The following is a 121896-nucleotide window of genomic DNA, read 5'->3' on the forward strand; positions in this document are numbered from 1 at the left end:
TGGACCATAACAAGATACTGCATGACTTCAGTCGTTAGTGCTGCTTGCATTTTAACAAACAAAACTGGGAAAATGGTCAACTAGCTTTAGTCTTACATTTTATTTTTCCCTGCATCCCTTCCTTTACAGCTAACACCCGGAACCAACACCAATCTTTCTGCTCTTTTTAAAACTCAAACATATATCAGTGCTGTGCAACCATTATTTCTGTTATGACAGTTAATAAAAGCAATCCGTTTTTCACACAAACCCTCCACAGTGTTAGTATTTGATTAATTTCTTTGACAATGGATAGGAATCCTTTTTTTAAAATCAATTCATTGTGACCCCAGACATGTGACACCATTATTATGGGGCAGGATCCTCCCCCTGTCGGGGGGAGCTGTGCGGGAGCAGGTGTGGGCGGGTGGGTTCCCAATCGGCGCCCCCAGCTAAGGTTGTGCTGCCATTTTCTGTGGGCGGGCCAATTAAGGCCCGCCCAGCGTGACGTCTGCTTGGAAGCTCTCTGTGCAGGCAGGGAGGGGGATTCATCCCACTCGTGGATGAGGTTTCATGTTTTTTCTGAAGGCTGCATGGGCTCTTCACCTGCCCGCCAACCTTAAGGTTGGACGGGCAGGTCCATTAATTGTTTTAATTACTTTTTTAAAGGCCTTAAGAGGCTGTTGACGGTTTGGTGGGTGCGCAGCCAAGTCGGCGAACGGGCCCCACCCCAGCTCGCTGACCGGAAGATGCAGCCCATGATGTTTCTTGGGCTCTGCCAACTTAGGTTATAAAAAAATGAAGAGAACTTATGATGATGTTTTTCCATTCTCAACAATAGAATGCAAGACTAGCATTAGTTTTCCAGCAATGGCACTTGAACCTGGGTTGCAAAATGATGGGAGGTGCAGAATTCTTTAGGAGCAGCCATTTCCTTCACGACCTAGTCTGAGATGGAAATTTAATGAGCGCACTCTGCAAGCCTCAGACTGGCATGCAGGTGGTCACCTTTCTACATTTCAAACTATGACAGGTCTCCCTGAAGAGAGAAGCCTGAGGCAGCCGTCCCCCACGCCATCACCATTACTCCATGAATTAATTCCAGGCCTTCACCATGGCCTTGGAAATGTAGGCATTCCACAATATTAATAATAATAGCAGTAATAACCATAATTGACTGGATAACTCTCCATAAACAGAGGCATCTCCTTCTTCTTCAATGTGTTGTGGGATGGAGCCCTTCTTATGCCTTTACATGAGGGAGTTCTGCTCTATGCAGGCACACTGGCAAAGCATGTTACCTCAGAAATCTCTCCCGCTCTTATCGCCTGGCTGCCATGGTCATACGAAAAGAATTAAAGAGATTGATTATCAAAGTGCTTGGCCATATTATATTTACACCTTCTGTAGGCCACAAGTCCTGGAATGGGACTTGAAGCTGGAACTTCTGGCTTAGAGCCACAAGACCTCCTACAAGCAAAGCATTGGTTCTCCCTAAACAATAAAGAAAGACTTGCATTTGTGCAGTGCCTTTCATTTCCTCAGAATTCCCCAAAGCACTTTACAGCCAATGAATTACTTTGACGTGGAGTCTCTGTTGTGAGCTAATAAACATGACAGCCAATTTGCATACAGCCAGCTCCCACAAGTGGTAATGTGATAATGACTAGATATTTTGTTTTAGTAATATAGATCTAGGATTAACAAATTTTTGTGCTATTTGTGGGAGAGACCCAAAAGCTCATTAAGATTTTGGGTGAAGTAATGTTCTATATATGGCTGACTTTAGATCCGCATGTAGGATTTATCCCTTGTTCAAAGCGTTTGTGAGAAATCAGGATATGGTGATTATTATTCTACTGTATTGCAACACTGAGGCTTTAATTCAAAGAATCCTCAGAAACAGTACTCAGCCTTGCACTAGACAGTTTGAAAAGCGGAACAGTAAAATCACAATGAGTCAAACTCGAATGATATGAAATTCCGATTATGTCGAAGTCATCAACCATTCCCGCCTGCAGATTAGCAAATCCCTTAAAACGATGCTCATGATAAGTGAAAATTCTGCACTAGTAACTCTGGATTAACTGAATCAGTTAAGCTTGTCATATGACCACGCTGATCAATCAGAGCAAAATTAAACCACACAAGAGCACAAAATTGTGGAACACTGGGCAAGCCATCATTTAGCATTGAGATCTCCCTGCAAAACCTGTGAGTATGGCTGAATCTCTGAGGAAATTAAAAGTGTTGTCGACTGGAGAGAAAGTGAAGTGTAAAACCATGGGACAAATTGGAAGTGGACATTGCGTGGGAGTGGAAAATTCCACCATCAAGTTTGCCCATCATTATGAAACACAAGGCGAACACCTTGAAACAGTTCAACAAGCAAGCATCCTCTCCAGCAAAGAAGAGGATGAGAATGGATACCTATCCCAACATTAAGAAACCTCTGCTAACATGGTTCAAGGCAGCCCGAGTACAGAACATTCCCATCTCCAGTCCAATCCTGCAGGAAAGGTGGGTTGCCTTTGCATAGAGGCTGGACCACATGGAGTTCACCTACAACGGTGAATGGCTGGACGAATTCAAGGCAACGCTGAGGGCCTGGCAGTTACAGCAGCAAAGACAGATGATTGTCTCCAAAATGGTCTCCCCCACATCTTGAACAAGTATGTACCACAAGACATTTTTAACACCAATGAAGTACAATCCAACTGTTCATGATGAAAAAAATGTGGAAGATGATGATGGAAGCCACGATTTGTAATTGTTTCCGCCATGCTGGGTTCAAACAGGTTACGACTGAACAAGACATCGAGAGCAAGGAGGAGCAGGATGAGGCCAGCTAACCCGATGATGAGGCACTTTTTGCTTACCTATGGAATAAGGCTAGCATGGAAATTCCAGCAGAGGCAACCATGGGAACTTACGCAGAGGTGGACGATGCTGGCACTGCACGACGGAAGTGATAGATGATGCAATCCCAGATGTGGTACATTCTTCAACCGAGGAGCCCAAGGACCCTGAAGAGTCCGATGAACGCTCGTCCACTCACCCACCGGTTTTCCTAGCCGATGCCGGAAAGGCTCTCGAGATGCTCTGGGATTTTGCACTGCAGTATGGAAACACCAAAACATGTTTGACTGCATTGCAGACATGGTGGACTGTATCGCGCACACCCGAAAGATCGATTAAAAGGTTATGGCATTTTTCCGGAGCTAACTCTGACGTTATGCAATTCAGAGCTCCAGCGTTTTACAAGGTCAGGCCCTTGTAAAGTGTGAAAACATTGAATAAAAACTTTTTCACACATTTACTGCTTTAATGTGTTTTCATTTAGCATTTGAATCTTTCGTTTTTGACACAGGCCGTGTTTGTAGGCATATCGGGTTACATAAAGACACGTTCATCTGAGAATGAGGCCCCCCTGGGCTATCACAAGGCTCCACTTAACACAAAATTTTAAGTGGATCCCCTGGGATTTTACTGTATCAGGATTTTACTGTATTACATTTTTTTATGGCACTTTCCAGCACAGACCCACCATAATTAAAGCCCTCATTAATTCACTCTCTTTTATGTAGACTACAGTGGCATTTTATAGAGCATTCATGAATCTGCCTCAACAAAAACAGAAACAGAACTACCTGGAAAAACTCTGCTCTCCTCCGCCGATGCTGCCAGACCTGCTGAGTTTTTCCAGGTATTTCTGTTCCTGTTTTTGTTTTGGATTTCCAGCATCCGCAGTTTTTTGCTTTTATCTCATGAATCTGCCTCGCCTTGGTCATATATAGTAAATTTACACTCAAGCGTAGCAACAGAACACAGACTTGCAACTTAGGCAACTTAACCTAGATATTCCTACAATCTTTTTTCCAGGTCTACCAGAAGCATATTCAACATTTTAACATAAAAATACCTGGAAAAACTCAACAGGTCTGACAGCATCTGCGGAGAGGAACACAGTTAACGTTTCAAGTCCGTATGACTCTTCAACAGAACGTTCTGTTCTGCAGATGCTGTCAGACCTGCTGAGTTTTTCCAGGTATTTTTATTTTTGTTTTTGTTTTGGATTTCCAGCATCCACAGTTTTTTGCTTTTATCAACATTTTAACATATTTAGCAAATGTGAAGCAAAATAAAAACTCATTGTTAGGTTCTTTATATGACACAGATGCTTTCATGAAAGTGATCTATGTGAATGTTAGGCCATCAGCAGGATCCATGCCTGCAGATCAGTGAAGTGACAGGCTAAGCAGTTTTATTATTGAAAGAAGAATGAGCGGTGACACACTTTGAAGCTCCATGCAGTTCTATTGGAGATTATTAAAACACTTAAATAAAAGCAAAGAACAATTTGCATTTAAAAAGCACCTTAACGTATTAAAATGTTCCCAGGTGCTTCAGGATTGCTGGCAAACAAAATTTGGCACCAAGCCACTTCATAAGATATAAAGGCTGAGAGAGGTAGGTTTTAAAGAGCATCTCAAAGGAAACAAGCAAGGTTGGGAGGCAGAGAGTTTCAGAGAGGGAATTCCAGATCTTCTGAGTCCCTAAGCAGCTAAAGGCCTGGCTACCAATGGTGAAGTAAATGCAAGAGATCAGAATAAGAAGAGGGCATATATCTCAGATTGTAATCATAGGGTGATGGGTAAATGGGACAGAGTAGGAGTTATGATACAAGCAACAGAGTTTTGGGTAAACCTAAGTATATGGATGTGGAAGATGGGAGGCTGACTTTGGAGTGCATTGGAATAGTCAAGTGTCACAGATGCTTTAAAGAGGTTTCCCCAAAGTCACCCATGAACAATATATCTGCTTAGGAGTGTGTATTTTTTACTCTGGGTGTGAAAAATTTAATGTAGAAATAACCCAACAGGAAAGCCTTTTTACTTAAAAAGGAAAAGATTAGTTCATTTCATGCTATCACTCTGAAAGTTACCGAAGAAAAGATTAAGTTACAAACACGTACACACACAAGGATTAGTCACAATTATGATAAAACAATGCTTATAGACATGAATCAAGTTTAGTCTGTATTCAATGCAGGCCTGGTATATTTTGAAGTCAAGATATTGCATTGTCTGAAGTGATGCTCCTGAGGTTGTAAAGTTGTCTCTGCAGCCACAATGGCTTCCACTGTTGAACCGCTGGAGGTTGATTTAACAGGTGAGCTTGATAGGTGGAAGTGGAGGAGAGAAGGTGCCTTGTTCTGCAGGCGTGGCACTTATAGCTGCCGTAGTTACTTTCCAGCAGACCAGTAGCTGTTTTTTCTGGATGTCCTTCCTTGTCTCTCCGTTGCAAGCAGTTTTCTGCTGCTGAAGTTTCTTTGAGATGGTTCAAATGGATCAGTTTTAGCCAGCTTGCCGTCTTTTTGTATTATTCATTGTAGGCAAACTAAGATGACCACTGTCTCAAAAATGCCATGTCATTTTCCATGTAAGGTAAGTGGCAATCCCCATTCAACAATGCAAAGTCTCCTTATCACCTGTTATGACCAAAAGAGCTAAGGATGTTCACACCTTACAGTGGCTTATCAGTTAGTGTCTTTGCATTTGAAGGAAAAGCCATCAAGTCAATGAGTTTCTGTTTACTCTTTTGGAACACTCACTCAATTTCAAATGTATATGTCTGAGGATGGCTCCTCTTTGTCTGGCTGAGAGGGTTCCATCCCAAATCCACAAGGCGAGGGTCAGGTGAACCTCGGAGTCCATTTTGGATAAAGGTTTTAGACTCAGTCCAAGGTTTACAAAATCTTACCTTCAAAACAGCTTTTCTAAAAATTTGTAATTTCATTGTTCATTGTGACATTCCTCCTCCCTTCGAGAGAAATAATGAAATTCCATTTTCATTTTTTAACACGCTTTTTTCTTCTTGAATAAAAGATAAAAGAAACTCATACACTCTTACTTTTTTTTCTCTTTTCCCACACATGCACACAATTGCCTATTACAGTTTCATGCTGCTTTCTTCCTCTCCGAATATTAGTTTGTTTTCCAGACCCACTCTTTTAAAAATTGAATGCTTGACACTGCTTTCCCTACTCTCCTTTTCCTTGGCATCTACCTTTGGTTCTTTTATCTTCCTTTTACCTCTTCCTTGGTAAATGCCAACAAAATCAGACAATCCATCTTTGCCCCTACTATAGAATGCCATGCAGTTGTGCAATTGCGCTCCGCAGACATGTTGGAATGCATCAGATACACGCAAACAAGAAACAGCTATCTTTGACAATGAAGGGAAAACAGTGGCCATGTTGTATTGTCTGCCATTTTTAAAAAATCACCCACAATGCATATGGTTATTCTATCTGATGCACCAGAAATGCTTTCAGTTGTGCTGAGAAAGAAGGAGAAAGTCTTGCATTTATATAGTTCCTTTCATGATGCCAGGTCGCCCCAAAGCTGTTGAAGTGCTTTTTGAAGCCTAGCCACTGTTACAACACAGAAAATGCAGCAACCAGTTTTCAGATAGCTGCACATGCAGCAATATGATAATGACCAGTAATCTATCATTGGTGATGTCAGTTGATGGAAAAATATTGGCCAGGACATTGGGAGAACTCCCCTCCTCTTTGAATAGTGGGATGGGTTGTGAGAGAGAACAGTTGAGTCCTTGGTTTAATCTCATCTGAAAGAAGTCAATTCTGGTGGCACAGCACTTCCTACATACTGCACTGTGAGTTTCAGTCTAGATCTTGTTCTCAAGTCTCTGGAGAAGGACTTAAAGTCTCTGGAGTCTCAATAATGCTGAGGCAGCAGGAGGTGTGTCTTGTGGAGAACCTGAGCTTTGGGAGAGCATGAGGGACATAAGAAACTAGAGAAAGATGCCAGTTCAGTGCTCAAACAAGGGGGCAACTTCAATGAATTTTGGCCCAGTGGGCTAGGGGAAAGGAGGGAAGTGGCAGAGGCAGACAATCAAATGGTCTCTGATGCTATTAGTGACAAAGAAGTTCATGAGATCCTTGCAATTGTTGGAGGTGAGGATGGAGGAGGTGGGGAGAAAGGTTTAAAAAAGAGTTTGCAGTAGTGGATGATCTGGAACAGTGAGCAGTATTGGCAGAGGATTGATGAACCCAATAGCATTTGATGTGTTGCAGTCAGATCTGGCGGTGGATGACAAAATCAGTCATCAGTTATATATATTCAATTCCCTATCTCTTGGACTTAAACGAGCTGAGATGGTGATTATACCAGGGAGAATGACCGAGCATGAAAGAGAGTAATAATTTTAATGGGAGTTAGGGCATCACAGGTGTAAGTGATAGCCTGGTTGAACAATAGATAACTGCAGAAACAGTGTCACGGTGAATAAAGGTCCAGATGGCTGGGACTTTGAAAGTGCAGTACCAAGTGAATTGGGAGAGAAGTTTTTTTACTTCCAGGGGAGAAAGCAGGTTTGAGATTGCCAGGCAGTATGTGGGTGGAGAGGGTTATAAAAACACAGTAAGAGGTTATTTCAGTTGTGATTTATACGAAGGGCTCAGCGAGAGCACGTGAGATGGCAAGGTCAAGGAACCGGCCATGAATAAAGTTTGGCAAGTTTACATGGAGAGAGTGAGATAAAGGAAGGATAAGGGAGCTGTGAATTCAAAGGAGAGAGCATGATGACTTGAGATGAAGGTTGAAATCACCTCCAAGGGGATGAGAGGTCGCTCGGTGGAAAGGCTATGGGGGGAAGAAATGAAAAGATATCAGTGAGAAACTTGGCATGGTACTTGGGTAGCTGTAGAGAATGGGAATGAGACAGGGTGGAACAAGGTGAGATGGTCAAAGGAAAAAGATACTGAGGAGAGATAGAAGGATTATTGTGAGAAAAAGTCAAGTAGAATTGATCTCCAATACTTTTACTTAGTCCTAAAAATTCAAATGTTTTTACGTTATGATAAACACAATTTACATTTGATACATATGGAGATGCTACAATTGAGACCTTATCTATATCCTATCTAGTTAAAATGCTTTATAATAAACAAAATATAATACATAATTAATAATGTTTAGTATTATTCAGTAGAATAAATATTTAATATTGCAGAATAAATATTTAATATTGCAAAATGTATTTTGTGATAAATATTTGATAGTTACGCTGTATAATATTTAATAGTGTTTAATAAAATGGGAAACATAATGGAACCCAGGGACTTGCAGTTGGCTACCACAGTTCCTCAAAGCCATGGATCTAAACCATCCCACCATGTCAAGGCCAGTCGCAAGAAGGCAGAGGGTAAGCAGCTCAGTGGCCCTCACTTGCTCAAACATACCTTCTAGTAGATCATGTCAGCTACAACTAAATATAATGCATCTGTGCACACCATCGCACATTCAATTGGTCTGTATCTGAAAACATCAAGTGAGAGACTTTTCCCATTGATTCAAACTCACCTATACTGATTCATAGAAATGCAGCATAGGCCTCCACATGGAAAGAAATATAATCCAGAGAAAAAATAGCACTCAATTGGCTTCAATTGCAACTAATCGCATCATTGAATTCATCTTCGACAGACTGGTTCCAGGCACCATTTTATATCTGACCCTGTGGGCTGTATAACTGAATGGTTAACTTTAACAGCATAAAAATGATCAAATAAATCTCCCTTTAAAAATCAATGAGCTCACTATGTAATTGTCTTTCTTATACTCCATGTTCCTCCAATACTAGTTGTATGCAATTATCTCCACCTTGCAACTTCATTTCTTCATTTAGAATCATCCAGCACAGAATGAGGACATTCAATCCATCATGCACATCCTGTGCCAATTGTCCCCTCTTTCCCTATAAACATACAAATTGAAGATTCTTGTTTTCTCTTATAGTCTGGCTCATTGCATGTTCACAGTGAATGTTTCTATTCTCTGTCCATGTGCAGTCTTTTGCAATGCGTTCCTTTTTCTGTACTTGTTCCCTTTTCATTTCCTGCCTTTTTAACTTGCTCCTAGTTATTTATTGTTTCAGTCACCAGTTTCAAGCCCAGTATAGCATTCGTACCTTCACACATATTCAACAAAATGCCTTCTACAGGAAAACAATTACGAACAGCAAATTTAGAGCTAGTCAAACATTGAAACAATCAAAATGCCAGAGCAAGGAAAAAAGTGAGGGGAGAACAAAATAAATCAAACAAGAGGAAGAGCCAGAAAATTGGGGAAACAATATAACAGAAGAAGAGGGCTGAAACTGAGAAGATGAGCCCTGAAATCCTAGTTGAGACCAAGCCAGAAATCTTTGGATTGGTGCTCATAAGATAGGAAATGACCCAGTTCCCTGCATATGCACTCCGGTGCAGCCATCTTCCTGTGGGGAGAGGAGAGTGGATCTTCCAGCTATTTTCCCTGTGTCAAGGTGGCACGACTGGGAGATTATACCCAAGCTAGCCAAGAAACTCTACCCTTGATATCTTTAAAAGGCATGGGATTGTTTCTTTAAATAAATGCTCCTTCAGGATCTGAAGATCTTCTGTCTACCAGTTTTCCTCAGCCAGGACAAAAAATGAAGCGGCTGTGTTCAGCTTTGCCACACCAGAACACCTCAGAGTGGCCATCACAAAAATGTCCTTTGAAGCTGCTGGCAGCATGCTCCTTCGATGGAAAGATCTTCCATCCCTGCAATTGGGGATGGAGTTTGTGACTGTACACTTGAATAGGTAAGGGTTCCACTTCACCGTGACTTGCAGCAGTAGATTGCACACTTGACCCCCAGAGTTTCAGACCTCTTGTGTAAACATGCTCAGAGGCACACAGGTAAGGAGAAAAATTGCCTTGGCAGCACTGAAGTATGATGTCCAGTTCTGGGTGCCATGCTTGAGAAAGGATGTGAGGGCATTGGGGAGAATACAGAGGAGGTTCACAAGAATGATTCCCTGGATGAAGAACTGGTGCTATGAGGATAATTTGGAGAAGTTGGGACTGTTTTCCTTGGAGAAAAGAAGGCTGAGAGGAGTCTTGATAGAGGTATCCAAGACCCTGAGTGGCATGGACAGGCTAAAAAGTGGGAAACTGTTCATGCTCAAGAGCACATCCAGAAATAGAGGGCACAGATTCAAAGTAATTGGCAAAAGGAGTAAATGTGATTAGAGGAAAAATTTTTGCACCCAGAGGGTAGTTGGAACCTGGGACAAACTTCCTGAAAGGCTAGAGGAAGCAGGTTCGATCGAGGTATTCAAAAGGGAATTTGAATGGTCCCTGAAAAGAGAGAATGTACAAGGTTACGGAGATAAGGCAGGGGAGTGGGACTAGCTGGAACGCTCTTTCAGAGAGCTAGTGCAGACTTGATGGGCTGAATAGCCTCCTTCTGTACTGTAAAGATATTGTGATACGGTGATACAATTAATTAAGGTGTCAGAAAGGATGGAAGACAAACAGAAACAACAAATACAAAAAAAGTGAATTTCCAATCAGCAACATAGTTACAAGAGAAAGACACAAATTATTTTTATTTTGTTTGTATGAACAGTACCTTAGGATATAAGCTGGTTTTAAATAATATCAAATAGTATTGGCACTGACAGTATAGCCTGAGAGCAGGTCGCTTTCAGCCTTTCAGTTAAGCAAAGTGCATTGGATAGAGAAATGAGAAAGGGGGACACAAATCACAAAAGACTCTTTTAATGTTATTTTCTTCCCAAAAACAATAGCTCCTTTTTGGGAATCCAGGCTTGATCCTGGTTGGATTGCAAGGTGATCCCCACTTCTGTTGTGGTTTGACTGCATGTACCTCCACTGATCGCATGCCACATTCCACTGGAGGACTGGGGCACCAGAAATTCACATGAAGGGAACCCCTAGTCATTTCCCCCACCTCATGACAATGGTTTTGTGAGAGGTGGATGAAGATTCAGGTCCCAAAGACCATCCCAGAAAGTTTGCTGCAGCTTGGGGTGTGACATACCCCAGGATCTAGCTGAATATTCAGCCACTCTTTGCCACTGTTAAAGTAAGAATACACTGGAACAACTACAGTTGTTGGGGCTAGCCTGCTCCTTCTCCTTACAGATGTTGACTGACCAGCTGAATAGTTCCAATAATGTTCTCTTTGCAATTACAATTTCCAGTGTTTGCAGTTTTTCCTTTCTATATCATTGGCTACATGTGGACTTCTTAACAACCAACCTGAGTTCTGTGATTGGCTAGCCGAAACTGATTTGCTTCCACTAGCGACACAGTTTGCAGCTTTCAAAGATTAGGCAGCAAGAATCAATTACCCCAATTGTTTTGAATATGCCATCAGCTTCTCCGCCCCATAACCTGACAGAACTATTGCCTTTAGGCCCATGTGTTAGAGTTATATATTCAATAGAAACTTAATTTAGTATGAGCTCAGTGTGATAATGTTCATCACTATATCTACACCAAGGCATTCAGAAACATACCATTCTGAAAAATGATAACAACTGGTGCATAACTTGCCATTTGGCACCTGCACTGACCAGTCTTTGGTCAACTGCTTGAAGATACAACCAATGCGTTGGATTATACAGTAAAGAATATTATTGTACACAGTAAAACTTTGCACTTTTACATTTTTTATTTCATTGTTAATGCAACCATAAATGTAAAAGCAGTGAGAAGATCAGTCTGTTCCATTTATGCATGCAGCATTTATGTTATCAACTGGAACAATCAGCAATTCCCATTCTGCTAACACCATCAACACACCAAAGATATATCGATAGATCAATATATGGTTAGAAAGAAAAGTAGATAGGTAAAGATAAACTGAAAGGGAAACATATATCACTTATTTCTGGTCAGCAGAGGCCACTTGTTTCAAAGTCAATTGTATAAATGGACTGTGTCCCTTTCCTCAGGTCCTTCCCCTTAAATGTCCATCCAGCTGGATCACAAAGGGCCAGGCTCCTTGTCCTAGCCACCCCACAACACCCCAAACCTCCACCCCCTCCCATCCCCATTCTCACAAACTCTACACATTCCAACAAAGGTTTAGTATGGGACCGTAAGTTCACAGAGTTTATAGGGCTTTAGTCATCATCTGTTTATTGAATGTTTTAAGGCTTTCAATGGGCACAGGTCTGGCATGGCTGTACTCCGTTCTCGTTACATCCTGGGCATCGTATGGCTCGAAATGATTCCTTGAATCGGTTGGCAAACATTGACAGTTTGCTTCCATGGCACAAAGAGCAAGGGACGCATCCTGCCCCATCGCACTGTAGGCACGTGGGTTGCGATTCACCTACCTGAAATAGATTTAAATCAGGAGTCAGACAGGCAGGCATTTCACTACATGTGGTTAACCTTTGAATAAGTGTAAGAGTTTTCAGTTTATTCTCTTCTTTTATGTCTCTCCATGCTATCGCCAAGTATCTTAGGCTGGCAAAAATGTCATAAAGAAGACCTGTTTCTAATGCCTCTAAAAATGTTACTCTATAACCAGCTGCTCAGAATTACTCAGGAACATCCTGAACAGTCTCGCCTCCCCATCTTTGCTCCTTCCATATGGAGGAGCATTTGTTCTTTACTCACTGCTTGCCTACATGATAGTTTCATTCCCTGAAAACTTGTTTCCCTCGACATAACAGACCTGATGAAAGGTCAGAGACTTGAAACGTTAATTCTGTTTCTCTCTCCACAGGTGCTGCCTGATCTGCTGAACATTTCCAGCACTTTCTGTTGTGATGTCATCATAAGGCAGAGCATATCCTTCTTCAGTGGCACCGGGAATCTCAGCAGGGTTTCTCTTGCTCTCCTACCATAACATAAGTGGAAGGTCAACAGAAGCCTTAGAGAAACAATCCAGGGAAAGGAAACTTCTATTAATCAACTTCGCTACACACCAATTAGGATCTTTTTCTTTTTTTAATCTGTCTTACCTGAAGAGGTTATCATTTTGTTGTACCACATTGGACCTGATGCCCAAATATGTCACCAACTGACATCATGATTTGTTAAGTGTTAGTGTAATAGCTCACAGTCATCATTATAAAAAAAATGTTAACCACTTATACCACTTCTCCAGGGCTTTTGGTCATCTCCTCTTTTCACCACAGCAATGTTGGAATGAGAATGACCCACAATCTACAACTAACTACAGGCATATTGAACTGTTTCAAGAAGACCTGTGTTTTTTAAAGAAATACAAGACAAGACAGTGATAAAAAGATGGCTAATACTGTAAAGGTGCCCTTCTGGCAAATTCCTATGTGGATTAGCTGACAGACCTGGACTGGAATTTCACACCTGAAGATCTGTCAATTCTCACTTCAAACAGAGGCACTTGGAAGGGAGGTATAAGAAATGCAAAAGTCTGGACTTTTAAATCACTGTATTTCTGTGAAGACAATGGAAACTGCCCCCCAGCCAGCTACATCCCATCAGAAATCCAAAACCCATCTCCTGTAGATTTATATCTCAGGGTGTGTCAAAAAGTATCTGAGTTGAAAGCAAAATAGACTTTGGGTGCAAGACATGCCTATTTCCCCTCCCGGGAATGCACAAGGAAATTAGTTCAAATTGGCTCTGAAAACCAGTGTTGGGCAAAGAGCAGAAGAGGAACAGCAAAGAAGGAGGTAGAGCTTCTCCTCTGTCTCTCTTTCTTGCTGGAGATAAGTGTTTTAACGGGGAGAAGCAAACAACATGAAGAGAACGACAGTCACCTTTGCAAAGCAATCAGGTCATCTCTACCTCTGGGGACAAGCCAACAAGTGTCTTCAACAGATTGTGAAACTACCCAAGTTAGCTCCAGAGTTCCACTGAAATCATCCAACTAACGTCTGCAATGTACTACCATCTTCGCCTCATGGGCAAGCCAAGGACTTTTTGTATATTCTTTTTTAACTTTAATTTGGACTCAACTTTCTTTACTGATCTGTGTGAATGTGTGTTGTGTCTTTTATTACTTTTCCTCGGGCTTTAGTGACTAATAATCTCACTCTTTCTTTGACTCAAGGAAGCCTTGTTTGATTGGCTCCTTGGTAAAATCAAAATACATTTGGTCTGGAAAAGGGCAAAGAATTTTAAACAAACCTTTGTTGCAACCAGAACAAAAACAAAAATACCTGGAAAAGCTCAGCAGGTCTGACAGCACCTGCAGAGAGGAATACAGTTAACATTTTGAGTCCGTATGACCCTTCATCAGAACTAAGCAATATAGAAATGAGGTGAAATATAAGCTGGTAGAGGGGTATGGGACAGGTAGAGCTCGAGAAGGAGCCAGTGATAGGTGGAGGCCAAGAAGAGACTGTCAAAGATGTCATAGACAAAAGGACAAAGGGGTGTTGATGGTGGTGATATTATCAAAGGAATGTGCTAATGGGGACATTAAGGGTAGCAAGCAGGACAAGCTAGTGGCTGATGGCCCTAGTGGGGATGGGGTGGGCCATCTGCCACTAGCTTGTCCTGCTTGCTACCCTTAATGTCCCCATTAGCACATTCCTTAGATAATAGCACCAACATCAACTGTATCCCTCTCTGCAGATGCTGTCAGACCTGCTGAGTTTATCCAGGTATTTTTGTTTTTGTTCTAGATTTCCAGCATCCGCAGTATTTTGCTTTTATCTTTGCTTCAACCAACCGAGGGGGTTTGAAAAAAAGGCAGCTAGCTCATTCCTCCTCACCCGGTCATGACACTGACGTTATATTGGAAGAACTCTGGGGAATGTTTTAAGTGTCTTAACTTCTGAATTAAATTAGATCACTGAGACCAGATAGTCCAATCCATAAATATTAGAGTTATATGTGTATTTCCATTTTAAAAAGGGCATTAGAGACCGTAAATGTTCAGTGTAGATTGACCAGGAAGATGCCTGGGTTGTGAAACCACAGTTTTGAAGACAGGCTTGTGATGCTGGGACTATAACCATTGGAGCAAAAAAGTCTATGAAGAGATTTAATAGAGGTTATTAAAATTATGAAGCATTTCAATTTTCTGAATAGGGAAAAGTTATTTCTTCTTGCACGGGAGTTGATGAAAAGAGGCCATAAGTTTAAATTATCCCTGAGAGGGTGAGGAGTACCAAACATCAAACACCAAGGAGGGAGGTTAGATGAAATTTCTTTACACAGAAGGTCGATGGAGCATGGAATGTTTCTCCACGGGAGAGATTGAGGCATGGGGCGTTTTGCTTTTTGAAAGAAAAATGATCTAAGTATTTGAGGCAAATAAAGGGTGGAATTTTCCTTTCCAGAGGCTAAGTCTGGTGGCAAAAGCGAAAGTTCGGAGTGACTTCCACTGGAGAGTGGGGTGGTTGAACACACACGATCATGCGCTGTTCATCTCATTAATTATGCAGCCACGAGAAGCACATCAAATCTCGTGACATGGTGAGCAGGAAGTCGCCTGCCCCGCTTTCACCTCATAGGCTCTAGCATCCGGGCGCCATATTTGAATAGCACCTGGACAGCCATTCACTTTCCCACTCTGCTCCTTGATCCACGCCCACCCCTCCACCCCTAGCCCTACTTCGGTCTCAGCCCTCCCCTTGGCACAGCATGTGCGACAGGCAGCTAATATCTCTATCTAAGTGACAGTGTGAAAGGAAGGCGAAAGCAAAGTCTACTGACCTGAAAGTCCAGGAAGAAATGGGCCTTGCCAGATACACGCTACTTATGTACAGTCGTGAAACAAAACGTTCTATATTCCCGCTGGCGGGGTGCTAAATTTGGAGGGGGAACAAGATTCTGCTGTATTGGGCTTTTAATAAGCATTCATGAGATGCAAATGGGGTTCCCAACATAGATCCATGGGGCATTTGACTTGCCTTTAAGCTGCCATGATGTTGGGAGAACAAGATTTCAAACTAATTTCCTGTCATCGGGAAATTGATTTTGGCCTCCCTCCAAATCTTGCTCCCCCACCCGCCACGATTCCCACTGCTGGTGGGAGCAGAAACTTCTGCGCAAAAGTACAAGGTTATGGGAAGAAAGAGCACAAGGTATTGAGATTTGTTATGGATTGTTGTAGCAATTGGTTGGCACAGACACAATGGGACAAGTGGCCATCTTAGATACTGTAAATTTCTAAGGTTCTACGCAATTGCTTGTTTTATTTATGGGAAATTATAGATGCCAAGGCACTCTGCAATGAAGAAAGGATTCTGCCACTATCCTAGCCAACATTCCTACTTCAACCAGCACCGCGGCAAATAGATTAATCAGCCATTCACCAAGTAATTGCTTGTGGGATCTTGCTATTCTCAAAATGACTGCTTCCCTACAGACCAGCAGCCACTGTGTAAGTAATTGCATGTGAGGTGTTTAGAGTCATCAAAGAGAGCTGTGAAAAGGTACGATATGCAAATCTTTGTTTTAAATCTCTAACCTAACTGGTTTTTTTACTTTCTTTCGCATCCGGCATTGACAGTAACTCATCCTATCAGCCACTGCTCAATATTGATTTTTACATTACACCAATGAAGGTCAGTTACTAAATCAGAGAGAAGAAAACAAAGTCCGGATTTTACAGCCCCTCCCGTCAGCGGGATATTATGGTCCTGCCGAACTGAATGGAGATTTAAATGGCTCGCCACATCCACTGGGGCAGGGGGGAGACTCACCACGTTGGAGCTGTAAAATCCTGGCCAAAATATAATTATCACAGGTTAGTGATGCCTTATTCTTAATCTTTTTTCCCACTAAAAAACAAAAAGGGCAAAGAAAGTCTTAAGCTAGTATTGCAATTTGTAAGTTCTGAGGAAGTATTTTGCTGTAACTAGTGATTAAAAGTGAAAAATCTTATTCACTATTATGGACTAAAATTAGCTTCTCTTTTAGATATGAACTTGTCTTGTGGATGTCATGGTTGAAACATAGAATGAGAGAATCACCGTTGCGATTCAACCAAGTTGACAGCTGACAACGAATTGGAAGTAAATATTGGGAGTTTTATCACACGGTGATCAATCTTTCACGTGAAGCTGGTATCCAACGCCAGTAGAGCCTATATTGGGCAGGTCTCTTAATAACTTACTTCAAACTGAAGGACCTAATCCATACCAATTAAATGGACACCAAATGGAGTTTCAAGTTACAAGACTGTTATTCTAATACCCACTGTGGAGGGCCATGTGAAGAATCAATTAGCCCCTGCGGATAAATATCCTGAACAATTAGAATGTTTTAAATATGTGTCGTAAAGGAACACAGAACTAACATCAATGTTGATACAATCTGAAGATTTTAAGCCTTTGAACATCAGAATTTTTTTAAAGGGATCAATTCTATTTTGTTAATTTACTGTGAGCAATTTAACTTGGAGCTTTCTCCTAATTTAAGTTAATGAAAATGTACAAAATACCTCAGCTGTCCCTAACTGCTTTTCACTGTTTTCATCAGCCTCTCCCTTTCCGTCCAGGTTTGCTGTATTTTCAGATTTCAGCTGAGTTTGGAGAAGTTTACTTAAGAGCTGTTTCTGAGTCAGCGGTGCCTTTATGATCCTTAGATTGCTGGTGTAGATGATAATTTTCCCAAAATTCAGTATTGTTGATGGCTAGGAATGCAGAGATACGCTATGTGACTCATACAGATACTGCACTAGCACTGGCAATATTTAATAAATGTAAGATTATAAATTAAATTCTCATTTGAGATGCTTTCAACTGGAAAGCACTGTTTGTTGATAAAGATACATGAGTAATAATTAGACATCAACTAGACAGCTAAAAAATAAAGACTAAACCATTATCAGAAATGATATGTTAATAATGCAAATGAAAACTTAAAATTACAGTGTGATGTTTGATGCACTTAAATCAAATTCATTTCCCCACTATTGGAATGGAGATGCGAATCCCTTTAAAACCAATACTGTAATTTATGGCCTCTAGTCTAAATAACAGAGATAAATTTGAGATAAATATGCAAAGCATTCACAGTTTTCACTATAATTTTCAGGCTATATCCAAAAGCTCAGAATCTTTTATACAAACATTTATACCAGGGGATTTGACTTTAGTCAATAGCGATAACTCAAGTGGGCACTGACTGTCCATGGGTCCATGTACATAGATCATTAAAATGCCATGGACAAGTACATAAGATAATTTTAAAAGGCTAATGGAACTCTGGCCTGTTTATCTAAAGGACTAGAATACTAAGAGGATAAAAGCCACGCTACAGCTAGACAAAATGCAGGTTAGACCATTCCTGAAGCAGTTCTGGGCACCACATCGTAGGAAGGATATATTGGCCTTGGATTGTATCAGTTTAAATTTACTAGAATGATACCTGGGCTCCAAGTGTAACATTACAAGGAGAGATTACACAAATTAGATTGTATTCCATGGAATTTAGATGATTAAGGGAGACGTACTTCAAATTTTCAAGGTTTTCTGGGGGACTAATAGGGTAGGTAGGTATAAACTTTTACTGTGAGTTAGGAATTTAGAAATAGGGAATATAACAAAATTTTCAAGGTCTTTCAGGAGTGCAGTTAACAAAACTTCTACATACTAAGGATGGTAGAAGTGCTGGGTTAATTGTAAATTTTAAAGTTGAGATTGGGAGATTTTTGTTAACCAAAGGTATTAAGGGATATGAGGCAAAGGTGGTTATATGGAGTCAGGGTACAGATCAGTTATGATCTCATTGAATGGTGGAACAGATTGGAGAGCTAAATGGTCTACTTCAATGCCTATGTCCATCTGTTGCTATGACTGGGACAAAAGGACAGCCACAAGAGGCAAAGCAAAAGGAGCAGGGAATGAGAATGCTCTATGCCCTGAACATACCTTGAAACAAAGAAGCCAACAATGCCTACTTGCTTGTAGTCAGCTTATTAGACTAAAAAGCCATGAAGATATTATAGCTGTATGGGGACTCTTTAAACAAGAAGACAGATAGTCGTGTATGTCACAAGGCAAAAACCTACAGGATGGTGAGTTCTTAACCAGGAACTAGGGGAGTGCACATGAAGGGAAGGTTGGAAGAGATACTGAAGGGTACATGTAGAGACTCGGTGGTCATAGTCCATGTAGGAACATAGGAAATAATGATAAATGGCTCAAACAAAATAAATCTCAGGGAATTAAAGGTATTTATTCCAGAAATCTAAAACATACAAAGGAGGAGATTAGTGTGGCACTAACAGTCATTAAGCGGGAATTGATGATCACTGGGGAGGTCCTAATGGTTTTAATGGCATTGGTTATCAAAAGTAAAAAGTAAATTTGAGCATTATCTGTATGGTAGTCTAGTAGACAACAGCCAGCTTGGATTCGGAAAGAGAAGACCCTACTTAAACAAGCTCCTTAATATATTTGTGGAAATGATGCCCGGTTTGGACTATGGAAAGCCTTGTGGTAGCGCCTAATTATAGTTCTGAAAAGTTCAATACCCCAGCCACTGATGAACAGAAATATGATGATTCCTTGGATCGTCTTGCATATCTTAGTTTAAAAACTGTTGGCAGGATTTTACGTTTGTTGGGCAATCCTTTAGTCAGCGGGCACATGAGAGAGTTGGCAGGGTGCCCACCGACAATTAAGAGGCCTATTAAGGCCCTTAAGCAGTTAATTAATTTGTACTTTTCACTGAACGTCAAAATTTATGGTTGGCGGGTGGGCGAATAGGCCAGGCGGCCTTTACATTTTTAACGAAACCTTATCCATGGGCGGGATTAGGTTTCCAATAGTAATAAAAATCCATTAAATGTTTTTGACCATCATTTTAAACATGTCCCTCTTCATGTGAGTCAGTCACATGTCTATATCATCCTTACAATCTTTATTTCTGTTTCTTCAATTCTTCAGCTCCCAGAGGCAGCTCTGTGCCCTTAGGGAGCTTTTAGCGCATGCTAGACCGCGCATGCGCAGACTTACGTGCTCGCACTCCACCCACCCCCACCCCAGCAGCGCTGAGGTTCTCAGTGTGTGTTTCACGCTGGCCGGCTGTTAATTGGCCAGCCAGGGTGAAATTGGGGCTCCGATCGCGGGCGGTGGACTGGTTCACGGTTGCTCTTGGGCCCACCTTCCCGCCGACCTCAAAATCCTTGCCTTTGTTTTAAAGTGAGCACCAAAGTCCAATTAAGAAATTGATATAGTCATAGTCAGAGTAATAAATGACTTACCTTGGAACGGGTTGCAGTTAGGTCGGGGAATAAGTTCTGTCCGCCTGTCATGCAAAACCTGTCTCCATCTCTGAACACATTTATTCTTTGTGCTAATAAGCGTGTTGAAGAAGAGTAAGATGGGTCCCAACGCTCCTGTGCTTTAGCGCGGCCTATTTCAAACCCCTCACTCAGTTGTGTTTTCAGCGACCTATGGGGACCCTCATCCTCAGGTTCCTCTGACTCCGATCCATCCTCATAAACCTGCTTCAGGACACGGCCACTGTAAGAGGAGGAGATCCGGAATCTCACTTTTCTGGGCTTGGGTTCAAGCTTCTTACTTATTTTGCTGCAGAGTTCCTCCATTCGCAACTTTGGTTAATTAACTACAGCAATACCTGAAGAATCCACAAAACTAAAACTAAAAGGCCTCAATCTGCCTAAGAATCTAGAACTCATTCATGGAGAATGCTATAGCTAAGCCTCCTCTGCTCTCTCGCTTCTTTGCAATGTATAATTCAGTGATGAGATCATTTGTATGAGGCTGATACCAACTAATTAAACAATTACATGAGTGTGTAAGGATCTACACTGCAGGGCAATTTATCTTAGGCAGCAATTAAAATAAGAGTCTTTGTTAGAGTTGTACTGTTATATTCATTTTGTTAATTACATATCTGAATAATAGACCTTTGGCTGCAGCACGTTACAACTGTGTGCGCATGTTGCATCAGCACCATTATTCTTATGTAGATTTGAGTTTTGAATGGCTCAAGTAATCTTTGTTCCCTGTCCTAATTTAAAGCTTAAACTAAAATAAAAATATTTGTCTAATATTTGGATATTTCTACTTTTTTTCTCTAAATCAGCATATTATATAATTATTTTATTTGTCCCTCCCCAGTGGAAACAGTCCATCTTCATAGAAGCCATTAATGTCACTCATCAGTTTAGATCTTGAGCCTGTTAGGCAGTGTAATACAGGCCATAGTGAGTCCACAGCTCATTTTACATCATTCTCTTAATTGTATTGTTGTCAATAGAAGTGACGACCGGAGAGTTGTCAAATGGGCAGCCAATTACGTGACTGCGACAAAGGTAAACTATCTGTCCTCGACCTTCTCACCCTGTCTGTAGCCTTTAGAACGTAAGAAATAGAAACAGGAATAGACCATTCAGCCCATCGAGCCTGCTCCGCCATTCAAAAAGATCATGGCTGACTTCTTGTGTTTCAATTTCCACATTCCCATCTAACCCTTATAACCTTTGATTCCCTTGCCTAACAATAATCTATCTACCTCTGCCTTAAAAATATTCAATGGCCCCACCTCCACCGCCTTCTGAGTCAGAGGAGTTCCAAAGTCGCACAACCCTCTGAGAGAAAAAAATTCTTCCCATTTCTGTCCTAAAAGGGTGAACCCTAATTTTAAAACAGCGCCCCCTAGTTCTGGCCTGACCCACAAGAGGAAAGACCCTTTCGACCTCCACCTTGTCAAGGCCATTCAGGATCTTGTATACTTCAATCAAATCACCCCTCACTCTTTTAAACTCCAGTGGAAACAAGCCCAGTCTGTCCAGCCTTTTCTCAAGTATCAATCTAGTAAACCTCATTTGAACCGCCTCCAATGCACAGTTGACCACACCATCTTCCTCCAAACCCTCTCTATCATCGTCCAGCTGGGTGAATCTGCTCTCACCTGGGACAGAATTTTACGCTGCCCCTGGGGGCAGGTTGGCAGGTGGGCAAGGGCACAAAATTAGGTGTGCTCACCTTTCCCAGTACCCACCCACCCACCTCTGACCCCACTGTAATTTTATGCATGCTCCAAGCCTGGCTCAGCTGAAATCCCACCCAGCCTACTTCCCCATCTGGCTCCAGAGAAGAGCTCCATTGAGAACTGGATGTGGTCCCAGCAGTGACCACCACGAGTGGTGGCACTGCTGGGACCAGAGAGCTACGGGTCATCTGATTGGCCAGCAACTCTTGGAGATGGGACTTCCTCCCCAGTTGGGGGCTAGAGTCTCTCCTTGAGTCAATTAAACCCCCTCCGAGCATTGAATAGCTGTGGAGAAACCCACCTGAGCATGGGTAGGCTGTCTACAGATTTTTTTGACCTGGGACATGGGAACATGGGTGAAACGTGAAATCATGCCCCTGGTTTTATTCTTATCCACGATATTTATTGCACCATATGCAGAATATCACTTACAGTGGCTTCTCTTCCTGCCCATGCATTGGTCCTCAGGTGTGCCCCAAGCCCCCTCCTATTTCTCATCTACATGCTGCTTCTCGTTGACACCTTCCAAATGAACAGCATTAATTTTCATACTTATGTTGACGACACCAGGTCTACCTCACCATCAGATCTCCCAACTTCTCCACTGTTGCTAAGTTAGTAGACTGCTTATCCAACATCCAATACTGAGGAGCAAAAATTTTCTCCAATTAAATATTGGGAAGACTGAAGCCATCGTCTTTGGTCCCTGCTCCAAACTCTATTCTCTAGCTATCGATTTCACCCATCTCCCTGGCAATTGTCTGAGACTAAACCAGAATGTTCGCAACTTTAATGTCATAGCTGACCCTGAGATGAGCTAATGGCCATCACTAAGAACGCCTATTTCCACCTCTGTGACATCACTGCACTTCAACCCCTACCTCAGCTCACTTGCTGCCAAAACCTCATGCATTTTGTTACCTGTAGGTTTGGCTGTAGGATATCAGTTAATTCAGATGGCTGCATCCCTCAAATGACAAGGGCACTACATGAAAAGAGAAATACTTGATTATTCCAATACACCCCTGACTAGTCTCCCATATTTTATCCTTTGTAAACTTGAGATCATCTAAAACTCTGCTGTATCTCTATCATCGCTGTGTTAGCTGACCTGTGTTGGCTCCTGGTCAAGTAACTCCTCAATTTTCAAATTCCTGTCCTTGTTTTCAAATCCCTCCATTGACTCACCCTTCCCCATGTCTATAATTTCCTCCAGTCTCAGACCTCTGAGATATTTACACTCATCTAATTCAGGCTTCTTGAACATTCACAATTTTAATCACTGCACCATTGCACCATTGGTTGTTGTGCTTTCACCCTAAGCCGAAAATTCCCTCCCTACACCTCTCTACCTTGCTCTCCTCCTTTAATACACTCCTTAAAACCTATCTCTTTGGCCATGTTTTTGGTCATCTGATCTAATACCTCCTTTGTGGCTCAGTGATATATTTTGTGTTGTAATACTCCTGTGAAATGCCTTCAGAACTTTCACTATGTTAAAGCCACCACATAAATATAAGTTGTTGTGGTTGAGCTGCTGGTTAATTTAGCATTACAGGTTGGATCCAGATTAAGGCACTGTCAGTATTTGTATATTAAAGAGGGCAAATATTGGCATATTATACACCACATACCTGTATAGGGAAGTCAAATTAGTGTAATGGAAGAAGAAGACTAAACCATAAGGAAGAAGATTCTTCCATTCACAACAGTGCTGGTGCAAATCATATTTCCAATCTGGTGTTTAAAGCATCCTAATATAAGAAATTTGATGTTTTTTGAATATGAACACAATAATTTTTCAATATCCTTATTAAGTTAAAGGGCCATTTCTTTTGCTGGCTTCATTAGTAAAATAGAAGAATTGAATTGCGAATCCCCCAGAGCAGGGGTAGCCTAGTGGTATGGTATTGAACTAGCTGGCACTGCAAAATGACCAGGAACGGGAAGGAAATCTGCCACTCCTGCCTGGTCTGGCCTGCATGTGATTCTGGTCACATGCTACATTTGATCCTTATCACTGTCAGGTCAAATCAGGATAAAAAATAAAAACAGCCTTATCCAGTGTCACCCACGCCATAAGGAAAAAAACAAAAAGCATTTGTTACTTACCAGACTGATTGGTAGACCCTCAAAAATAAAAACATAATTACCTGGAAAAACTCAGCAGGTCTGGCAGCATCAGCGGAGAAGAAAAGAATTGACGTTTCAAAACCTTTTTCCCACCTTAAACCAGCTTATATTTCACCCCTTTCCTTACATTCGTTCAGTTCTGTGGAAGGGTCATGAGGACTCGAAACGTCAACTCTTTTCTTCTCCGCCGACGCTGCCAGACCTGCTGAGTTGTTCCAGGTAATTCTGTTTTTGTTTTGGATTTCCAGCATCCGCAGTTTTTTGTTTTTATTTTTAGACCCTCAATCATTCCTAGTTAGGGGAGGTGGTAGCATAGTGGTAATGTCACTGGACTAGGTAATAGCTATGGGACATGGGCTCAAATCCCAGCATGACAGCTGGTGGGATTTATAAATTTATAAATAAAGCTAGTCTTAGTAACGGTGACCATTAAGCTAGCATTAGTTAATGCTTTGAGTCCATATGACCCTTTTTCAGTGTCCTACGGGCTTGAAGCATTAACTCTGTTTCTCTTTCCACAGGTGCTACTAGACCTGGTGAGTTTTTCCAGCATTTTCTGTTTTTGTTTCAGATTTCTAGCATCCACAGTATTTTGCTTTTATCTTCTTATTAAACTAACATTGATGTTGTAAAAACCTATCTGCTTCACTAATGCCCTTTAGGGAAGGAAATCTGCCATCTTTACCTATCTGACCTCCATATGGCTCCAGATCTATCAGAATTCCCTCTGAAATGGCCTAGCAAGCTACTCAGTTGTATCAATGTCAAAAAGGAATGAAAACAGAGGGACCACCCAGCACAGATCTAGGCCTTCACTGTTGCTGGGTCAAAATCCTGGAACACCCTCTCCAACAGCACCATGGCTGTAACTACACCACATGGACTGCAGCAGTTCAAGAGTTTGGCTCACCACCACCTTCTCATAGTTAACAAATGCTGGCCTTGGACACCCACATCCTCTGAAAGAGCAAAAAAAGAGTGCAGGATGCATCCTGAGTTGAAAAAGGTTACAGAAGGAGACAGAGATCATGAGGGAGGTCAACAAGGACATGGGATGATCAGTGTGTAGGATTCTACAGTATACTGAGTGCAAAGCTCTGGGTGCGTTGTAGTTGGCATTGCATGGAGCTGAAGAATCCAAAAGTTTTTTTGTTAGGTTTTCAATGCTGCAGAAATTGATTTCACCAGTAGAGAGAGCGAGGTACAGATAAGGGCGCATGATTTTCTGGAGATGGAAGATTAATGGTCAGGTGGTGGGCTAGATGTGTGGTTTGAAGCTAAACTCAGGTCCAAGCAGGACATTAATTTTTTGTGTCTTCAAATGCAGCTAGAGAGCAAAGTGGAATCTGTTCCTGAGTAAGCTGAAACTAATGTCAGACCTGATGACAGGCAGTCAGGTAATATGTATGAATGCCTCCAGGGGGAAATGCTGGCACAGTGGTAATATCACTGGACTAGTGATCCATGAAACTATCATTGATTGTCACAAATACCCATTGGGTTCACCCATACCTGGTCTAGCTGTATGTGATTCCAGACCCACAGAAATGTGGCTTTTAACTGTCCTCTGCAATGGCCTACATTCACTTAGGTCAATGGATAATTAGGAATGGGCAACAAGCGCTGGCACTGCCAGTGTTATAGAATTGATTATCAGACAACTTTTCTTAGTGGAAGCATTTAAGTTTATTTACAAGACAGCAGCAGCAACTACAGGTGTGCATCAAACTCCATAACTAAAAAAGAACTCCCTTCCTAGAGGTTCCCCATGTTGCTGACCCATTGGTTTACACAGATCATGTGATCTTACAACACAGGATTATTCTTAAATTTACAGTCCTACTCAGGTAAAAATATAAGTCTCATTAAAAAGGTAAAAACGCACCCTGAATTACACAGCATAGTGGTATTGTCACTGAACTAGTATTCCAGAGACCCAGGGTAATGCTCTGGGGACCCATGTTCAAAATTTGAATTTGATAAAAATCTGGAATTTAAATCATTGTAATAACAACCCATCTGGTTCACTAACACCCCTTAGAGAAGGAAATCTGTCCTCACCTGGTCTGGTGTACATGTGACTCCAAACCCATTGCAATGTGGTTGACTCTTAAATGCTCTCTAAATAAGGGCAGTTGGGGATGGGCAATAAATGCTGACCTAGCCAGTGATGGCCCCGTCCCATGAACAGAACAAGTTACAGGATGGAGGAGGTGGTACTGATAAAAGTTAAGGACCATAAGAAAGAAAATATATATGTTCTGATGTTCCTTTGTGTTGCCTTGAAATTCCAGGTGTTCAGTGTAAGTTGGTTATTTTTCTGGAGACAGTCTCTCTTAAATTGCAATCCATCTTATTCCAAAGGGGCAGTTGCAGCACTTGAAGGCACTTAAAAATGAAATTCTCTATCTCTGTGATGTATTCCAAAAGGTAACAAAGATAGGGCACCAAATTTGGAAATTGCAGGAAGAGGGATGCTGGGCAGAATCATCCCAGGTTTGCAAAAAGCGTGGTAGTGGGCGGGAAAAAGGAGGTTTTACCCTTCGGCCACAATGGCAGGTTTTTGCACTGGGATCACCTTGTTCCTGGGGCAACCCGCCTCATTAATAATGCATTCCCAGGACACACGCCAGATCGCTGGCATAGCGGCCTCTGATTCACCTGTCCCACTGTCACCTCAGATCTTCAGTAATCCGGGCGTCCCTGCACAGAGCTAGCTCTCTCTAAGGGATCGGAAGCTGCTGCAAACTCATTGTTGCCAAAAGGAGAAAACATGCTGCCCACCAAATTTAGCGATGCCTCCCTCTGGTGCCGACTGAACACAGTGGAGGCCCGCCGTGAAGCCTTCTACCCTGACTCTGGGTGAAGACCAACAAGCAAAGCGACAAATCCAGTATGGGAGGCAGTGGTAGTGGTGGTCAGTGCCAATGCCCTGCAAAAAAGAACAGCCACCCAGTGCCAAAAAAGGATGAATGATTTCTTCCATTCCACCAGGGTAAGTCACATTTCTCATCACTCTTAACTCACACACTCACGAACCCACCACACATCCACAGGGATCTCTTTCACAGCTAATTCAATGGATATCAGCATTCACTCTCTCACCCACACCATCAGCCCTGCGGATCATATCCTCATCCTGTCCATGTCACCAGTCACTACCCACACAGGCAGTCTAGCCTGGCAGGTGTCCTGCTTACTCTCTCCCCATCTGTACTCATGCAGGACAAGCTGGCACACAAAAAAGAGAGAGGTTGCAGACTGGTGGAGGAATGCCTGACATCAAGGTCCTCACAGATTTTGAAAATAGAGTCATCCAGCTGGCTGGTGACGATCTGGACCATTCCTGTGCTGATAGTGAGGTTAGCAGTGCTGAACCAAGTGAGGATCCAGCAGTGCAACATCCATCAGACAACCATGCTTTGAGTGAGCTCCCCTATTCCACAGTCCCCTGTATGCACTAATCATCTCTCCTTGGTTCTGCAGACACACCTGGGAAGCAGCCGAGGAGGCCCATGAGCCAGATCCTCGACTCAAGCCTCGAAGACACCGCGGAAACAAATCTAATGTCACCCTAACCGAAAACCCGTCACAGCGCTCACCCACACCCTCCACCAGTGCAGAGACACACACCTTGGTGGGGCCTAGTTCTACAGCAGGACTGGGGTCACAATCTGGTGAGCAGATTGCACTGTCTAATCCACAGCAGAGATTAGACAGCGCGATCTGCTCTCCAGATTGTGACCACCACAGCAAGTGGCAGCAGGGGCTTCCCAGGTGTCCAGCAATCAGAGGACTGCTGGAGGCTAGCAATCTGCTGAGCCCAAATCAAACGAGGAGCCTCTGGACTCAGTCATATGTCAGTTGCTGGAGCTGCAAAGGCAAGCTCGGGAACATCAGGAAGGGATGTCAGCTGCACTCCTCAGATTGCAAGGTGCGATGGAGAAGTCTGTCCACCTTCGTTCTGAGGTGATAATGCCAGCATGCCAACACACCAAGCTCAACACTGGTAGAGTGACGCCCGCCATGGAGGCCTTGGTCCAGGACATTGGTCCTACAGTGGGCTGAACTCCATCGCTGATGCCATAGTTAGACTCCAACAGTATCGAGGTGAGAGGGGTGCCGGGCAGCTCGATCTCACTTCAGCTACTCCTTCTCTTTAAGGAGTCAGTCAGGGGCCATCAGGCACCCATAGGGAGGATGATCAACAGGTGCACACCCTGGGGTCATCCACCCAGTTGACTCTGGGAGTTCCGGCCCATCCAAATCTCCTCTTCCTGGGATCCCAGCAGTTCCAGCTCCACAGGCCAAGGAGGGTGCCACTGCCACACAGCAGGACCCCAAAAGCAGGCCAGAGCCCTCCAGGTCTCAGCCCTCCAAAGGACACCCGCCAAGGTCATCACAGCACATGGCGTCGCAGTCAGCAGGCTGCCTCCACCTCCACTGTGGATGTCGGGGGGAACACCAAGATGTCGCGGCAGTGTTAGGAAGGTTAAGAAGTTTTATTTATTTAGGGTTAGCATTCACAATGAAGCCCAAGTCTGAACAGCTCCTTGAACTACCTCAGGCTGGCAGTTCAAATACAATAGCAAACAATAAGATTGTTCCCTACAGTCAGTTCAGTCACTCTCCCCCAGGGTGAGCTTGTCAAACAGGTACTCTCCCATGCCATTCTCAGGGGCTCCCAGTCTCCTCAGGTTGGTGATGTGATCTCCAAGCTTCTTGATCATCTTCACTTGCTCATCCAAGTAGTGAGTCTCCAGGAAGTCACAAAGATGAGGGTCAGTTTTCCCAGAGGAGAGCTTGTGCAGAACCAGCAGACTCTGGTTCACATTCTTCTCCATCTGCAGAGCTCTCTGCATTGCCTCCAGACCATTGCTCCACTCATCTTGCTCTGGTTTCTTGATGTCCTCCAGGCTGACCTGGCCTCCACGTTTATTCTGGAATTTTCCTTGAAGAACTCAGCAAAGTGACGCAGGGCAACATTATCCCGGTCAAAGTAAAAAGATATGGAGAGATAAACATAGGAGGAATAGAGCTCCAGGTTGATCTGCTTGTTAACAGCACCCTCACATTCCTTGTGGTAGTTCTGACGCACTTGGGAGGCCATTTTAAGGTGGCAGAAAGTAACTCTTTCAAGTACAAACCCGTTTCCATCTGTTTCAGATGAAGTTACATTGTTTCATAGTTTGCCATTGCGAGATTTGAACTCTTGATCTTGGGGTTACAAGCCCAGTACCATAACCACTTGGCTATTTAGGCCAAGCATGGCAGAAAGTAAGTTGCACATCCTGAGCATGGGTGTTAATCACTTGAACTTAATGTTCACTTTTGTAAATAAACTCACAAGAATGTCTCCCTTGCCTATGGCTCCTTGTTATGATAAGCAGTGCTCCTGTCACACAGGTGTAGTCCAGGGCTTCTTCCTTGTGCTTTATGCGGCCTTCAGACCAAAGTGGTGATCCGGCATCACAATCACTGTACACACTACTGATGCCTGCACCTTGATGGTGCTTGCCATAGCTACCAGAATGCCGAGGGTAGGTGTCACAGAGTTCCGTCATTCTTTCTGTGTGCTCTCCGTGTTTTTGAGGTGGATCTGACTCCCCATCTCTTCAGCATCTGTGTCCTATGATGCTATGCTCCTGAAGGGGACAGGTGCTAAAAGTTAACAAAGCATTGGGTGCATTTATAGTTTCACGGCTGCATCTCCATCTCCATGATAAGAAACTTATCACAGAGTACAAGTGAGCTACCCTCGGCCAGACATGAGTCAGACATTCACAGAGGCAATGTGAAGATCTGTGAAGTGTTATCACTGCGTGTCGTCATCATCTACTTGAGTTTAGCGACTGTTAGGGTCTCCACTGCATCTCCATGACATGAGCCTGAGCGCTGAGGGTATGTGCACTGCCAGCAGTCACACAGGAGCCAAACATTCACAGGTGCAAGGTGAGAATGTCAGGACTGTGCTCACTGCACCTTGTCATCATCCTCCTCAAATTTTGCAGCTATGAGGGCCTCCCAAGTGCACTTGCCTTGGCTGGCCAGTGCGATGGCCTCATCATCAGTATCTTCAACTTTGAGGACCTCATCATCAATATCCCCTTCAACGTCCCTCTCATCAGAGGAGGCATGCAGCCCCTCCATATCCTCCTCAGCCAGGTCCAGCCCCCGTTGCAGCGCCAGGTTGTGGAATGTGCAGCAGGCAGTGATGATGTGCGACAACCACTGGAGTCTGTATTGCAGTGATCCACCGGACATTTCAAAGCACCAGAACCTCATTCTCAAAATGCCCATTGTTTCCGCTATCAAAGTCCGGGTCGTGGCATGAGCTTCATTATATTGTCATCCTGCTGCAGTCTGAGGCCACCACACGGACATCATTAGCCACGTCCTCTGTGGGTAGTCTTTGTTCCCGAAGAGCCAGCCCTGCAGCCTCTCTGGAACCTGGAAGATGTCAAGGATCTGAGACCTGCTGAGGACATAGGAGTCATGGACACTCCCTAGGAATTGTGTGCAGACCCGTAGGATCTGTTTGTGGTGGTGGCACACCAGTTGAACATTCAGTGTGTGGAAGCTTTTGTGGTTGATGCAGTTGACTGCTTGTTGCCACGGAGATCTAAGCACCACATAAATGCAGTCGATGGCACCCTGCACCTATGGACAACCTGAGATCTGCACAAATCCCAGTGCTCTTGCTTCCTGGCTTTCCTGATCCCAGGTGAAATGCACAAAGTTCTGTGCCTTCACAAAGATGGCAACCCTAACCTCTTGGATCCACTTATGCGTGGAGGTTTGCGAGATCCCACACAGGTCAACTGTGGAGCCCTGGAAGGAGCCACTGGCGTAAAAATTGAACACTTTCATGACCTCTGGCAGCAGATGCCCTCCAAGTCCCCCGTGGCACTAAATCCTGCAGCAGGTGGCATATGTGACAGACCATTTGCAGCCTTCAGCGACACTGGTTCCCGGTCATCTGCAGGAAAGGTGCTCCTATGAGTCACAGCTCATTGTGGATCTTCAGCTGCGTGCGCAGCAGGCCCTGCCACCTCTTCACATTAAGGGAGGTGCTCCTCCCTTTTACCAAGCTAGGAAACTCCGCTGCTCTCTTCTTCTTCTTCTCTGGTCTCTGTGAGCTGTGAGGTGTACCACTAAATCACCAGGCTCCATGATCCTGATGTTCTCCTGCAGGCTCAAAGAGAGAGGGTTAACATATGTGTCCTAAGAACCTCTCTTGGTTAAGTCTGGAAGCCCCTTCCACTTGGATAGCATGTGTGTAATGCGCTCATTGGCTGTCTGAAACTCCACCCACCTCCACTTGACCTATTGGCAGCAGCTTCGGCCACTGGACTGCGTGCTATGCTCTCAGCTCACAGGCAGGCATTGCCCTAACCAGCGCTGCAAGGTTGCACTGTTAGCTTGGACCATAATGAATAAAGACATTGTAAGGGGCTGTGAGTGCCTCCACCAGTGACTGCACCATGGCCACTTTTCGCAAGGGGATTCTACAATTTGCCTAGTCGGCCATTTGCTCTGCTGCCCACTAAAATGCACATTAATTTGTAGTCTGCGCCCAGGGGTGAAAAGTTCTGGAGCATTTGGTGGCACTTTCATGCTTTTGCTTTGCTTAAGTGGAAAGAAAAGCTTCAGAGACCCAACTCCAAGCAGGTCAATGGAATTGCAGCTGAACAGTCTCAGCTGCAGAAGAATGCTCAATTTTGACAAGCTTTTCCAGGTGTGTGGCCACTTCCCTCACCTCCTGTCACGTGCTTGAGTATTTCCTTCAGTCTGTGCTGCCTTGCCCCCCCACCACATCTCTCCAGCCTGACCCGCACTAGAGCCCTTGCCCTGGGACCGCACTGAAAGCCAGCCGGGGAAAAAGCAACTTGCCTCTGCCCCTCAAATGCGTGGTGCCTCTTCCTTGATGGCGACGCTTGTGAGCACTGCACAAGTTTGTGTGCAATCACCTCCAAGTTCCCCTCAAAGTTAAGATTACCAGGTGCACGCCTTTTATGTCATGAAGAACACTGTTCTGAATTTACGCCAACATGGGAGGTACATTTGACTTGGGGGTTGATTCCGGTGAGCAGGGCTTATAATTAGATGCAAAAGAATTAAAATGATGTTCCCAACACGCAGTAGCAGGAAACGTGGCCCGCCATTGATGGGTGGAGCAGACGATCGCAAACCAGAGTAAAACTGATTATCGGCCTTCTCGCCACCCCATCCCACCCCGTCTCCCACCCCACCCGCCATGACACCCGACGCCAATGGGACAGGAAAATTCTGGCCAATGTTACTGGTCCGTTCTGCAGACACCCTCTCTGATTATAGCAGCTTGTGTCGCCTTTCCCTACAGTGAAGGTGGCTGTTGTCATGTGTCTGGCCTTCAAGCTGCACAGTCATTACCCTCTCTGGCAGTGGGATTTTCTCTGACCTGTTGTTAGAAACTCTATAGTGGCCTCCAACAGGTCAGGTAATTAATTCCTTGTATCCTGTTAGCTGCAATAGCCAAAGGTGTTTGAATATTAATGTCTCAGCTATTAACTCCTTGGATGGTCCATTTCCCCCTTGATAAAAACAAAAAAACTGCGGATGCTGGAAATCCAAAACAAAAACAGAATTACATGGAAAATCTCAGCAGGTCTGGCAGCATCGGCGGAGAAGAAAAGAGTTGACGATTCGAGTCCTCATGACCCTTCGACAGAACTTGAGTTCGAGTCCAAGAAAGAGTTGAAATATAAGCTGGTTTAAGGTGTTGGGGGGTAGGGGGGGGGGCGGAGAGAGAGAGAAATAATGTTGAAAGGGAGCTTTTACACCTCCAAGGATACACCATTGTCTTTCTGAGGGTTCCACAGATTTGCTAACTCCATGATGGGGAACATGGCTTTCACAAATGCAAATTAACAGCCATTTTAAAGTCAGGTTCTTTGTTTGGCAAAAGTCCATTTAAAGAAGTTCAATATACATCAGAACAGTCAATGAAATTAAAGACACATTGCATGACACATTGCCATGACAGCAGGCAGAGGCCGATGCCAAGTGTGATGCCTGGCAGGTCTCACTGCACATGCTGGTGGCAGGAAAGGGGAGGGTTCCTTCTTTACGTGTCCCCTGGGCCCATCGGAAACCACCCCCGCCCTGCTGCCAAGGTCTTCCCCTGCCCCATTTTCACACCCGGCCTGGTTCCCCATCCCTCTTGACCCCTTCACTAGAGCCTGCCAGCCTGGTTCCAGTGTTACTGCTGGGCCACTATCCTCAGTGCATGGCTCCAGCGACAATCGCCCTTGGACTGGGTGCAGTCCTAGCAGTGGTCACTGTTCCCAGTGGCACTGAGTGGACCAGAGAGCTGCTGGTCATCTGTTTGGCAGGCAGCTCTTGGAGGCTGGACCTCCTCCCCGGAAGGTGGGTGGGGGGGGGGGGCGATGGCAGAAGGCCCAGCTTGAGATAAATCACAGTCTGTTGACATTAAAAAGCTGGAGGGCAAGCAGAGACATGTTCGCCCCTCATATTAGCAGCAGATGAAGTGCAGAGCCTGAGTGAAAATGTTCAGCCACATGGAACTGTGACAGAAATTGGTTTCCTACCATTCCCCAGAAAGTGTCCTAATTTTAACTTCAACTGGGCCTGGCACAGTCAGAGCAAATTAATTTTCATCAGAGTTTTGACGGACATGACTATCATTTGTATGGAGTCAAAAGTCTCCCGCTTTATTGCCCATCATTCCCAGGTTCTCTGTTGTTAACAATAGCAGTATTTCTATATCTTATTCATATCACATAGTGACACTTGCCTCCAGGGGTATTGTCACTGAACTAGTAATCCAGAAACCCAGGGTAATGCTCTGGGGAGCTGGGTTCAAATCCCGCTCCGGCAGATGGTGGAATTTGAATTCAATAAAAATATGGAATTAAAATTCTGGCGATGACCATGAAACCATTGCAGATTGTTGTAAAAACCCACCAGGTTCACTAATGACAGTAAGGAAATCTGTCGTCCTTACTTGGCCTGACCTACATGTGAATCAAGGCCCACAGCAGTGTGGTTGGCTCTTAAATGCTCTCTGGCCTAGCAAGCCACTCTGTTGTATCAAACTGTTACAAAGTCACAAAAAAGGAATGAAACCAGACAGACCATCCGGCATCGATCTAGGCACTGGAAATGACAACGGCAATCACAGCTCTGTCGACCCTGCAAAGTCCTCCTTACAAATATCTGGGGGCCAGTGCCAAAATTGGGAGAGCTGTCCCACAGACCCATCAAGCAACAGCTTGAAATAGTCATCCTCACGGAATCATAGCTTACAGAAAATGTACCAGATGCCACCATTAGCATCCCTGGGTTTGTTCTGTCTAGGACAACCCCAGCAGAGGTGGTATACAGTCAGGAGGGAGTTGCTCAGCAATGACTCTGGATTCCATAAGGTCTCATGGCATCAAGTCAAACACGGGCAAAGAAACCTCCTGCTGATTACCACGTGCCGCCCTCCCTCAGCTGATAAATCAGTGCTCCTCCATGTTGAAAACCACTTGGAGGAAGCACTGAGGTGGCAAGGGCACAGAATGTACTCTCAGTGGGGGACTTTAATGTCCATCACCAAATAGTGGCTCAGTAGCACCACTACTGACCGAGCTGTCTGAGTCCTAAATGACATAGCTGCTACACTGGGTCTGCGGCAGATGCTGAGGGAACCAACAAAAGGGAAAACATACTTGACCTCATCCTCACCAACCTGCCTACTGCAGATGCATCTGCCCAGAACAGTATTGGAAGGACTGACCACCGCACAGTCACTGTGGAGACCACGTCCTGCCTTCACATTGAGGATACCCTCCCAATTGTGTTGTGCGGCACTACCACGGTGCTAAATGGGATAGACTTCAAACAGATCTAGCAACTCAAGACTGGGCAACAATTAGGTGTTGTGGGCCATCATCAGCAGCAGATATTGTACTTGGACATTCTGCAACCTCATGGCCTGGGATATCCCCCAGTCTAATGTTACCATCAAGTCAGGGGATCAACCCTAGTCCAATGAAGAATGCAGGATGGCATGCCTGGAACAGTACCAGGCATACCTAAAAATGAGGCATCAACCTAGTGAAGCTATAAAATAGGACTGCTTGCATGCCAAACAGTGTAAATAGCAAGTGATAGACAGAGCTAAGCAATCCCACAACCAGCAGATCAGATCAAAACTCTACAGTCTTGCCACATCCAGTCGTGAATGGTGGTGGACAACTCACTAGAGGAAGAGGCTGTGCAAATATTCCCAGTGTCAATTATGGGGAAGCCCAGCACATCAGTGCAAAAGATAAGGCTGAAGCATTTGCTACAATCTTCAGCCAGAAGTGCCGAGTGGATCCATCTCGGCCTCCTCAGAAGTCCCCAGCATCACAGATGCCAGTCTTCAGCCAATTCAATTCGCTCCAAGTGATATCAAGAAACGGCTGAAGGCACTGGATACTGCAAAGGCTAAGGGGCCTGACAACATTCTGGCAATAGTACTGAAGACTTGTGCTCCAGAACTTGCCAAGCCCCTAGCTAAGCTGTTCCAATACAGTTACAATGCTGGCATCTACTCAGCTATTGCCTAGGTATGTCCTGCACACAAAAAGCAGGACAAATCCAACACAGCCAATTACCACCCCATCAGCCTACTCTCGAACATCAGCAAAGTAATGGAAGGAGTCATAAACAGTGTTATCAAGCAGCACTTGCTTAGCAATAACCTGCTCACTGACGCCCAGTTTGGGCTTACCATTGACCAGAAACTGGACTCACCATATATACTGTAGCTACAAAAGCAGGTCAGAGGCTAGGAATCGTGCGATGAGTAACTCACCTCCTGACCCCCCAAAGCCTGTCCACCATCTACAAGGCACAAGTCAGGAGTATGATGGAATACTCCTCACTTGCCTGGATGAGTGCAGCTCCCACAACACTCAAGAAGCTTGACACCATCCAGGACAAAGCAACCCGCTTGATTAGCACCCCATCCACAAACATTCAGTCCTTCCATCACTGACGCAGAGTAGCAGCAGTGTGTACCATCTACAAGATGCACAGTAGGAATTCACTAAGGCTTGCAAGACAGCAACTTTGAAACCCACAACCAGTACCATCTAGAAGGATAAGGGCAGCAGATAGATGGGAACACCAACACCTGGAAGTTCCCCTCCAAGTCACTCATCATCCTGACTTGGAAAAATATCACCGTTCCTTCACTGTCACTGGGTCAAAATCCTAACAGCACTATGGCTGTACCTACACCACATGGATTGCAGCAGTTCAAGAAAACAGCTCACCACCACCTTCTCAAGGGCACCTAAGGATGGGCAATAAATGCTGGCCCAGCCAGTGAATCCCACATCCCGTTAATGAATAAAACAAAATTAAATTAAGCGTGACCTCTACCATGCTAATGGCAGTATCCACTAGCCCTAGGGATCATGTTACAGTTGTTGTCTTTCCCTGTGGGTTTCTGGTCGATGTGTAGCAAGTAGACAGCTGTCCACACCTGCCTCTTTGTGGTCAGCATGGTCCCTTTTATAGTATGCTTTGCCTTTGCACTGGCTGGCCTGCCTCCTTCCTTGGAGATGCAGTACAATCAGGGAATGTTTTCACAGTGACAACTGCAGAGCTATTTATATTCTGCCGAGAAACTCTTCAGAAGTAAATTGCATTTGTGCAAGAACTTTTACACTCATGAAGGAAAAGGCATTACAGATGATTCCAGCAGAGGGAACTCTTTGTCCACCTCAGAACAAGTCATTTCCTACAGTAGCAGTGATATTATTAGTGGTCCTGACTGGGTGTGGTAATAGATGAGTATGATGGAAAAGCTCTCTTGTGTTACAAATATTTTTGCCTCTCCTGCTACCAGAGACTGAGTTATCCGATCTTTGACTCTTCCAGGCTTATGCTGAGTAATGCAATCTGCAGAGGATCTCCAGTAGTAGTGAAGTGGTTAATATTTGTCTTGTAATTCGATCAGTGGTGCAGTTTCTGTTCTGGATCTGGGTGGCGTGATCTCACGACTGGATGTCTAATTGGACTGGGGTTGTTTGGCAAGAAGCCCCCTCCCCACCCCCAACTACCAAGAGAACGAAGACTCTTTCCTCATGTTTTAATTTGTTTGAACATTAATGTGATTTACTTGCATTGACAAGTAAATTGCACATTTGAAATGCTTCTGTACACTGCTAACATATGAATTGGAAAAGGAGATGCAAATGCAGTCGAAGGAATCAGCTTTGCAGTGATTTGTGAAGCTTATGCACAGGTGTCTGGGTACTTTAGCAGCTCTGAGTTGGCCCTGATTTTGGAGCAAGGATATGTTAATGTGATTTCCCTCAAAGATATCTTTTGGAACGAAGAAAGGTCTCACATTACTTCTTTCAGGCTTCACGTCTTCCATCTACTTCAAGTGACAGGTCGGTACAGATTCAAAATGTCTATAGCTGACACTTAAAGCTCTTGTCTGTGCAGAATAACCCAGCGTACTGCAGCCAGGATTGCATCTGTAATGAGGAAATTCAAGGTTTCTGAAAAAATTGGTTGAATGAATCGAATTATAGCAAATGAGTAACAAGTAGAGTATTGCTGCATTTCCCATTCAAGACAGACTGGAAATTACACAGATCATAGCTCTAATGTACAATGGGAAATACATTTGAAAATTAACAAGAACGAGAATTTGTTATTTCTTTATTTCATACCATACAAATAGAGAAGTGTGTTTATTTGCATCTTCTGTTGGGTGGAATGATAGTATACTCAACCATGATTTCCCTTCCCATCTTAACCCTGCTGTTAGCTAACACAGCGAAGTGGAAACCATTTCCCAAAAGGAGGTAGGGAAGGAAAATTATACTTATCCTAAGGGGTTGTTCTTACACAGGTTCATAGCATTTGGATCAAGGTTGCAGTTTTCAGCTGGTAAAACACAATTATAAACTATTCTCAATGATATTGTTACATTGACAAAGTTAATTAGCTAAATAATAACAGTGAGAGCACCTACAATGAGATGTAGCTCTGTCAGGTTTTCTTCCATTTTTGTGGTAAAGTGAACTCATCAAGGGAAGAGATACCGAGAATGAGGCAGTGAGCATTTTTTTTCACTTTCCTTGCACCTCAAAGGCAGCAAGGGTTAGATGCAGAATTATGCTGCCATTTATACTAGAGTCAGCTTGCTCAAGATAACTTTATTTGCATGGTCAGGTTATACTGGCTGCATGCTCTAAATGCCACAACTGTCTGCAAAGCTGGGAGCACCAATCTCTAACAAAACCACATAACACACAGAACTGTAAATCATAACATCATCTATCATTTACGAGGAGCAGTTAATAGTGTTGTTTCCAATTTCAAAGGGAACCACATTTCAGTTGGGCTAGTTGGTATAGATCACCATGACAAGTATGCTGCATTTTTTATAAAATATTCACAGGATATGGGCTTCGCTGGCTGGGCCAGCATTCATTGCCCATTCCTAGTTGCCCTTGAAAAGGTGGTGGTGAGCTGCCTTATGAGCTGCTGCAATCCGTGTGGTTTATGTACCCACAGTGCTGTTAGGATTTTGACCCAGCCACAGTGAAGGAACGGCGATATATTTCCAAGTCAGGATGGTGAGTGACTTGGAGGGGGAACTTCCAGGTGGTGGTGTTCCCATCTATCTGCTGCCCTTGTCTTTCTAGATGGTAGTGGTCGTAGGTTTGGAAGGTGCTATCGAAGAAGCCTTGGTGAATCCCTGTTGTGCATCGTGAGGATGGTACGCACTGCAGCTACTGTGCGTCAGTGGTGGACGGAATGAATCTTTGTGGATGTTGCGCCAATCAAGCAGGCTGCATTGTCAAGCTTCTTGAGTGTTGTGGGAGCTGCACTCATCCAGGCACGTGGGGGATGTTCCATCATACTCCTGACTTGTGCCTTGTTGATGCTTTGGGGAGTCAGGAGGTGAGTTACTCATCACACGGCTCCTAGCCTCTGACCTGCTCTTGTAGCCACTGTATTTATATGGCTAGTTCAGTTTCAATTTCTGGTCAATGGCAACCCCCCAGGATGTTGATAGTAGGGGATTCAGTGATGGTAATGCCACTTAACATCAAGGGGCAGTGGTTAAATTCTCTTTAATTGGAGATGGTCATTTTCTGCCACTTGTGTGGTGCGAATGTTACTTGCCACTTGTCAGCCCAAGCCTGGATATTGTCCAGGTCTTTTTGCATTTGGACATGGGCTGCTTCAGTATCTGAGGAGTCACAAATGGTGCTGAACATCATGCAATCATCAGTCATATCCCCACTTCTGACCTTATGATGGAAGGAAGGTCATTGATGAAGCAGCTGAAGATGGTTGAGCCGAGGACACTACCCTGAGGAACTCATGCAGTGATGTCCTGGAGCTAAGATGACTGACCTCCAACAACCGCAACCATCTTCCTTTGTGCTAGTTATGACTCCAACCAGTGGAGAGTTTTCCCCCTGATCCCCAGTGACTCCAGTTTTGCTAGGGCTCCTTGATGCTACACTTGGTCAAATGCAAGATCGATGTCAAGGGCAGTCAAACTCATCTCATCTCAGGAGTTCAGCTCTTTTGTCCATGCTTGAACCAAGGCTGTAATGAGGTCAGGAGCTGAGTGGCCTTGGCAGAACCCAAACTGGGTGTCAGTGAGGAGGTTATTGCTAAGCAAGTGCCACTAGATAGCACTTCTGATGACTCCTTCCATTACTTTACTGATGATCGAGAGTAGACCAATGAGGTATAATTGGCTGGGTTGGACTTATCCTGCTCTTTGTGTGCAGGACATTCCTGGGCATTTTTCCACATTGGCCGGGTAGATGTGAATGTTATTGCTGTACTGGAACAGCTTGGCTAGGGGCGTGGCAAGTTCTGGAGCACAAGTCTTCAGTACTATTCTCGGAATATTGTCAGGGCCCATAGCCTTTGCAGTATCCATTGCCCTCAGCCGTTTCTTGATAAAACGTGAAGATTGGCATCTGTGATGCTGGGGACCTCCGGAGGAAGCCGAGATGGATCTTCCACTCGGTACTTTTGGCTGAAGATTGTAACAAGTGCTTCAGCCTTATCTTTTGCACTGATGTGCCAGGCTCCCCCATTATTGAGGATGGGGATATTTACACAGGTTTCTCCTCTAGTGAGTTGTTTAATTGGCCACCACCATTCACAACTGAATGTGGCAGGACTGCAGAGCTTAGATATGATCTGTTGGCTGTGGGATCACTTAACTCTGTCTATCTCTTGCTCCTTATGCTCTTTAGCACACAAGTAGTCCTGTGTTATAGCTTCACCAGGTTGACACCTCATTTTAATGTATGCCTGGTGCTGTTCCTGGCATGCCCTCCTGCACTCTTCATTGAACCAGGGTTGATCCCCTGGCTTGACGGTGATGGTAAAAGAGGGGATATGCCAGGCTATGAGGTTACAGATTGTATTTGAGTACAATTCTGCTGCTGATAATGGCCCATAGCATCTGATGGATGCCCAGTCTTGAGTCGTTAGATCTGTTTCAAATCTAACCCATTTAGCACACAACACGATGGAGGGTATCCTCAATGTGAAGGCGGGACTTTGTCTCCACAATGACTGTGCGGTGGTCACTCCTACCCATACTGTCATGGACAGATGAATCTGCGGCAGGCAGGTTGGTGAGGATGAGGTCAAGAATGTTTTTCCCTCTCGTTGGTTCCCTCACCACGTGCCACAGACCCAGTCTAGCAGCTATGTCATTTAGGACTCAGCCTGCTAAGTCAGTAGTGGTGCTACTGATGGACATTGAAGTCCCCCACCTAGAGTACATTCTACGCCCTTGCCACCCTCAGTGATTCCTCCAAGTGGTGTTCAACATGGAAGGGCACTGATTCATCAGCTGAGGGAGGGTGGCATGTGGTAATCAGCAGGAGGTTTCCTTGCCCATGTTTGACAAGTGCCATGGAACTTCATGGGGACCGGAGTCGATGTTGAGGACTCCCGGGGCAACTTCTTCCCGACTGTATACCACTGTGCCACCATTTCTGCTGGGCCTGTCCTGCTGGTGGGAACATGACATACCCAGGGATGGTGATGGCGGTGTCTGGGACATTATCTGCAATGTATGATTCCGTGAGGATGACTATTGTCAGGCTGTTGCCTGACAAGTCTGTGAGCCAGCTTTCCCAATTATGGCACTAGCCCCCAGATGTTAGTAAGGAGGACTTAGCAGGGTCAACAGGTCTGAGATTGCTTTTGTCATTTCCAGTGCCTAGGCCGATGCTGGGTGGCCCGTCCGGTATCATTCCTTTTTTGTGACTTTGTAGTGGTTTGTTACAACCGAGTGGCTTGCTCGGCCTTTTCAGAGGGCATGTAAGAGTCAACCACATTGCTGTGGGTCTGGAGTCACATGTAGGCCAGACCAGGTAAGGACGGCAGATTTCCTTCAGGGATTAGTGAAGCAGATGGGTTTTTACAACAATCAACAATGGTCCCATGGTCACCATTAGACTTTAATGAATTTTTATTGAATTCAAATTCTAACACCTGCTATGGCGGGATTCAAACCCCTGAGCATTACCCTGGGCCCCTGGATTACTAGTCCAGTGACAATACCACTACGCCATCACCTCCCCATTTAAAAATTACCGGCTGGGTTACTCAGTTTCCCAAAACCCTGCTTCTAAGAGGGAATCCCAATACCCAGACTACACATTTGGGAAATTATATGCTTCCAGAATTCAGTCTCCTGAATTTTGATTAATGTATGAAACATGGAAAATCTTCCTTTCAGTTGCATGAGTGTAAGGAACCAGCTGGCACTCAACATAAGTAGCTATCATCCGTCATCAGAATCATTCTAAGGCAGATTAAGCTGGCATGCAAATGTAAATACATCAAATTATAATGCCATGATGCGCAATGTTTTCTGGGGAGCTGTTCTTCCCTTTTGTGTCAGCTTGGAATTGACACAACCTTAATCCACCATAATTTATGCAGACATCACTCCTTCCAGCACACCGAAGACAAAGACTGCACCCACAGGTCCAAATGTTCTCCAAGCCACGATTACATACGCATGGGTCCAACAGTAAAGCTTACAAAGCCCTCACATTTTTCTCCAAACTTAAGTTTAGAAGAACCTGTCTGTAAAATTTTCCGTTTCCCTCATGAGTTTTGCTTACTGTCTATGATTGCTCATTTAGTGGTATTGAGGATTCGATATAGGGCAGTTTTCTGCATTGGATTCATCCCACTTAAGGTTGAGCTACAAATGCTCAAACATATTTAATGTAGGACCCTCACATCTATCATAGAGTGGAGATATTGTTTAATTTGTCAATTTGGTCTACATTTAAACCAGATCCCAGAGGTAACAAGGCAATCTTCTAAATTCCGAGCTGCCCACTTCTCTTTATAACCAGCGACAACAAAGTAATTAATCTTTTAGATGGAAATCCTCACAAGACAACAAGCATTGAAGTATAACAGCTTGCAGAATTGTACTATCATTAGAACTGTTTATATGAAAAGAGGAACGATTACTGTAACCTAATCAAGAGGTTAAGATTGATTATAAGTGGAAGAGTAGATGTTTAACAGTGAGGCACATGTAGTAACCTGAACCAAGGGGACTCATTATAAATTGTAAATGTGGTTTTCCCCTATTGAGCCAATCATTAAAGGCTGTCATCAATGTGGAAATGAGCCACATAAGCCATAAGGCCCAATTTTCAATTCACAGTTTATGCTGTTAGTTGATGTCACCTGGAGTATCATTGGAGGCACCCAGACTCGGCACCCTTGCATGATTAAAGAAAAATGCCTAGCCAGAATTCCCATTCCTGGTTTATATCCAGTGAGTCCCAATGGAAAGGGGAATGGCTACTTGGGTTGTGTGCCAGCTGGTTCCTTACACTCCTGCAACTGAAAGGAAGATTTTCCATGTTTCATACATTAATCAAAATTCAGAGGCTGAATTCTGGAAGCAAATAGTTTCCCAAATGTGTAGTCTGGGCATTGGGATTCCCTCTTAGAAGTGGGGTTTTGGGAAACTGAGTACCCCAGCCGGTAATTTTTAAAAGTGCAAATCTTATGGGAGGATGCTTATGTGGAGAACAAAAGAACATAAGAGATAGGAGCAGAAGTAAACTATTTGACCTCTTGAGCCTGCTTTTCCTTTCAATAAGATCATGGCTGATCTGATTGTCGCCATAACTCCACTTTCCTGCCTCCCCCTTGACTCCCTTGTAGATCAAAAATCTGTCTAGCTCAGCCATGAATATGTTCAATGACCCAGCCTTCTGGGGATGAGAATTCCAAAGATTAATGACCCTCTGAGAGAAGAAATTCCTCCTCACCTGGAAGATGCCCTGTTTTGAAATTGTGTTCCCTAAGTTCTAGATTCACCCATGAGGGGAAGCACCCTCTCAGCATCTAGCCTGTCAAGGAGACAAAAACTGTTTGCAGTACTTGAGATGTGATTGCTCAATGTCCTGTACAGCAGCAAAACTTCCCTACTTTCATACTCCAACCCCTTTTCAATAGAGGCCAACACTCCATTTGCCTTCCTAATTCTTGCTGTACCTGCATACTAACTTTGTGTTACTCACATACAAGGACCCCAGATCCCTCCATAACACAGCATTCAGTGATCTCTATTTAAATAATATCCTGCTTCCCCATTCTCCCTGCCAAAGTGGACATTTTCCCACCTTTCACTCCATTTTCAATTTTTTTGCCCACTCACTTAACCAATCTTTATCCCTTTGCAGATTTGTTCTGTCCTCCTCACAATTTGCTTTCCTACCTATCTTTGTGTCAAAAGCATAAATATTGGCATAGACTTTTGGATTGAATTGCTGTTACTATGACCTAATTTCTAAGTAGTGTTGTATCTCATGAAAAGTCAATGGGTTCAAATGAGAAAATGGATGTTTTTGTTTGAATTCAAACCAGGTAAGTTGATTCTGATTGATTCAGGCATTGCCCAGGTGAACGAACCAGGGAATGGCTGACCCCAAAGCTTTTGTTTAGTTGAAAAATGCACAATGTGTGGACATGTTCCTTCTGTTTGCAAACTACAGGACCCTGTACATATAATGTGAGCCCACTTACCAACCAAGCCCACTTGCCAACCAGTCAGCCCCCTCTTCAACAGCATGTGTCTTTATTCAGCAGGACTCAAGCTCTGTACCACCAAGCAACTACTGCATTGTTGCAGAAACGCTTCTGGTTCATTAATACACTTCAGGGAAGGGAATTGGCTGGTCCTTACCCAGCCTGACCAACATGTAAATCCAGGACCATATGAATATGGCTGATTTTTATCTGCACTCTGAAATGGCCTAGCAAGTCACTCAGCTGTATCAAACCATTGCATTTGGATCGACTAAAGAAGGCGATTGTCCATCTTCTCAATGCCCAATAGGGAAAAGCAATAAATCTTGAGAATGAATAAAAAACCTAAAGAACTAAAGAAGTAATAAAGAACTATGAGCTATCATCCATCATCAGAATCATCCCAAGGCAGATTAAGCTGGCATGTAAACGTAAATGCGTCAAAGTATAATGTCATCAATTTATGCTAATTAAGTATTTGAACTGATTCATTGCAAATGATCAATAGCAATTTTGTTTTAATGATTGAGAAATTCTCTGAACCTTTGCTCTGTTTGATTTCCAGAATGATTGTGCTTTGATGAAATGGTGTTGTGGAAGCAGGATGGATGATCTGGCCTTGCTGGACCTGCTGGAATGCCCCGTGTGCTTTGAAAGACTAGATGCTACTGCCAAGGTACTACCATGCCAGCACACTTTTTGTAAACCTTGTCTCCAGAGGATATTCAATGCCAGGAAGGAGCTCCGATGCCCAGAATGCAGGACTCCAGTTACATGTAGCATTGATGAGCTGCCAGTCAACTTGCTGCTGGTTCGCCTCCTGGATGGCATTAAGTATGGGCAAAGCAATGTCAGGATCGTTCCTGCTCGAATGCCTCAGGCTCCTACAAATCAGGACCAGGGGCAAAGAAGCACAGACACAAGAGGTTTGCAAGCTAGTCTGCTGAACACAACTAGGGGTGCTTCAGAGAAGGTAATGATTAATCATACAAAAAAAAATTTGTTGTACATTTGTTTTCAGGCTGTGGACATCACAGACACAATTGCATTTATTGCCCTTACCTGATTGTTAGGAGAATCTGTTGATGGATTACATTGTTGAGTGATTACATTGGCTTGCCAGGCCATTTCAGAGGGCAGTAACCTCGGGAATTTCCTCAGGAGCTCTCCCTATCAGTTGCCATAACTTTGGTGGAACATCGGGAGCAACCATGGATAAACTATGTCAATGGAATTTATGATAATCTCCCCTTGACGTTATGTTGGTTGGTTTGAGAATCTAAAGAAAGCTGCCGTAGCTCTTAGGGGTGGTGTTAGAGAAATTTCATACAAAATTTCCCTGATTATTTGTTAATGGGTGTGGGAGGTGGAGAGGAGGACAGTGGACAAAGATAGGATGTATCTAGAGTACAAGACGTTCAGAGGCTTGGTTGCGTAATCTTGATTCTTGCAGAGAGAAAAGGAAAAGGTTTTTAGAGGCAAACATTTAGGAAAGGTTCTGATTTAATTTATAGGGATGAATCTAGGTTGGTTAGCATCAACATTTGGACGAGTTATTAAATAAAGTATCATTATGGAGAATCTCAGGCATTTCTTGCCTTTGTGATGAATTGGTTCCTTTATCAGACCTAAGTGGCTAGACATTGCCTTATTCCATTTGCCTAGCAAGGGGTTTTCCTTAATAAAAAGATATCTTAGAGACTTATGTTCCAAATCAAAGGGAAGACCTTCAGATCAAAACAGCAGTCCGACCTTACAAACATAAAGGGTTGGCTTTCCTCTCTTTCTCTCTCAAAGAATGATAATGAGTAAGAGTACCAAAGTGCGCAATAACAGAATTGTCACTTACCCCGATGAAAAAGGAATGGCAGTCAGTGCCAAGTCCCTCATTTCCAGGACTGCAGAAATAATGCTGCAAAAAGTTTCATGCCCTCAGTCATTCATCTGATGCCTTTTATTTCTAAGCTACATTGAGCACCAGTGCATTATTCACTCTCTTAAAGTAACACTTGCAGAACTAACCCTTCACAACCCCCTCTGTTGAAGGTGTCCCTAACTCAACCTTTTGCACTGAAGTTCCCAGCTGTTCTCAAAGCACTTACATGTAAGTATGTAGGATGACTTGGCTTTGAGTCTGTTCTTTCTGCTTCCAGTCCTCTTCAAGATATCCTAGAGGTCTGAATGAGTGAAATTCTCTGTTCTTCTTTTGTTTGGCATAGAATTGTTCATTTCAATGTGTGGTATCATTAAATTTGTTTCTGTTATCTGTGTTTTATATTCATTTATGAGATGAGAACGATGCTGGCAAGGCCAATATTTATTGCCCATCACTAATTGCCTTTGCGCCACCTCAGTGAATCGCTACAGTCCATCTGTTGTAGGTACACCCACTGTGCTGTCAGCAAGGGACTGCCAGGATTTTGACAGCGACAGTCAAGGAACAGGGATGCAGTTCCAAGTCAGGATGCAGTGTGGCTTGGAGGGGAATTTGCGGGTGGTGGTGTTCCCATGTGTCTTCTGCCATTGTTATTCTAAGTGGTAGAAGTCATGGATGTGGAAAGTGCTGTTGAAGGGTCCTTGGTGAGTTGCTGCAGTACATCTTGTAGATGGTATACACTGCTGCCACTGTGCATTCGTGGTGGAGGGAGAAAATGTTTAAGGTGGTGGATGGGGTGCCAATCAAGCGGGCTACTTTATCCTGGATGGTGTTGAGCTTCTTGAGTGTTGTTGGAACTGCACTCATCCAGTCAAGTGAAGAGTATTACATCACAATCCTGACTTGTGCCTTGTAGATGGTGACTTTGGCGAGTCGGGGGTGAGTTACTTTCTGCAGAATTCCCAGCCTCTGACCTGCTCTTGTAGCCATAGTATTTATATGGCTGGCCCACTTCAATTTCTGGTCAATGGCAACCCCCAGATGTTGATGGTGGGGAACAACTTGTGAGTGGCCTGCTTGGATTGCTGCACATCTACACACTTGCACATCTTAGAAGGAACAATACTTAAGAGTAGTTTTTTTTTCAAAACCCACGAACATCCATTACTTGAATAAACAAAGACAAAAGACAAAGCTTAAAAATATTTAATTTGACAACATGAGAATGCATCTTTTTGTCACATGTTCTTCAACAACTAGAAAAATCAAAATGAAATGTAAAATAAATGTACCGATTTTTTTTTAATGAGAGAGAACTAACCAATAATCAAGCATCATGAATGAGTAAAGAGATATGCCTAAAATTAAAACTAAAGTAAAAGGCATGCAATAAGTACATGGACAATAAAGAAGATTTTGATTCAAGGTAGTATGAAGAAGTTAGTAAAGAGGTCAAGGAAACAATTAGAAAGGCAAAGAGGAACTACAAAATATAATTATTGAGTACTATCAAAATAAATAGTAAAGCATTCTACAAACACGTAAATAGCAAAAGAAAAATCAGGATATGAATAGGACCACTAAGAACTGAACAAAATAAATGCACAGGTGATGACAGCTGAATGGCTGAGAAATTGAATAGTTACTCTGCTTCACCATTGACCAAGGAGACAAACAAGATTGGCATGACTTAAGAAAAGATGGAAGAAGATATTAAGACATTTAAGATAGAAAGAGGAAGATAATTAGACCATAAGACCATAAGACATAGGAGCAGAAATTAGGCCATTCGGCCCATCGAGTCTGCTCTGCCATTCAATCATGGCTGATAAGTTTCTCAACCCCATTCCCCCGCCTTCTCCCCGTAACCTTTGATCCCTCTACCAATCAAGAACCTATCTATCTTGGATTGATAAGTTAATTAAAACAACTGGCATTTATTTAGTGCCTTTAACATAGTTAAACATCCAAAGGCGCTTCACAAAAGTGTTATCAAACAAGAATTTGGCATAGAGCCACATAAGGAGATAATAGAACAGATGATCAAAAGCTTGGGCAAAATGGTAAGTTTTAAGGAGGCGAGAGAGCTAGAGAGTCAGAGAGATTTAGGTGCAGAATTCCAGAATTTAGGGACCAGGCAGGCGAAGACATGGCCGTCATTGGTAGAGCAATTGGGAATGCATAATTTGAGGAACACACAACTGTATGGCTGAAGAGGTTACAGATGGGAAGGTGTGAGGCCATGGAAGGATTTGAAAACAAGGATGAGAATTTAAAATTATGATCTTGCTGGACCATGAGCCAATGTAGGTCAGGCACAGTTTACTGGAGGGGAATGAAATTTGATAGGAGCTAAGATACATGCAGCAGAGTGTTAGATGAGTGTAAGTTTATGTAGTGTGGAAGATGGGAAGCCAGGCAGGATCAAACTGGCATAGTCAATTCTAGAGGCAAACAAAAACAGGATGAGGGTATCAGCAGCAGATGAGCTGAGGTAGAGGCAGAATTGGGTGTTGTTACAGAGGTGGAAATAGGTGATCTTGGTGATTGGAAGCTCATCTCAGCATCAAACATTGAATAAAACCTGAGTCCATATGCATTACCGTGCTTATTAAAAGAAATTAGAGAAACTAATAGATACATATGATTCTTTTTAGAAAAGGGAGTCATACTCGCAGATAGCTAATGTTATTCCTATTTTTAATAAAGGAAATAGAAGAAGTCCAGGGAGATTGAGGCCAGGTAGATTAAGGGCAATGGTAGAAAAGATATTAAAATCTTTTTCAAAGATGTAATAAATAAACATCTAGAAGCTAAAAATATAATAAAGTAGTTAGATTTCAAAAGGGAAAGTAGTGCTTGACCAACTGTATTGAATTATTTGAAGCAAAAGAACAAAAGAAAGACTTGCATTTATATAGCAATTTCCACGACCATCACAAATCTCAAAGTGCTTTACAGCCAATGAAGTGCTCTTTGAAGTGTAGTCACATTTGTAATGTAGGGAACTTAGGAGCTAATTTGCACTCAGCAAACTCCCACTCATTGCATCCACAGTATTTTGCTTTTATCCCCCAAACAGCAACATGATAATGACCCAATCAATTATTATTGTTCTTCTGCTTATGCTTTAGTTATGTCGGCATCACAGACTAATACCTGTATTCCACTAACATTTATATGGGTAGCACTAGCTAGTCCTGTTACTCCATAAGCTATAAATGGGAACAATCTAATGATGGGTCTTGAAACATTGTAATTGGGGATAATCTAAAGATGGGGGTCTTGAAGATTTCAAGTAATGTAGCTGTGACTACTTCCCTTGTCAGCTTGTCTCATTGTGGGATTGCCCTTGGGAAGAAAGATTGTTGATAAACTGTCTTAGAAACAGGTGGTCTTTGTAGTTTTTGTGGGTGACCAACTCATGGTCTGTCATTGCCGGAGGGCACCAGATTTTTGTCTCTGCCATTTCCCACCAGTCCATTCCATATTTTACAGAACATGGTCAGTCTATTTTTTCCCTCCTTTACTGCAGTGATTCTCATTCCAAATCTTTGATCAAGGATATGACACTGGTGTATTTCCCAAACTGATTCCCATACTGATTTATGCAGCACGTCTTTGATTGCTTCAATCTTATCCTTTGCCATATAAGGATTCCAACACAACTTGCATACTCCAGGACTGGGAAAACAGATGTTTGATAAGCTATAGCTCTGATATTTTTATTTCAGTACCAAAGATTCCTCCTCAGAAATCTAAGCACCCTGTTTGTTTTGGATGTCATCTGCTCAATGCGGAATCCCCATTGAAGATTGTTTTTAAGTTGAGCCCCCATGTCTGGTTGTGTATCTATCTGTTAGATAATTTGATTACAGAACTTAAAAGCTATCTTTTGGTGGATCTTTCTTGATGGTAATGTACGGAACACAGCAGTTTTGGCATTGAATGCCATCTCTCATTGGTCCTGCCATTTTTTTGCAATTCCAGAAGATCATGCAGTGAATTGATATGGTCTTGAGCTTTCCCTGACGAGTAAACCATACAGTCATCTGCAAATAGTCATACACAGTTTTTTTGTTAACTTGTTGGGAATGCCGATTATGTATGTCAAGAAGAGTAGAGGTCCCAACACTGTTCCTTGGCACTCTGGAGAGGACACCTCTAGGAGAAGATGAGTTCCCATCACACAACACTCTGTCTTCTGTTGGTAAGGAAGTGCTGGATCCAATTTAATAAACCATGATTCCATAGTGGTGAAGTTTCAACAAGGGCTTTTCATTGTGATGTTGATTGAGGGAGAAACATTGGCCAGGAATGACTCCCGTGTTCTTCTGCAAAATAGCACCTGGGATCTCTTCACCCAAGCAGACAGATGGGGCCACAGTTTTATGTCATCCAAAGGACAGCACAAGACTCCTTCAGTACTCCACTGGAGTGTCAGCCTTGATTTTTGCACTCAAGCTCTGGAGTGGGATTTGAACCTAGATTCAGAGGCGATGTGTCACCAACTGAGCCACAGCCAAGAGTAAGGTAGAAGATGTAATTTATTTGGATTATCAAAAGGCCTTTGATAAAGTACCATACAGTGCACTCATGACTAAGGTCAGAGAGTATGGAGTCTGGATTCAGGTAGCAGAAGGGATAGCAAACTGGCTACAAACAGAAATTAGAGAGGAAGGGTTAAGGGTAGCTGCTCAGACTGACAAAAGGTGAGATGTGTGTGTTCCATAAGGATTGGTGCTGGGGCCATTCACAATTTACATTAATAATTTAGACCCTAGAATCAGAGTACAATTTCAAACTTTTGGATGACTTCAAATTGGCAGATAGCATTAACGCAAAGGAAGAATGTGACAAAATACAGGAGATATTATTAAACTTGTAGAATGTATCATTTCCAAATGAATTTTAATTTAACAAAGTGTGAGCTGGTATATTTTGGGAGAAGAATAAGGAGACACCATACTGCTTGGATAGTGAGCATCTGAATGGAATAGTGGAGCAAAGGGATTTGGGATAAATATACACAAATCACTAAAAGCAATGTGGGTTAATAAGGCCATAAAAAAAGCAAACCAATCACAGGAGTTTATTTCAAGGGAGATTGGATTGAAAAGCAAAGAAGTTATGTTAAATTGCATCAAATCTTGGTTAGACCACACTTGGAGAATGATCCCCAGTTCTGGTTGCCATATTATAAAAAAAGATATAGCAGCATTGGAAAGAGTGCAAAAAAGGTTCACAAAGATGGGACTTGAGAGGATATACCCATCGGGAAAGGCTGAACAGACTGGGACTCTTTTTCTCTAGAAAGGTGAAGGCTGACGGGTGACCTGATAGAGACCTTTAAAGTAATGAAAGGGTTTTGACAGGGTAAACATGGAGAAAAGATTCCCAAATTCTAGAGGTCATAAGCGTAAGGGGATAGAGTTTCTGCTTTGGACACGATTGGAAAATTGAGTGAAAATTGTGCTAGAATTTACACTGGTAAGGTTACAGTTCCAGTTTGTGCTGAAATCATTTGCATAAATCACAGATACCAAATCTTCATTCATTGAATAGTGTAAAGAAAATAATTGTTTCTTTTTCTGTTTATATCGATGTATTTAAGAGTGGAACCTAGTATAGTTTTATCAATGCACCTAAAAATGGGTTCATCACAAAATTCAAGCATTTTTATCAAAATTGAACCACCAACTTGATTTTGAATCACTGAAAATGACTTTAAAAATCATACTGAATTGTTTACTAGTTTCATTGGTGTACATCAGTCAGTTTCTTATTAAGTTAAATCCCTTGAGATAGGCAAAAAAAAATAAAACATGCCAACTAGGGCGTGTGCACCTGAGAAAACAAGTTCAATATGAAGAGCCTCTTTGAGCAGCCACAAATAGGCACAATCAGTGAAAACTAGCATCCTCATTACTTTGATCTGGGGGTTTGCCAGTTTTATGGGCGGAGTTGACTTCAGGCGAAATGGTTTTTAAACCAGCAAAAAAGAACATGAAAGCTCAATTTCCGTTTGATGGAACTTACATTTAAAATTCCCTGATTTGTTCTGTTGGTTCGCTTGGTTTCATTGAGATTGCACTGATATAACAAACACACACTCGTCAAAACTTGACCCCAGGATCACCAATCCAATAGGAAGTTCAGGAAAGCTTATTTACCTGGAAAGTGGAGCGAATGTGAAACACTCCACTACAGGGAGTAGTTGAGGCAAAATAGCATGGATGCATTCAGGGGAGGAGGAAGGAATAGAATTGTATACTGATGGAGTTAGATGAGGTGGGGTGAGAGAAGACGCATGTCAAGCATAAATGCTGGCTTAGGCCAGTTGGATTAAATGGCTTAGCAAAAATGTTATGAGGCAGGGACAAGTTCGTAAAGGGAATAACTAAGGAAACTGAGATCACAAGTTTAAAATAAAAGATCGGGGTTGATTTATCCATGGTGGACACTGGTGAGAGAAAGTGGGATGTGTTATAAGGTGTTGAATACATTTCAGTAGGTTTTAATGAAGTCTTTGTATTCTTAATAAGGTTAATTGTATGTATTATTAACTGCAAGAACTAAGTGATTGAGCCAAAAGCTGGTTCCATGCTTGCTTGTGCACACAGTTCTGTCCAGCACTAGACTGACCCCTAGGTGTGGGTCATGTGTTCTCTTATATCAATGTGTAGGTGGTACTGTGCTCAGTCCCACAATAACCCTCTATGTGACAGGCCCTTGGACTGCATTTCCCCCCCAAGTCTTTATCCAATGTATTTCAAGTTATTCTAGTTTACCCCATGTATTTACATAGTTATTACTACCCCATCTGCCCACCTTCAAGTCTCTGAGTTCATAGCTTCAGGCAGTTTGAAAGTCTCATAACCCTTCCCTATCTTGTTCACACTACTGCCAGAGGAATGGTAGGCTCTATTGTTGCAGGTAGACTCTGTTGATGATTTGGAAGCCATTCTGCATCTGGGCATCTTCCTCGATGACTCACCACTGTACTGTGGGAATAGGCAGTCTAGGGATGAGGAGGATACTTCTCCTGTTTCTCCTGACTCTACCCTCATTTGAAAATTGTGGGCCATTATTGGACACAATCTCATCCAGGATGCTGTGAGTCACAAACATCTCTTTCAGTGCCTTAATTGCTGCCTCTATAGTAGTCAAATATAGTTGCTTCACCTCAACCCATCTGGAAAAGGAATCCACCACTATAAGGAATGGTTTGCTGCTGAAGACAAATAGCTCGATACCCAGCCTCTCACGTAGCCTTGTAGGGAACTGTGTGGGGATGAGGGGCTCTCTTTGGCCCTACCTATGCAGCACATACACCTGACAGTTTGTTATGGTGTCCTCAATAACCCAGGAAATGCCCAGTCACCAGACAGCAGCTTGGGCCCATGCCCTATACTTGGTGATGCCCAGGGGGCCCTGGTGTAGTTTACTCGAGTATTGTCTTTTTACGGACATACGAACAAGGAGCAGGAGTAGGCCATTCGGCCCCTTGAGTCTGCTCCACCATTTGATAAGATCATGGCTGATCTGATAGTAACCACAAATCTGTATCCTGCCTACCTCTGATAACCCATCATCCCCTTGCTTACCAAAAATCTATCCAATTCTGCCTTAAAGATATTCAAAGACTCTGCTTCCACCGCCTTTTCAGGAAGAGAGTCCCAAAGACGCACGACCCTCTGAGAGAAAAAAATTTCACATCATCTCCGTTTTAAATGGACAACCCCTTATTTTTAAACAGTGGCCCCTAATTCTATATTCTCCCACAAGAGGAAACATCCTCTCCGCATCCAACCTATCAAGTCCCCTTGGGAACTTATATGGTTCAATCAAGTCACCTCTTACTCTTCCAAACTCAAGCGGATACAAACTTAGCCTGTCCAACCTTTCCTCATAAGGTAACTCGCCCATTCCAGGTCTGGTAAACCTTCTCTCAAATGCTTCCAACACATTTACATCTTTCCTTAAATAATATAGCAATACTGTACATAGTACTCCATATGTGGTCTCATCAGTGCTCTGTATAATTGAAGCATAACATCCCTACCTTTGTATTCAATTCCCCTCACAATAAATGATAACATTCTATTAGCTTTTCTAATTACTTGCTTTACCTGAATACTAGCCTTTTGCGATTCCTGCATGAAGACAGGCCCCTCAACATCTCAGAGCTCTGCAATCTCTCACCATTCAGATATTATGCTTCTCTTTTATTCTTCCCGCCAAAATAGACAATTTCACATTTACCCACATTATACTCCATTTGACAGATCTTTGCCCAATCATTTAACCTATCCATACCTTTTTGTAGCCCCTTTATGTCCTCTTCAGAACTTACTTTCCTACCTATCTTTGTGTCACCAGCAAATTTGGCAACCATCCCATCCATCCCTTCATCCAAGTCATTTATATAAATTGTAAACAGTTGAGATCCAGGCACTGATCCCTGTGGCACACCACACATTACGTCTTGCCAACCTGAAAAAGACACATTTATGCTTACTCTCTGCTGCCTGCTAGCCAGCCAATCTTCTATCCATGCCAAAATGTTACCCCCCATACCATGAGTTTTTATTTTCCACAATACCCTTTGATACAGCACTTTATCAAATGCCCTCTGGTGCTTTACTGAAGATTTTCTGTATCTCTATTTAAGCTCTGTGCATTCCGCAACTTGAAGATTAAAATATTTATCAAAGGTTTTTTAATACTTTATTGAGGCTGGTTGAGGATTCATCATTGCACTGCATTAGAGTTGCTTCATCAGAAAATTCACCAAACCGGATTAGAAAGGTAATAATCTGGACTTTTTATGGCTATCTACGTAGAGCTGATGTACTCTGGTAGTTTTAGAATTCTCTTCTCCTGGGTGCCCAATTATCCAATAGGTTTGGCCCTTGGATGAGTCCAAGCTGATCTGGGAAGTTGGATTTTTGATCCATGGTTAAAAATTTTAAAGTGTAGCTTCAATTTTAAGAAGTTGCTGGAATTCAAGTTGGCGCCACTGTTCATTTCAAGACAAAGGGTTTTTCCGCACTTGCTGGTTTTGGCGGGTTCCCATTGTAATGGCGTTCATGCTGAACCTTGAAAGAAATTTAAATAATGGCTGCTTGGATCAACTAGCTGCTAGCTTCTCTGTTTCAGTGCTTTGCTTTAGGGTCACAAAAGCATCAAATCCTGATGCTGGCCTTTAAAGCTGATTCTTTATATGTGATTCTTCTGAATTAATTAACTCATTCATTTTTCTTTTTGGACAAACTCAGACGCCATGTGCCCAGGTGCCCACTTGGGAATCTGGTTTTCCCAATGGAGTTTATAAACAGTAATTTCTGACTGCTGAACTATTTAGAAGTTTCTCAGGAAGTGCTTTATCCTGGAATTTAAAAGCTTTAGCTCATTTCTGCTAGGTGTGCTGACTGCTCTCTGGAAATTGAAGCAAGAGATTCCTGTGGAGTCTTCTGCTGCTGTGAGGAATTATAAATTTCTGGCTTCAGCTCCAAGCCTTTCTTTGGAGCTTTTCCCTGGTGATGTTTCTCTACACATCTGCTTCTCAGGCTTTTCTTCAGGTCAGAATGGTTCTTTAAATTTTTCTTTAGTCTTGCAGGATTTTAGTTTCTCGCTGTATTTTTTTGCAAGGTTTTGGGTTTTTCCATTCGTTGCCACCATGTTGTAGGGTATTGAATCCTGTTTGGTAGGTCTTAATGAAATCTAAGTAGTTTAGCTGTATGTGTTTATTAACTAAAAGAACAGTAAAAGCCTCAAGCTAGGTACAGTCCCCATGATTGTTTGCGCACATTGGCTCTGTCCAGCACTGACCTTAAGTACGGGTCATGTGCTCTCTTACATCACTGTGTTTGCGGTACTGTAATCTGTCCCACATTAACCTTATATGTGCCAGCCCCTTATACTACAAGATAAGCACAAAATGTACTCTCACATTTAAACTTGTGCCCCGAGTATTTTAACTCCTGGGTTTCTGCCAATTAGCTGCCCATCGAAAATGGACAAAATGTTTGGGTCGGAGATGGAGAGAGGGTCTCAACAGTGATGGGGGGGACTCATGGGCAGGGTAGCCAGTGATTTTCCTTGTGGTGACTTTATACAGATATTCCTGCTTCTGATCCTAGAAAGGAAAGATACACTTACCTTGGAGGGCTTCTTTGCTGCCCTGCGTCCTGCATTCTCCTGACAGGAAAGCCATAGCTGGCTCAGATATGAGTTGAAGAGCAATCAGGGTTCCACTGACGTAATGAGGGCCTGATTTTTCTAAGTTAATAGAGTTCCTGCATGATTCTGGCTGGCTTCTCAACCCCGAAACTGTAGTGAGTAATTAAAATGTTGGCCAGTACAATTCCGGTGGGAACAAGTTGTCAAGGCTGAAAGCTGTATTTTGAAGTACCCCCCCCCCCCCCCAGTCCCCACCAATACACCCTATGCCCGCTGAGTGATGTGGATTAAAATCTCAGTCCAATCTGTGCTTTTTTTTTATTAGTCCAACCTGTGCTGACTGACACAAAAGGGTCACTTGAATATTGTTGCGATATTGCAGCCACCTGTAAGCATTCTAATCATTTTGCCCTCTATCTGATTCAAGTGTTCTGGTATTATCACTGTTATTTGTCATTATGTTGCCTAGGAAACTGATTTCAAACTATGTGGTTTGTGCAGTGGACTGTACAAGTACTAACAGTATCCACTTGGGTCTTCCCAGTCTGACTTATTAAAGTTGCATCAAAGCAGCCCCTTCACACCATGTGATCAAATGAAGTTCGTATAATTGCAAAGAGCAAGCCAACGTAGCAAGCACCTGCCCAAATCAATTATTTGTGCACCGAGAAACCTAGGGTTTCCCAGGGTTACAGATGCTGGCTGAATACATTTGCTATCAGTGTTTTAGCTACTCAGCATCAAAAGGAATTGGATTGTATGATTTAGTTTCTAGGCCTGTGGAATATCACTGCATGTTTGAATCACATGTTGCCTGTATATATGTGTGAGCAGTGTTACCAAATGAGCAACTGCAGGAGGGCATCGTTTATAATGGGGCGGAAGGAAAACCAAGTTGTCACTAATTTATTTTTATTGAGACAAGAGCAAGAAGTTATTTGTAAAAAATGAAACCTTTCCACTCACTGTTGTAATTACAGGAGTGTGTCAGTCCTAACTGAAAGCTGTAAGCAGAATCCTAAGTAAAAATTCAGCAGTCAGCCCCACTTTTGCTGTGTCAATACCTTCAAGGCACAACCCTGGCTGTGCCAGCTGTCATTTCAGCTTTAATTATCCTTGTGCTGCCAGCTAGCACCAGTGTGCCAGCTAGCCTCAATTTGCCAGCAGTACACATTGTGTTAGCTATCTCTTCAGGTCTAACCAGTACCAAGTGTCTTTGCATTACCCACGATCTTCACAGTACCAACTCCGTTCATTGTGCTAAGTATCCATATGCATTAATTACTCTCACCATGCTACTTAATCATACAGATTAACCTCACAGCAATAATTACCTCAGTTATTTTCACAGAGTCACTATGTCCTTAATAGAGTTTTACTTGGTTTGGAATGGTCTCATTTTTATCAAAAGGCAACTGGTTCAAGCTCCAGTTCAAATCTTAAACACATAATCCAGGTGGGAGCTTCAGTACTGGGCTCAGATACTGATCTGATGAAGTGCTATTTTACAGATGAGAAGTTAAACCAAGCCTAATCTAATGTTGTGCAATGTCATGAAAAATCAGTCAGTGTATAGGCTAGAAACTTGATAAGGTCCACTAACAGGTGTAGGACGATGGTGCATGATCACCCTGTGCCTGGTTGGGGTGATTAAAAAGAGCGCAAGAGGAGAGTCAGTCGGGAGATTGAAAAGGGTGTGAGGGGAGATGCAGTCAGAAGATTGAAAAGATCATGAGAGGAGAGGCAGTTGGGAAATTGAAAAAAGCATAAGTGGAGAGACAGTCTTACCTTCCAGGGGTGAGAGGAGTCAGACCTGTATGGGAGCACCCTTCCTGATCTGCTCACTGGATTTGAAAAATGTGTGAGAGTGACATCACAGGAAAGTTGTGGGTTGACTGGTTCTTGAGCAGCTTCTGTTAGGGACTGTGTTTCAACCCCAGTAATTTTGAAAAACGTAAATTTCTAAACAAGCACAGGGAAAGTGAAAATTTAAAGGCACAGGAGAGGGAGTTGATTTGTGAGTAAGGGCAAAAATTTAAACTTTCTACTAATCTCCAGTTATAGTTAATAGTACAAGAGGAAGGTTAAAGTAAGTTAAAGTAGGTGAAAGTAACCAAAGTTAAAGTGGTTAAAGTGATTTAAAAATTTAAGGTTAAGGCATGGCAGGATGGCTCAGCCAAGTGGAATGCCCATCCTGTTGTATGTGGGGAGCCGTGGACACTTCTCGTGACCCAGACGAGCCCATGTGCAGGAAATGTCACCGGCTGCACAAGCTTGAGCTCCGCATTTCAGAGCTTGATCAGCAGCTGGAATCAATGAGGTGCATCCATGAAGCAGAGAACTACGTGGATAACACATAGCACCGCAAGTTAGGGGCAAGCAGGCAGATAGGGAATGGGTGACCGCCAGGTAGTCCAAAAGAAACAAACAGGTAGCACAGGAGTGGCCAGAGGTCCCGCTCACTAACTCGTTTTCCATTCTAGATTGAGGTGAGGGCGATGCAGGAGTGCAGCAAGAGCCAAGCCCACAGCACCATGGTTGGCCCAGCTATACAGGAGGGGAAGAAGCGGAAGGGCAGTGCTGATAGAAGATTCTTTAGTTAGGGGAAGAGACAGGCATTTCTGCAGCTGTCAATGTGACTCCAGGATGGTTTGTTGCCACTTTGGTGCTAGGGTCAAGGATGTCACAGAATGGCTGCAGAACATTCTCGTGCGCAAGAGCAAACAGCCAGAGGTCCTGGTCCACATTGGTACTAACGACATAGGTAGGAAGGGGGATGTGGTCCTGCAATCGAAATTTAGGGAGCTAGGTAGAAAATTAGTAAGCAGGGCCTCTAAAATAATATTCTCCAGATTATTCCCAGTGCCACATGCTCAGGAGTACAGAAATAGGAAGATAAGAGATGAATACGTGGCTGGAAAGATGGTGCAGGAAGTAGGGCTTTAGATTCCTGGGACATTAGGACTGGCTCTGGGGGAGATGGCACCTGTACAAACTGGACAGGTTGCATCTGAACACATCCAGGACTGAGTTCCTAGCGGGGCGTTTTGCTAGTGCTGTTGGGGAGGGTTTAAACTAACTCAGCAGGGGTGTGGGAATCAGGAGAGAAAATTAGAAAGTAATACCAGAGTGCACGGAATACTGGGAGAGGCATATAGCAATAAAATAGAGAATAGTAATTTAATAGATGGATTCGGAGTAAGGGAGCCAGTAATGAAGTCTAAATCAGGGTTCCACTGCATGAATGTGAATGCACGGAGTATAGTTAATAAAATTGGGAAGTTACAGGCACAGATTGCCATGTGGAATTATGATGTTGTGGTGATAACAGAGGCCTGGCTTAAGGAAGGGCAGATCTGGGCATTAAATATTCCTGGTTACAACGTGTTCAGAAAAGATAGGAAAGGGTAAAAAGGGGGAGGGGTGGCATTTTTGGTTAAGGAGAGTATTGCAGTACTGGAGAAAGAAAGTGGGTCAGAGGATTCAAGGACAGATTTGGCTAGAGTTAAGGAATAAGAAGGGTGCAATTACATTGCTCGGTGTAATGTATAGACCACTAGCCAGTGGGAAGGATATAGAGGAACAAATCTGCAAGGAAATTACAGAGAGATGTAAACATCATTGATTAGTTATAATGGGGGACTTTAATTACCCGCAAATAGACTGGGATAGTGGTAGTGTAAGGGGCAGTGAGGGACAAGTGTTCCTAGTCTATGTTCTGGAGAATTTCCTGCAGCAGTATGTGTCCAGTCCAACAAGAAAGGAGGTACTACTAGACGTGGTTATTGGGATTGAGGTGGGCCAAGCAGATCAATTGACAGTAGGGGACATTTAGGGGACAGTGATCATTGTATCATAAGGTTTAGAATGACGGAGGAAAATGACATTGGTCAATCCAGGGACAGAAGAGAGTGGACTTCAATGGGGCAAGAATGGAGCTGGGCCAAATAAACTGGAACCAAAGTTTGGTGGGAAAAGCAATCGCTGAACAATGGGCTACCTTCAAAGAGGAGGTATGTTCCCTCAAAAGGGAAGGGGAGGACAAACAAATCCAGAGCTTCCTGGATGACAAAGGAGATAGAAATTAATTTAAAAAAGGAAAAGTATGCTTATGACAGGTGTTATGTAGCAAATACAATTGAGAACCAAGCTGAATACAGAAGGGATGTGAAAAAGCAAATACAAGAAGCAAAGAGGGATTATGAATAAAGACTGGCAGCTAACATAAAAGGAAATCCCAAAGTATTCTATAAGCACATCTATAATAAAAGGCTGGGAAAAGGAGTAGGGCCGATTAGGGACCAAAAAGGGGATTTACACAAAGAGGCAAGAGGCATGGCTGAGGTGTTAAATGAATACTTTGCATCTGTCTTTACCTACAAACCAGATGCTGCCCAGGCCATGGTGACAGAGGAGGAAACCCAGTCACTAGAAGGGATTAAAATTGATAGGGAGGAGGTATTGGGTAAGCCGTCAGTACTTAAAGTTGACAAGGCACCAAGACCAGATGAGTTGCATCCAAGAATATTGAAGGAAGCGAGAGTGGAAATTGCAGAGGCACTGGCAATAGTCTTTCAATGTTCCCTGGATTTGGAGGAGGTGCTCAAGGACTGGAGAATTGCAAACATTACGCCCTTGTTCGAAAAAGATTGTAAAGATCTGCCCTGCAATAACAGACCAATCAGTTTAACTTTGGTAGTGGGGAAACTTCTAGAAACAATTAATCATGATAGAATTAATAGTCACATGGAAAAACGTGGATTGATTCGGAAGAGTCAGCATGGATTTGTTAAAGGAAAATCACGTATAGCTAAATTGCTGGAATTTTCTGAAGAGGTAACAGAGATGGTTGATGAGGGCAAGGCCGTTGATATGTTGTACATGGACTTCCAAAAGGCGTTTGATACACAAAAGACTTGCGAGAAAAGTTATAGATCTTGGAATAAAAGGGACAGTAGCAACATGGATACAAAATTGGCTGAGGGATAGGAAACAGAGAGTAATGGTTAATGGATATTTTTTGGACTGGAAGAAGGTTTGTAGTGGAGTTCCCCAGGGGTAGGTATTGGGACCCTTGCTTTTCTTGATATATATAAATGATCTAGATCCTGGTATGCAGGGGAAAATTTCAAAGTTTGTGGATGACACAAAACATGGGAGAATTGTAAACTGTGAGGAGGACAATGTAGAGCTTCAAAAAGACATTGATACATTGTTGGAGTGGGCAGATAGTTAGCAGATGAAGTTCAATGCAGAGGTACACTTTGGTACAAAGAACATGAAGAAACAATATAAAATAAAGGATACTATTCTAAGGGGGGGGTGCAGGAGTAGAGAGACCTGGGTATATATGTATATAAGTCATTAAAGATGGCAGGACAGGTAGAGAGAGCTGTTCCTAAAGCATACTGTATTCTAGGCTTCATTAATAGGGGCATAGAGTACAAGAGCAAGGAGGTAATGATGAACTTATATAGGACACTGGTTAGACCTAAGCTGAAGTATTGTGTACTGTTCTGGGTGCCACACTATAGGAAGGATGTGAACGCATTGGAGAGTGTGCAGAAGAGGTCCATGAGTATGGTTCCAGGGATGAGATACTCCAGTTATGAGGAAAGATTGGAGAAGTTGGAACTGCTTTCCTTGGAGAGGAGAAGGCTAAGAGGAGACTTGATAGAAGTTTTCAAAATCACGAGGGGACAGAATAGATAGGGAGAAACTGTTCCCACTCATAAATGGATCGAGAACCAGAGAACACAGTTTTAAAGTGTTTTGCAAAAGAAGCAAATGCGAGGTGAGAAAAAACTTTTTCACACAATGAGTAATTAGGGTTTGGAATGCACTGCCTCGAAGTGTGGTAGCGGCAGGTTCAATTGAGGCATTCAAGAGGGCATTGAATGATTACTTAAATAGAAACAATGTGCAGGGTTATGGGGAAAAGGCAGGAGATTGGCACTAAGCTAAAATGGTCAGAGAGCTGGTGCAGACACGATGGGGAGATGGAACGCTGACAGCATGGACAGCAGAATGGCCTCCTTCTACACCGTAATAATTCTTTGATCCTGTGATTCTGGGTGATAGAGATAACACCTAAACTTGGTGCTGTCTGCTCATCTCAATGATTATTGTATGCAGCCCAGTGCTGAACACACTGCTGCCTGGCTGCACACTCAGCATGGGGCCCAGGAAGAACATAGCCATCACTCATCACAGCTTTGCACTTCTTAAAGGCCTGTACCTCTTGCAGGAGCAGCAGCAAGTGGTGGAACTGTCTCAAAAAGTGTCTCAGAGAAGGGCCATGGTGATCAGCTGCAGAACTGAGCAAGGCTGGTGCTATCAGTGGCTGTGATGAAGGGCCATTTGGAGGAAGTAGCACAGTTCAGTAGCCACCTCATGTGTAAATCGCAGCTGCTCCAGGGTATCTGGATGAAGTGAATATAAGGATTTCTGTTGAGAGCCCTCCTCCTCCCTCTATGAACAGCTTCCCCTCTCTGCAGTCCCCTTTCCACCTCCCCATCATGCTGAAGACCAAGAGGAGCTGCAACCGATAGCCAAACGAGTTAGGAGCAGGAGTAGACCACTCAGCCCCTCGAGCCTGCTCCGCCATTCAAAGAGATCATGGCTGATCTGAATGTAACCTCAACTCCATATTCTCCATATCCTCATACCCCCAATAACCTTTCACCCCCTTGTTAATCAAGTATCTATCTAGCTCTGTCTTAAAAATGTTCAAAGACTGTTTGCACCACCTTTTGAGGAAGAGAGTTCCAAAGACTCACGATCCTTTGAGAGAAAAAAATTCTCCTCGTCTCTCTCTTAAATAAGTGACCCCTTATTTTTAAAGAGTGACCCCTACTTGTAGATTCTCCCACAAGAGGAAATATCCTGTCCACACCCACCCTGTCAAACCCCTCAGGATCTTAGAGGTTTCAATTAAGTCGTCTCTTACTCTTCTAAATTTCAGTGGATACAAGCCTAATCTGTCCAGCCTTTCCTCATAAGACAATCTGCCCATTCTTGGTGTTGGTCTAGCAAACTTTCTCTGAACTGGTTCTAAAACATTTACATCTTTCTTTAAATAGGGAGACCAGTACTGTACACAATACTCCAGATGTGGCCTCACCAGTGCCCTGTATCACTGAAGCATAACCTCCCTACCTTTGTAATCAATTCCCCTCACAATAAATGATAACATTCTATTATGAGTGACCCTGTGAATGACTGCAGGCTTTCTGATCAGGGCCATCAAACCCTACTGAAAGCCTTAGAAAAATCCAAAACCACTCTCTTCTGACTCCAACAGCTTCTGTGAGCTCCTCCAACAGCACAGTACAAAGCAATCCCACTAATTCAGCAGCAGCAAATGAAAGTCAAAAGCATCTAATTTGAAAGTTCCATGCTGATCCCTTTAAATAGCACTGGTGGTGCAGTGAGTGCATGTTCAGCTGAGTGTTTAAGAGACGATGTTAACAGGACTAGCAAGTTCCACAATGACAGGTCAGGTGCCAAATCAGAGTTAGAGACTGCTCACTCTCTGTCCACTCTGCATGCTTCCATGCATGCATAGCAAGCCCAATTAGTGCCCTTCCAAGAAGTGGCTGGAAGAGGATTATCTGTTGATTTAAAACTCTGGGCTCCTAAACTGCCAACATCAGCACCACTACAGAACCTAATTTCTACATTTTATTGCTAATTTTTCTGATGATCATATATATCTAACAGCAATAAGATAGGATGCCAATTCTCATATTTCCAAAAAACAGTAAAAGGTAGAAAACAATCCTAGAATCATAGAATAGATCAGCACTGAAGGACGCCATTCAGTTCTTTGAGTCTTTAAAGAACAATCCAGTTAGTTTCACTATCAGGACATGCTTTCCAAATAACTGCTCTTTGCTAAGGAATGGGTATATAACTTCTCCACAAGTAAACAAGCACAAAACACAGTCGGTACTGTGCAATTGAAATTATTCTCAGCTCTGTGTAATGTGAGAGCTCAAAGGACGTAATCTGTCAGCTACAATATTCATTGACTCCATGTGGAATATCAGTGCATCACAATTCATACAGCGATTCTCTGATATCAATGTCTCTCAGCTCCTGGACTTTATTGCAAACTGACTTGTGTGGATCTATCAGTTTCTCCTACAGCAGATTGTTGTATGCAGTAAAGTATTGAATATATTCTTTAAAGCTGACAATTATATTACAATATCAGTTTGTTGACTAACTCCCCATACACTCACAGAGCACTTACCTGTTGTGTACACTCTTTCATAAGGAGCGGCTTGCATTGTTAGTGTTTGTCATCGAGCTTACTACATTGCTCATTAAAGAAGCAGTAGTCCTAAAGGACCCTGGATGATAATTCCTAGTTTCATTCCATCACTTTCAATGCTTCCTGTCATTAAAGGTACTCCTGGATTGGGTATGAAGGTCAATGGGTTTGTTTATCATGGGGCCCATGAGCTAACTTTGTCATATCCCCTGAATGAAACAAAAAGAACATAAAAAGTTTCTTTTGAGCCCCAAGCTGTTTGAGAGCAGATCATAGGGACCCATCTACTATTTTCCTTCCCGTTGGGCTACTGGTGAGCAACCTGCAACTGTTCCATCCTACGATCACTTAGGACCTTTTATCATGAGGCTGCGCCCTTTTACTTTTGAGAAAATGATTTTCAACTTTCAACTGACTGCAATTATTGCAATTTGAACTGCAACAGAGCAAACTACTTAAAAATGCAAGATCACATTCCGAGGTGAAGGTGAGAAACAAACATATCACCTTCAGGGGAGTGTGAAGGGTGAGACATTTCCTGTAATCCAGACGCCCATCGAAACTTGTATCTGTCTAAGGAAGAGACACAAAAATATTGCAAAGTACTGGACATTGAAACAATGGCTGCTGCAGACAGTCACACTCAAAGCCTCTTGGAAATATAAAATTGGTGAAGTACTTCAAGGTGAGGCTGCCCAGCCACTAGAGAGAGATTGCAAGTGACACAGGTGGAGACAAGAAGGTCCACAACAGAGGAAACAAACTGAGGGCTGCTCTCTCTCACTCTTCCTCTTTTGGAATAAGATTGAGCCTGGTTTGAGAAGCCAACTCTACCAGAAACCTACCAGTGAACCAAGATCTCGTGATAATTGAGACATTTGCTACATCTGACCGTGTTCAAGAAACCAGCTAACCAATATCAGTCAGAATGTTTAAAATCTACACATCAAGGACAATCAACAGACACTTAACTGTATATTCTTTTACCTTTTCTTAACTGGACTCTAACTCCCCTTATTTCTGATGCCTGTGTGTGTGTATGTGTGTGTGTGTATATGTGTGGTGGGGGGAGGGGGTGGGGGCGCCTGAGTAACTGCATGAGCACCAAATGCCTGACATCGCGTTTTTACTATTTTTCTGGGGTTTAGTGGTTAATAAAGTTGCCCTTTCTTTGATTCAAGAAAACCTTGTTTTATTGGTAGCTTATTGCTCATAGTTTAAATAGTTAAATACATTCTACTTTGTGAAAGGCATAAGCTCGTAAAAAAGAGAATTAACCCTTTGTTGTGACCAACTGAGGAGACTGAATAGAGGGGAGCAAGTTCACCCCTTCTCATCAGGTCATGACACCTTCTAGTACAATAGTTCTAGTAGAAGTGTTTACAGTAAGTCAAGTCATTTTCAAACTTGCTCAAAATGTTCCTTAAAAACAAAAAACTGCGGATGCTGGAAATTCAAAACAAAAACAGAATTACCTGGAAAAACTCAGCAGGTCTGGCAGCATCGGCGGAGAAGAAAAGAGTTGACGTTTCGAGTCCTCATGACCTGTGGAAGGGTCTGTTCTGTGGAAGGGTCATGAAGACTCGAAATGTCAACTCTTTTCTTCTCAAAATGTCCCTTTCCTGGTAATTGGGATAAGGGCGTGAATCATGATGCAGTATTTTTTGTAGAAACATAGGAACAGCATTCAGCCTAGTAAGTCCAGTACACTAGAGTTTTTCTACATAGTATTTAAAGAATGGTTTTCCTATTGCAATCTGGATTGTGGGGGCCCTATGTTAAAGTCTTTAGGGACTGTTTGTACAATATTTGTGGGAATAAGCTTTTTCTTCAACAGTTGTAGCTGGGCCACTTTTGCATTATTTACAGCAAAGGGGATCTTCTTCAACAAAGGCAGTAATCAGCTTCCTTTCTCAGTACTGGTGGTTGGTTCTCCTTGTCTAGTATTTATAGAAAAGGGACTTTTTTTTTTACAGTATCTCCTTTTGATATCTTGAATTCATAGCATGATCAATCAAAGGGAGATTGTCAGACTAAAGACATTTTGTGTTGAAAGCTCAGTGTGGAGGCCTTTGTGCAAATGCTTTTGAAATGTTGGCAGCAAAGGCACGCGATGTTATCAGATCCCAGTCTGTTCAAAAGATTATGGGCCACTAAGGCATTCATGTACTGTCAGCGTAGGTTTGGCCAGGACCCACTCTGTGGCATTTAATGAACTCCTTTTCTTACTTAATCATTGGTTCTGTCAGGGATTATATAAACAGGTGTTAAAACCATAAGCAAAAAGGCCATTGTTGATAAATTTCCTTCCTACATTATTGTCACTCGTATAGTAGTCAACACAGTGACAGCACACAGACTGAGCTCTCCACAGAGATTACAGCCTATGCAGTGTTAATGGGCAGATTATAAAACACCTTAGTGTTAATACTGTCTCTGCAATATTACTTGGAGGTGGCAGAGTTTTGTCTGTCTTCTCATCATTCTGAATGCAAGTGTGCAAAGTTACTGTGCAATGGTTAATGTGACAATATTATAGAATGTCATGTATATCGGCGTGGAATGTTATTGAGCAACAATATGGAAGGACACAAGTGTTATCACACATGTCATAGAGTCATAGAGTCATTTATGCCACAGAAGGAGGCCATTCAGCCCATTGAGTCCATGTCAGCTAAGTCATCATGGTATATCGCCTGTGACAACAGCATGTAATGTAGTCTGTGCATCAACTGTGTGCAATATTGCATGTATGTCATCAAGTGTGCACCATTTTAGTGCAGAATGGCAGGTGTGTAGCGGTAATGTGGAATGTTCATGTTGACTCTGTGTGTGTTTTGATCAGTAGGAGTGTGTAAAACCCAGAGAAAAAGATGAAACATTCTGAAGACTCAGAATGGTAGCATTCATGCCAGCGATTCACAACATGCTAAAGTCCTGATCTCAGGCGAGAAACAGATAAGCAGAAGGAGAAGAGAAAGACAGGAACTTTTATGTAGGCACTAAAACAAAGAAAAATAAGGGCATGGTAACAGGACAGTTGAAAAATTATGGTATAGTTATCAGAATCAACATGGTTTTATGAATGGAAACTGGGTTAATAGAATTTATATGCTAATGAGTGTTGTAGAAGATGATGTATCACTGACATCAGTAGTAGACTCTTGAGAGAGAGGGTGGAACACACTGTACTCAGGAGAAACATACCTGCTCTATAACCTGTCAATATATAGTGTTAATAAACCGTTTAAAGCAAGTACCAGAGTAAGATTACAGTCTGTCTAAGGGAAGATAGGTCACACATACCAGTAAGTAAGAACCCCACCTCAAGTCCACAAATCATGGTGGCAGTACAAATCAAAAATCATGCTTGACAAATGTATCAGAATGTTTTGAGGGTACAACTATCAGGGTAGATAAAAGGGAAACCAGAACTGAAGAAATGAGAAATTTAATAGTTTATCAGTTAATAAAAAGTATGGTGGAGGATCCTCTGAATCAGCTGGATGGACAGAAAGACAGTAAGTGGGTTAGATCAAAAATAGAAATTCAGGAATCAAAATGGTTGCTAAGAACAGTTAGAGAGAGAAAGATATTCAAGTGTGGACATTGGAAACCAAGACACGACATCCTTGTCCTGGCAACAACTGAAGGATAAATTGAGGGGAAAAATTGAAGGTGAAGAAGAAAAGTCAACTGGGTGGATAACATGGAGAGGTAGGGGAGGCTTGAAAAAAGCCAGAGAAGAAGCAAGACGATGGCAGCGGTCCCACTGACGCGATGGTGACAATGAACGAATAAAGTAAAGAGTAAAGATTTGCATTTTTATGGTTCTTTTCACGACTGCCAGATGTCTCAAAGCACTTCACAGCCATTAAAGTCCTTTTGAAGTGTAACGGAATATAGGTAACGCAGCAGTTAATTTGCACTCTGCAAATGTCTACAAACAGCAATATAATAATTACGAGATAAACTGTTGGTTATGATGTTGATTGAGGGATAAACATTGGTGAGGAATCACTCCCCTGTGCTTCTTTGAAATAGTACCATTGGATCTTACCCATCCAAGCAGGTAGATGATTTACCATCTCATCCGAAAGACAGCATCTCCAACACTGCAATGCTCCCTCAGTATTTGCACTGGCATGTCACCTTTAACTTTTGCGTTCAAGACCTGAGGGGAGACTTGAACTCCATTTTTTTTGATTCAGTGGTGAATGTGCTACCAATCAAGCTACAGCTGACATATAAGCGAGTGCAGAGATGGGAGAAGAAGGGGGCCGAGGAAAGAACAAAAGAATGTCTGTGAAAGGGTGGAGGGTAGGAGTGACAAGAAGTATAATAGTGCAAAAGACAGAGGCAATGGGACAAGTAAGGAAATCAAAGATAGGTCTGGAGGAACTATAAACGATAACAGCAGAATTATCACTAGCAACTGCTATCCAAGGGAATGGTGATTGTAGATAATGATCTACAATTGTTGAACTCACTGTTGAGGCCGGAAGGCTGTACAATGCCTAATCAAAAGATGAGTTACTGTTCCTCAATTTTGCATTGACCTTCATTGGAAAGTGTTGGAGGCCGAGGACAGAGGGGTTAGGGTGGGAGTGGGGATGGAGAATTAAAGTGGCAAGTGACTGAAACTTAGGATCATACTTGCAGACTGAATGGAGGTGTTCAGCAAAGTGATCACCCAATCTGCATTTGGTCTTCCCAGTGTGGAGCAGACTGCTACATGAGCAGCAAAGACCAGTATAATACATTGGACAAAGTCCAAGTAAATCACTGTTTCATCTGAAAAGAGTGTTTGCGGCCTTGGATTGTGGGAAGAGAGAAGTTGAAAGGGCAGATGTTGCTCCTTATGTGCTCGAATGGGCAGGTGCTGGTGAATGGGGACCAGGCATTGAGAGTGATGGAAGAGTCGACCAGGATGTCATGGAGGGAATAGTCTCTTTAGAATGCTAAAAGGGGAGAAGGGAGGAAAAAATATTAATAGTTGCTTGGTAGTACAGAACTTGAATATTGTTGAAGAAAGTGACATACTGTGAAACCTTTACATCTTGCATTCATCAGGACAGATTCACAAGAATACCAAATTTCAAAGAGAATAACAATTTATATGCATAAGAAACATGGATAATAGGAGCAGGAATAGGTCATTCGGCCCCTCAAGGCTGCTCGGCCATTCAATATGATCATGGCTGTTCTCTATCTCAAAGCCATACTCCTGCTCTCTCCCCATACCCCTTGATGCCTATAGAGACTTGAAATCTATTTATTTCCTTCTTAAATATATTCAGTGACTTGGCTTCACTGAGTGACTTGGCAACGCCTCTACTAGTAAGAGTCCACTTGCCAACCAATCGGCACTCTCTTCTCATGTAATATAAATTATTGTTACCTTTGATATTTGGTATTCTTGTGAATCTGTCCTGATGAGTGCAAGGTGAAAAGCTTAAACAGCATGTCTCTTTTTTCAGGAAAAATAAATGACATTATAGCATTACACTGGAGGCAGAGAAAATGGAAGATGATGATCCGTTGAGTATGGAAGCCGGTGGGGTAGAAGGTAAAGACAAAGGTCCTTGTGGTTCCCTCAACAGTCCGTCACAAAATGGCATTAGAATATGAGTAACTGGAGACATGATGTGGCAAGTGTAGCCTGTTTTGGAGGAATAGGTGACTTTGGGCCTTTGTTTCCCAAAGCTCTGCGCCACTAGAGATTTCCTTGTGTCTTTCCTGGGTCTGTTGAGGATAGAGATTAATTGCTATGATTAGTCAACAGATCCATCACCGTTGTATTTTGAAACTAACAGAATAGTAGATGACGAACTAGATAAGAATGTTAGAAATAGCAGCAGATGTAGGCCATACAGCTCCTCAGGTTTTTTCCTCCATTGAATAAGATCACAGCTGAACTTCTGCATCAAAGCCACTTTCCTGCCTTATACGCATATCCCTGAATTATTTTAGCGCCCAAGAATATATGGATTTTAGTGCTGATAGTATTCACCAACTGAATATTTAAAACCCTCTGAATGAAGTAATTTCTCCTCACCTCAGTCCTAAATGGCTGACCATTAATCCTGAAACTATGATCCCTAGTTCTAGTCTCTCCAACCAGAACATAAAGCCTCGCAGTGTCTACCCTGTCAAATCCTCTAAAAAGTTTATACATTTCAATTACATCACCTCTCATTCTTCTAAACTCCAGAGAAAATAGGCCCATTCTTCAATTCTACACAATCTCTCCTCAGAGGTCAGCCCCCTCATCCCAGGAATCAAACAAGTGAACTTCTTTTGCACCCCTACTTAGGCAAGTATCATTCCATAGGTGAGGAGGCCAAACTGTTCATAGCACCCCATGAGCCATCTCACCAAAGCCCAATATGATTGCAGCACACTCTTGTACTCCAACCCTGAACCATGGGCCAGAATTTTACAGCCCCATCATGGCAGGCACGAAGCCATAAAATGCGGCAAGCCATTCTAAACTCCATTGACTTTGGCGTGACCTTAAAGTCCCGCTGTCATAAAATTCCACCCCATAGTTTCCTTTTGCCGATCAATTCCTATGGCCAGAATTTTTAGGTTAGCAGGCGGGTGCGGCAGGCAAGCCCAGGAGTGGTTGTGAAACTGACCGTCGCCCGGGAGCAGGCCCAGACTGCAATTTCATGCTGGCTGGCCAATTAACAGCCAGCCAGCATGAGTCGCGCGCTGCAACGCCGAGTGCTGCTGGGGTGAAGGTGGGAAGAGGGTGAGTGCAGACCGTTTGCACATGTGCACTGAAATCTCCTTGAAGGCACAGAGCTGCCTCAGGGATCTGAAGATTTTAAAAAACATAAATAAAGAATTTAAAAATGTTAAAAACATGTCCCCGCTCATGTGACTCTGTGGATGAGATTTCATAAAAAATCCAAAGGCCGCTTGGCCTTTTCGCCCACCCACCCACCGAACAGTTGGACCGGCAGCGAAAAATCAGATTTAATTAATTGATTAAGAGCCTTAGTAGGCCTCTTAATTGTTGGCAGGCACACTGCCACCTCTCACGTGTGCAACTACCAAGCAAAATATCATGAGGGTGCGCAATGACATCAGGACGCTCACCCGATGTCATCGCGCACTATTTTACTCTCGTTTGGATCCGGCACTTGTTTCTATATTACACCCCTTGGGACAGGAATCTTTACATTCATTAGGTCAAGGAAGATGCACAGAGGTGGAATGATCTTGAAGGATGAGAAGTAAGGAAATGATTTATAAAGAAATTAAGCTAAATACAAAAATACATAAAAATAAAAGAGTAGAAGACAATGTCTGGTTAGAGATGAGTTTCTCAAAACAGACAACATAGTAATATTTTAGCTTGGGCTATTACTGGAAATTACACTGTTCCCAAATTAGTGACTTAGTCTCATTCAGCTATACAAGCTGCAGACAATTAACAAAGCTAGAGAGTAATACTGCACAACAAAATGTAGCAAGCAGCTATACAGTTAACCCACATAACCTTTTACGTTACTGGCAATCTGAGAACTTGTATGGACATTAAGTGGCTTCATGACTGCATGGATAAAGATTTCATTGTCAACAGCATTAGCAGCACAGAATTCAATTAGTCTATCTTGTGGTCATGAGAACAGTACCTGTCTTTCTTTTTGAAAAGAAAGACACTGTTTAATGAATGATGGGCGCAAATAATGCAGTGAATAATCCAAAAACCTACAGCCTCCTTACAAGGCTTAGAATAGATTTGTTTAAAATTGATTTCTACGGCAAACACTACTCAGGGTCTCAGTCTGAAGCAGCGTTAATCAAAATATTATCTAACTAGTTGAAATTTGAATCATAGAATGAAACAGCACTGAAAGAGGCCATTCATCCCATTGTTCCTATGTCAAAATCACTCTTAACAGGCTTGTGTGAGAGTAAAAGCACTAGCCTAATTATTTTAATGGTTTTGTCATATTTTATACATAGGTAATATTGGGACAATTGTTACATTTTCAGTCCCATATCAACATGGTTGATTCTTAACTGCCGTAGTAAACCACTCAGATATATCAAAAAACTGTACCACGATCTTTTCAGAGCATCTAGCAATGGGTAACAAAAGCAGGCTTTCCCAGTGATGCCACATCCTGAGAATTGATTTACAAAAGTCAATCGTATGGTTTACACAGTCAATATTTGGACAGTTAGCTCTGTCACAAACACAATTAGCTCTGTTACATCCACAGTCTGAACTTTAATAGTCAGTACTGTTATAGACATAATCATAATCAAGATCGCCAGTCCTATCTTAAATTCACAGTCAATATTCCAACAGTCAATTATGATGGTCAATTTTGTTTTGTACACTGTTATTACTGTGTTTTCATGTTATAATCAATACCAGGGCAGTCGGTTATGTTAAATACACAGTGAATATCAAGCCATTCAGTCCTGTTATGTATACATTCAGCATTAAGAAAGCTCTGTTATATAGACTCAGTATTACAAAACACAGTCATAGTGACGACAGTCAATCCTATTAAGTACAGTTAATGCTGGAACAGTCAGATTCATTTATACACATTAAATACTGGGGTGTTAAATCTTATTATTAGAATACATGGTACAGTAGCGTAGTGTTTATGTTACCGGACTGGTAATCTAAAAGCTGAACTAATATTACACCCTGGCAGTTGTTAAAATTGAATGTAGTTAACTGACTAAGTATAAAATTAAAAAGATGGTATCAGCAATGGTGAGCACAAAGCTGAAGATAGTCATAAAACCAACAAAGTTCCTTTAGGGATCAAAACCATCCTTGCCCCATCTGGACCAGATCCAGAGCAGTGTTGGCTCTTAACTGACCTCTGAATTAACTTAGAAAACCATTCAGTTGTATCAAACAGCTACAAGAAAATGCAATAAGAATAAAAGCAAGAAGGGCCACTTGACTTTGAACTAGGCATTGGGTTTTGACCAATCAGAAGTCCTCCTCAGTAGCATCTGGGAACTTGTGCCAAAATTGGGAGAGCTGCCTCATAAACTAGTTAAGCCCTCCTCAAAGATTCATACCTATCAGTCAATGTTTCAGGGCCCTCCATCTGAGATGGTGTCACAGTGGTACATAATTAGGAGGAGGTAACCCCTTGGGTTCTTCAACATTGGCTGCAGACCTTGTGGAGCTATGGGCTAGGAAACCCTTGGTCATTACCTCATGTCATCCTCCCTCCCTGATGGAGCGATTCCTCATCAGTACTCTTCCACGTTAAGCTCCAAAAGGCATGGATTGTATCAAGTGCACAAGATGTACTCTGGGCGGGAGACTTCAAAATGCATCATCAAGAGTGGCTCAAGAGAACTACTACTGGCTGATTCCTAATGACTGGACTTGCCAAATTGGTGGTAAAATTGGTTATGAGGAAAAAAACCATTTAAATTTGTCCTAATTAATTCACCTATCACGCATGTGTCTGCCCATGAGTGTATTATTAGGATTGACCACCACACAGTGCTTTTGGAGACAAAGTCCTATCCTCACGCTGACTGCACCCTCCAATCTATTGTCTGGAAATACCACCATGCTAAATGGGATAGATCCAGAGAAGATCTAGCAGCTCAAAACTGTGTATCCATCAGATGCTGTGGGCCAACAACAGTAGCAGAATTGTATTCAACCACAATCTGTAACCTCATGGCTCAGCATATCCCCCACTCTGCCATCACATCAAGTCAGATGGTCACCCCTGCTTCAATGAGGAGTGTTGAAGAACATGCCAGGAGCGACACCAGGTTTATCTGAAAATGAGGTATCAACCTGATGAAATACAAAACAGGACCACACGCATACTAAAGCAGCATGCTTTAGATAGAGTTAAGCAATCCCCCAACCATTGGATCAGGTCAAAGCTTTGCAGCCATGCCACATTCAGATGTGAATAATAAAAAAATTAAACAGGAAGAAGAGGCTCCATGAACATCCCCATCATCAATGATGGAGAGCCCAACACTTGAATGTAAAAGACAAGGCTGAAGTGGCTGCAACCACCTTCAGTTAGAAGAGTCAAGTGATCTATCTAGGCCTCCACTTGAGGCCCCACCATCACAACAGCAATAAGTTATATTTATATAGCATTTTTACTGTAATAAAATATCCCAAGGAGCTTCACAGGAGCATTATAGAGCAAAGTAAGACACTAAGCCACATAAGGAGATATTAGATTGGATGACCAAATGCTAAGAGCTTAAAGCAAAGAGGTGGGTTTTAGGGAGAGTAGGAAATTGAGGTAGAGCGTCAGAGGTGTAGGGAGGGTATTCCAGAGATTGGGAACCTAGACAACTGAAGGCCCAGCCTTCAATGATGGAGAAATTAAAACTGAGGATGCACAAGAGGCTAGAATTAGATGAGTGCAGACATCTCGGAGGGTTGTGGGGCTGAAGGAGATTACAGAGCTGGGGAGGGGCGAGGCCATGGAGTGACTCACCCCCTGACTTTCCAAAGCCATCTGCAAGGCACAAATCAGAATGTGTTGAAATGGTTTCCACTTTCCTGGATGAGTGCAGCTTCAACACTCAAGAAGCTTGATACCATCCAGAACAAAGGAACCTCATCCATCATGCGTACACTTGCAGAATGTGTTTCTGGTGGTTGTATACCAGCTGCACATTCAGCGAATGGAAGCCCTTGCGGTTGATGTAGTCCACTGTGTGTTGCGATGGAGATCTGAGTGCCACATGAGTGCAGATGAACACACCTACACCTGTGGGGAATCCAGGATCTGGGCGAATCCAATTGCTCTTGCATCCTGGCTGACCTGGTCCCAGGCGATATGCACAAAGTTGTGTACCCTCGCAAAGATGGCATCCATGACCTCATGGATGAATTTGTGAGTGCAGGTTTGTGAGATCCCACAGAAGTCACCTGTGGAGCCCTGAAAGGTGCCACCGGCATAGAAATTGAGTGCCACTGTCACTTTCAAGGCCACTGGTAGTGGATGCTTCCATGTTCCCATGACGCCAAATCCTGCAGAAGTTGGCAGATCCAACCGACAAATTCCCTTGATATGTGCAGTCTTCAGTGACACTGGTCCTCAGTCATCTGCAGGAATGACAGGTGGCGTCTATAGACCCTGGGTGTTGCTAGGCGCCAACCAGCAATGGCTCGATGTGGCTCTTCAGTGGCCTGTGGTAGAGCCCCAGCCGCTACTTCTCCCTGACGTTGCTGCTCCTGCTTCTGTGTAGCCAGGAGCCTCAGTCGCTCTCTCCTCCATCATTTTCACTCTCTGTAGACCATCAGGCATACAGCTAGTTCACCAGGGTCCATGATCCTAATGTAGCCCTCCTGCAAGATGAAAGCGAGAGAGCCACGTGGTTAGCATGGTTGTACTGAGAACCTGTCCTGGTTAAATGTGAAGGCCCCTTAATGATTCCCGGAGAGTGCTGGTCACTACTTGGATGGCCAGAGATTCGTATGCTGCATGGCTGCCCGAAACCCCACCACCTCTGCCCAAGTCCACCCAACAAATTGGCAGCAGCTTTGCCCATTGGACTCCATGCTGTGCCCTCAGCTCAAGCACAAGCATTCCCCTAACCCACATTGCAAGGCTGCACTGTTAGCTTGAACCATCGGGAAGACTTGTCCAAACCAGGATGATGACAATGCAAGGGGCCGCGAGCGCCTCCAGCAGTGACTGCTCCATGGCCAGCTTTTGCAAGGAGATTATACAATGTGTGCAGTCACCCAACTGTTCTGCAGTCCACTAATATGCTCATTACTTTGCAGTCTGTGCTGGGAGTGGGGGTTGGGGAGGGGGAGGGGTGGTTGGGGGGTGAAAAACTTTGAAGCACTTGGTGGCACTTGGGTGCATCTGCATTGGTTGAGTGGGCAGATAAGCTAGAAGCCCAACTCCAATCATATCAATGCGGCTGTGCTTGAATGTCTGAGTTGCAGAGGAATGATCACTTTATGGCCACTTCCCTCGCCCACTCTACCCCCCCACCCCGAATGCTTATGCGCTATATTCAATAGCAGGCCCTTGCCCCCCACTACCGCATTCCCCACCACAAGCCGCCTCAACGGCAGGGCTGCGCTTTCCCCCGTCTCCCCCTCACAAGTTGCCTCAATGGCAGGGCTGCCCTTAACCCCAACCCCCCCAATGCCCCTCAAGCTTGAAGTCTAACAGGCGACTCTGGCAAGCACTGCACAACGTTACTGTGTACCCACCTCCGAGTGCCCCTCAAAGGAGGCCGCCAAATGCACGCCTTTTATGTGCTGTTGTGAAGCACATCCGCATGCTTTCCCACCGACGTGGATGGACAATCCAGCAGTGGAGGGAACGATTCCGGCGGGCTGGCCTGATAGTGATATGCTAATGTATTACAATGAGGTTTCCGACACCCGAAAGTGGGAAGCACACCCTGCCGTTGGCGGGCTAAGTGGACGATTGCGAACTGGTTTTCCGCCATCGTAAAAACAATTGTGCCATATTGTCCACTCACGTCACCGATCACGCCCGACTCCAATGGGCACGGAAAATTCCACCCAAGGTTTTTACAAACCCTGGCATTAAAGGGACAGGACAGGTTAAACACAATGCCATCTTAGCAGACTGTATATCATAACTGTACTCCAGACCACAAGAGTACAATCAGTACTGCCACAGGCAATCAGCTCGTATACTGTATGTAGATACATTTCAACCATATAGACATATGACATTTGTGATTGCAGGCAGAGCACACATTGTAATGTTTCTTTAAAAGACCAAACAAAGCTAAGATTGTCGGAAGCCTTGTCAACAACCTTTGGAAAGAATACCCTGTATCTAACCTCTGAGGCGTTTTATATGCTTCTCTTTCTGTGGTCAAGCAATACCTGTTTCAGATCCTGTACTGATTCTTTGAAAATATTTTTAAATGACATTTTCAAAGCCAGCTGACGATGCAAATTATTCCAGCAACACCTGCAGGGCTTCTGATTCCAGCTCATCAATAATGGTCTTTCAGCAGACAACAAATCACCATGAAAACGTTAAACTTTAAAGACTTCCTATGGAGTGTGACAGGTGCTAACAGACCAATCATAATAACAGCATTATTTAACAAAGTGCTTTTAGAATTCAAGCTAGTATAACTGATTGGCACTAGAGATCAGAAGATATGCTTGGTTTAATGTAGCATTGTGGGATAGGCTTCTGTCAAAAGCAATTAATGCTAATTGTACCTGAGTAAAAATGGGGCTCAGACATTGAGTGAGATTTAACCCATTCAGAATCCATTCACTTGCACAGAGTTAAAATAGGGCCCGTTATTTAGTGCAGAACTGAGGTGTAAAGGCCAATAAGGTACAATCACTGGATTGTGTTGAGTAACCGATCAGAGCCAAAATGATGTTAGGGGCATTGGCATTGAACATCTGAGTGCCCTTAGGCTAGAGAGGATGAAAATCATATTCCTGTTCCAGATCACTCCCAGTGACTTGAGTTGCAAATTCCGCATGTGTGGACATCTGGTGAAGATGGAATGCAACTGTGCTGCATTGTTCCTCAGAGTTCATTAGCCTGCTGATGCTCAATTGTTAAGCTTCTGAATGAAGAATGTCAATTTTATTGAAATACCAATGGGCATCTGAACCACATGCCAGTATGTGTCAGTTTTTTAGAAGGGTTAGGGAAGCAATGGGGCTGGGGGGCTGAAATGAGCTACAAACTATAAGGGTAAGCATAGACAAAAATGATCAATTATCTTAGGGAACACAGGCTATTTTACTGCTCAGAGCAGGAATCCGTGCCTCAATTGGCCATTGACAGGTCGGCGGGCGCGCAGCTGATTTTGCAGCCCCCCCCCCCCCCCCCCCCCCCCACCTTCCTGAAAATTTAAATGGGGTGTGGTGACGTCAGGAGTTCCGCCCGACGTCACCGCGCATCATTTTACATGTCGGCGAGCAGGCCCCGCCCCTGCTCGCCAATGGTAAAATCCAACCCCATGTGTGCTTTCAACTCCAACTCTATCTCTACATTGTCCACTACTGAGGTAGCCCACTCTACTCTCCTATTGGTTACTACAGAACATGTGATCTTTCCTAACACGTATTATTCTTAAAGGTACATTACACACTAAATAAAATCATAATTACTACATTACTCCCCCTTTAACTCGGCTATACATATTATATTTACAAGTACATATTTTTCAAGGCAACATAATATTTACACTGGGTAAGGAATTTGAAAGTTCAATCTTTCAAGTGGTTTCCTGGCAAGTATGGGATGTCACAGCTCCACAACTTCAGGTTCTTTGTCAGGAGCTTCCTTTTCCGGAGTTGCCTGGACAACAGGTGCTTTGGTGGGCACTTGCAGTTCTGTATCCTCAACTCTTACAGGAACATCAGACATGTCTGTCCTGGATTGAGTATCCTCAACAGGAAACGCAGACCCGATCATGGTCACTGTGGAACCAATTCTTAGTGTTTTGTCTCTCTCTTCCTTAAATGGTCCACATGCTCACAGATGATCTGGCGTTCCACCTCCACATGGTAAGATAGAGGTTCAGTCACCACACTTATTTTACCAGGTAACCACTTTGGTCCTTCCCCAAAGTTCTTCATGTCTGCCACTCTCCCACAGTAAAATTCCTCTCACAACTATGCCAGTTGTGTCTAGTTTTCTGGCTTCCCTGACCCCTTTCCACCTTCCCCTCTAAATTCAGCATTATTAAGCTCAACCCGTCCTGAGATGGTGTTTCAACAACAACTCCACAGGTGTGACACCTGTTGTTGTGTGAGGGGTAATTCTGTAATGAAAAAGAAAGCATGCTAGCTTAGTGCCAAGGAATCACCAGTTAGCTTTTTCGTGTCTGTCTTGTATGTTTGAACCACCCTTTCAGCTAGTCCGTTTGAGGAAAGGTGGTATGGTGCTGTTTTTACATGAGTGATACAGTTGAGGCTGATAAACCATTGAAACTCAGCACCCATAAATGCTGTGCTGTTACCAGAAATGACTACTTCTGGTAGTCGGTAAGTAGTAAAACCCTGACGTAGATTTTCAATTATAGCGCCACACACTGATGACCTCACCTTATGCTTGTCCAAACATTTTGAATGGACATCGAAAATGAACAGAAATATTGTTCCCAGGAAAGGTCCAATGTAGTCAATGTGTCAGGGTCTACCTGGCCACTCCCATCAGTGTAACGGAGCTGTCACTGGCAACTTTTGCAGTTGCTGATATTGCCCACAATGCTTTACCATACTCTCTATTTCACCACTCATCCCAGGCCACCATAAATAGCTGCGTGTGAAGGTCTTCATTCGGGAAACTCCTGGACAGGCACTGTGTAGTTCAATTAAAAGAGGCTCCCTTTCCTTTGGAGGAACTATCACTCGTGCATTCCACAATAAGATGCCATCCTGACTGGATATTTCATGTCTTCTGTTGAAGTACAGTTTCATTTCATCACATACGGCCTCCTGTGACCAACCATGTAGCACTTGTCCTCATACTTTAGATAGGACTGGGTCCCGCCTTGTCCAGTCTCTGATCTGTTGAGCACATACCGACGAGAAATCTAAGAAATTTAGTGGTAAAACAAGTTCCTGTAGAACTGGGACGTGCCCATCATTTTCTTGAAAAGGCTAACGACTAAAGATGTTGGGATTTGCAATTTGATTGCCAGGACTAATGACAAAAGTTTATTCATATGCTGCCAGAGTTAAGGCCCTATTAGTATTTCTGTATTCCTTTCTGCGTGCCTTCTTCTTTCTAGCACAAACATTAATCTTGGCCTTTTTTACTTCACTATTGGTCATGATTCTTTCAGATAGAAGCTGAACTTGTCTGAGCTAGTGGTTGAGCCTCCCAAAATTTCATTATCTGTCTGCTTCTTGGAAAATTCTGTGACTTTTGCTTCCAAAGCCTCTTTAGCTTCATTTAGCTGGTTCTTCAGCTCTTCCATCTCTTTTTCTGTATTTGTTTGCTGCTTCCTGGAAATTTGAGCATTATTATGTCTTCTCTGCCAACTCATTCTTCGGTTTGTTCAGAGAAGTGCTGAATTCTTTCTGCTTCTCTTCCTACTTTTCCAGAGGTACAAACTTTGACTTGAGGGAATCTTGTAGTGTGTGAAGGTCTTTCAACAAGTTTCCTTTTTCCCTGTGAAGGTTGCTCACTTTGTCTCGAACTCTGTCATCAAGCAGGGTCCCTTTGAGTTTCTTCTGCTGTCCTTCCAGGTTTTGGCTTAAGACAGCCTGCATTTCTTCAGGTTATTGAGTCCTTACACGCTCCTTTTTCAAAACAGAAATTCTTCCAGCTTCCTTTTGGAATCCCAGTGGCCAATCAAAGTTGATTTCCCTTAGATAAAAGCAAAAAACTGCAAATGCTGGAAATCCAAAATAAAAACAAAATTACCTGGAAAAACTCAGCAGGTCTGGCAGCATCAATGGAGAGCACAGTTAACATTTCAAGTCCGAACGACCCTTCAACAGGACTAAGTAAAGATAAAAGAGAGGTGAAAAAGCTGGTTTAAGGGGGGGAGTTGGTGGGACAAGAAGAGCTGGATAGAGGGCTAGTGATAGGTGGAGATAACCAAAAGATGTCACAGACAAATGGACAAAGAGGTGTTGAAGGTGGTGATATTATCTAAAGGAATATGCTAATTAAGGGTAGAAAGCAGGACGAGCAAGGTACAGATAGCCCTAGTGGGGGTGGGGTGGGGGGAAGGGATTGAAATAGGCTAAAAGGTAGAGATAAAACACTGGATGGAAATATACTTAAAAATAATGGAAGTAGGTGGGAAAAGAAAAATCTATATAAATTATTGGAAAAAACAAAAAGGAGTGGGAAAATCGGAAAGGGGTTGAGGAGAGAGTTCAAGATCTAAAATTGTTGAACTCAATATTCAGTCCAGAAGGCTGTAAAGTGCCTAGTCAGAAGATGAGGTGCTGTTCCTCCAGTTTGCGTTGAGCTTCACTGGAACAATGCAGCAAGCCAAGGATGGACATGTGGGCAAGAGAGCAGGGTGGAGTGTTGAAATGGCAAGCTACAGGGAGGTCTGGGAAATGCTTGCGGACAGGCCAAAGGTGCTCTGCAAAACAGTCACTCAGTCTGCGTTTGGTCTCTATATTGTAGAGGAAACCACATTGGGAACAACGAATGCAGTAGACTAAGTTGAGGGAGGTGCAGGTGAAATGCTGTTTCACTTGAAAGGAGTGTTTGGGCCCTTGGACGGTGAGGAGAGGGGAAGTGAAGGGGCAGGTGTTGCACCTTCTGCGGTTGCATGGGAATGTGCCGTGGGAGGGGGTTGAGGTGTAGGGGGTGATGGAGGAGTGGACAGGGTGTCCTGGAGGGCACAATCCTTGTGGAATGCTGCCGGGGGGGGTGAAGGAAAGATGTGTTTGGTGGTGGCATCATGCTGGAGTTGGCGGAAATGGCGGAGGATGATCTTTTGAATGCGGAGGCTGGTGGGGTGATAAGTGAGGACAAGGGGACCCTACCATGTTTCTGGGAGGGAGAAGAAGGTGTGAGGGCGGATGCGCAGGAGATGGGCCGGACACGGTTGAGGGCCCTGTCAACGACCGTGGGTGGAAAACCTCGGTTAAGGAAGAAGAAGGACATGTCAGAGGAACTGTTTTTGAAAGTGGCATCATCAGAAAGATGCAACGGAGATGAAAGAATTGAGAGAATGGTATGGAGTCCTTACAGGAAGCGGGGTGTGAGAAGCTGTAGTTGAGGTAGCTGTGGGTGTCGGTAGGTTTGTAATGGATATTGTTGGACAGTCTATCACCAGAAATTGAAACAGAGAGGTCAAGGAAGGGAAGGGAAGTGTCAGAGAACTTTCTAAGTGGAAATATTAAGTTTATTTATAATACATTCAGCAGCAACTGAACATGTGCTTTCAACTCCAACTCTATCTTTACATTGTTTACTACTGAGGTAGCCTGCACTACTCTCCTATTGGCTACTACAGATCATATGATCTTTCCTAACAAGTAGTATTCTTAAAGATACATTACACACCAAATAAAACCATATTTACTACAGATGGGATTGCACTTATTTACCTCATCTTAGCCAGAGAAATACCTATAATAGCTTCTCCTGCTGCTCTCACAGAATTACCTCTGGTGTCCCTCAGGGAAACCTCTTTGACTCCCTCCTATTTCACATGCTGTAACGTCATCTGAAAACACTACATCAGTTTCCATGTATGAATAAGGAGCAGGAGTAGGCCATTCAACCCCTCATGTCCATTCCACCATCCAATAAGATAATGGCTGATCTGACTGTGGCCTCAACTCCACATCCCTACCTGCCCCCAATACCCTTTGACTTCCTTGTCAGTCAAGAATCTATCTACCTCTGTCTTAAAAATATTCAATGACCCTGCCTCACTGCTGCCTGGAGAAGAGGGTTCCAAAGACTCACAACCCTCAGAGAGAAAAAAATTCTCCTCATCTGAACTTTGAATTAGGCGGCCTTATTTTTAAACTGTGTCCCCAAGTTCATTCTCTCCCACAAGGGGAAACATCCTTTCAGCATCCACCTTGTCAAATCCCCTCAGGACCTTATATGTTTCAATAAGATCACCTCTCACTCTTCTAAACTCCAATGGATAGAGGCCCAGCCTGTTCAACCTTTCCTCATAGGATAACGCTGCCCCCACCCCCACCCACCCCATCTCAGGTTCTGCAATCTCTTTCCATTTAAATAATGTACTGCTTTTCTATTGATGACACACATCTCTACCTCACCATGATCTCTCTCAAACCATCTACTGTCTTTAAATTATCAGACTGCTTACTTAACATCCAGTACCAGATAGGCAGAAATTTCCTCCATTTAAATATTGAGAAGATTGAAGTAATTGCCTTCAATACCTGTGATAAACTCTGTTCCCTAATCACTAATTCCATCCTTTTTCCCGATAACCATCCGAAGCTGAACCAGACTGTTTCCAACCTTGATGTCAAATTTACCCTGAGCTGAGATTCTGAAGACATATCAGCGCCATCACTAAAACTGTTTATTTCCACCTCATTAGCATCACCTGACTCCATCAACACCTCAGCTCATCTGCTGCTGAAACCCTCATCCATGGCTTTGTTAATTCTAAACCTGACTATCCCAAAACACCCCCCAGCCAATCTGCCACATTCTACCCTCTATGAACCTGTGGTCATCTGAAGCTTTGCTGTTCATGAGCTAATTCACCCAAATCCATTTCCCATATCACTCCTGCACTTACTGACCAAAACTGTCTCCGAGTTAACCAGAGCCTCAATTTTAAAATTCTCATCTTATTTTCAAATCCCTTCATGGCCTTGCCCTCCTTGTCTCTCTAATCACCTCCCGCCCCAAAACTCTCTGAGATATTTGCGATCCTCTAATTCTGGCGTCTTGAGCATCCCCAATTTTAACTGCTCCACTATTGGTGGCCGTGCCTTCAGCTGCTCAGGCCCAAAGCTCTGGAATACTCTCCACACGCTTTTCCATCCCTCTATCTCACTTTCCCCCTTTAAGATGCTCCTTAAAACCTACCTTTATAACTAAGTGTTTGGTCATCTGGCCTAATGTCCCCTCAAATGACTCAGTGTCAAATCTTGCTTTATAATGCTCCTGTGGAGCACCTTGTAAGTTTGTTAAAGGCATTATATAAATACAATTTGTTGTTATTGTTGACTGATTCAAAGGGAGAGGACTGAGTAAGATTTAAGAGAATCTTCTCAAAGTAGTTGCAACTGGGGAACAGTGCTCTCCAGGATTTTGTTCTAATGCTGCTTTTGTTCATTGTATACAATCTGATCCAAATATAGTAGTGTAGCAACAGTACACTAAGGAGGGGGTGGGGGTGCCATTTTCATTATGAGAGACTATGTAATAAAAGTGCGCTGATAAGGGCTGTGATTCCAGTTCGAAGAGAGACTGTAATGAAAGATCGATTTACTCTCAGTGTTGTGATTTTGGGTGCTGAAGGCTTTCAGTATTGTGAGGGGCTGTATAGCAGCAGTAAAAAGTGTGACATTTACTTTGTTCTTTGTCATTCTCAACTGGTCAATAATTAACAGAGCATTGAGCTGTAAAATAGAATTCTTATATTTTTTCTTAAGTTATTATCCGTCAATGTAATGAACACTGAAGCAATTGTGACTGGAGAGTGTCAGAGAAGCAGAGACAGCTGTCTTCGAGAGTGCATGTGATGACAGCTGTCATAATGACTAGTCTGAACATGCATTGCATCAGAACTATGTACAGGCTTAATTTTCACATGACCTGATCTTTGATCTTATTGTCTTCAGTGCCTCGAGCTTACCAGTGACAACTCTTCAGTATATGTACGAAGCAAGACAGATATGCAGGAGTGCTTCTGTTTGACATGTGTGACACAGAAGAGCATCTGGATGCAAACATAATAATCTTACTGACATTATGATTAGCTTTTTGTCCAGGGTCTTCGATCACACATTGGGCTGAATTTTCTCGGGTGGATTACAATCCAACTGTCAGCCTTAACTCCAGGTCGAGAGCCTGGAACTAGCCGTGATAGGAAATAGTACACATCTTTCCCAAAAGTAGCTTTTGGGAGCTCTGTCCAATTAGGGATGGCAGTAGGGTTCCAGGATGGGAAGTCCATTCAGCACGGTTCATGGATAGGGCCACCGGCAGCCTTTACAGTGTGGGCACTCCTGAAGGGCCAGCATCAGGACCGGCAGCAGTGGCAAAGAGGAACCTTCAGCAGGAGTGCAACAGCTGCCATTGCAGCAAGAGCTACATTAGCAGAGACATCAATGGCTACATGCAGTGGCTACAATGGAATGCCTTCTTCTTGGGGTGACCTGAACACTGTGATTTAATGCTGGCAACTTAATAAAAGGCCTCACATGGTTTGTGGCTCAGACCATCTACTATGAAGCCACCTCTTGTCAATTTCCAGGCACTTCACACATTGTGAGGGAGGGAGGGTTGGAAGCACATGCACCATTGGAAAAATATTGATCCAATTCCACTGTAGGACCTAATTGCCCCGTTAAGTGTCCCAATTGGCTACCAGCTGCTGCCAGGTGAGTAGCCATCTTTGCTGGCATCCCATCTTCAGGAAAAGTGCACAGAGTTGGAAACATATTGCAGTGTGGCCTGATACAAGTCAGTCGCATTTTCCTCACCATCCCCCTGCTACCTAAGCATAGCTGGGAAAATCCCATTCACTACCTTTCTACTCATTGCTTCAGCATCAACATTTTACTTTTGAGTAGTTAATGCAGCAAAAATAGCGACATAAAATTGCAAACTGAACCTATAGGGGAGCACAAGTTCTGAAGCCCTTGTTTGGAACTTTTGTTCATTCAGCAGGGTAAGAGATACATACTGTGTTTGGAGTTCCAGTATATTTTGTATCAATGAAAGTCATTCATGGTAAAATTGCGTGCAGTGCCTGTGTATTCAGCAGCGTAAGCAGGACTCACTGTACATCTGTAGAGAGCTTCTGTATGTTCAGTTAGTTAAAGGATATTCACTGTATAATTGAGTGGGTTGGTTGATGATATTCAGGATAGTGGCAACTACTCATTGTAGAATTGTTATAGTCTTATTCGGCAGAGAAAGTTACTCTGTGCAATTCTCTGTGAAGCAATGTTCTTGTTTGTTTGTTTAGCAAGGATTTGTTATGGTCTAATTTTGGGGTCTTGTTTATCCAGCAGAATAAAATTTGTACATTGGCTGACACGGTGTGGTTTCTGCCTAATATGTTCCTGTTTAATCATCGGAGCACAACTTGCGTGTTGTCTAGATGTAGAAACTGAGCTGGCAGGCAGTTAAAATTGCCCACAAGACTCTCTGCCTCCTGCTTTCTTCTCACAGTCTTCTATTTTAACCTGCTTTTCTGAGGAAGCAGGAAGGACACTTGATGTTGACGGGGTCCTTTAAATGTGCAGATTTCCAGCAGACACATGTGTATACCATCATCTGCAATCTCCCCTCCAAATCACCCACCATCCTGACTTGGAACTATATCAGCATTCCTTCAGTGTTGCTGGATCAAAATTCTGGGACTCCCTCCCTAACAGCAGGGTGTACCTACACCACAGAGAGTGCAGTGGTTCAAGAAGGCAGCTGACCACCAGATTCTCAAGGGCAATTGGTGCCTGACTGCTTTTTAACCAGTGGCCTGATGGGTATGTCATTGTGGCAGGTGGGCAGAGCTAAAATCGATGCTTGAGTGCATGTTTATTCACATAGAGTACAGGTGTAACAAATAGCCATTTGGTAGTACAGAACTTGAGTATTGCTAAAACACTTGACAGTTAACTGACACATCTCCAAAGCAACACCTCTACTAATCAGCACTCTCTTCACATACAATATAAATTGTTGTTTTCCCCTTATATTGATATTCTTATGAAGGGTCCTGATGAGTGCAAGATGAAAAACCTTTACATGTCTCTTTTTTCAGCAATACTAAAGGTGCAACATTTTAACAGTTTGGAGTAAAGTTGGGCCCAAACGGCGATCTAGGCACAAATTATGTCCAAAATTGTACTAGTTTTGAGAAGTTTTCGTTCCTCAAGTTTACACTTTTTTTAAAGACATTTTTTCTCTCAAAAATATTCCTTGATAGATGGAGTAACTTGGTTTGAGCGAATACAGTTGAAAATGGGATTATCACAAAAAATAAGCATTTTTGTTCACATTATCAATGCACCCCAACTTTAAATAATTGAAAAAAGCTGAATAAAAAACTATGCAGAAACATTTGTTAGCTATTTTCGTTGGTTCTTAATAAAGTTTAAAAAAAAATTAAAATCTTTTCAAGCATCCCATTTCCGTTCTTGCATCCAAAAGCTTAATGTTTAGAGCTTCACTGAAGGCCTGCAAACAAATGCGGTTACTGGAAACTCGCAAAGATGGTTAATGAGATTGGGGGCATGGCCCAGTGTGATGGGCAAGGGCAGCTTCTAGCACAATTTTTTTTAATTAGCACAAAGGATTGTAGAAATGTGATATGTGCTGGACATACTTTGCACTGGGAATTCCTCAAATGTTTGTGCCAATTTTCAGGCAAATTGAACTGAAAAAACCAGTGCAACCTAATAAACTCCTCTTCATTCCTGTTTATTTTGCACTGCAATTCTGTGCATTTGCTGCTTATTCGCTGTAGGTGGAGGCCCTTGCTATACAAATAAAGGGCATATCCTGCAATGCTTAGTCATATTGTGCAGAAACAGGATAATGATTAGATTGATAAACTAATTATGTTATAGTTTGCCAAGGGACAGCAGTGACTCGAGAATGTACTGGACTATTAATAGTTGCTACAACTCAGCTCAGCCTGTGCACTACTAAGTGTGCAAGAGGATAGAAATCCTTTGTGAAGAGTCATGTCACAAGCTAACCCCCAATTTTTTTTAGCTGCCTGCCAAGATGTTAAAGTTTAGACCAGGATTTACCTCAGAGCTCTTCACGCTCCACCACTGTAACTTAGTTAACTGCTCCAGGTTCAGTGTAAATCGAAATTTTGCATTATTCACAGGGAAGTTACAGTGATGGAGCAAGTGGAGCTCTGGAGAAGTTCCCAGCCAAGGTGGGCCTGGAACTGAGTTTCATATATGAACATGCAAATATATGAATTAGGAGCAGGAGTAGGCTATTCGGCCCCCAGAGTTTGGTCCGCCATTTATAAGATCAGAGCTGATCTGATTGTGGCCTCAACTCCACCTGCTGTCTACCTTCTACATCCTTTATATTCTTGATTGAAGGAGTCAATCTAACTCAGACTTAAAAATATTCAATGACTCAGCCTCCACTGCTCCCCGGGTAAGAGAATTCCACAGACTAACAACCTCTGAGAGAACAAATTTCTCCACATCTCCACCTTAAGTGGGAGGTGCATATAAGGTACTTAATAAGATAATAGCCCCTGGTATTGGGGGCAGTATATTAGCATGGATAGAGGATTGGCTAACTAATAGAAGACAGAAAGTTGGGGTAAGGGGGACATTTTCAGGATGGCAACATGTGACTAGTGGAGTGCCACAGGGATCAGTACTGGGGCCTCAATAATTTACTATATATTAATGACTTAGATGAGAGGAGTGAATGTACTTTCGCCAAATTTGCAGATGATACAAAAATAGGTGGGGAGGCAAGTGTTGAGGATGACACAAGAAGTCCACAGAGGGATATAGACAGGTTAAGTGAGTGGGCAAAAAAGTGGCAGATGGAATTTATTGTGAGGTTATGCATTTTGGCAGAAAGAATAGTGGAGCTGAATATTATTTAACTGGAGAAAGACTGCAGAAAGCTACAGCACAGAGGGATTTGGGAGTCCTTATGCATGAATCCCAAAAAGCTAACATACAAGTTTAACAGGTAATAGGGAAGGAAATGGAATGTTGGCCTTTATTTCACAGGGAATGGAGTATAAAAATGGGGAAGTCTTGCTAAAACTATACAAGGCACTAGTTAGACCATCCCTAGAACATTGTGAACAGTTTTGGTCCCCTTATCTCAGGAAAGATATACTGGCATTGGAGGCAGCCCAGAGAAGGTTCACTAGGTTGATTCTGGTTATGGAGGGATTTTCTTACGAGGAGAGGTTGAGTATGTCAGGTCGGCGAGCAAGTAGCTGATTTTGCTGCGCTCCTGCCTTCCTGAAAATTTAAAACGGGCGCGGTGACATCGGGAGTTCTCCCCGACATCACCGCATGTCATTTTACGCGTCGGCAAGCGGGCCCCACCCCTGCTCACTGACTTGTAAAATTCTGCCCATAACATGCGTTTCGCAACACTTGCAGGCATTTGCAGTCAGGTTCATGCTTTGTTATACAGTTCAATGCAATGAAGTGAGGAACACTTATCTGTAGCCAGGAAGATTGACGGCTGGGAGAAGAAGATTGTTTTTATCAATAATTCAATGTTGGTTTTGGCACTGGTAACTCTGAAATCCCATTCACTGAAATTGTTGGTTATTGCAGGTGCCATGTGCAAGAGCATTGTACACGTATGGAGGCCAGAAGCCAGGAGACCTGAGCTTTAAAAAGGGTGATGTCATCCTTCTGCGTCGGCAAGTGGATGAGAATTGGTATTATGGGGAAATCAATGGAGTTTGTGGAATTTTCCCTCTCAATTTTGTTCAAGTTATCCATCATTTACCTCAACCGCCTCCCCTCTGCAAAGCTCTTTATGACTTCAATCTGAAAGAGAAAGATAAGGAAGCCAGCAAGGATCTCCTGCCATTCCTCAAGGTAAGAAGTGGGAAGATTCATCTTGTATATGTTTGAGAGCTTGCATGCTTGTGGGAACAGCTTAAAACTCAACAAAATCCAAGTACTGCAATATCAGTGGGAACTTTACAATAATGCATGGCTTTTTAAAGAACTTTAAAGAAGCAATATTCGTACAAAAGCTTCAATTGGAAGAATGAAGATTAAATTGATCTTTGGCAATATCCCAAGAAGGATAGTAGCAAAACAACAGCCCATTTTAGACCCTGTATAATTTTTATTTCCATTGACTCTGCTATTCTTGATCCTCTTAAATCATTTTAATAAGTATGACTTGGGGCAGAATTTTCTGCCTGTCAGATGGGTGGGCCCAGCCCCCAGCCCAACCTCAGGCGGGCGGGGAGCCGATCCCCTTCAGTGAAGCGGGCTGCACCGTCATTTTACGTGGGTGGGCCAATTAAGGCCCGCTCAGCGTGACATCCAGTGGGAAGTGCTATGTGCTTCCTTAGCGGACGGAGGGAATTCCCTAAAAGCGAGAGTGAGCTCTTTCACGCATGTGCATGAAAGAGCACACATCTCCCTGAGGCTAAGTGCAGCTTCAGGGAGATCGCTTCCACTTTAAACAATATTAAAAATAGAAAAAAAAAATCCCTAACATGTCCCCCTCATGTGACAATGTCACATGAGATGGGACATGTTCATAATTTACAGATTAACTTTATTAAAATTTTTGAAAGCCTGCATGAAACCTCAACCCGCCGCTGGATGAGGTTTCATGTTTTCTCTATTTGTCACCAGGGCTCCTGGCCTGCCCGCTAACCTTAAGGTTGGACGGGCAGACCCTTTAATTGCTTAAATGATCCTGTCAATGGCCTCAATTGGCCATTGACAGGTCGGCGGGCCCACAGCTGATTTTGCTGTGCCCCCACCTTCCTGAAAATTTAAATGGTGCAGGATGACGTCGGGGGTTCCGCCCTGTCCCCTGCTCGCCAACGGCAAAATTCTGCCCTTGATTATGAGACCACAAAGGTATGATATTGTCTGGGTTAGGGTTTGAAGAATATGATCTTGCATGTTCCATGTGTTTTCAATCAAAGTAAATGCAACATTTAGTTTGGAATTCAGCTATCACAGGACATGTTCTTTCACATTGCGCTATTATATTCTTGCCTTCAGTATAGGATGAATGACTTATCAGATACATTTGAACTCCAGGGAGAGGACCTGCTACATGATACACCCTTACTTGGGGTGCCTGTAAGTCATTGTTCAACTTTAAGGTTGTGTTAAATTTAATATAGTTTCAAACTTGTTTTTCAGAATGATATTCTAAAAGTGATCCGGCGAGTTGATGAAAACTGGGCAGAGGGCAAATTAGGAGATAAAGTAGGAATATTCCCCATTTCATTTGTTGAGGTAGGTATTTCTTGGAATTCTACTAATCATTAATTACTTTTTCTTTACTTAAGGTTAATGATCATGGTCAGGAATGTGTATTTCTTTTTAAAGCGGACCCACCTTCGTGTTTGTAAAGCAAAATAAATGAACAATAGCATCAATCATATTGCCCATTATCAGATTACTTGTGAATGAAAGCATCACAATGATAAAGTACTTTTGGTTCTTTCAGTTTCCAAAAGAAAATATTTGGCAAAAACACTTTTCGACTTACAATATACAATTAATGCAATCTGTTATTCTAGAATAGTCTAAACATAGTACTCATCTTAGAACAAAATGAAGGACATTTTTAACTTAGAGTTGTCCAAAGCTAAAGCAGTCAGAGGAAAACAGATGTTTGGGATGTGCTAAGCTTATTATTTTTCATACTTATTAATCAGTCAGATTTTAAGAAGAGTCCAAACCACACACAATTAATATAGAGTCGTGTCTTATCCAGTTATCCATTTCTCCTGTATCTCTTAACTCTATGATCAGTTCTGCACACTCCACAACCTTTAGGCAACTATTTGGAGTTGCAGCATGAAGTCCTGTGGATACATGCACATTTCATGGATAAAGGGAATTTATTTAAATTTAATTTACAGAGCAGCCCACTTTCCATGTTTACCGTTTGCTCAACTGCCCCAAAGGGGAAAAATTGTGTTGCTGAATTTTCTCTAGCTCCTTCAGCATTAGGTTATGCAAAACAATCCATCTTTAGCAATGAATTGTGATTGGAATTAATCACACTCAATAAGAAATTGCTTTGGATTTACAGTGTCGTATACTGGGGAAACTCACAAGAGCTGCAAGGCTATATGCTACAGAGGGGAGTGGCATTCCTACGTGCTTTAATATTCAGCCAGACGGCTAGAAATACTTGTTGAATGCTTGCTGTTCATATCAGCTTCCTGTCTCGTTTACCGATACAGAAATATAAATTAATTCAAAATAATAGTAGCTTTACTAAAGTAGCAGACAGAGAAATATAATGCATTTGTATGTAATTCCTATCATAAATTTTAACTGTAAGGCAGCAACAGTCAAAAACTACATGCCTCCCTGCAGGGAATGGGGGCAAGTGAAAGGGAGTCTCCCCAAAACTGATGTGAAGCATCTCCTGGTAGTCTGTTTGCTCAGCTTCATTGACAAAGGTTTAGGAGCAAGTTATCTGCCAGAGTTTGATTCTCAGCACTAATAAACAAGGAAGAGGTGAAAACATACTTTATTTATGAATAGAAAACATATTAGAATTTTTTTTTTAATGTATTTTTAAAAACATTACCCTAATGACTCTTTGGTTTCACTCATTGAACTGAAAAATGTGGATAAAAATTTCACTCAATTCTTTATTTTCCTGTCTCCTGTAGATGAACTCAACAGCAAAGCAATTATTGGCAACAAAAAGGCCAGATGTGAAAGATGGTAAATGTCAATGCAGTGCAGCAGCAGCCAATTCTAGTACAGCCATCAAACGCACAGAGGCTGGGAGGGCAGGCGCTAAGGAGGCCCGTTGTCACACAAGTGCTATGAATATGCTCAACAGAGTCTCCCACCTGTCTCCATCCCACCAGCCATTACAGATCAGTTCACCGGTGCTGATTAGCTCAAGTAACCCAGCAGTCGTGGCCCAGATTGCAGAAAGAAGGAATCCATCCAGCCCCACCAGCAAGGTATCACTTTTTTTTATCTCAAGGTTCTTGGTGCCAATATCAAGTTGGAGTCTATGCTGAAATCCTGTGTCCATTAAAAGCAAGGCTGAGTCTACTTAAACTATCTTAGGACATTTATTGCAGATTGGAGCAGACCATCATTTCATTTGAGCCATACCTATCCTCCTAAGTTTGCAAACCAGTATCACTAGGTGGAAGCTAATGTGATTTAAGCTTGGTGAGTTTTATTATTTGTTTATTATTCAGATAGATATGGAGCTAAATCGATTATCCATGTATGGATATGAACCAGCGTAACAATTCATTGTTGACATAATGTAGAACATCTTATCTTTCAGGCAATTCCGAGATAGATAGGTTCTTGATTGGTAAGGGGATCAAAGGTTACGGGGAGAAGGCGGGAGAATGGGGTTGAGAAACTTATCAGCCATGATTGAATGGTGGAGCAGACTCGATAGGCCGAATGGCCTAATTTCTGCTCCTATGTCTGATGGTCTTATGGTAATTCACTCTACAGTTTTTTAACTGGAAGCACAAAACAAGTCATGGAATTTTATATCTCTCATTTTACTGTAGTCAGCCCCCTGTCCCAGTAACATGACTCTATGGGCCAGATTATTGTGCAAGAGGCCAAAAGGCTGAGTCGGGAAAGTTCCTGACACAGCAGATCTCTCTCATTTAAAAAGGCTCTCGCCTGCTCTATTTTCTTGTCGGAAAGGCGGGATGGGATGGAGTTGGGCCTGTCACTTCTGGACACAAGCCCAAGACAGGAATACAGATGGGTGGATGGTGAAGCTGACAGGCTAGAATGCCTGCCTCTGTTTATTGGGACATCATCCCAGTTTTAATGATGAATTTCAGGACCTCAAACCCTCATCTCAAGCCACCCTGATCCCATATAGCCCCTCCATGCCACCTCACGCTCCCTTGTTCCTTCTTACCTTCTTATGCTCCCTCAATGCCCCCATATTCCTCATGGCCTCTCCATGCCCCTCATCCTCTATAACCACTCATCCAGTATCCACTATGGGCAGAAATCAAGATCCATTTCTTTGAAATGGAGATAGAAAAGATTTAAACTTCTAATAATGTAATAGAGCTCTTATTCAAACACAAATCCTATTGAAAGAAACACATTCATAAAGCCGATTGAAAAAAATTCCGTTGCAAAAACAAGCCAACATCCATTTCACTAACCACATCATAAATAGGTAACCCTTTAATAACCTTTTAAAACTGTCAATCAAAATATGAACATAATCCCCTGCTGAGATAAGTAGCTTTGGAGCTTTTGAAGATCAGCCAAACATTCATAATGGGCTTTGCTGTAATAACCATGTAGACAACGGAGTCTATTGAAAGTGAAATCCAGATGGTCTCTTTTTTCTAAGCTGCACCAGATGACCTGTCAATCAAAGCAGTCCAGGAGCAGGTGGGGTCTTTATTTCTCTGAGTGAAAGATGCTGAAGGCTTCTTTTTTTAATTTAAAAGGGCTCTGGACTTTTAAATCATCACATTAGAGATCTCAAGCAGTGTTTTTTTCAGTTTTGAATGCATAAGAATGCTCTTCCCAATGAGAAAAGTGCTCTAATGTATCTCCACACTGACACAATGCTCATTAACTTACCTTTGCAGGACAGAGCTCTATAACCAATCGCTGCAGTAAAAACACACATAACTTACAATAAACACATCTAACTATTGAAACTGAAAGAACAAATGTTTTTGTCTTTCAAAGCCTGTTAATTAAAGAATCCTAGGAGCAGTTGGCTATTTTTTTGGTTCCTAACTTGGGACTGGGGATCCCCCATGGTTCATGACTTCTCTGAGGTCATGAGAACCACGTCTCCTACCAAATAGGCCCAACTCCATGAAAATGATGGGAGATCTGAAAGGCCCACCCTCGCAATGAAGTAGGCAAGGTGGGGGGGAAGGATTGCTGAGTACAAGCACGCAACCCACACCCTTATCCCAGGGCCATGAAAATCCCATGCGATGTGAATGGAGGTGGGAATCCCATAATCAGTTCCCACCCACCATTTTAACATCCCTCCATTACTGTTCTGACATGGATAATCTGAGCCAACAACTCTGCTTTTGTCAAGCATAGGAAAATGATAACTTTAGATAGTTCCATATTCCATGTCTAGGAAGTATTACTCTAACTTCAGTCACTGTTGTTTTGTGGAGAAATGTAGCAGTCATTTTGTTCTCAGTAAGATGCTCCAGATCAAAGGTCCAAAGAGCCATTAAGAGCTTGAAGGATAACATGGCACCTGGGATCAGCCAGAAGAACACTGTCACATTAGAGCTCACTGACCTGTTCAACAAGATCTGGACAGTAGAGGACATCCCAGGGGTTGAGAAGTAATCATTAAAGATAGGGAACTTCAGTGACTGCAATAACAGGAGGGGCAGAACATTGCTGTCAGTCCCCGGCAAGTTCTTCAGCACAATGCTCCTCAACAGATTGAAAGCAGGTATCTGGGGTGGCAGATCATGTTGCAAGCAGACCTTTATATTCAGGAAAATCATAGGGCAGAGCCTAGCATATCAAAAGCCACTTGCCATCAACTCCATTGATTTCAAGAAGGCTGTTGATAGTGTTCATCGGCAGTCACTCTGGTACATCGCAAGATAGTACGCCATCCTGTCATGGCAAATTAACATCTTCAAAGCCATAAAATGCAAGTCCTGCTGCTGGGTCAAGACCAGCAGGGGACCACAGACTCCTTCAACATTATCACAGAAGAATGGCAAGGCTGCATATTCTCCCCATTCCTTTACCTCTTGGTTATTGATTTCATCATGAGGAAGGTGACTTTGGCATCCGTGTTAACACCATCAGTTGACAGACTTGGATTTTGCCGATACCATCACCTTGCTGGCCAAAGAATCATGCACTACAAGACATGGGCACCACTATTGAAAGTAGCGGCACCGAGGTTGGTCTAGAAGACCAAGACCAGTGACAGCTGGTTGGCAACAAGGCCCTCCCATCACCATCAAGCAACAGAATATTGAGGACGTTGACCACTTCCCTGACTTAGGAAGCAACATCTTCAGGGAGGGTGATGTAGAGATCAACATCCACACAAGAAGTGGCAAAGCAGCATCAGCCTTCCAGTGGCTCCACACAATCTGGGCAGCCGACACTATCAACACAGCTATGAAGCTGTGATTCTACATGTCCATACTGGTGCCAGCCGCAATCTATGTCAGCGAGACATGGAAGAGAATAGCAAAGGCATCACCTGGTTGGACATCTTTTACTAGCGCTGCCTATGTAAGATACTGTGCATCACAAATAGAGAAGTAAAACAGAGAGCTAGTCAGAGGTGCCTGCAGGAAATTGTGACAGAGAGACAACTGAGGCTGGCAGGACACCTATTTCGCCACTTAGAGTGGCAGTAGAATAGACACCACCAGATGGAAGAAAAAGCCCAGGCTGGACAAAGAAGACCTGGCAAAGTACATTTCAGGAGGACCTTTAAGAGTGGGACACCATCCGGGCTGGAGTGAAAGACATTGCAATGGACTGGGCTGGTGGCAGAGTCTTGCTAACCAATGTCCCACACGGGACCAGAGAAACTAAGTCTAAGTCTAAGTAAACACTAATGTGATGAATGGTCAGTTACTTTGTTCTTCAGGATTAAGAAAGCTAAACTAAGAAAGGAATGTTAATTTGGACATTCCAAGAATTCTTGGAAATAGTACAGTGGTGCCTTTAAAATCCACTTAAGCAGGTGGTGAGGGCTTTGCTTTAGTGTCTCAAATCTCTCAAAGGATTCAAAAATTGGTATCACCAGAGGAAAATAACCTCCGAGTGCCACTACCTCCTAAAGGCTTATACGCTGCCACGGTCAGTATTGCCTGTTCTGCTTGAATTGTCCAGAAAAGGTAGGTGGTGCTGTGTTCCCTCCTTCAAGATTGCTGTCCTTGTAAGGGTAGCACTCCCACAATGGTGTTGGCTAGGGAATTCTTGAGTTTTGGCTCTGCGTAATGAAGGACTAACAATATATGCCTAGTCGGGTGTGTGACTTGGATAGAAACCTGGAGGTGATAGTGTTCCTGTGACCTTGCTCCTATTGTTTTTCTCAATATTTGAGGTTAAAGGGAGGAGAGATGCAGTCATGGTAGCCTTTAACTTGTCAGATTGCCTGTCCGACATCCAGTCCTGGGCAGACGGAGATTTGCTGTATTTAGATATTGGCATAGCTGAAATCATTGTCTTCGATCCCCGCTCCAAGCTCCATTCCCTAGGAGGTGAGCAGAATAACTCAAATCTTGTTTGCCAACTATTATTGCAACTGCTGTAGTTCCAGCATTTTCTGATTTCATTTAGTACAAAAATGCTTTGCTTTTCAAAAGTTTTTGGAGACAATGGCTCCTTAGCTAGAATGCCACTTGGGCAAACTGTTGCATTCACTTCAAATCTACAGGACTAATTTTAATGCAGTCTGCTGCACTTCCTGCCTCTTTCGCACTCTGATCCTGACTGTACGGCACAGAAACAGATAATTCAGTCCATGAATCCATGTCAGTGTTTATGCTTCACCCAAGCCTTCTTCATATTGTTTTCATTTGCATCTCCCATCATAACCATCTATTCCCTTCTCCTTCAAATGCTTGGTTAGCACCCCATTAAATGCATCTATACTATTTTCTTCAACCACGCTTTGGTAGTGAGTTTCACGTTCTTACAATTCTTTGGGTGGAGAAATTTCTTCAGAATTCCCTATTGGATTTCTTGGTAACTATTTTATACTGATGTGCTGTAGGTGACTGTTGTGAAGGCCTCAAGAGTGGCCAAGGTAACTGAACCTTTCTCAGAGTGGCAGCTCCAAGATCACTAAGCAGTGAAGTGAGGAACTGCAGGCATGAGCCTGAATTCTATTTGTGCGGCACCAAAATTCTGGCCTTTTGTGGCATTGTGTTGAATTTCATCAATGTGGTTGTGGTGTCAGGGCAGTGTCCAAAGACACATAGCAACACCCAGAAAGGTAGATAAGAGAAGCTTACTACAAAGTTGTTAACCTAACCTTACACTGACTCAAGGGACATCTCTAGATAAGGTCTGCTAGCACCCACAATTGAGCTGTAACTATTTGGGAATGAGAATTGTATTGATATCACCACAGCAATTCTTAAACTGTTATTAATTATAAAAGTTGAGGTTGATTATATACAAACTTATTAGTAGAAACAGGGATATTCACAACCTTTTTTCAATAAAGGTCTAGAATACAACGCTCATTAGGCACATAACAATAAGCTAAGATCTGTTAGAAGCCCTCACTTCAAGATTGGTTTGTGCAGAGGCAACTGGAACCAATACTTGCTGCACACAAGAAAGCCAGGCCTACAAAGTCCTCAAGGGGAGCATCTGTTAGACCACAGCCAACAATGTATTTAAAATATATTTGCCTGAATGTAGGGTTTGGAGGAGCAAAGTTGCTCCTCTCAACCTTACGTTCAAAGAATGCGGCCCACTACTATGAGAGATGTTATGATGTGGTGATGATATGTGCCAGGCAGACCAAATCCACGAGGGAAACTTGGTCATGCTATCACAACAGTTTTGCAATTTGTATTTTTTACAAGATGTGTGCACTGAATTCAAAATGAGTCCACCAAAACCTTTAGAGATTTTTTAAAATTAAATTAAAATATTTATTAACAAAATAAAGGATTTCAAGCACATACATAAGACTACAATTACTTTCTACTATAAAGCTACTAAAATTCCAAATTAACCTGAACCTCAGTTGTACCCCCTTTAAGGCAACGGTCCAAAATAGATTTTAGATTTAAAACAAAACCAGCAAGTTAATACAATACCCACTTGACAGTGGAATTCCAAATAGCTTTTCCCCAACTTCAGTTTTGTTACATAGCAGACTCATGCACACATGGCTAGAGGCTTCCTTAAGGCTATTTCACATATTCTTGTTGGATCTTACATAGCCTTTTCTCCACATAGCTTTTCATCCTCTTGTATATATGTTTCTCACATTGTTCCATATGTCTTTGCAGCTGTATCTTCCTCATAATAAAAAAAACTTTCTTGTTGTCAATATTGTCAGTAACCTTTGGGAAAAATAAACTCACTCTTTAGCCCTGGTTATCTGACTAGTGGTAAACAGACTTAGATCCCTTTGAAATCCAAATAATCCCTTTATTTATCTAAAAATATAAATTCCCTTCACACCTTACGCGCTTAGCCAGCATGCATGTTTACTCATTAGCACATAGCTTCTTTTGATTATTTCAACCTTGCAGTCTACTTGACTTCCAAATGTAATTAAATCACACAGACAGACCCAACTATGCTTATCCCCATAAACCTATTTCACTATGAACCAGAAAAATATTATGAAAATGATTATACTTTCATCACAATGATCAACCCCTCCCCAATGGCCACCAGTTCCTCCCCCCCTCCCCAACTGCTGCTACTCCCCTGAGTGCTGTATGTTGTATATTCAGTAGGTCTCTCATGAAGCAGCTCAGAGTCTTGTATGGTTAAACATTGTGTTTATTGATAACACATATCTATGTACATATATACAGTGTATAATCCAAACCAGGAGCTAACCCCGTCCCATATTAACCCTAGGTATGGCAGATACCCTTATACTACAACCCCACTAAGCCTTTACCAACATATTTACATTACATTCATTCTACACCCTTCCCCACCTCAAGTCTCTGATGTTATAAATTCATACAGCCTGCAGGCTTGACAGTTCTGCCAGATCTCATTCTGGTTGCATTCGGAGGTCTGGTAGGTTCTGTTGTTTTGGGCAAACTCTGCTGATTTGCAGATTGTATTGTATGTTAATTTTCTGGTACTTGGTTGTCTTTTTCTAATTCTCTTTTGTCGTTCATTGAAACTGAACCTCTCCTTGTCAACTCCCCATCTAGTCTGTTTGAGGGCCATCTGCTTATCCCATCCTTTTCAAAGAGAAGGTTCACTCCATTTGTTCTTGGTACGAAACCAGTGTTTCTTTTTGCATGTGGTCTGCCGTGATCCTGTGGAGTTGAAGGTGTCACTCCCTGTCGTGTGGATGTGTCTCCTCAGTGGGCTCACCTTGCAGTTTGGTCTGTTTTTCATGACACCACGTTCCTTTGCATACTTCCATGCCTCGTTGAGTTGTGTTTCAGCAAGTTGATGGCTGCTCCCTTGTTCCAGCAATATCTTACAGTCGGGTGTGTTGGCTGGAGGTTGCAGCTGTGCTGTGGCGTTTGGAGATATTGTGGCAGCAGTGTTTGGGGCCTGAGGTTGGGTCTCATCCTCATGTTGTTGACTACTCTCTTGGTCATCTTCCACTCGAAGCACTGTGGTAACTATCTGAGTGTCTGGCTTACCTTAACAAAGAGGAGCTTCTGCCACCTACAACGAAATTGGATGACCTGGCTCTGCAAAGAGTGAAGACAATTCAGGATTGAATCCCAGTCGAGAGTATTCTTACTGGTGGGCCTCTTGAGAACTTGCAGTTCTGTCTAATTGATGACAGGGGTTATTTTGATGTCTTCTGCCCTTTTAAAAATGTTAAGGGCAACACAGGCATCTCTGCTCAGAAGAGAAAAGGATTGGTTACGCAGCGCACACAAGACTTTACATATCTTCTTGCCATTGTACCTTAATGGTGCCAGAATCATGCCGATAACAAGGAGTCAAATTGCCCCTTGCCCACAGTGGTGTGTCCTTCGCTTGTAGCCTGAGGCCTGTCAGCCATGGTTCCTTGTCAACGATGACCGTAACACTGGCTCCCATGTCCAAGTTAAGCTTGGTGGGATTTATTGAGATCTCACAATGTCACATTCCAAAATGAGAATCTGGGATCTTTGACCTCACCCAAGAAGTGTTGTTGGGTCTCTTCCTGCTGTGGTATCTCAATTTCATGGATTGCCTTGTAATCCTCTGCCTGCCCAGATGTTTTAGCTTTACATAGCTTTCCGAAGTGTCCCATGTGGTCGTAGTTAAAGCACTGCAATGATGTTGCTGGATATTGATCTTACCTGGATGGTCGTTTGGCTCCACAGTGCTGACATGGTGCCCACCCTCTTGTGGTTGATTTAGGTATTGCTTCTCTTAACCTGGAGTCTGTCGTTTTACTAGCTGAAAAGTTAGTGTTGTTCTGTACCATTGCTTTTGCTACATAAAATGGATTGGTGCTATAGGCGTATTTTGGATTGCCCGCCGATTTGGATGGTCTTTTCTAGGGTCAGAACTTCCATGGCCTGAAGCACGTCTCAAAGGGCATTGCCAGTCATTCCAACAACAATTCTGTCCCTTATAAGTTCTGATTTCAGATCACTGTAGTCACAGCCTTCAGCCAATTTATACTGGTCATTAATAAAAGAGTCAACCAGTTTTCCAGGCCATTGGACACATTTGGTAAACTTGGCTCTCTCTAAGATTTTGTTGCTTCTCCGCTTAAAATATGTATTGAGTACTTTTAAAACTTCGTCGAATTTAGTTGAATATTTGTTTATTCCTTGCCTCGCTACAATATCATCGGCTATCAGACCTACTGAATGGAGTAGTGTATCCACTTGTTTAGCTTCTATCTTTTTGTCTAGACCTGAAGCTACCATACATCTAAGGGATCTCTTCTGCCAAAGTCTCTAATTTTGTGCTTGGTCCGGACCTTGGATCAGTCCAAATTGGTCTGGTAAAGTCGACTTATTATCCATTGTTGTTTAAAAGTTTTTGTGAGTAAGTGTTTAAATGCTGTGTGGTTTTTAAAGGTGGTGCCAGAGTAAGTGTTTTGTTTTCTAAGAGCCGTCCTGCGTTTGTCAGGTTCTGGCAGGTTCCCACTGTGATGGTGATCCCGATCTCTTTGTCTTTCGTCTTGTGCAGGGATTTACTTAATCGGCTAACCTGGGCCTTCCCTGCAAAATCGTTGGATGTTCGGGTGTTTTACCATTGTTTCCCAGCTTTGGCTGGGGTTTTTAAAGTGCCATGTTCCTTCTTTTCTTTTGCAGCGAGCTCGGCCATTGTGTGGCGCTGCCAACCATGAACCTAGGAAGGCAGTGGTGCTTTCAGGAACAGGTTGCTCTGACTTTTAAAAGACCAAAAACTTTTTTGAAACTACTTCTGGCCAAGAGCTTAATTTTTTAGTTCACCCCTGCTGGGTCCTTTGCCTCTGCGCATTGTGGGTATTCGAACTGCACCTCCATGATTTTATGGAGTCCTCAGCTGCGCAGTGGAGTTTTTTTTTTCTGTCTTCTGCTCCTAATTCTACAATGGAGACTCTATCAGGTAATCTCCCTCTGTGCCTTCACTTTAGATGCTTTGAGGATGGTCAAAATGCTGCTCCTTTAATTTCTAGCTTTTGAATTTCGGTTCCAGCTTCTCTGCTGCTCTGGGTTTTACCAAGAGCTGCCACCATGATATGTTATATATTCAGTAGGTCTCTGACAAGGAGGTTCTGAGGCTTATAAGATTCAACATTAACTGTTCATTGATACCACGTAACTATATACATATATGCAGGGTATAGTCCAAGTTGGGAGATAGCTCCATGCTTGCTTCTACACCGGTCTCTGTCCAGTCCACAACTGAGTCTAGTCTCGGGGGTCATGTGTCTCTTTACATCACACTGTGGGCAGTACTGTTTCCCAGCCCCACATTAACCCTTGCTATGCCAGATGCCCTTCTACTACACTGATTGCCATCACTCTCTTCCCATTAGCACCACTCCTCTCAATCATCCCTCACTGCCACTCCCCCATCACCCCAATTGCCACTCCTTCATAATTCGCTGCTGTTTAACACCTCCAATCTCTCCACTTCCCGGTTGCTCTCTCCCTTCCCAGTTGCCCTTTTCCTCACTTGGCACCAGGAATGGCCCAGCCTTCAATCGTGCTTCCCCTGCAAGCTGCCTGTTGCTCTTAGAATTGTGGATTGAGGCCCAATATCAGGGATACCTCGGGGCTCATCACTGAGGCCTAAATTTCGAGACTAAAGACTTTACAGCTGCAAAGATATTGGAAAATCTCAAACTAATGCTTTCTGTTTTAAAACACTCATGGCAATTTAACAGACTGAAGGCAGGTGCTGTATAATTTCTGATAGCATCAAGTTCTTATTGTGTTTTCGACTGTAAATTGCACTCTAGATGACTTTGAGATTGTAATCCGCTGTTTATTACAGCAGAAAACCATAGTGCTGGCATCTCTCCAATCATGGATACTCCAGCCCAAGTCTCTTACATCTGTTTCTGTTTGTTCCCTGACTCACACGTAAATCTTGTTTACACCTATTCTTGGACTAAGGAATGCTCAATTCTTTCAAACAGCCCAAGAACCTACAGCTGCAGAACAGGGCGAGGACAAAGCTGCCAGTGGCTGTCCAGGTCACTGTCACCGTCAGTTTCTATGCCTCAGGGTCCTTCCAGGCTGGAGCTGATGACAGTGCCAAAATTTCTCAGGTTGCTGTGTCTCGCTGCATTAGCGAGGTGACAGAAGCCCTGTGTGTAAGTGGAGGGGACTTCATAGTTTTCACTCGAAACAGAGAGGAGGAGCATGAATGGGCATGTGTAATTTGCCAGAATAGTGGGCTTCCCAATGGCGTAGGAAGCCATCAGATGCATATATTTATTTGTGCAGGTGCCACACCTGAATGGGGAGATGTGCTGGATCGGCAAAGGACTCCGCTCCTCTAAACGTATAATTGGTGTGCAACCGTGCGCCGAGCATCACGCTGGGGAATGCCCACTATCCTGTCAGCAGCCACAATGCTTTATCCTAGGCCAGTCAGCTGTATGAGCCATATTCGATCCACCCTGGTGAACCCATGGCCCACGTTACTCATGGGTCTCTTCCGCCACCTGTCCACAAATGGGCAGCGCTCATACAATGGGAGCAATGCTGCAACCAGGAAGGTTGAGAAGGAGAGCATCAGTGTTCGAAAAGAACAGTTCACCATCTTGCGATCAAGCATCACAATCTCGCTGCCAGTAAGCCGACCATATCAAATTTTTAGCCCAGTGTCTTGTTTTCAAGGGAATGTAGGTGATAGACCAGTAATATCTAAAAATATGTAAGGTGCAGATAGCAGATTCTTCAAATTCGTGTATAAACATGTTTGACAAAATTCTAAATCATTTAGATGTTTTAGCTATGATTTGCAGCAGGCATCACTCAACGTTCAGACTGTTACTGTTGAAGAATTAAACTAAATGGGCAGCACCGGATTTTTTCCCCCAACATCTGAACCGTTGTTAAAGCAAAGACTTGTTCACAAGCTATTTGAAACTTTTATACTTGAACAATATCAAAGAAATGTTCTTTCTTAAAAAAAAATACCTGTATTTACATAATGCCTTTTCATGTCTGTCAAAAACATTTCAAAGCACTTCACACAATGAGTCACTTTGAAATGCAGTGACTTGTTTTTGGCAAATAGAGAAAAACACTTTTTATACAGCAAGTTTGCACAAGCAGCATTGAGGTGAACGATCAGTTAATCTATATTTGGTGGTGTCGGTACTGGGAGAATTTTTGGCCCAGATACAAAGAAAACTCTGAGCTCTTCTTCACATAATGTCATAGAATCTTCAACCTCACCTGAACAGAATATATTTTGACAGCTCAGCCAAAGGCAATGCAGCATTCCTTCAGTAACACATTGGTAAATCAACTTAAATTATCCGTTCAAGTCAGGGCAGAACCTCCTGCTCTTTCTGGTGGCGAGCTTGAAGGCAGGAAGGGCATTTAGTTAGGTGGGATGGTGGCGTACCTGCACACTGCCACCTTCCCACCTCCACCAGAATTAAGTTATGGGTGGGAAGGCCCCCATGGTTAACCTTCCTGTCCCACCACCAATTGAGGCCCTTGGGCCTCATCCCACTGCCGCTGGTATAAATCCAATTGCAGGCAGGCCTGTCGACGTGCAGTGTGCATGACAGGTACAGCTGTGCGGCTAGGGTAGGGGTCCCTTGATCAAAGGCACTCAATGCCTGATTGAGGGACTCAACATCGGGAAGTAGGAGCCCGTTGAGAGCCACCCACTTTTCCGACCCCCCTGCACCCCTCTCCCTGTGACCCCCACCTCATGAAATTCCCAACAACATTACCCACCTCTGACCGGAGTTGCTCTGCGATCCTGGGACTCCAGATCTGCCCTTTAAACAGTAGCCATGGCCCCTCCAGTGGTGCTGCTGAGCAATAGAGCTGCGCTGGACAGTCTCAGTTGTGAGATTCCTGCCCCTTGGGTCTTGATTCTCGGGGAAGAACTGCCTCTAGCCTCACTGCTGCCTGAGTGTTGTGGTTTGATGGGCCTTCCCAGAAAGAGGCAGCTCAGGTCTCTCACCAAGGCTCCCTTGACAGCCCCTTCCAAACCCACGACCGCTACCATCCAGAAGGACAAGGGCAGCAGCCAGATGGGAACACCACCACCTGGATTTTCCCCTCCAAGTCACTCACCATTCTGACTTGGAAATGACCCCTTCACTCTTGTTGGGTCAAAATCCTGGAACTCCCCTCCTGACATCACTATGGGTGTACCTACACCACATGGACTGCAGCGGTTCAAGAAGGCAGGTTGCCACCACCTTCTCAAGGGTAACTAGGGATGGGCATAGATGCTGGCTCAGCCAGCAAAGCCCACATCCCATGAATGAATAAAAAGAAAGGCAAGACCCCCGACACCTCAACAACATTTTGCCCCTAGAGTGGGTTCCCTAGCCGCCTTGCTCATAAGAAATAGTGCTGAGTAAAGCTGATAATTTATTGCATTTTGAATTATGCAGCTGAAAGCCATAGTGTTGGGTTTGATGATGACAATCACTCTGCTCCATGCTGCACCGAGTGCCTGAGATGCACAGCAAAATGTAAGTGCAACAACAACAACAACTGCCACTATTTTTATTTATATAGCACCTTTCACATAAAGTTAAATGTCTCAAGTTGTTTCACAAATAGAGCTTGGTGAAAGAAATGAATGATAAACCAGGAAGGAAGAAGCTTGGAAGGCCAACTGAAAATTTGATCAAAAAGATGTTTCTAAGATGCAGGAGGTGAATTGGTGGATTTTAGGGAGAGTTATTCCAATTCCATCTGATTGATTTGCTTCTGGTGCAGTGCATTACCTGGGGTCAGCATTAGGACCACTGCTTTTCTTGGTTAATAGTAATAACCTAGACTTGGATGTTCAGGGCTCAATTTCAAAGTTTAATGATGATACAAAATGCACTAGCATTGCGAACTGTGAGGAGGACAGTGATCAACTTCAGGGGGACGTAAGCAGGCTGGTGAAAAGGCATGTGGTAGATGAAATTTAATGCAGAGTATTGCGATGTGACTCATTTTAATGGGAAGAACAAGGAGAGACAATAAAAAATTAAGGAGTAAAATCAGAAAGGAGCAGAGGGTCCTCTGGGTATATGTGTATAAATGAATAAAGGTTTCAGGGCAGGTTGAGCAAGCAGTTAACAAAGCATATGGGATCCTGGGCTTTATAAACAGGAACATAAAGTACAAAAGCAAGGAAGTTATGGCACATCTTATAAAACACTGGTTCAGCCTGAACTGAAGTTTTGTGTCCAATTCTGGGCTCCACAATTTAGGAAGGATGTGAAGGCTTAGGGAGGGTGCAGAAAAGACACATGGGGTGGATTTTTTTGGCCCTGCCCTTTGCCAAGATTGTCCGCTCCTACCAAAAGACAATGGACTTTTGGCTGGGGTGCCAAATCTTCGGAGGTGGGTCCCACCATGACAGGGCTGGAAAATCCCTGCATTGAAAGCAGTTCAGAGAAGGATCACTAGGCTGATTCCTAGGATAAGGGGTTTTCTTATGAGGAAAGATTGAGCAGGTTGGGCCTTTGCTCATTTGGAGTTCAGAAGAACATATAAGATTCTGAGAGGGCTTTACAAGGTAGATGCTGAGAGGATGTTTCCCCTCCTGGGGAAATCTAGAACCAGGGGACACAGTTTCAAAATGACGGGTCTCCCATTTAAGCCAGAGATGAGGAGAAATTTCTTTTCTTAGGGGGTCGTTAATCTTTGGAATCCTCTTCCCCATGAGCAGTGCAGGCCGGGTCATTGAATATATTCAAGGCTGAGTTAGACAGATATAAGGAATTCAATAGTTATGGGGACAAGCAGGAAAGTGGAGTTAAGGCCACAATCAGATCAGCCATGGTCTTATTGAATGACAGAGCAGGCTGAGGGGCAAATGGCCTACTCATACTGCCAGTTCTTATGTTCTTGTGTTCTTAAAATTCATGAGAATGGTTCCAGGGATGGAGGGCTTAGGGTACATGGATAGATTGGAGAAGCTGGGCTGTTTGTCATATAGAGGAGAGAAAACTGAGGAGATTTAATGAAGGTATCCAAAATCATGAGGGGCCTGGCCTGAGTGGACAGGGACAAATTTTTCCCATCAATGGGGAGAGGTCAAGAACTGGAAGACACTGATTCCAGGTTGTTGGCAAAGGAAACAATGTTGACATGGGGAAACTCCTTTTCATGCAGCAAGTGATTAGAATCTGGAATGCACTGCCTGAGCATGTGTTGGAGAAAAATTTTGCAGTGCTGTGGGAAACAGTTAAGGGAGTGGGACTAAGTGAGTTGCTCTAGCAGAGAGCCAGCACAGACACAATGGGCTGAATGGTCACCTTCTATGCAGTAACCATTCTCTCAGCCTTTGATTTAAGCATGGTTTATGACCCAGGGTGTTAGTAAACTTCAGATTGGTAGCTGATGCCAGTTTTTCTTTTAATTTTCTTTTTACAGACACAACATGGTCCTTCTGAAGTTGGTGTGGCTGTTCCAGGTACTGCTGATGCCAATTTACAGTTTCATGCTGAAATTCTACATTCAAAACCACAAATACCTGTGTAAGTACCGGTAATATAGTTATGACTTATGGCTCTAGTCATGTCAAGGATCCTGAACACCTGATATGTCCATAGCAGTAGCAGCAGAACCATAATCACACTTAGTTTACATCATTCATTGGGCTTGTAAGATCCACAAGACCTGGATTAGCAATAAAGGTGACAGATTCATTACTGACCTTAGTAATGACTTCAACTTTGGATATTCTTCCCTCTCCTGCCTCACCCCCCAAGAACTTATGGCATTGGAAACCCTGGGCTGGCCAAGCTTGCATATAACATGCCCTTGGAGCAGGAGAAACTTCCTTGTTCCTTACAAGGTCTACAATGTTGCATGGAAGCTGGGGACTGTATCCATCACTAGGTTTCCCGTTTCTCAACCTTCTTTACCCCCAGAAATCTGGATGTTGATGATAAGCCAGCAGGTCATTTTATGAGTGGAGATGTGACCCAGCTGAGGGCCCCGGATCAATTTCATGACCTGATGACCCAGGATTTGATGCCAACCAGTATTTCATGGGGGCTGATCAGTCAGAGAGATCACACTTTTGAAGTTTATCCATCAATGGGAACCCCAAAAAGTAATCCAGTAACTCACCTCCCTCTTTCTCTGCTTCTAAAATGCAGACTTACGATAATACTGCACTAGCACAGGCACCTGCAGATAGCCCTGGCTTGACCCAGAATATCGCAACAAGGTCAGGGTCAAGTGTCAGTGGAAAAGTGGAATTCTCACTATGGTGGGGCAGTAGTCCTGAGGGCATATGGTTTCTTGTATGTTACAGTCATAGAATCAAAGCATAGTACAATGCAGGAGCAGGCAATTCAGCCCATCTGGTCTGTGCAGCTCTTTTGCAAAGCAACCCTGTTAGTCCCACTCCCCCACACTTTCTCAGTACAACTGCAAGTTTTCCTCTTTCAAGTATTTCCAATTCCCTGCTGAAGGCTACCATTGAATCTGTTTTCACACCCTATAAGGTAGTGCATTCCAAACCTTAACCATTCATTGCGTAAAAAAGCTTTTCCTCATGTTGCCTCTGATTCTTTTGCCAATCATCTTAAACCTATGCCCATTCCAAGAGAATTGTTTAACTGTCACTCACTAGTGATCTCCCCCATGGAGTGTTAATTCATTCTCATCTCCAATCAGAAGAGCAGAAGAACTGGAAGCACGGACTGGGGAAATGTTTCGCATTTATGGGATGTCTCCAGATGAATGGATTCGAGGGATGCCTATGCAAATAAGCAAAGCTGAGAGCCTCACCAGCGGTTACACTGAGCCTGGTAGGAGGTAATTAATAAGTCTCGTGACCAATGTATCCACCAAGCTATGTGCAAACATGACCACGCAGCCTAAAAGGCACTGCGCTGCCCTTGTTCCAGGTTAAATTCTGCTCATGAGTAACCATGAAAATATTTGAAGGTGCCACACATTGAAAAAACTGGGAGCATTGCTCCTGACTATCATTCTTAGTGTCAATAAGAATTATTGATTAATGCTAACAGTGAATGTTCGTGATAAATAATAACACTGAGAAATATCATTTTTAATGTTTACTTTCTATCTCAACTTTGAGGAGTAAAATCAACACTTGACCAATGGCTAGTACAAATACATTTTTTTAATGGCGTCTGTCCTTTTTATGGTATGCAACTATTTCAAGTTGAACCATTGGTAACACTCAAACAGTTGTGCTTTTTTGAACTTTGGACATCTATAATCATTCAAAAGTCATTGGACCTTATTCTTTAGCTGAGGAAGGACCATGTAACACAGCAATTCAAATTCAATTACACTGGTAAAACTGTATTTAATTTCCTCATCCGATTCTTTCACTAGCTTACCCATTCTGGAGCAAAAGCATCACTGAAAGAGGATTGAGCAGATAACTTCAATGAAAATCTGTTACAGCAACTTTATGAAGTGCCACGGTAGACCATTTAACCCTGTACAGGCAAAATCAAGTCATGTGGCATCTACAGTTATGATATTAACAGTGTTGGGGTAGGGGGGAGGCCAAACATGCCAAAGGAACTGGCAAGATCATAGACACAGAGACCCTGCCAAATTGGACCTATTATCACTTTTTGGATCTGTTTCAAGCCAAATTGGCAGGCTCGTTAAGAGATGGGAGGGAAAGCCGGCAGCAGGAGGTCACAGCTGGGGAACCGTGGGGGTGGTCCCAGCAATCGGGAGATGGGACAAGATCAGCCATCATGATCGGACAGAAAAGGAGGCACCGCGGTCAGCGGAGGAGAGGCTGAAGGCTTCCTTGAGACTCTGGGGGCTGGTGCACCTGCTCCTCTTGGCCCAATGGAGTTACTGGAAAAGGAGCTTAGTTTATGGAACCCTCAGTACCCAGCTCCTTTACACTGACAGTTTCCCAACCTTTTGGAAACATGCGCAACTGAGGTGGATTTTAAATCAGGCTCCCAATTGCATTGTGGAAATCCAATTTAAATATATTAATTAAGTGTCCCACTTCTCCATGGTATCCACCGCCATAGGATAGGGATTGGACTTGTGTGTGGCACATTAAGGACATGTTCATCACATTTAATCCCAACCCTTTCCCACTCAATGTGGGGATTGATGGTTTAATGTCGAGGTCAACAGGTTTTCAATGGCACTGACCTAGACAATGTTATTATGTTGCAGAAACACTTGTGTAATCACAGAGCGGAGAGGTTCCAATGGTCTGTCAGCATCGGCAAGTACTCAAGAAAGAGGAGCCACAATTGAGGCCAAGTTGAACTTGCAGACGAGCCCCAGTGGTAGACGAATTGCTGTGACATCACCTCCAGTTCCTTCAGGGGGTACAATATCAAGAAATACTTCTGTGACTAGTTACCGGGGTAAGTATCATGGTATACAGCATAATAATAGTCAAGTGCTAAAGGGATCCAACAGTGCAGCTGAATTCAGCACCTGCTCTGGTTGAAATTTGATCCAGTTTACCCAGGTCACAACCAGATATTTCCTGTAGATTACATATTTTTCTCCCATATTTTCTTCACGGTTTCCCTTTTGTGCCAATAAGGCAGACAACACAGCAGGATAAAACTATGTAAACAGTGAAATTGTTAAGATGGTTTTGTTAAATAAAAGATACAACAATTGCACGTGTTGAGAGTGCTGTGTCTTTACAAAGTGCAGGTTTTGAAATGGGCCCCATGCAATGAAAGTTGCTGGCTTGGTAATGCATGTCTGTGGAGAACGCATGTATCTACTTGTCAGTCATATGCCCACCAAAGCTGCAAGGACATAGGAACATAGGAGCAGGAGTTGGCCACTCAGCCTCTTGAGCCTGCTCTGCCATTCAACTAGATCATTGCTGATCGTCTACCGCAACACTATTCTCCCATGCTATCCCAATATTCCTTGATGTCATTAGGATCTAGAAATCTATCGATCTCTGTCTTGAACATACTCAATGACTTAGCTTCCACTGTCCTCTGGGGTAGAGAAATTCAAAGATTCACTACCCTCTGAGTGAAGAAATTCCTCCTCATTTCAGTTACAAATGCTTGCCCCTTATTTTGAGACTGTGTCCCCTGGTTCTAGACACCCAGCCAAGGGAAACATTTCATGCTGTCTAGCCCCTTAAGAATATTGTAAGTTTCAATGAGATCACCTCTCATTCTTCTAAATTGTAGAGAATACAATCTCCTCAAACTCCCCTCATTGGACAGTCCTACCATCCCAGGAATGAACTGGTGAACCTCTACTGTATTATCTCTATGGCAAGCATATCCTTCTTTAGATAAGGGGACCAAAACTGTACACAATACTCTAGGTGTGGCATAACTAAGGCTCTATTCAATTGAAGCAAGATATCTTTACTCATGTATTCAAATCCTCCTGTGATAAAGGCCAACATACCATTTGCTTTCCTAATTGCTTGCTGCACCTGCATGTTAGCTTTCAGCGACTTATGAACAAGGACACCCAGGTCCGTTTGGATGTCAACACTTCCTAATTTCTCACCATTTAAGAAATACTCTTCATCTCCGTTCCTCCTACCAAAGTGAATAGCCTCACACTTATCTACATTATCTTCCATCTGCCATGTTCTTGCCCACTCACTAAGCCTGTCCGAATCCCCTTGAAGCCTCTTTGCAACATCCTCACAACACACCTTCCCACCTGGTTTTGTGTCATCCACAAACTTGGAAATATTTCATTTAGTCCCCACATCCAAATCATTGATATAGATTGTGAACAGCTGAGGCCCAAGTACTGATCCTTGCAGTACCCCACTAGTCACAGCCTGCCAACCTGAGGATGACCCATTTATTCCCATTATGTTTTCTGTCTGTTAACCCTTCCTCAATCCATAACAGTATATTACCCCCAACACCATGTGCTCTAACTTTGTTTACTAACCTCCTGTGTGAAACCTTATCAAAAACCTTATGAAAATCCAAATATATCACATCCACTGGTTCTCTTGTACCTATTCTGCTAGTAACATCCTCAGAAAAACTCCAACAGGTTTGCCTTTTCCTTTCACAAATCCACATTGAATCTGCCCAATCAAATCATTATTTTCTAAGTGTCCAGTTATTGCATCCTTTTTAATAGATTCTAGCATTTTCCCTACAACTGATGTCATGTTAACAGGTCTGTAGTTCCCCATTTTCTCTTTCCGTCTAAATAGTGTAGTTACATTTGCAATTTCCCAATCCGCAGGCACCATTCCAGAATCTATAGAATTTTGAATGATGACCACCAACATAACCATTATCATTACAGCCACTTCTTTCAACAATCTGGGATGTAGATGATCAGGTCCAGAGGATTTATCAACTTTCAGTCCCATTAATTTCACCAATACTACTTTTTTACTAATACTAACTTCTTTCAGCTCCTCATTCTCACTAGTCCCTTGGATCTTTATTAGTTCTGGGAGATTTTTTTGTATCTTCCTCCATAAAAAACAGACAAAAAGTAATTATTTAGTTTCTTTGCCACTTCCTTTTTCTCCACTATAAACTCTTCTGTCACTGCCACAAATAGACCCACATTTGTCTTCGCAAATATTTTCCTGTTCCCCTACCTATAGAAGTTTTACAGTCCATTTTTTATGTTTCTTCCTAGTTTACTTTCATATTCCATTGGCCCTTTCTTTTTCAGTTTCTTGGTCCTCTGCTGAATTCCAGAATGCTCCAAATCCTCAGGCTTACAACTTTTTTTGGTAACTTTATAATCACAATAACTTATTAATAATAATAATACTAATAATAATATAAACACAATAACAATAAAAGTGGAACACCCATTAATGTCCAATATCCCGGCCAATACTTACCCCTCAACTGACATCACTAAAATAGTTCATCTGGTCATTATCATGTTGCTGTTTGTGAAACGTGACTGTATGCAAATTGGCTGCCATACTTCCGACATTACCATAATTTCTTCACTTCAAAAGTACTTCATTGGATAAGTGGCTTTGGGGCATCCTTATGTCATAAATGTGTTACTGGTATTTAAGTGTGAGTCTTTCTTTTTCATCTGAGACACTCTCTCTGGCTCTTTTTTCCCAGACTGTCAGTTTCCATACTTGCACTGTGTACTAGTATGTAATGCTCTTACTGGCAAATTTTGAAGTCTTAGCATAAGCTTTGAAAATTTGTACTCTGCTATCCTGGTTCTACATTCTGGCATTCTTTTAGCTTGTTACGTTGCTTTGCCACATTGTCTGGGCATTGTAAATAATAAATCTACTACAAGTCCCCCTATGATATTTCAATCCTTCTCAAAGCAGCAATGAATCCAAACTTGACATGGAGGGTACTCTGTGCACAAAATCTAGACTGAAATTTCAGTATAGTGTTGAGGAGTGACGCACTGTCGGAGATTACATCTTTCTGTTGAGATGTTAAACTGTGGCCCTGTCTGCCCCCTCCACTGAACATAAAATATACCAGGACACTATTTCAAAGACAATTTTCCTGATTGACTGGCCAATAGTGATCCCTCAATCAACCAGCACCACTAAAATGGATTGTCTGGTCATGTATTGCCATTTGTGGGATATTGATCTGCACACATTTCCTACTTTACAATAGTGGCTACTCTTAAGAGTGCTGCATTAGCTATAAAGCACTTTGGGATGTCCTTGTTTTGTGAGAGGTGCTGTATGAATGCAAATCTTTCTTTCTTTTTCTGTCTATGTTACTATGGAAAAATGTTGACCAAGGAGACATCTTGATTTTCTCTCAAACCCACTTTATCCAATTTGGAGACTTCATCCTATATTTATTATAACAGTGTCTCTGGGCCTATTCATTTTTATTACAATTTCAACAGAAGGAACTAATTATTTTGCGACTGACCCTATTATCACTTAATTAACGTGGCTAGGCATCGGTTACTTTATATTTAAATTGTGTGGCAACGTTCATGTACATTTTTGTAGTTTCTGACAAAGAGTTCATTTTATTCAGAGAGGTTGGATCTAACAGTTAAGTGCTTTCAAGCACAGCTTGTGGGCCATCAAGAGCATGTGTACTTCATCCCCAGGCCCACCAAGCAAACTTCCTTTCCTCCCCTCCAGTAATTCAAGGCCCCCCCACAACCCATGATCTGGTCAACCCATTCCACAATCTCCAATCTATAAGCCAATAGAAGTGGTAAAACCTTTAGACTTGTTTCAGTCAGTGCATCACTCTACTCCTTGCCAGTCTATATCTGACTACTGCATACATTCAGCTTTATGTCTTTCTGCTCCCTATCAGTTTTGACGCCAGGTCTTAATGGTGTGCTTTGAGGGCAATTTCAGTATATCCTTTCTGCATCCTAGTAGTATTAAATTTAGATATTTTCTATCTACCTCTGATTCAACATGAAAATCATCAGCAATTTTGGTTGATTCCTATTGTTGAAGTGCAGCAGCACTGGGCACGATTTGTGCAGAAATTGCTCAGGAATTGCAAACATGACATCTGGCTGAAATTTTACTCAATGTTAGGAGAGGTTCTATTTAGAAAACAATGGGGAAAATGCTGTGACCAAGGTCAACATGGTGGACTTGCCAACTAGGACTTGATTTTCTTCAATGATTCTTCTCAACATCCTGTGGAAATTATGTGAAACTAGGTTGATGAGTCCACTCCTTGACCCAATCTCCTTTCCATCCCTCTCCACAACTAGAGCCATTGCTGTCCTCCCTCTCCTGCAAGTAAATGTTGACTGAGTCTGGACTTGGGTCCCATTCTATTTCCCTCCAATCTGCCTGTTACTGCTGCTTCTGGGACCAGCTAGTGGAAGATATGCCTGTGGTATTGGCGATTATGGCCACAGTATGAAGAAGTGGAGAAGATGGACTTTTTCACAAATGTAGCTACATTTTTGGGCCCCAAATTTCCTTGGCACACTTTAGTTATGGTCCATTGCCACCCCTTCTGGTGCTGCAGAGTTATCCCTATCACATATGGCTCTCAAACTCCACTTGAGAACCTAAGGACATAGTCAAGGATTGCCCTTCAGTACAGTATCATGGGAATTGGATGGTACTAAGATCTGTTCTGATCTCTCAGGTATATGGCACTGTTTGAACAAGGTGTCCTAGCCAATATTTGTTCCTGAATCAACATCACCAAAAATTTATTATCTAGTAATTTATCTCATTGTTGTTTGTGGGACTGCTGTGTGCAATTTAGCTGCCATGTTTCCCTACATCACAACAGTGATTACATATGAACATACAAACAAGGGCCAGGAGTAGGCCATTCGGCCCCTCGAGCCTGCTCCGCCATTTAATAAGATCATGGTTGATCTGACAGTAACCTGAAATCTGCGTCCCACCTACCCCCGATAACACCCTTGCTTACCAAGAATCTATCCACTTCGGCCTTAAAAATATTCAAAGACTCTGCTTCCACCACCTTTTCAGGAAGAGAGTTCCAAAGATTCACAACCCACTGAGTGAAAAAATTACGCTTCCATAATACTTTCTTATGGGATGTTCTGAGATTATGAAAGGTGTTATATAAATATAAGTTCTTTTTTTCCATCTATTCTTTCAACGCACATAAAGTTGCTTGGAATAATATAATTTAGTTTCTGCAGTGGTTTGGGTAGAAAATTTACAGCTAACTCGAGCATTATGTTTCTTTGCTCTTTTAGTAAATACGCATCGACCAATACTTGCAGTTCCTCCAGTGCAGTTTCAGAACACAAATAACAGGTGTGCCCCAGCTGTTGTCATTCAAGCGCAGCCTTTTGCATCTCATCAGATTCTGCACCCGGTCACTGTGCACGCTGCCCATTCCAATGGCATAGTTGGGACAAACAGATCCAACCTGACCAACAGGCCCATTGCCAACACTGCCCCTACAATGCCTCACTGTGGTAAAACTTCAGCAATACAAGATCAAGAAGCTTCCAATTGTACAACTGTGGGCCAGGGATGTGTACCAATGTCAAACTTTACACCATCGCATTGCAAAGATGAGGACAGAAGCAGTCTGCACAAGGTGGGTTTTATTCGTCTTATGAAAATATGGATTTGTGAACTTGATTCCTTTTGACTCAGCCTTATTTATGGCAGTCTTCAAGGAGGGAGAAGGAGAACAGACAAAGTGTAAATTTAAAATGGTCATGTTTTCAAGGACAATGTAATGGGGTACAGGTTGTGCTTTGAAAGATAATGTAATGGAATTGAAGTGAGAAGGGCTGTAGAAGAAATGGAGTGAATGTTAGCTTGACTTTGTCATGTCTAAATGTAAAGAGAGTTTAAATTGACCATGGCTCCAGATAAGGGGAAAGGAGACTGAATTCACACTCTACCTGGCTTTAGAAAGGGAAGAGGGAATGTATGAATTCAATTTCAAACTTTGATACCTCCAAAGGCAGGGAGAATGGGAAACAGGAGATCTGAAGAAAAATGCATGTGGCAGAAGGAAGAAGATGCAAATACAATTTGAGCATGTCAGGGAAATTCCATGAAAATTCCACAATGCTTTATCTGTCTCTGTCTCTCTTTCTCTCGCTATTTAGTTCACGCTGCAGCAAATATTACTTCCCAGCTGAGGAATTGGAGAGTCATCTCATCCCATTGCCTCTACTGAATGAAGCCAGTCTTGAGTCAATTTGCTATAAGTTGTACAAGTTTGAGTTTAGTTGATGTCTTCATGAAGTAATTATCTGTCATTGGTGTCAAAACGGAAAATGAGCTATGTTGTGGAGTAAAAAAGCAAAACATTAATCAGAAAGTGTTTGACAAATTCGAAATATGCAATTTGTGTTGGCCTTGTCATTGTCTCGCAAGGAGATTGTGGGAACAAGGATGATTCATGACTGTTCTAACCTCTCTTCCTGTGTGACAATCTTTGAAAGCTAATGAGAGTGAGGCTATTTCATGATAAAACTGAATTATTGTTTCAGGCTCAGACCAACCGAGCAGCTTTTTCACCCCATTGTGTTACATCATCCACAAGGCCTAAATTCCAGCTCACCTCTGTGTGCAGCCCAACTACAATCTCGATAAAGCCGGAACAGATTGCTGCACAACCAGTTTCACAGGAAACCAGTGGTCCTCTTGTCCCCATCATCTCCCACAATAGAGCTGGTTCATGTCCAATAAGAAGTGAAGAGGAAGTTCAGACAGTGCACAGAAAGACAGGCTCCTGGGATTCTTGTTATCGCTGCACCCCTCCGTCTCCACTGCACAGCTCTGCTGCTGAGGAGTGTCCGAAGACATCACAAAACCGTTCAATGTGCTTCAATAGGTAACAATCCTTCTGAAACTGGTGAAATTACAATCACTAGGGAAGCAGTACTGAGCAAACTGATGGAGTTGTGGGCTGACAAGTCTCTGGGTCCTGATGGACTTCATCCTAGGGTCTTAAAAGAGGTGGCTAATAAGGTAGTAGATGCTTTGATGTTAATTTTCCAAAATTTGCTAGATTCTGGGAAGGTTCCATCAAACTGGAAATTAGCAAATATAATCCCTTTAGTAAAGAAGGGAGGGAGGCAGAAAAGAGGGAACTAGAGGCCAGTTAGCTTGACGTCTATTGTAAGAAAGGTGTTAGAATTGATCATTAAGAAGGTTATAGCTGAGCACTTAGACAAACTCAAGGTAATCGAGAAGAGTCAGCATGTTTTTGTGACAAGGAAATCATGTTTAACCAATTTATTGGAGTTCTTTGAAGGAGTAACATGCGCAGTGGATAAAGGGGAGCCTGTAGATGTACTATACTTGGATTTCCAGAAGGCATTTGATAAGATGCCACATCAAAGTGATTGTGGAAAATAAAAACACATGGTGTAGGGGGTAACATATTAACATGGATAGAAAATTGGTTTGCTGGCAGGCAATAGAGATTATGCATAAATGGATATTTTTCTGTATGCAGACTATGATGAGTGAAACCCTGCAGGGGTCTGTGCTGGGGCCTCAACATTTTACAACTTATATCAATGACTTAGATGAGGGGAGTGAAGGCATGGTAGCCAAATTTACAGATGACACAAAGATAGGTCAGAATGTAGGTTGTGAAGAGGACATAAGGTTGCAGACGAATATAGATAGGTTGAGTGAGTGAGCAAAAATCTGGCAGATGGAGTATAATGTGGGAAATGTGAAGTTCTTCACTTTGGCAGGAAGAATAAAAAAGCAAAGTATTACTTAAATGGAGAACATCTGCAGAATTCCAAAGTTAAAGAGGGATCTAAGTGTTCTAGTGCATGAGTCACAAGAAGTTAGGATGCAGTTACAGCAAGTAATTAAGAAAGCTGGTGGAATGCTATCCTCTATTATGAGAGGAATTGAACATAAAAGTAAGGATGTTATGCTTCAGCTATACAGGGCATTGGTGAGAACACATCTCAAATACTGTGTGCAGTTTTGTTCTCCATTTTTAAGGAAGGGTTTAAATGCATTGGAGCCAGTTCAGTGGAGATTGATACCTGGAATGAGTGGGTTGTTTTATGAGGAAAGGTTGGACAGACTGGACTAGTTTCCACTGGAGTTTAAAAGAGTGAGCGGTGACTTGATTGAAGTATATAAGATCCTAAACAGTCTCAGCAAAGTGGACATGGAAAGGATGTTTCCTCTTGTGGGTGAGTCCAGAACGACGGGGCGCTGTTTTAAAATTAGGTGTCACCCTTTTAGGACAGAGATGGGGAGAAATTTTTTCTCTGAGGGTTGTGTCTTTGGAACTCTGTGCTTCAGAAGGCAGTGGATGCGAGGTCATTGAATATTTTTAAGGTGGAGGTAGGCAAGGGAATCAAAAGTTATCAGGGGTAGATGGGAATGTGGAATTTGAAACTCAAACAGATCAGCCATGATTTTATTGAATGTCAGAGCAGGCTTGCGGGGCTGAATGGCCTACTTTGGCTCCTATTTCATATGTCTGTATGAGAATGGCTGCTGTTTAAAAAAAAATGTAACATGAATCATTTGCCTCACACCAAAATATAGAGAAATAGGGAATTTTCTTCCCAAAAATGCTGTGGGACAATTTCACTACTGAGGTAGATAGATATTATTTATTACGTCCTCCTCCAGGTACTGTGCCCTAAGAGGGTATTGGTGGCCATGGACTTCCATTGGATTATGTTTGGCAAATTACTGTGGTGGTTTGCTGTTGCCTCCTGCAGTATGGCTGACCAGGAAGCTCTTCTATTCCTACTGCATGCCATCAGGCATATTGGAAGGATTTACAGATTGATGACCAACCTGTTCAGCCATATTATGAACACACCTTCCACAGCCATCAAGTCTCAGAGTGCAACTTGAACCTAGAGCTTTGGATGCTATCGCTACACTAAACAACCTCATTTTTTTATTAGGTAAGGGTATCAAAAGAAATGGAACCAAGGTGGGTAAATGGAATTGAGTAAACAGATCTAACTGATCTAAGTGAATGGTGGAGCAGGCTCGAGTGACTGAATGGCTAACTCTTCTTCCTCTGTTCCTTCCTGTTTTCCTATAATGAGTTTATATGTGACAGAGAAAAGCTGGACCTTACCTCAGGATCTTCAGTTGTGCCCTTTCCCGCCATTCTTTTCAGCAGTCCGTCTATATCTTCCTGAAGACTATCATCTGCATTCTTTACTACATTGGTCATTATCACATTGCTGCTTGTGGGCCTTGGCTGGGTGCAAAAATGACTGACATGTGACTATTGTAAAGCACTTTGGAACATCCTGAGATCATGGAAAGTGCATCCAAGTTCTTTCTTTTTATTCGTAAGAATATAAGAACAGAAGAAATAGGAGGAGGAGTGGGCCTTACAGCCCCTTGCGGTGACTCCAACAATCAGTAAGATCATGGCTTACCTTTTATCTGAACACCACTTTCCCTGCCTGATCTCCACATCTCTTAATGCCCTTATTGTTCAGTCATTAATATACTTATTACCTCAGCATCTGCAGTCCTCTGGGGTAGAAAATTGAGAAGATTCACAACATTTTGATTGAAGGAATTTCTCCTCGACTCTGTCATGAATGGTTGATCCTTTATCCTGAGACTGTGCTCCCTAATTCTAGACCCTCCAGCCAGGCAAACCAACCTCTCAGTAGCTACGCAGTCAAGCCCTCAATTTTTCAATGAGATCACGACTCTAGAGAATAAAAGCCCTTCTACTCAATTTCTCCTCATAGGGCCATCCTCTCATCCCTGAAAGCAACCTAATGAACCTTCACTTCACCCCCTCTAAATCAATTATATCTTTCCTTGGGTAAGGAGGTCAAAATGTTACACAGTAGTCCAGGCGTGACCTCGCCAAAGCTGTATATAATTGCAGCAAGACTTCCTTACTTTTATGCTCAAATCTTCTTGAAACAAAGACTAATATACTATTTGCCTTCCTAATTGCTTCCATTATCTGACATTTTTTCATTCATTCGTGAGGTGTGATTGTTGCCCATTCACAAGTCCCCTTCTGTGATTCACGTACAATACTGAATACCAACATTTCCTGGTCTTTTATCTTTTAAAAAATATTCTGCTTTTTTATTCTTCCCAACATAAAGCTTCATCTTTTACATTTTTATCCATTGGCTTCAGTAGTCTCTTTGCATCTTTCTCACATCTTGCTTTTGCACCTAGCTTTGCATCATCAGGAAACTTGGATATATTGCTCTCAGTACCCTCATTTTTGGTCCGTAACTTGCGAGCTCCAAGGCAGTGTAACTGTGGGGGGGGTGGGGGGTGGTGGGTACCACAAAGATGCACTGGGTAACCAGCACCACCCCCCTCGCCGATCCACCTGGAAGTTCTCCTCCTAAAGGATTCGTATCCCCATGGGGACTTTCCCCCCATCCCCCTCCTCCCCAAGGCCCAACTCCCCCCACTATCAGACCCAACTGTTGACTCTCACCCCCACCCTCTGCTCTGGCCAGGCCCGACTCCCAACTCTCACCCCCACCCCCTCAAGGCGCAGCTCCTGACTCTCACCCCCATCTCCCCCAAGGCCCAACTCCCGATTCTCACATTCCCACAAGGCCCGACTTCCAACCCCACCCCCACCCACATCCTCCCACCCTGCCAAAACCCGACCAGACATGACCTTCCCCCCCCCAACTACTGCCCACAAAGGCCCAACTCTCACCCCCACCCTCCAAAGCCTGACTCGTGACTCTCACCCCACTCCCTTCCCTGGCCAGACCCAACTCCCAACTTTTAACCCCACGCCGAACCAAGGCCCAACTCCTGACTCTTACCCCCACCAACCCCCCAAGGCTCAACTCCCGATGCTCACCCCCACCCCCAAAGGCTCGACACCTGGCTCTCTGACTCTGTTTGCCATTCTCTGAAAGTTAAGGTCCAATGATATAGATTGTAAATACCTTGAGCTCAAGCACTGATCCAGTGTTTACTTAGCTTTCTAAACATGCCTCCATTGAAAGACAACTGCATGGTATTTATTTTGCTGTTCGTTACAACTAAGTACAAACAGTCCATATGAGGAAAGGAGAGGAATGCAAAAGGAAAAGTATTTGGCTCAAGGTGCTGGTAAAGTAAACATTCGATTCTTAACTCAGTATCAACTCTAACAATCAGACTCAGGGATAAGCTTGGAAAAACTCAGCAAGTCTGGCAGCATCGGCGGAGAAGAAAAGAGTTGACATTTCAAGTCCTCATAACCCTTCAACAGAACTGAGTGAATATAAGGAGAGGGGTGAAATATAAGCTGGTTTAAGGTTGGTTGGGGGGGGAGGTGGTGGGGGGGGTGGGTGGTGGTTTGGTTGTAGGGACAAGCAAGCAGTGATAGGAGCAGATAATCAAAAGATGTCACAGACAAAAGAACAAAAGAACACAGAGGTTTTGAAGGTGGTAATATCTAAACGAATGTGCTAATTAAGAATGAATGGTAGGGCACTCAAGGTACAGCTCTAGTAGGGGTGGGGTGGAAAGACTAGCAGGG

General features: G+C 42.9%; 2 protein-coding genes and 1 pseudogene across 2 annotated transcripts; 1 reads left to right on the forward strand and 2 right to left on the reverse strand.

The window, feature by feature from the left end:
• Nucleotides 1–12001: 12001 nt before the first annotated feature.
• On the reverse strand, nucleotides 12002–20349 carry LOC121281416 (glutaredoxin domain-containing cysteine-rich protein 2). The gene is made up of 3 exons (XM_041194359.1): nucleotides 20005–20349; nucleotides 17236–17427; nucleotides 12002–12181 (listed from the first exon to the last, which is right to left on the reverse strand). The coding sequence occupies exons 1-3, from the start codon at nucleotides 20347–20349 to the stop codon at nucleotides 12002–12004; spliced, it is 717 nt and encodes a 238-aa protein (XP_041050293.1).
• Nucleotides 20350–28513: 8164 nt separating this feature from the next.
• On the reverse strand, nucleotides 28514–29004 carry LOC121281095 (annotated as a pseudogene).
• A 15601-nt stretch (nucleotides 29005–44605) lies between these two features.
• Nucleotides 44606–117256, forward strand: LOC121281417 (E3 ubiquitin-protein ligase SH3RF2-like). Its single transcript, XM_041194361.1, has 12 exons — nucleotides 44606–44947; nucleotides 47925–47948; nucleotides 57664–57677; nucleotides 89298–89567; nucleotides 90867–90962; nucleotides 92360–92662; nucleotides 102973–103149; nucleotides 107411–107514; nucleotides 108665–108805; nucleotides 110174–110370; nucleotides 115649–115998; nucleotides 116909–117256. Exons 1-12 carry the CDS (start codon nucleotides 44614–44616, stop codon nucleotides 117254–117256), a joined length of 2358 nt encoding a protein of 785 aa, XP_041050295.1. The 5' UTR covers nucleotides 44606–44613.
• The last annotated feature ends 4640 nt before the right edge of the window (nucleotides 117257–121896 follow it).

This window comes from Carcharodon carcharias, chromosome 8 (assembly GCF_017639515.1).
Source record: "Carcharodon carcharias isolate sCarCar2 chromosome 8, sCarCar2.pri, whole genome shotgun sequence".
NCBI classification, from domain to species: domain Eukaryota; kingdom Metazoa; phylum Chordata; class Chondrichthyes; order Lamniformes; family Lamnidae; genus Carcharodon; species Carcharodon carcharias.

Bases quoted from the DNA above. Each gene is read 5' to 3' on its own strand.
- LOC121281416 (XM_041194359.1), bottom strand. From the start codon at position 20,349: ATGGAGGAACTCTGCAGCAAAATAAGTAAGAAGCTTGAACCCAAGCCC. The intron at 17,428-20,004 runs GTAAGTCATTTA...CTGCATTCCTAG, and splicing joins TAACTGCAACCCGTTCCAAG to CCATCAACAATACTGAATTT. The intron at 12,182-17,235 runs GTATTTTGTACA...AATCTATTTCAG, and splicing joins AGCAGTTAGGGACAGCTGAG to GTAGGTGAATCGCAACCCAC.
- LOC121281417 (XM_041194361.1), top strand. From the start codon at position 44,614: ATGGATGATCTGGCCTTGCTGGACCTGCTGGAATGCCCCGTGTGCTTT. The intron at 44,948-47,924 runs GTCTGCTGAACA...ATAATAGAACAG, and splicing joins CACAAGAGGTTTGCAAGCTA to ATGATCAAAAGCTTGGGCAA. The intron at 89,568-90,866 runs GTAAGAAGTGGG...CTTGTTTTTCAG, and splicing joins ATCTCCTGCCATTCCTCAAG to AATGATATTCTAAAAGTGAT.